At 39.1% G+C, this 144,179-nt stretch overlaps 6 protein-coding genes and 3 pseudogenes across 7 annotated transcripts; 4 read left to right on the top strand and 5 right to left on the bottom strand.

Annotated features, from left to right (window-relative positions):
• Positions 1-1,711: 1,711 nt before the first annotated feature.
• LOC146619892 (uncharacterized) lies at positions 1,712-28,541 on the top strand. Its single transcript, XM_085369848.1, has 14 exons — positions 1,712-1,820; positions 3,238-3,270; positions 4,393-4,713; positions 4,866-5,165; positions 5,301-5,361; positions 5,488-5,582; positions 5,706-5,740; positions 6,740-6,812; positions 16,273-16,320; positions 16,516-16,833; positions 17,025-17,318; positions 17,923-17,957; positions 18,098-18,154; positions 28,230-28,541. The coding sequence occupies exons 1-14, from the start codon at positions 1,712-1,714 to the stop codon at positions 28,539-28,541; spliced, it is 2,091 nt and encodes a 696-aa protein (XP_085225974.1).
• A 1,746-nt stretch (positions 28,542-30,287) lies between these two features.
• LOC146619893 (polymeric immunoglobulin receptor-like) lies at positions 30,288-33,778 on the bottom strand (annotated as a pseudogene).
• Positions 33,779-36,434: 2,656 nt separating this feature from the next.
• Positions 36,435-38,367, top strand: LOC146619894 (polymeric immunoglobulin receptor-like; annotated as a pseudogene).
• Positions 38,368-38,606: 239 nt separating this feature from the next.
• LOC146619895 (uncharacterized) lies at positions 38,607-40,176 on the bottom strand (annotated as a pseudogene).
• A 15,794-nt stretch (positions 40,177-55,970) lies between these two features.
• LOC146619896 (polymeric immunoglobulin receptor-like) lies at positions 55,971-59,552 on the top strand. The gene is made up of 8 exons (XM_085369850.1): positions 55,971-56,016; positions 56,229-56,555; positions 56,735-57,034; positions 57,215-57,251; positions 57,373-57,464; positions 57,579-57,613; positions 58,754-58,828; positions 59,487-59,552. Exons 1-8 carry the CDS (start codon positions 55,971-55,973, stop codon positions 59,550-59,552), a joined length of 978 nt encoding a protein of 325 aa, XP_085225976.1.
• Positions 59,553-61,517: 1,965 nt separating this feature from the next.
• LOC146619897 (histone-lysine N-methyltransferase SETDB1-B-like) lies at positions 61,518-68,524 on the bottom strand. Of its 2 annotated transcripts, XM_085369796.1 has the most exons (8): positions 68,206-68,524; positions 67,147-67,302; positions 65,815-66,174; positions 65,534-65,707; positions 63,296-63,497; positions 63,041-63,114; positions 62,700-62,890; positions 61,518-61,692 (listed from the first exon to the last, which is right to left on the bottom strand). In XM_085369796.1, the coding sequence occupies exons 2-8, from the start codon at positions 67,295-67,297 to the stop codon at positions 61,585-61,587; spliced, it is 1,260 nt and encodes a 419-aa protein (XP_085225922.1). In that variant the 5' UTR covers positions 67,298-67,302; positions 68,206-68,524; the 3' UTR covers positions 61,518-61,584. The 2 variants fall into 2 exon arrangements, with proteins under 2 accessions (XP_085225922.1, XP_085225923.1); XM_085369797.1 differs by lacking the exon at positions 65,534-65,707.
• A 99-nt stretch (positions 68,525-68,623) lies between these two features.
• Positions 68,624-73,536, top strand: vdac2 (voltage-dependent anion channel 2). The gene is made up of 9 exons (XM_085369798.1): positions 68,624-68,729; positions 69,553-69,624; positions 69,720-69,769; positions 69,902-70,054; positions 70,177-70,229; positions 70,831-71,058; positions 71,265-71,415; positions 71,516-71,573; positions 72,506-73,536. Exons 2-9 carry the CDS (start codon positions 69,558-69,560, stop codon positions 72,595-72,597), a joined length of 852 nt encoding a protein of 283 aa, XP_085225924.1. The 5' UTR covers positions 68,624-68,729; positions 69,553-69,557; the 3' UTR covers positions 72,598-73,536.
• Positions 73,537-75,004: 1,468 nt separating this feature from the next.
• LOC146619899 (uncharacterized) lies at positions 75,005-77,762 on the bottom strand. The gene is made up of 3 exons (XM_085369666.1): positions 76,839-77,762; positions 76,633-76,757; positions 75,005-76,226 (listed from the first exon to the last, which is right to left on the bottom strand). The coding sequence occupies exons 1-3, from the start codon at positions 77,760-77,762 to the stop codon at positions 75,005-75,007; spliced, it is 2,271 nt and encodes a 756-aa protein (XP_085225792.1).
• A 2,234-nt stretch (positions 77,763-79,996) lies between these two features.
• On the bottom strand, positions 79,997-83,415 carry comtd1a (catechol-O-methyltransferase domain containing 1a). Its single transcript, XM_085369187.1, has 7 exons — positions 83,293-83,415; positions 83,088-83,206; positions 81,606-81,711; positions 80,911-81,029; positions 80,551-80,605; positions 80,326-80,459; positions 79,997-80,210 (listed from the first exon to the last, which is right to left on the bottom strand). Exons 1-7 carry the CDS (start codon positions 83,345-83,347, stop codon positions 80,058-80,060), a joined length of 741 nt encoding a protein of 246 aa, XP_085225313.1. The 5' UTR covers positions 83,348-83,415; the 3' UTR covers positions 79,997-80,057.
• Positions 83,416-144,179: the final 60,764 nt, after the last annotated feature.

Below are 144,179 nucleotides of genomic sequence, written 5' to 3' on the forward strand. Positions count from 1 at the left end.
CACACTACAAATAAAATGCGACAGCAAATGCGCTCTAGTGTGAACGCTCAGAGCGGCCCGCATGCGCAAAAGAAGACGTCACACACAACGCGCTCTGTTTAGACCCAGAGCAAACAATATTGTTTGACTGATGGCCCTTAATATAAAGACTTCGGACTTTACGTTTCCCAATTTTTGCTTTAAGTTATTTTGTTATTTACATAATAATGTAAATAACCTAATAATTATCCTTATTGCTGTTTTAGAGAGGAGCGGTGCTTCAAAGGATAGCTGCAGATTTCTGTCAGAATCTGCAGATTATGTACAAATAAAATGTTAACGTTTCTCCAACGTTGTCTTCCCAGCAGTTTCACCGGATGGCTAGGAAGCGTTCGCGATGTCGTCTCGGTCGCTGATAATTGGCGTCTGTCTTGTGTCGGTGACGTAAAAGACGGATTTAATGCGACATGACCATTCACACAGCAGTCGCTTTCTGAAACATCGGATATGTACCACATACGAAAGTGACCCAGATCGGATTTGAAAATATCGGATTTGTGCCGTTCACACTGTCATACCATGATCGGATATGGGTCGCATAGGGTCAAAAAAATCGGATTTGATGCGCTTTCGCCTGCAGTGTGAACGTAGCCTAAGTTTAACCATTTGCTTTGTCTTCTGACAGTAGGTCACAACATAGTGTGGTGGCAGATTTCTTTTCTCATGTATTAATCACATATTTCAACTATATCACTTTAGTATAGTAAGAGTACTCCTGTCACCAGTTTGTTTGCATGTGGAATGTCATCATAAGTGGGGCCCAAGTTTTATTGCACCTTCACAGCAGACTCATTTTCCTCTTGAGGACTCTGGACATCCTATTGCAGATGAGGTGACGGTTGGTCGGAGCTTTTCTTACACTGAACAGTTAAGGATCTGCTAATAATTGATCTGCTGTGGAATGTTCTTTGTTTAAGAGTGTCTGTGTCTGCGTATATAAGATGTAAGGGCGGTGGCCACAATTCAGAGATGGTCCTGGTGTTTCACTGGGATGTTCTCTCCACACTGCAATGTGTTTATTAAACCCAATTCAAATCAAGCTCACTGGTTGTGTTGCAGGTTATTGTTAAATTTTCCACAACAATAGTCAAAGGTCACACATTAGTACCCCAAATAGCATAGTTTCTTGTGATAATCTTACGATATACATGTGTATAATTGTTACGCCCCACTTAAGAATGAAGTGTCGACTGGAGTGAGGGGTAACACAAAGTGAAAGGGAACACATGAACTACTGGAGAAATAGATGTCAGTATACAAGATTTATTGCCTAAAACTACTACAGTAAAACAAGCACAGGGAAGCTCTTTTCTTCAGGGTCTCCAAGGCCAAAACAATAAACAAAACACCCCCCTTTAGCTAGAAATCAAAACCAAGTACTCACTAACCAAAACAAAATACAATGGCTGAGCTCCCTGTCTAACCAAACCAGGAGAAAACAGTTGAAACAAAAATGGCAGAGAACCCCTACCTGCTTCCACAATGACAAACTAATTAACACAATAAGGGTACACCTTTGCTTACAATAAAAGAAAGAAAAACCAAAGTTCACAGAGGGTAAGTTCTCACACACATACACACTAAGGCCCGCTGCCCAAAACTCTACAGCTCACAGCTCTGGCAAACATGGGGAAAATGGCAGGGGGTGTGGCAGTTTAGGACGGCAGACTATATGCCGTGGCTGACGAGCTGGAACACACCTCAGCTGCGGCTCATGAGGCAGACCTGCAACACAAGAAAAGGAGAAAAACAACTCTTCGACAGAGGGAGAGCCACTAGAGGTCAGCGACCGTAACAATAATACTTCACCTAACTACATCAAATATATGGGTTAAATGCTTTATATAGTGATAAACACTCCAGTGTGGGTTAATATATATTATGTGTTCGTGTGTGTGTGTACTTGATCACATAATCTTTACAGTGATTTCATGATGTTGTTTTCAGTATCTCTGTTACCATGTTACTATTTTCTAAGAGACATGTTTTTGAATGTGCTGCATGAAAAACGTTTATTGTGCGTGGGTGCGTGTCAAGGAAAAACATCTCGTGCCTAAGACTCTACATACAAAGTTACAGTGTATGTTCAATGCAGATATATAGTGTATATAGTATGGGTGCAACGATACACAAAATTCACGGTTCGGTTCGGTTCGATACTTTGGTGTCACGGTTCGATATTTTTTCGATACAAAAAAAATGTTCATGCCTTTTTAATTTGTCATTTATTAAAATTATAAATATATGTTTTAACTCAAAAGTACAGTTTTTAAATTTAACCCTAACCCTTGTGCGTGTTTTTTATTTTGACAGCGAATGCGCACCTGCGGACCACTTATGTGCAGCCCTGGTTATTTAGCTCGTCATATTGCAGCCACAGAAATTATTTTGTCCATGAAACCATAAAGCTGCACTTTCTTTTTGCCTTATAGTCTGATTTGTCATATTTGGCTCAGCAGAACTAAAATATATATCTGTCTGTGAAGGTTCTCAGTCATCCAGGTCATCGTAGTCAAATATAAATCCTGCTGCTTTTACACACACACTCACATAAGCTCAGCGATTCTCTGCGCGATCAACCTCTCACATGTTTAAGCTTGCTGCGGGAGATTTCACTTGTCATGTTTGCATAGTAAGCTAACAATTAATAAGACGATGTCAGAGGAATTGGTGCACAAATTATCATCACTCACAGATCAGTGCTGTCGCTCTCTACACACAGTTCGCGCGATTGCAAAGTGAAAGCAAAAAAACAAGCGCAAATTCAAACGCGATTGCAATATGTCACATATTGACAGTGGCTCACCGATGCCAATGACATAATTACCCAGCTACATTTCTGAAAGAATGCAAAAGCATTGACATATATTTTTCCTTCCTACAAAAGCCCGACGGGCAGGGCAGAGATAGATTTTGGTAGCCCGACTGAAAAAAATCGCTAGCCCCGGGACGTCGGGCTAGCGATATTGTGAGCCCTGTATCTTATTGAGGAACCACTCATCTTTGGAAAAGAGAGTTTATTACAGAGAAATGTCTCTTTCCAAAATAAAAGCTATACTATCCGCTTCTTCTGGGCTATATTCTCAGCAGCATAAGGAGAATCATGTGCTAACAGCTGTCTAAATGACTCGGCTAAAGTTAGTAGCATGCTTGTTGTTTTGGTCTTTGCACTAGGATGATGTCGGCGTAAATGTGCAGTCATATTCGTTGTGTTCCCACTAGTGCTTTCAGGTTAATCTCGTTGAAATGACCTTAACGCCACAACACGGCAAATCTCCGTTAATGAGCTACCGCCCATCGCCCCGTGCATGGGGCTAGACGGCCAACACGTTAACGAGCTAACTGCGCTAACACACTAGTTCCCACCCATGTAATTGAGCATTGCATGGCACATCCAACATACTGTTTTACTTTAGTCCATGACTCGCTTACCTTCAGGGTCATACGTCACATGAAAACCAAAATAATTCCAAACGCCAGATCTGAATGAGGGTGGGGGAGGTGCCCTGCGCTCTTCCTTCTGACGATGCTGTCTGTGTTGAGCGCTCAGTGGATCTGCGCTCGACAGTGCAGCCTAGGCGGAGTAGTCGAACGCAGATTCACTGAGCGCTCAACACAGACAGCATCGTCAGAAGGAAAGTTGATAAAATAAATTACAAATGTTGTATTGTTTGATACATATGCGTACCGAACCGAAAGCACTGTATCGAACGGTTCAATATCGATACGAATATCGTTGCACCCCTAGTATATAGGTATACATGTCATACAAAAATCCACCACATTATGAGACCTGGTTACGAGGTGTTACTGGTACTACTGTTCACCATGCGGTAACAGCCCCACAGCTAACAAGTCGGTAAATTTGACACACTATTATTAGCTTACTTTTTGTTGTTTTCTCTCAGTTTTCAAGCTCCACCTTTTCGCCACTTCTTCCAAACTAAAGTTTTCCTACAACGTGCATAAGCGCACAGTGAAGATAGGGGAGGGGCTGGTCCTTTGTCAGCTCACTTTTGTGTGTTTTACATAGGAGGAAGAGTGATTGCAACTGCAGTGGCAGTGACATACTTAGGGTTGAAAAATAGGAAGTTTATATGGTTTTGTCTGCTCACTTATCAATATGGCTCTCTGTCTCAGGATTATTTATATCATCACTGGACTAACAGGTATGTGGCAGGGGCTTTTAAAAATTTGCTTAGCATCTCTGTTGATTTTCAATTTCCAATAGCATAAATATTTGTAATAGCCTAGCAATAGAGATTTTATTTTATTAGCAAAACATTTAATTCTGAAAACATGTAGATAATCAACAGAACTATTCTATTAAAATGTGCATTTGTTTCTTTGCAGGAGTTCACAGCATAACTACAGTCAGTAAAGTATCAGTGAAAACTGGGAAATCTATCTCCATCCCATGTCTCTATGAGTCCAAATACAAAAACCATGTGAAGTACTTGTGTGAAGGATCTAAATGGAGATCCTGCAGCGATGTATTAAAAACAAACACAGCAGACCCTTCAGGAAAATATTCAATCTCTGATGATAAAAACCAATTTTTTTTTACTGTAACTATAAACAATCTGACAAATGAAAACACTGATTACTGGTGTGTGGTGGAGATTAATAATGGACCGGATTATGGAGAGCATTTTCAACTGTCAGTTACCAGTGGTGAGGTTCCATCTTTGTTAACATTTTAAAGTTGTTATTAAAAGTTAATAGAAATAGACGTGAAGTCTAAATTGCCAATGGTTTTTCACATCTGTAATTTTTTTCCTTCTATCCACTCATTACTTTATTTATTTTAATGTTTGTCCTTGAAGGGACCCCCAGTCTCTATGTGGATCATCAGATGATTACAGGATACATTGGAGAAAACATAACCATCAGATGTCACCACAGTAACTCTGGAGAAATGAAGTGGTGCAGGCTGGGCAGGAACTGTGTGACAGGATCATCTGGATCCATAGATGGAACAACAGTGACCACTTATATGAGCGAACCAAATGTTTTCACAGTGACAATGAGTGGACTACAGTCAGAGGACAGTGGCTGGTATTGGTGTGCAAAAGAGGACATTCAGATACCAGTATATTTAACTGTTACTGAGAAACCAATCACCAGTGAGTACTGCAAGTAATTATGAACTTGGCACATGTCTTAATTCCAGCCATTTATAAATGTTAGTACTCTCAGAGATATTAGGTCAATCATTGTTACAGTACTCTAGTACTGACTGTTGTTTTGTTGAATTATAGCTACTGCCCATACTTGTACTGGAGATGGAACAGTTACCACATTAAAAAATAAACAACAAAGGTCAGATATGTTTTATATTTGCAGTAGATTTAGCAACAGAACTGTTCTTTTGTCTAAAAATCTTTTACAGCTGAATATAATTATTATGCTAAACTAAATTATGTGTTTTCAAACTGCATGTTGCAGAGCTTCATTTCACCTCAAGACCCTCATCATCCGTCTGAGTGTGTTGATCTTTATTGTAATTGTGGTGTTGTTCATCTGGTTAATACTGAGACACAGTAAGTCTTGTTAAACTTTGATTGAAATCCAAACAATATTTACTTCAAAATCTTGAAACTGCATTAGGATTTATTCTGCATTGTTAACATAGAGTCTGTAACAGGTGCTTTGTTTTTTTGTAGAGCAGAGAAAAGCAGACTCATCAGCCACAGCAATGGTAAGTTATATTGATTTGTGTTCATCTGGACACAGCGTCCAGATTCAACTCTCTGGGATAATCTCCATATTATAAACATATTATAAAGGCTCTGTATGAAAAGAGTTTGGAGTAACCAGGCTGACACCTTTCAATCTTTCACTAAATTACATTTTGTTTATCCTACACAGGTGGACCAGGAAGTAATATACGCCAATGTGGGAAACATTAGATGACTCTGCGGTGGTTGGATGCATCAGCAGGGATGATGAGACAGAGTACCGGACTGTGGTCGACTCCTTTGTCACGTGTTGTGAGCAGAATCATCTGCAACTCAACGTGGCAAAGACCAAGGAATTGATAGTGGACTTCAGGAAGACCAGGAAACACTTGACCCCTGTTTCAATCCAGGGGTCAGTGTTGACATTGTGGAGGACTATAAATACCTTGGAGTTCACATTGACAATAAACTGGACTGGGCTAAAAACACCACAGCACTTTACAGGAAGGGCCAGAGTCGTCTCTATTTTTTGAGGCGACTGAGGTCCTTCAACATCTGCCAGAAAATGCTCAGGATTTTCTACGAGTCTGTTGTGGCCAGTGCGATCCTCTATGCTGTTGCATGCTGGGGGAGCAGGCTGAGGGTAGCAGATGCCAACAGACTCAATAAACTAATCTGTAAGGCCAGTGATGTTGTGGGGATGGAGCTAGACTCCCTCAAGGTGGTGTCGGAGAGGCGGATGTTGTCCAAAATAAAGACAATGTTGGATAACACCTCCCACCCACTCCATGACATGCTGGTCAGTCACAGGAGCACGTCCAGTGAGAGACTGAGATTACCGAAAAGCACCACTGAACGACACAGGAAATCTTTCCTGCCTGTGGCCTTCCCCCAGGGATCAATAAAGTATTCTGATTCTGATTCTGATTAGAAGAAAATCACCTGAGGTAACCCTAACATACTACAACTATACATTTGTATTTGAGTATGAGCAGACTTTAACTTTTTTTTTCTTAAAGAATGACACGACTGTAAAGTGTTCTGTTTCCACTCCTTTTGTTTGTTCAGTTGTTACCATAAAGAAACAAGAGGGTAAATATTAAAAGACCTGAAACCAAACACACACGATTTCTCACATACTGTTTCTCTCTTTTCAAATAATTTAGCTCATTGTCCTCATAAGACATGATTCGCTTTAAATTTGGTCACCTTGGTCTTTGCTTTTTCTTTCTAATCGTCATATTTGTTTCTGTTCTCAGGGTGAGGCAAAAGACACAGAAGTTACATGCAGCACATTAGCCAATCACTACTGAAATCTTTAAATATTAGAACTTTTGGCCTTTCTATCATTTTTATATCTACCTTTTACTGGTGTTTTTGCAGGACATATGCTGCAATGTTTTCTTTTACTGTCAGCAGATCAATCACCGAGCCATTCAGTTTTCCTCCATTTTCGAAAGATTTGCATTCTCCAAAGAGCTCACTGAACTGGTCCAGTAATGGCATTGTAACAGGACTGTAACTGACTGTTGCAACAAGTCAGTTTGTGAAATTTCTTCTCGCCTCAATCTTCCACAATCAACTCTAAGTTATGTTATTGCAACATGGAAAGATTTTGGAACCACAGCATCTCAGCAATGCATTGGTAGTACATGTAAAGTTACAGAGGAAGATTGCTGAGTGCTGAGGGATATAGGGTATTATCAATGTTTTGTTGACTTAAAACTCCAAGCCTGCTCTGACATCACCAAAAACCTTTTGCCAGGAGCTTCAAGGCATGGGTTTCTATTTTTCTGACCAGGGTTCTGAGTTTTCTTGGGTTTAAGTATAATTTTTGTTTCTTATTTCTCATGGATCATGTTTTTTGTGTCTTGTTTGCCTTGTTTAGAGTTTTTGCTTTAATTTAGTTCATTATGTTGTAAGACTAGTTTATCTTTGATAAACTAGTCTTGATTAATTCCTTTCTTCCTGTTCATCCAAGCCCTTCCTGTGTTTCCATGTCTTGCTAAGTCTCTGTCCCATTTTATTTACTTCCTGTTTTCCTTGTAATTGTGTGTGTGTTTAGATTTATGGACATTGTTTTCTGCCATTCAGTTTGTTTTGTGTGTGTGCCATAAACACATTCCTAAACTTTGTGGAAAAAAAACGTTGGAACACCAGCAAAAACCAGTGCATAGTTGCAATATTTTGTCCCGTCTTGTTGACATGTTTGCGTTTGATAACTTACTGCTTTTATTATGTTAAAGTTTTTTTTTCTTTTTTTATCATATGGACTGTCTTTATGTCCTCGTGTACATTGGTCACATTGCTTTTTCAGAAAACAAATCATTACCTAATGTAAACAGATGATGCTTAAGGGAAAAAATGTGAATATATAGATGAGCAGGGAAATAGTTGATTGTTTCATTCTTTTTTCATTCCTTTAGAATGATGAATGTTCTCTCTGTCGCCTCTAAAATTTTGGTTTTTAAACAAGAACTCAAATTTTCATTTGTGACTGATGGAGCATTTACTATTTACCAGTTCTGGTATTATAATTACAGATAAGCTAACATGGGATGATATTCATTGATAAGACATTCATTGCTAAGCTGTTTTTATGGATGTGTAATTAGACTTAATTTATTCTCACTACCTGTTAAAGCATACAAAACTGGAAGGCTATATAATTGATTTTTTGTCATTTTTACACATGTATAATCTCATATTTATGTTGTCTTCTTTATCATTAAAGATTTATGGATACATCTGGTTTGAAAAAAAAAAAGAAAAGCAGCCAATATCCAAAGAAAATATTAAAACGACCTTCAAAAGGCCTGAAGTACTCAAGATCATTTAAAAAAAAAAAGTCTGGAAGCAAAATACAAAGAAATAAGCAGTGACTCAAAACTTTTGCACACAAGTATGTAAAACTAATATTTAGACCTCGAGCTAATATTTATGCCACATAGGGAGAATCTCTCCAAACCCTCAGAACAACAGTTGTCTCGAATTTTTCCACAGTTACAGTTTCTTTAACCAGTATCCACTTCAACAAATCTAATACTTTTATTGAATATCACACTCACTAGCTGATAGGTACATTTATGCATATCATAAAAAGAAAATGATAAAAAGAATTTTTTTTAATATGTTGCTTGGCTACTCATTCAATGTTCAATGTTGATTCACACACAAGGGGGCAGGCTTTATCCAGTGCAAAGAAGGGCAGGGTGTGTATGTGTGTGTGTGTCCATGCTCAACTTATTGACAAACCTTGCAAGCTCTGACATCTAATTCAGTGTTACAGCGTTCAACTTACTTGGACTGTTGCTTCACCCTAACCCAGGAGTGTTAATTTCAAGAATACCACTGGTTAGTGCTCATTTTTGTAAATATTTTAAATAACTATAATTTTTTTTAATGACAAAGCACAAAACAAAGTTTTCTTTTATTTTTTAAAGGCTGAATATGCTCTTTTTCTTCAGAATATGGAATAAATGCGAAGACTGACTTTTCAATACATTTTCCACTTATTACTCTATTTATTTTGATTTTATTTATGTATTTATTTATTCTTAATTGATTTAATTTGTATTTATTTGTTTATTTTCATTAAAGGTACCACCAGTCTCTATGTGGATCATCAGACAATTACAGGATATTTTGGAGAAAGCATAACTATTAGATGCCACCACAGTAACTCTGTTCAGTGGCTTTAGTGTAATAAATGAACATCATAAACACAAACATTGTCAAGACAAGTGGCATGGAGAGACATTGATGTTTCCCTGGATTACCTGTCATCACATCTGTGAGACGGTAAAAGGTCTTAACATCCAGCGTTTTGTGAGCTTTTGAGTATGTGCATTTGGTGATAGTAAATCATCTTTTTTCTTAATCATAAATATAATTAAGTTATGTTTAATTGATATGGTGAATGAGAAATGAGGGTTGACTAATGAAAATTATGTTAATGTCTAGATTTTCTGTGCATAGACATGATCCAGCTTCGACCGTAGCAGAGAAATGTGTCACCAATTCAATATTATATATGATTCCTAATAAGAGAAATGGTATTAAGTATGATGTACTCGTTCACCAAAGAAACATTATTCATATGTGATTTTGCTGACAGTTAATTCTGCTTAATTGCTTCATACTGATCAGAATATCATCAGGTATAAGTTTTTCATATATATCGAATAAGACGATATCATTTAAATGATGATATTCCTCTGTATTTGAATTAACGAGAGATTATGTGAAAATAGATGTTCATGTGAGAATGAGCTAATGTGAAGTATACAGTATTCATCTGTGACGGATTGTTCATATGGAACAGAATTTTTTATGTTAAGAATGACATAGAAGAGAACAAAATGTAAATAAGTGATTTTATTGTTTTAAACTATGTATGTGGAAAAGTCAGATAGAGAAAAGATGATAAGGTGTAGCTGGGGATCGGTTGTTGTCAGTAAGGTAAATTTGATGTCACAATAGGTGATTATTATTTGATTCTGTTCTTGTTTTTCTCTGGCTAAATTGCTTTAATAAAATATCCTCCATTAAAGAAGTCTAAGTTGTGGACATTCCCTTTTTAACACTTTGTGAAACAGTAAGGGGAAAAACCCGAGTATTAATCCATTTTAGTGTGAGTCAGACTACTTGTTCTTTTTATTAAGAAGAATTATCATAAAAGAATTACAAAAATTTGAAAAGTCAATACCTACATTTTAAAATATTCAGTTAACAATAACTCAAAACAAATGTGACTTATTAAAAATAATAATACATCTGAGAAACATTTTATATATACGTGTTATTATCCATCTATCTTATGTATGAAATATTTTTGAGTTGTGTTATTATTTTTGAAGCCTACAGTGGCTGTTTTACTGTAAGTCTGCTGTATATTTTGATGATACCTCACCTGTATGATCCACTTTAAATGCTTGAATTATTTCATAACCATATTTGTTCAACGATTCAATGATTCAAGGAAGCTGTATTGTCATTCGCATCACATGTTTACATGAGGTAGAACGAAACTACGTACACACGGTTCCTGAGCGAAAAGAAACAGAATTTTAAAAAAACCAGATTAAAACAAAAATAATAACAGAAAACAATGAATAACAATAAAATAACAATAACAATATAAAACCGAATAACAAGTAATAAAGTAATACAAATAAATAGAGTGCAATAAATACTTTAGCAGCAAAAGGGAATAATGACCAGCATTGATAAGGTGACGATGTCAGTAAGTGTCAGTAGTGATTAAGGAGCTATAATAACAGTTCTTGTCCATTAAGCATTAAGAAGTCTCACAGCTTCTGAAATAAAGCTGTTTCTCAGTCTGGTAGTTTTGCATTTAAAGCTCCTCAGCCTCCTGCCTGAGAGGAGCGGGACACAGAGTGAGCGTGCTGGGTGAGTGGGCTCCTTCATGATACAGGTGGCCCTCTTCCTGCATTTGCATAGAGCATAGAACACTCTCCACTAGTGATGTTCGATTCGTGAACGAATCGTTCAATACTCGAGAATCACTTTACTGACTCGTGAATCATGATTCACAAGCCCAACTGACTCACTGACTCATCCCTGTTGTTGTTAGCAAACTAATTCCATTAGTAGAAATATATCTAGCTTATAATTACAATTGTGGGGGGGACAAAAGCATTTCTACTCTGAACTGGAAGAAAAAACCCTGAGTAGAAGCTCACATCAAGAAAATAACTCCTCATTTCAGAGTAGAATCGCTCTGCTAACATGCTAACAACACATTTGATCTACTCACCCCCTCCCTTCCTGTGCTGAATCATAGAGCGAACGAATCACTCACTCACTCACTAACCCCCTCCCTCCTGTGCTGAATCGTAAGCGTAAGCGAATCACTCAGCACTCACTAACCCCCTCCCTCCTGTGCTGAATCGTAAGCATAAGCGAATCACTCAGGACTCGCTCACCCCCTCCCTCCTGTGCTGAATCATAGAGCGAGCGAGGGAATCACTCACTCACTCACCCCCTCCCTCCTGTGCTGTATCATAGAGCGAGCGAACGAATCACTCACTCACCCCCTCCCTCCTGGCTCACAGCTTCTTCTTCTTCTTGGTTGGAAACCAATGTTAAGGCGCATTGCCGCCCCCTGGCTCACAGTTCAGTGGACATTTAGATGAGAAAATATATATTTGACACACTTAAGGAAAATACTAATAAAATACAAATAAACAAAATAAATGTTTATTAAGCAATTTTGATAGGAAATTGCTTAATTTTAGAAATGTTTTTGCTCTTTTTCGCTCTATAAAATAGTTGTTGTTTTTTTTTTTTGAATCATTCATCTTAGCAGTGGGATTTACATGAAAAGAGAAACAAATTAAGTTTGAGTGAAAATGTAAAATTTTTGCACCCTCTGGTCAACTGACTCAGTGAATCAAATGACTCAAAAAACCGATTCATTTTGGTGAGTGACTCATTAAAACTCGATTCAGTAAAAAGAATCAAATTTACCATCACTACTCTCCACACACATCTATAAAAGGAGATGAGAACAGAGCTCTCAAGCGGAAGTGTTGCATCTTTACTTAAATTAGGAAATAGAATCAAGTGTTTCTCTGTTCACTCGCAAACATGCCTGCCCACCTCACTGTTCTGCTCATCTTTAGAATAGAATAGAATAGCCTTTATTGTCATTGTACAGAGTACAACGAAATTGGAGTGCCACTCCCTTGGTGCAAGTTTCAATAATAAATATAAATGTAAAATATAAAAAATACAAAAAAACAATCATAAGTACTCAAACAATAGTATGTACAATATATACAGAATAGCAGCATTAATATAATGACAGTATGAATAGCAGCATAATATAATGACAGTGACGGTATGGAATAGGTTCAATTGTTTTTGTGCTTATTTACTACGGTGATAGCTCTGGGAAAGAAGCTATCCCTGAATCTGTTTGTCCTGGTTTTATGTGACCTGTACCGTTGGCCTGACGGTAATAGTTCAAACAGTTGGTTGCTGGGGTGAGAGTGGTCCTTGATGATATTGCCAGCTCTGCTGAGGTACCGAGAGTTTGCAGTGACCTCCAGGCTGGGCAGAGAGCAGCCAGTGATCTTCTGGGCTGTGTTGATGACCCTCTGCAGTACTTTCCTGTCTGCAGCTGAGCACCCTGCATACCATGTTGTTATGCCGTACGTTAGGATGCTCTCTATGGTGGCTCTGTAAAATGTCACCAGCAGCCTCTCCTCCAGGTTGTTCCTCCTGAGCACTCTCAGAAAGTGGAGACGCTGCTGGGCCTTTTTAACCACCGCTGTAGTATTTGCAGTCCAGGAGAGGTCATCAGAGATCTGCACGCCCAGAAACCTTATGGAGTGTACCCTCTCCACACAGCTCCCGTGAATGTAAAGTGGGGCCGGGTCTGCTCTACCCTTCCTGAAGTCCAAGATAAGTTCTTTAGTTTTCGTGGTGTTCAGTTGGAGGTTGTTAACTGAACACCACTCAGTCAGTCTGTTGACCTCATCTCTGTAGTCCGACTCATCCCCCCTTGAGATGAGTCCAACCACTGTGGTGTCATCCGCGAACTTTATGATGGTGTTTGAGAGATGGGTAGGGGAGCAGTCGGATGTGTAGAGCGTAAACAGGAGGGGACTCAAAACACATCCTTGTGGAGACCCGGTGCTGAGTGTGATGGTGCTGGACCGGTGGGGGCCGAGTCTGACAGACTGTGGTCTATTTGTCAGGAAGTCCTTGATCCAGAGGCAGATGGGGGTGGAGAGTCCCAGGTGAGACAGTTTCTGGACCAGGATCTCCGGGATGATATGATTGAATGCTGAGCTGAAGTCCAGAAAGAGCATTCTCACATAGCTTCCTCGGTGCTCCAGGTGACTCAGCGCAGTGTGGAGCGCTATGGTGATAGCGTCCTCGGTGGAACGATTTGTCCTGTAGGCAAATTGGTGGGGGTCCAGAGTGGGAGGCAGACCGGCCCTGATGTGCTGACAGACCAGTCTCTCAAAGCACTTCATCACTACAGGCGTAAGTGCAACAGGCCTGTAGTCATTTGGGCTGGCCACAGCTGTCTTCTTGGCGATGGGGATGATGGTGGAGGTTTTGAGGCAGGGCGGGACGGTGTTTGATGACAAGGAAAGGTTGAAGATTTTAGTGAAGACTCCGGTCAGTTCGTCAGCACATGCTCTGAGAACCTTTCCATGTATTCCATCAGGACCTGCCGCCTTCCTGGGATTCACTGACCTTAGAACACACCTCACTTGGTGCTCCCTAAGTGTTAGTGTGCCAGTGCTGGGGGCGGGTGGAAGTGGTGTGGCAGCTGAGGGCCTGGTCGTCTCAAAGCGGGCGAAGAAACGGTTTAGATCCTCAGCCAGTGAGGCATCAGTCCTAGATGTTGCCTGGTTATTGCTTCTGTAGTTGGTAATGTGATTGATCCCCTGCCACATTTTTCTGGGGTCGTTGTCAGCAAAGTGATCTTCAATCCTCCTCCTATAGGCAGCCTTAGCTTTCCTGATGCCTCTACTCAGGTCTGCCCTGGCCGCCCTATACGCAGCCCTGTCCCCTGACTTGAAGGCAGTGTTGCGGCTTTTTAGGAGGGATTGCACTTCGCTATTCATCCAGGGTTTTTGATTTGGAAACACCCTGACCCTTTGTTGACGGTGACATTGTCAACACAGTTCCTGATGTACGAGAGTACAGTGTCCGTGTACTCCTGGAGGTTGTGGCTGGAGAATAAATCCCATACAGTTGTTGAGAAGCAGTCCTGCAGTTGAGAAAGGGCTCCTTCAGGCCAGGTTTTTATTGTCTTTGTCTGGGGCTTTGTTTTTCTCAGCAGGGGGGTGTAGGTGGGGGTGAGGGACATGCAGAGGTGGTCAGATCCAGCCAGGTGGGGGAGGGGTGTCGCTCTGAAAGCATGCTTGATGTTTGAATAGACATGGTCCAGTGTACTCAAAGGTCATCACAGGAATCATTTAAATACTTCATGTTTCACAAGCTACTGCCAGCAGATGACAAAACTAATGATTATAAAAATGTGTGATGACAAACACCAAAAAACCTTCAGTGTGACTATTAAAAATTTGACATATTAGGACAGTCATTAGTGATGTGTTGTGATGAGATCAGGCTTTCTGTAATTTACATTTTCACATTCGAGACAGGAAGAGGAAGTAACATAACATAAACTGGTTTAAAGTATTCTCAGTTATCCCCAATATAATACAACTATGTCTTTGTATTTAAAAATATCAGCACACTTTCCCCCCAAAGTGCAGAATAATAAAACTATTTTAAATGCCTCAAAGTGTAAAGCATTCAATTTCTATTCTGACATACAGGTCATTTAGTCAGTGATGTGGACAGCATGTGCAGTTAAATTTTAATCATAAAAGATATGAAATTGGCAAATAGTAAAAGAAGTAAAAACAAATCAAACTGTTTCTTCCGTCCTGTGTTTCCTTCATTTGCTTGTTGTCCTAGTATGTCATGTTTCCATTGTGATTTAATCACCTTTTTGTTGCTTTTCCTTCTCAATTGTCATATTTGTTATGTTCTACAACAGGGTGAAAAACGGTCACAGAAACACACTTTAGCTAATCAACACACCTTTTTTTTTTAATACTAAACCTATATTTGCTTTTTTATCCATATCTATGTTATTGGACTCTTTGTCACTCACTGCTGCAGCATGTTGTGTGCTCACATCATCTTGTAGCCTATTTTAATCGCCTGTATATAACAACATTATAAAACCCTTGTGCTTTATTCTTAAAAACATACAGCTTTATTGCACAGTTCTTTGTTACGTTTGGCTGCCTTTAACATCATTGACACGATGCCTGGTTTAAATGAAATAAAGAAGCATCAAAAGCATCAACATCAATGCATAATCCTGACCTCTAGTTTCAGGATTTATGAGAACTCACAGCACTTGTTTACCTTTTTTTGTTTTTAAATTTCACTCATGTACTGTCAGTGTTATTCAATATTATGGGAATGCATATTAATGTTTTCTTGTAGCAATAAGTAAATCAGTCCATAAAGTTGTCAAGTAGTGGTCGAGAGACCGCGGAGATTGGCTTTAAAAGTAAGATCCACCCACCTGTTCTTCGCTCAGACGTCGTTACTTTCGTGTCAGGAGCTCGGATACCTTCTGATCGTCAGCCTTCCTTCACCGTAGGTTCCGTAAGTACTGTGTCTCTTTGCATTCTGCCATCCCGGTCGTGTTCCCGCTCCGTTGATAACACCGATTTCTGTCCGAATCCGCGGTTTGCGCTCTTGGTGTTACTAAATTAAACTGTGTGCATTTTCCAACCCATCGCCAGGTCTTTGCCGCGTCTAGTCAGCACGCAACACGGGCGAATCCGTGCGTCCCCGTACTGACAAAAGCTTTTAAATGTTGTGGATGGTAATTTCTATACCTACTCTACAGCAAAAGATAAAAAATAAAAAATAACACCTGATAGCAGAGGAATTAGGAGGAAGGAAGGACTGTTGCATTTGCATGTTGCATTAATTTAAAAATAGATGCAGACTTGACCATGTCTAATTCCACTCACAGCCATGGCTGCTCATCTCATCGTTCTTTTCCTCTTCAGTGTGAAAACAGGTTGGTGACCTCATTTTTCAAAGGTTAATGTCAGCAGATGAAAAAATTAATGACTGTTATTTATTTTGTTTTGTATTATTCAGTTTTATACTTGACAATACTGTAATGTTTCTACATGTGCAACATAGTTGTGCAAGATAAGTAAACAAAGAATGTATTAAGTAAACATAACCATCAAAACACTTCTTTTTGCAGGAGTTCACAGCACAACTATAGTCAGTAAAGTTTCAGTAAAAGCTGGAAAATCTATCTCCATCCCATGTTTCTATCACTACCAATACAGAGACCATGTGAAGTACTTGTGTAAAGGATATTTTTGGAGATCCTGCAAATATGCAGTGAAAACAAATGAAGCAGACCCTTCAGGAAAATATTTAATCTCTGACGACAAAAAAGAGCAAATTTTCACTGTGACTATAAACCATCTGACAAATCAAAACACTGATTACTGGTGTGGACTGAAGAATACAGCACTAGATAATGGAGTGTATTTTCAGCTGTTAGTTACCAATGGTAAGTGCCTATTTTTATAGTCCAAATTTTTTTTCTTAAAAAATTTGAGTTTTTCTTAGAATATTTTTAACAGTGACTGAATGTGCTTTTATTTGTCATTTAAACCTAATGAGAATCGATATGAAGTCAGAATTACCCATTATTTTATCATTAATCCATTGTTTCCATTTTTGTATTCATTTTACCTTAAGGTACTCCCAGTCTCTATGTGGATCATCAGAGGATTACAGGATATATTGGAGAAAACATAACCATCAGATGTCACCACAGTAACTCTGGAGAAATGAAGTGGTGCAGGCTGGGCAGGAACTGTGTGACAGGATCATCTGGATCCATAGATGGAACAACAGTGACCGCTCATATTAGCGAACCAAATGTTTTCACAGTGACCATGAGTGGACTAAGGACGAAGGACAGTGGCTGGTATTGGTGTGCTGAAGGCGACATTCAGATACCAGTATATTTAACTGTTACTGAGAACACTAGTAAGTACTGCAAATTATAAATTCTACATGTATGTGAATCACATCCATTGTAAATGTTAGTACTCTAAGAGATATTAAGACAGTCATTGTTACAGTACTCTGCTGATGATGTTCTTTTTTGAATTATAGCCACCACCCCTACTACTACTGGTATTACTATTCACACTGTTAATGGAAATGGAAAATTTACTACAATGGAGCAATGGAATAATTTTACAATAGTACAAAATAGACAACACAGGTCAGATTTTGTTATTTTTTTTATATGCAGCATTTAGTAATACTATACTTTTTAAGGGAGTCTGTATAATGATTTTTTATTTTGTTTTGTTTTTTAACGGACTAAATAAAGCAAATTATCTTTTTTTGAACTGCATGTTGCAGAGCTTCATTTCCTCCAAAGATCCTCATCATCCCTCTAAGTGTTTTGATCGTGATCGTAATTGTGGTGCTGTTCATCTGGTTTATACTCAGACACAGTAAGTCTCACTGAACTTTGATTTAGATCTGTGGAAAATTTACTAGGAAATCTTTAAAATGAAATGAATATTTAAGTTATTCTGCATCATACACAGAGTTAATAACAGCAGTTTTATTTTACTAGAACAGAGCAAAGCAGAATCATCAGCCACAGCAATGGTAAGTTATACTGACTGTTTTTCCCCTTCTGGGTATTGGTACATGATACTAAAAAAAAAAATAGGAAAAGTACATCACAGGGCAAACTTTCATAATGACAGTTTACTGATGTTTTACTTGTGTTATGTTCTTCAATGCAGGTTGGAGAGGAAGTAACATACTCTGAAGTTAGAACCAAGAAAAAACATTTACCCAAGGTAACCAACTACAGCAGTATCAAGCAATTAAATTTAAGAATTTTCATTAAATATTTCGGTCATCTGACAGTACATTAGATGTATAAACTATTACAGATTCATTTCTAATATGTCTGAGAAAAATCAATCCTCATAGGGTAAACTGTTCTTGTGTGTTTTTATAACTTGAAAAATACAACGGCAGCTATCAGAAGAAATTAGATCATGAGTAAAAAAGCTGTATTTTGCTTCTGATAAGTCAAACCTTTATCTCTTTTAATTTTTTTGAATACTGATATTTTGTCAACAACACTGACACCCTGCACTTACAAAAGTGAGAGTGCTACAGTAGCAGAAAAGTCTGCTCCAGTCATGGAAATGTGGGAAAAATCACCTGAGGTAATCCTAACATGGTACAAATACACGTTTATCTTAGGAATACAAGTAGGCTTCTTCTTTTTTTTACTTAAAGCACAGCAGAAGTGTAAAGTGCTCAGTTTCTACTTTTCATTTTTCAGAGTTCATTTGCTGAAAGTGACATGGAACTCGTGTATAGTTCTGTTGTTGAGAAACAGCGTAATAAAAGGGTAAATATTAAAAGACCTGAAACCAACCACACACCGTTTCTCACTTCCTTTGTTTCCTTTTAATTTGGTCACATTTTTCTTTGCTTTTATTCCTAATTGTCAGATTTGTTTCTATTCCCCAACAGGCTGAAGGAAAAGAAACAGAAGTTACATACAGCACATTAGCTAATCTCTACTGAAATGCTTTGACATTCAAACATTTATGCAATCTTAACTTTCTCTGTACCTATGTTACTGGAGTCCTTGTGAGACAAATGATAATGGTAATGTGTTATCTGATGCCATCAACATGTTATGTAGCAAATATTTTCTTCATCTTTTCAAAGATTTTGTAAAAAATCTATTGAGTTGTTCAAAAATCAAAGTTGTTGTCACAGGCTGGGTCTTTGACCCTGCATTTTGTGTTCATTTTGTTTAGTGGATTTTTTTATATTCTACTTCTTATTTAGTACTTATTGTTGGTATTATTAGTTAGGATTTGAGTTGACATTCCTTTATGTTAAGTTCATCTAGTTATCTTAAAGCTCCTAAATTGCACAGTGTTTAGTCCTTTGTTCATCAGGTCCTTCTTTGTGTCATCGCCCCTTGTGTTTTAGTCTCCCTCGTTGGTTCATGCTGTCAAGTTAGTATCATGTCTGCATCACATCATGTTTCCTTTTTATTTTTTAAAATCTTGCTTCAATGTTCTGTGTGCTCAGTTTACACTTCTCCTGTGGTGTTATTATGGTCTATTGTGTCAGCTGTTTTCTCATGTGTTTTCACTTCCCCTAAACTTCCCTATGTGTATTTTAGTCTGTGTGTGTTCTTTCAGTCTTCGTCAGATCGTCTGTGTTACCACCCATCTCGTCTTGTCAAGTTTTTTTCATGATTTTTTTGTTCTGGGCATGTTCACGTTTCTAGTTCATGTTTATTGATGTCGTAGTTCCTCTCATGCCCCAGTGCAAAATCATGTTCATAGTTGTTGATAGTCTGTTCTAGTGTTCCCAGTTTAGGATTTAGTTTAGTTTTCACTAGGGATGGGTATCGAAACCCGGTTCTTGTTGAGAACCGGTTCTCACTGTTTCAGTTCCTTGGAATTGTTTGCCATTTTTATCGATTCCAGTCGCCCTGAATGACGTCACCACGTTGCAGAGCGTCATTTACCTGGCAGGAAACATGGCGGCTCAAACGCTCAAAAGTTTGGTTATGCTTTACGAGAACAGATGACAACAGGGCAACTTGCAATACTTGCAAAGTAGATACTTCATTTAAGGGAGGAAACACTACGAATATGCAAAAGCATTTGCTCACGAAACACACGATAACCTTAAATGAATGTCGTGTTTTTAATTCCGCTCCGGACTCGTGAATCTCAACCCAACAGCAGCGGTAACGTTTGCACGTCCTCTCCCGTTAATGCAGCAGGTAAATAATACTAACAGTGCATATTATGTTAGCGCGATCTGCCTTATTACAAAACCTGCCATTACTGTGCATTTAGGTGACCATGATGAGAGAGACAGAGTCTGGCTGGCTCAGATGCTAGCAGTTGTCGCTGCAGTCTACCGTTAGCGTTTCCTTTCAGGCAAGGATAGACGAATGTCACCGAGCAGTGACTAAGTTTGTGGTCAAAGGCTTGCACCCATTTGCCACAGCAGATGCCCCGATTTTCAGTAAGTGAATGTGTTTAATTGTAGGCAGGGACATTACTGGATATTCTTGTGTAATTGCTACTGAATAATTTATGTTACCCTTTGTTATTGCTACAGAAGAATATTTATTTTATTGCTTTACATTTACAGTTTTTTTTCCTGGGGACCCTGTGACACCCCATTGAAGAGCCATAGGCTGGATCTCTTAAGATCTCACTGCTGGGTTTGTAAGGCCATGTTACTCCTAAATTTCTATCTTGTTCAAAGAGAAGATATAAAGCAAAGTTCTAAGCTAATCGACCTTAGTGTTCTCCTTTTTTTTTAAAAAAGAATCGATAAAGAATCAAATCGTTAAACAGAATCGAAAATGGAATCGGGATTGTGAAAATCTTATCAATACCCATCCCTAGTTTTCGCTACGGCTCATGTTGCCTTGTTTTGTTTCTTGTAATCAGCTGTAATAAAGGCTTGTTTTCACTTTAACACTCAAGTCAAGTTCTTTGTCCCTTTGTGTCTGCTCTTTGGTCTGTTAAACTAAAACAAGAAGCATAGACCTGTCCTTTTGCTCTAAGCATCAACATCAACATTTGTATTTGTTGTACTTTGTTTATCTAGCTTCTAAATGATGTAGATGCTTGGTTCTAACTTACAACAATTTATAAAATTGATGTAACTAAAAATAAGACCACAAGGAACTAGTAGCAAGGCACGTTTGAAGTGTTGGATTTTGCATACATTTCAAAATAGAGCCAGACTTGACAGCGGTTCATGTAGTTTTCCACACACAGGCATGGCTACTTATTGTTTTTCTTTTTCTCTTTAATGTACTTGAAGGTCTGTCACATGAGTTGTTTAAATACATCCTGTTTCAAAGGCTAACATCAGCAGATTATAATAAATTTGTCAGTAAAATCCAGTAATGTAATGGTGAATTTTTGAAGTAAACATAATCATTAAAATAAATTACATACATTAAAAAGTTATTTGTTCTTGTTGCAGGGGTTACAGCATAACTACAGTCAGCAAAGTCTCAGTAACAGAATAAAAATCTATGTCTCCATGATTCCCAATATAAAAACCTGTACTTTTGAGACACATGTCACTGGTACATGTGCTATAATGCAGTAAAACAAACAAGCCATACATTTCAGGAAAGTATTTGATTTCAAAAAAAAAAATAGCGCATTATTCTATGCAGTTGAGATTTATGAAGGGGTTATGTTTAAATTAAACAAATGTATCTTTATGGCTCCGCCTATTTGTATCCATATGGTCATCAATCCAGTCCTTTTTAGTCACTTCAAGCGAGTTTACAGGACTGTGATGTTAAATTTCTTAGAATTACTGCTGTCCTCTTGGCTAAATTTCTCTTAAAAAACACACTTTTGATGTCAATGACACTTTTTGCCCAGATATAAACTGATTGCAGGGGCTGATAGGAGCTTCTAAGTAGGGTAGGTAGGGTAGGGTAGGTAGGGCTGGGTATCGTCACTGATTTAAAAAATAGATTCAATTCTGGTTCACAAGGTCCCAAATCGATTCGATCCACGATTCGATTCAAATCGGGGAAATATTGCCTCAGACAGTCAGAAATATTATAACTCTGATCACTTATCAGTACATGTCGATATTTTTATATCTATAAAAAGAAAACTGACACTTGTGAGACTTTATCAAAGGTGTAAGCATCACAGCAGATTCCTTTGTGTCAAAGTAACTGAGGATAAAACACAGAAAAACGTGAAGGCAGTTTTCCTGGTCTGGGATTTTATAGCAGATGACCTTATGTCAGAGATTTACAGTTAACAAACAGTCAGGTGAATAAACAACAATGAGACACTTGTGTAGGTTAACGTGCTGCACGGGTGAAAAGCTCAGAGCAAATCACACCGAACTGCAGTATTCGTTTATTTTTATAGGTTACATCGTCAATATGCAAATATAATCACATTTCCTGTTACGCAGGTCCTGATGCTGTCGGTGTGCAAGCTGTGTGTGTAAGCTGTGTGTGTGTGTGTGTCACAAAGTATGTGTGTTGCAGGTCAATTTCTAAGAATAATATAATGCAAGTCAACTTCTGCGGATATGTATTTCTGTGCTGGTCTCTTGTCAGTGTCACAGGGTCAGCTTCCTGTTTTAACAGAAAACTGTGTCTGGTGAAATATGTATAACATAACTTTTGAAGCATAAGCAAATAAAACAATAAAAACTCCCTAACACCTTAAAAATATTGTGCAGTCAAAAACAAAGTGAAGCAGAGCAAAGTTACAGAGGTTTGATTAGAGACACAGCTAAGCATTTTGAAATTTTTCATAATTTTAAAAAGTTTAAATTTTTTTTCAGTATTGAACAGCAGAAATGAGGCTTTCTTGTCGGAAGTAAAAAACAAAACAAACAGCAGCCGACACCGTAGACTGGTGGGTAATAAATAAGCGAATAATGCAAAAAGCTTTTTAGATGGGAAACTATTCCTGAGAGAGAGAGAGAGTTCTACATGAAGTGTGATTTTATCGTGGTGGAAGCAAAACAGCAAAAGTCAGAGGAAATTCGTGACGATGTTTATGTGAAGCGAAATGTGAAGCGTAGTTTGGATTGTCTTTGGCTGCTGGTTCAGTCAATATTGTTTGGAGAGAGATAAAACCTGCAGCTTCAGAATCTAGCACAAAAAGGACATAAACACAAAGCGCCTGCTGACGCTTCAAAATCAGTGAGCTGTCGGCTTTCAGCCCCGACGCCGTGTCCGCGTATGTGCCGTCGGGTGAGAAACATCTCAATTCTCCAAAAGGTGGCAGAATTTCTACCCCCTGAAAGCTGAGAACTCAGGTTATCAGGTTTCAAGGGGAGTTAAAGTTGGTCAAGTTTTCTTACCTTTTCATCAGTCTGTTTATCCACTGGTTTTTGGTTTATAAGGAAACGGGTTGTATATTTGTGCTTTCTCATAAAAACAAATGCTTATTTAGTTCTGTGATGTTCAACTTTATTTTTTATTATGACACCGAGAAAACTACGGTGGCCCCTAGAGACAAAGCACGTACAAACTCCAAAGCACTTACAAACTGCAAAACACGTACAAATTTCAAAGCACGTACGAGCTCCGAAGCACGTGCAAACTCCAAAACACATGCAAACTCCAAAGCACAAACAAACTCCAAAACACTTACAAACTGCAAAGCACGTACGAGCTCCGAAGCACGTGCAAACTCCAAAACACGTACAAACTCCAAAGCACAAACAAACTCCAAAACACTTACAAACTGCAAAGCACGTACAAATTTCAAAGCACGTACGAGCTCCGAAGCACGTGCAAACTCCAAAACACATGCAAACTCCAAAACACTTACAAACTGCAAAACACGTACAAATTTCAAAGCACGTACGAGCTCCGAAGCACGTGCAAACTCCAAAACACATGCAAACTCCAAAACACTTACAAACTGCAAAACACGTACAAATTTCAAAGCACGTACGAGCTCCGAAGCATGTGCAAACTCCAAAACACATGCAAACTCCAAAGCACAAACAAACTCCAAAACACTTACAAACTGCAAAGCACGTACAAAACTCCAAAACACATGCAAACTCCAAAATAGGTACAAAATGCTATTTCTATAGGGGCCACCGTAGAAAACAGATCTTCACGTAGAAAGACCTGTTGATGGAGATGGCAAATAGAGGAGAGAATGAGGGAAGGAGGGGGTAAGGTAGTGATGTGCGATACCACTGATTTCCTTTCCGATCCGATACCAAGTAATATTCAGGGTGGTATCGACGATACTGATCCGATACCGATACTTTGTACAAAAACTTATTTTATTTATTGTATCTCAAATTATAGCGTCATAATGATTACAGGACATCAGATTACTTGTTCTTATCACTTAATAATGCAGGATTCATCATATAGAAATAAAAAAAAAAAACTGAAGTTGTGCGCTATTTGAACACCTTGCCTGCCTGCAGCAGGCAAAGGACTCCGTGAGAGACGTCTGTCTCGCCCTAGCAGCACCTGTCCCTCTCATCCTCTTCAGTTTGCCTCAACATACGCTTGTCATATTCTGTGATATGATTTACTCTGAGGTGTTTGACAAGGTTAGTGATGTTGCCACAACCATACATGCCAACCCTCCCAATTTTCCCGGGAGAATCCCGAATTTCAGTGTCCTTCCCGAAAATCTCCCGGAGCCACCATTCTCCCGATTTTCCACCCGGACAACAAAATTGAAAAACCATATCGCAGAATTCATAGCGCGGCCCAGCCAATTCCAGTTTCCAACAATGGTGGCAGCTGCTTAGTTTTAATATTACTCTTATTTCTCTTTTCTGGGTCGCAAAAAAACTTTTAACATATTTTCAGGTGAGGATGTAGCTGTGTAAACTTCAAATATCTGAGCCGACCGACACATCATTTTCAAACCCCCGCGGTCTTTCGCTACTCGTGTTAAACATGATATATAAGTCACTTTGATAGCTTAAAAATGTTATTGTTTGGCTTTTTCAGTGTTTTATTTGTTCGTGGGTAAATCGGTTTGGCTGAGATTAAAGTTATTAGATTAGATTAAATTAAATGTAACTTTATTAATCCATCCGGTGGGTTCCTCCGGGGTTTTCACACAGCTGAATAAACGTCAAACAGAAAACTGATTAAACAGAAGTGTGAGACGGTCGAGAGTTTACGTCAGCGCCCCGTTATATTTTAGATAGCGAGGAGCAGACGGCAGCATTTCACTCCACCGAGGGAGCTCGTGACATGCTTTCTTTAGACCGCGAAGGCCGGGTCCTCAGGTGGAAGCAGCCTCTGAATTTGGACACCCCCACTGTTTCCAGGCCAGCCAATAATAGTGGTGACATTTAATGTATTTTATCTGATAAATAAACCCTGTAAAATTTATTTATCACCCCCCACCCTAACAGCCCTTTTGAATATCTCCCTAATTCTGAGGTCTCAAGGTTGGCAAGTATGGCTACAACGCCTCACTCTTGGAGCACTTTTTTGCCACATGTATCGCAAACCACGTCTTACCTGTTTGTGGAGGTAAAATACGTCCACACATGACTCCAATGACGCGCAGCCATTGTTGTGAGTGCACACGCCAGCGCCTGCTGATTGGTATCGGAGGAATCGATATTTCAGGATCGATCCGCACATCACTAGTGCAAGGAGGATATTAGTGGAGATGTGAAGGGGGTAGACGAAGGTCAAGGTCAAATTTATTTATATAGCACATTTCCAGACAGACGATGCTGCACAAAGTGCTTAACAATATAAAAACGCCATTAAAAAGAGACAATATAAAACAATGATGGGACAATAAAAGAATTAAAACAATAACTAAGACAATTAAAATAAGACCAAAATGCTTGGGTCACAGTGTGTTAAAAGCCAGGGCATAAAAATTTATCTTTAGTAGTGATTTAAATTGATTAAGTGTTTGTGCAGATCTAATCTTTAGGGGGAGACTATTCCAAAGTCTGGGACCTGCCACAGAGAAGGCTCTATCACCACAAGATTTGAGACTAGTCCAAGGGATGGAAAGCATTCATTTTGAGCTAGACCTCATGGTTTTTCCTGGAGCTCACACAGGTAAGAAGGGGCTCGGCTGTTAAGTGACTTAAAAACAAAAAAGTTAAAGTTTAAATTGGAACCTGCAGGAGACAGGAAGCCAGTGTAGAGAAGCTAAACCAAAATACAATGAATTGCAGTAGTCCAACCTGCAAGTAAGGAAGAGGTGAATAACACGTTCAAAGACATTAGTCGGGAGGTATGGCTTTACCTTGGCTAGCTGTCTTAACTGAAAGAAGCAGGACTGCACTTACCTGCACCAAGACACCAAGGTTTTTTACATGTGTTTTACAATAGGAGGTAAAGGGGCCCAGAGTGCTATCGATGTGATTATTGACTAAGTTGCCGAAAATGACAACTTCAGTTTTATTTTCGTTTAGCTTTAGAAAATTTAACAACATCCACTGTTTGATGTCGTCAAGGCAGTGTAATAAGAGCTGGGGACAGTCTGACCCTGTTCTTTGTGAATCCTCTCAAGTTATTCATATATTGTCCTGGACTTTTTTATGCTTCTGCTCAAGCTATGTATATTTGCCTTGTACTTTTTTCTTCTCTTCCTTCCTCAAATTCTTTATTCTTGTCCTCTAGTTTTGTCTTGTCTTCCTGCAATTCTTTATTTTTGTCTTCTAATTTAGTCTTCTCTTGCTCAATTTCTCTGATTATGTCCTCCAACAGTGGCTGCAGCTTTGGACTTCTTCCAAATGTATCTGCCTTAGAAAATCCTGGTACTCATTTTCTGCTTCAATTCTTGTGTATGCCTCCAGCTTTTCCTTCAAGTCATACATGTCTAGCTGATTCCCGTCTTCTAGTATTTTGTTTTCTTGTTCCAGCTTTTCATATCTTTTCTCCAGTTGCATGTATTTGGACTCCATTTCTTCTCTAAGAGCTACAAGCGCATCCTTATGGCATAAATTCCTCCTCTCTGCCAGAAGACCATTTAGGCAACTTTTCAGTTGGTACGTGCTCTCTCGTAGATGAAGGTTTTCCCTCCTGCAGTTCTCAAAAGCTCTTCTGAGACCATTGTATTCACCGGGGGACCGTACTGCCCACTGCAGTGAGGAGGAGGTCCTCTGAATCTCAGTTGATAGTTGTTTTAAGACATAGCAAAACAAACCAACGCAGTTCTTTTTTTGTTCAAGACGAATAGAAAATCTTTTTAGAGACAAATTCAAAACTTGTTTAAATGCTGTTAGAATTGTGGCGATGTGAACATCTAACCGGCGAAAACACACTAAAAACGATACCAAACACTGTGGTTACTTCACAGACTGCACTTCATCTTAACATTAAAACTTTCTATATGCAAATTAGGCTGAGACGGCGCTTGTCTATCACGTGACATCAAATCTGACTTAAAACAATTTTTTTTTTGAGTGTATTTATTTTGCCATTTTCAATAAAGTTTTAATGTCTCATTCTTCATCATATTTAGGATCCTTCTTACCGAGTGTTTACATAAGGTGTCCAAGGCCAATATTTCAGAGAAAATGTGAATACTGTTTATATTATAATAGTGGTGCTTTGCTATTACTACCAGATAGTAATAGCAAATATCCAGATAGCAAATATCCATTGAAACAATGTTTAGTCAATATCAGTTGATTCTATTGAATCAACGTTGAAATCTGATATTGGCGTAACATCACTCTTATACGTCAGAATTTGATATTGAATCAATGTTGAACGCTGTTGAACCTAGGATCTTTGTAAGTCAGTCTGGTCTCTGAGTTTCCCTTTCTGTCTTTATCAAGTCTGCATTTCTGTTCCTGAATTCTGCTATATCTTAATAGTGTTTTATTCTGTGGGCATTATGTTCCGTTTTGCTTACCTTGGTTCTCCACGTGTCACTTCTTTGCCCTTACCTTATGTGCATGTTTAAGCCCTCAGTTTGCTTCTTTTCTTTGTTGCATCATCCATCATATTAGTGTGCTGAGTGTATTTCATGGTTTTTGTTTGCTTAAGACTAAACTGCAGCACTTTTAATCTAGTTCCTCCTACTGTAAAGTAGGCACTAAAGCTGATCTGCCAGTGTCTTACTAAGAGGATGGTTCTTTGGATAAAAGGGGGAGCAAGCAAGTCAATAATCAAGACACAGGGATGATGTAGGTCTAATCAGAAACTTTATTCCCAGGCCAGGGAGCACAAATAAAATAAAACTCTCAAAAAACATACTTAATAGAATGTCTTCAATATACTAATATCCCCCAGGAATAAACCCAATTTTAAAACTGCTAGAAATACAATTTTCTACGTGCACTAAAATCCTCTGATGTAACTACCCCACAAATCCAGATAAATGTTCATTTTTGGTCCACCAGCCGGCCAGAAACTCCTCCAGAGCGGGTTCCACGCCAGCCTCGTCCCAGACAGACGAGGAGGAGCCTCCTGTCCCCCTCTCGTCCCTTCACTGGGCCCATCACATCCCAGCTCGCATTCTACACTGGAGTCCATCGTGGGATGCCACCACGGTACCCCTCGCGTCAGCACAGATAAGAGCCAGAAAAATCATCCTGGAAGCGGCCCTGGCTTATAGTAATGGTGACCCTCTATCAACACAGCTGCATCCGGTGAACAACAGTAGAGACAATACTCACGAATGCAGGCAGAGGTATACCTCTGCCCTGCTGTGAAACGCACGCGCTGTCTCCTACTGTTGCCTTTCCTGCTGTTGCCGTTCCTGCTGTCGGGACTGGGTCACTGCATCACGCTGACCAGTCCATCTCCAGATGAAGCGCCGCAACCCCACGATCAGGCAGCATGTCCCTCTTTTTCACCTGGCCTTCTTGTGTGCATTTCATTTCTGGGGCATCTCTCCTCCAGTGTTCAGCTAGCTTCCTTTTAATAGGTCTTTAGACAGCTGATAGGCCACCTCAGCTAGCGCCCAGCCAGTCCACATTGTATTAAAACAATGTCAAATAACACACTAAAAACATGCAATACAAACAGAATAAAATCATGCAAATTAAACTACACACAAATAAACACTAAAATCCAAATAAAACCAATATAAAAGATAAATACAAATTTACATTTTTTGACATATGGTCTTCATTTTAGTTACTTGTAGACTGGGTGTGAAGTCAGGCATCTACAAGATATACAAGTGTTTCTTTTTTTGTTTTGGTTTTTTCACCTATGTTGTACGCATAAATTCAGATCATGAAAATAGATGACATGGACAAAACTACTGGGCCAACAACAAATTACACTTACAGGAGCAGCACAGCCATGGAAAACCATGTCATGAAGCTCCAGAAGGCACAGTTTTTATGCTAAGGTTAATACCAGCGGTTCAGAGCTCTGCAGTGACCGGATCAGAAGAGCGATGGCAACGTTTATGCAGTATATGCTTCAGAACTCGGTGAACCTTTTCTATAGATTTACATGGTTTACCACTTCATAGCTGAAACGCTTTAGTTCCTAAAATGCTTCCACATTACAATAATACTACTTACAGCTGATTGTGGAATATCTACAACTATCTAAGAGTGTACAATCTAACAGTCTGTAATACTTCTTTATTACAAGAATGAAGAATGGTCTTGAAAAAAAAGAAATTATCTTGTTTACAAAACAGTTAAAAGGGTTAAGGTTAAAAGTTACTACATAACAAGTAAATGAAGGAAGATAACAGAGCAGCAAATACAAATACTCTAGTAATAAAAGATACAGAAAAAAGAGATACAACTCTTTAACATTAAAGTTTTAACATTAAAACATTTCAGCTAATGTGCTGTATGTAACTTCCGCGGCTTTTTTGTCACCCTGTTGGAGAACAGAAGCAAATGATAATTAGAGAGAAAAAGCAAAATATGACCAAATTCAAAGTGAAACATGTCATATCAGGACAACAAGTAAAATGTGTGTGTTTGGTTTCAGGTCATTTAATATTTACCCTTTCAGTACACTTCTGTACAACAACTGAACTGTAAATGATTTCCACATCACTTTCACCAAATGAACTCTGGAAGAGAAGAAATATAGAAATTGGACTATTTACAGTTCTGCTGTGCTTTAACAAAAAATAGATTAAACTCTACTTGTATTCTAAAGTGTAAATGTGTAGTTGTAGTATGTTAGGACAACCTCAGGTGATATTTCTTCTGCATTTACAAATCTGGTGTGTCAGGTATCAGTGTTATTGACAAAATAACAATATTTAAATGAAAGAGAAGGGGTAGAGGTTTGAATCTTCAGAAGCAAAATACAGCTTTGTGATTCATGATCTAATTTCTTCTGATAGCTGTTGTTGTATTTTGCAAGTTATAAAAAATACAAGAACAGTTTACCCTATGAGGATTGATTTTTCTCAGACATATCAGAAATGAATCTACAGTAGATTACATATCCAATGTACTCTCAGATGACCGGTATGTTCACTGAAAATTCTTAGATTTGAATTGCTTGATGCTGCTGTAGTTGGTTACCTTGGGTGAACGTTTTTTCTTGGGTCTGACTTCAGAGTATGTTACTTCATCTCCAGCCTGCATTGAAGTACAAAACACAGTTTGAACATCTGTCAAACTGTAATTATGAAACCGTTTTACTTTCTCTATTCTTTTAGTATCATGTACGATGCCCACATAGAAATAAATCAGTACAACTTACCATTGCTGTGGCGGATGATTCTGCTTTGTTCTGCTCTAATAAAACAAAATGACTGTTACTGATTCTTTGTAGCAATGCACAATAACTTAAATGTTGAACTATTTCTAAAGATTTGCAAATAAATTTGAAATGGATTTTAATCAAATTTCTAGTAGACTTACTGTGTCTAATTATAAACCAGATGAACAGCATCACAATTACAATCAAGCTCAACACACTCAGAGGGATGATGAGGATCTTTGGGTCAAATGAAGATCTACAACATGCAGTTTATAAACAGAATTTAAATGAATAAGTAATAATAGCATCTGTAAAAATGTTTGTAGAATCTTTCTTACACAAAACATTTTACCACTAAATACTGCATGGAAATATAAAGAAATGAAGAAAAAATTATCTGACCTGTGTTCTTTATTTTCTTCTACTGTAGAAATGTTCCATTGTTCCATTGTAGTAAATGTTCCACTTCCAGTAACAGTATGAATAGTACTACTGCCAGTAGCAGTTGTAGGGGTAGTGGCTACATTTCCAGAAAGAACATCATCAGTACAGTACTGTAATGATTATTATGCTAATACCTCTTACAGTCCTAACACTTAGAATATGTAGAATTGCTGAATTTTTTTTTTAACCTGAGGTAGTAGTACTAGTAATTGGCTTCTCAGTAACAGTTAAATATACTGGTATCTGAATGTCCCCTCCAGCACACAAATACCAGCCACTGTCCTCTGACTGTAGTCCACTCATTGTCACTGTGAAAACATTTGGATCTCTCATATAAGCGGTCACTGTTGTTCCATCTATGGATCCAAATGATCCTGTCACACAGTTCCTGTCTAGTCTGCACCACTTCATTGCTCCAGAGTTACTGTGGTGACATCTGATGGTTATGCTTTCTCCAGTATATCCTGTAATCCTCTGATGATCGACGTAGACACTGGGGGTACCTTGCCGATAAAACAAATATCTAATGAATTAATTAAAAATAAGAGCACATTCAGTCTTTCTGAAAAACTTACATTTTTCTGAAGGAAATGATAAACTATTTGAAATGTGCATGAAAATAGGCACTTACCACTGATAACTAACAATCGAAAATACTGTCCATAATCCTTTCCATTATCAATCTCCACCACACACCAGTAGTCAGTGTTTTTATCTGTCAGTTCGTTTATAGTAACGGTGAAAATTTTCTGTATTTTGTCATCAGAGATTAAATATTTTCCTGAAGGGTCTGCTGTGTTTGTTTTTACTGCATAGCTGCAGGATCTCCATGTACAGTGGGGCAAAAAAGTATTTAGTCAGCCACCGATTGTGCAAGTTCCCCCACCTAAAATGATGACAGAGGTCAGTAATTTGCACCAGAGGTACACTTCAACTGTGAGAGACAGAATGTGAAAAAAAAATCCATGAATCCACATGGTAGGATTTGTAAAGAATTTATTCGTAAATTAGGGTGGAAAATAAGTATTTGGTCAATAACAAAAATACAACTCAATACTTTGTAACATAACCTTTGTTGGCAATAACAGAGGTCAAACGTTTACTATAGGTCTTTACCAGGTTTGCACACAGTAGCTGGTATTTTGGCCCATTCCTCCATGCAGATCTTCTCGAGAGCAGTGATGTTTTGGGGCTGTCACCGAGCAACACGGACTTTCAACTCCCGCCACAGATTTTCTATGGGGTTGAGGTCTGGAGACTGGCTAGGCCACTCCAGGACTTTCAAATGCTTCTTACGGAGCCACTCCTTTGTTGCCCGGGCGGTGTGTTTTGGATCATTGTCATGTTGGAAGACCCAGCCTCGTTTCATCTTCAAAGTTCTCACTGATGGAAGGAGGTTTTGGCTCAAAATCTCACGATACATGGCCCCATTCATTCTGTCCTTAACACGGATCAGTCGTCCTGTCCCCTTGGCAGAGAAACAGCCCCATAGCATGATGTTTCCACCCCCATGCTTCACAGTAGGTATGGTGTTCTTGGGATGCAACTCAGTATTCTTCTTCCTCCAAACACGACGAGTTGAGTTTATACCAAAAAGTTCTACTTTGGTTTCATCTGACCACATGACATTCTCCCAACCCTCTGCTGTATCATCCATGTGCTCTCTGGCAAACTTCAGACGGGCCTGGACATGCACTGGCTTCAGCAGCGGAACACGTCTGGCACTGCGGGATTTGATTCCCTGCCGTTGTAGTGTGTTACTGATGGTGACCTTTGTTACTTTGGTCCCAGCTCTCTGCAGGTCATTCACCAGGTCCCCCCGTGTGGTTCTGGGATCTTTGCTCACCGTTCTCATGATCATTTTGACCCCACGGGATGAGATCTTGCGTGGAGCCCCAGATCGAGGGAGATTATCAGTGGTCTTGTATGTCTTCCATTTTCTGATGATTGCTCCCACAGTTGATTTTTTCACACCAAGCTGCTTGCCTATTGTAGATTCACTCTTCCCAGTCTGGTGCAGGTCTACAATACTTTTCCTGGTGTCCTTCGAAAGCTCTTTGGTCTTGGCCATGGCGGAGTTTGGAGTCTGACTGTTTGAGGCTGTGGACAGGTGTCTTTTATACAGATGATGAGTTCAAACAGGTGCCATTCATACAGGTAACGAGTGGGGGACAGAAAAGCTTCTTACAGAAGACGTTACAGGTCTGTGAGAGCCAGAGATTTTCCTTGTTTGAGGTGACCAAATAGTTATTTTCCACCCTAATTTACGAATAAATTCTTTACAAATCCTACCATGTGAATTCATGGATTTTTTTTTCACATTCTGTCTCTCACAGTTGAAGTGTACCTCTGGTGCAAATTACTGACCTCTGTCATCATTTTAAGTGGGGGAACTTGCACAATCGGTGGCTGACTAAATACTTTTTTGCCCCACTGTATGTCCTTCACACAAGTACTTCACATGGTCTATATATTGTGACTCATAGAGACATGGGATGGAGATAGATTTTCCAGCTTCCACTGATACTTTACTGACTGTAGTTATGCTGTGAACTCCTGCAACAAGAACAAATAAATAAATATAAACAAATTAATAATCTTCATGTTTATGTTTAATTAAAACATTCTTCTTTCACTTGTCTCTTGTACATTTGGACACTTAGAGTATTGTTAAGTACAAAAGTGAATAACACAAAATGTCTTTAATGTAATAATCTGCTGAGATTAGTCATTGAAACATGAGGTATTTAAATGATTGCTGTGACCAACCTTTGAGCACACTGAAGAGGAGAAGAACGATGAGATGAGCAGCCATGCCTGTGAGTGAGTAGAATTAAAACACATGAACCACAGTCAAGTCTGGATCTATTTTTGAATTCGTATTTTTGAAACGTGCAAATGCAACACTTCAAACTGCCTTCCTCCTAGTTCCTCTACTATAAGCTGTATTTTTTTTCTGCTGTAGACAAGATATAAAAATTATCATCCACAATATTCAAAATCTTTATGAACTCATTTACTAATAAGAATATGCATTTTCATAATATAATAACACAGAATAACACTGAAAGTGCAGGAATTGGGAGTAATATAAAAACAAAAATGTTTAAAATGCGCTATGAGTTGTCACAAAATCTGAAAATAGAGGTTAGGATAATCCTTTGATGCTGATGCTTACAGCTTATTGGGGATAATGAGATTATTTTATTTATGTGATGTTATCACCTCTTCCTGACTGAGAAAATATAATTTACAGAAAGATTAAACAGTGTCAGCCTGATCTCACTTGCAACACAGAATGCAGCACTCAGCATTTAATCCCAGACATATTTACTTATTGAGTATAATATTTCACATTGTAATTTATTATTCTTTTAGTACCATGCTCACAAGGAAATAATTCGGTGCAATAAACAGAGTGCAGCCCTGTGGGTTTTTTTTTACTGTGACAGATCAAAATGTCCATGAAAATGGCCTCGAAATTATTGTAATAAATTTACCGGTACAATAATTATTTACCTTAAACAGGTAACACTGTGTTAAAATGTCAAAAAAAATACCAAACAACTAAATACACAAAATCTTTATTTAAAATCGATGTCATGAAAGTTACGTTCTCTTTCTTGGTTATGTTATATTTCTGGACATTTTGAACACACTGAGAGGCTGTTAATGACTGTTTTGCTGTGTTTTTGGCTTAAAAAAAACTAATAAAAAAAATGTTTACTTCTGTTAAAGCTGTAAAGGATTTTCCCTCATTTGCATCTTTTAAGGCTGCCTTGCACCTGGAGAAAGCATGCCCTTTCAGTATTTACTTAAATTTGTATTAACATTTCAATTAAAAGCTACTTATTTTGATGAACTGGTGTTAATTATATTTTTGTAAACTTTGAAGATTGCATTGAATGACTGGCCCAACAAAATGTCAACACCACCTTGTCCAACAAGAACTTTTAGGTTTAATCTAAAGATATGCTAAAATTTAAAGATTTACAGACCCAGAATTCATTTTTCAAAATTTCATAATTTGTAAAAACAGAGAAAAACAAAAAAACAAGAACTTCCTTCAAGTAACTAAAAAGAAATCACAGTATAAACAATATGAACACAGAATAAAAACTCTGCAGATCTGGCTCTAAAGAACTTCCTGGATTGCCATGTGGGCTCCTAATGACTTCATCCTGACTCATTTGAGTGTCTCTATCTCTCATGAGAGATACACATACTTTCCCAGTGCTCCCACCCCTTCTGGCCCACAAACATCTTTCTTTAATACTTTTTTTACATGATGTTTACTTTGTATTTTTCTTTTCTAGGCTGAAACAGACAGAATACCAGGACTCACAGATAATTGGTTACTAATATTTTTATATTGATTTTTCACAAGGGGTCCACCTGAGACTGATTCAAGATTTGGAGTTAAATGTGCTGCTACCCTTTAGAATATTTCAATATAAAGTCGTGATCTGACCAGTGGAAAAACCAACATTGCCATCCAGCACATGCGGTGAAAATATGTACAAAGAACAAACACTTCAGTGTGTGAGAAACAGTGTTGATGAAGCATGTACCCTCTGTGTGGTTTGCTGAACTATAATAACCACAGAGCTATACCACATCCTCATCATCACATTTAGCAACTTAGCTCTGAGCAGAGGTGGAAAAAGTACAGACATTCTGTGCTTAAGTAGAAGTACAGATATTAGGGTTAAAAACATGAAGGTGATTTAATCAAAATGATGCGGACAGCATGTACAGTTATGCTTCAATCATAAAAGATATGAAAGGGGCAAATATTCAGCTTTCCATTCAAATTTATTACCTTTTTTGTTGCTTTTCCTTCCTAATTGTCATATTTATTTCTGTTCTCCATCAGGGTGAAAAAAAAGGTCATCTGAGTGCATTTAATCATCAATGAAATATTTCAATACTAAGCCTTTTTATCTGTCCCTAAGTTATTGGACTTACTGCTGCAATATTTTGTTTCCTGTCCTAGTGACTCTTTTCATCTCTTTTACAACAACAAAGCTTTATTCTTGCAAAGCAGGAAAGTTTATTGCACAATTTCTTTGTTACCATTTCCTTTCTTTAAGATCACGTGATTTCTGGTTTAAAAGAAATAAAGAATTATCAAAAGCATCGACACCAAAGGATAAGCCTGAACCCTATTTTCAGGATTTGTGAGAACTCATCCTGTTTAATAGATTTTTTTTTTACTGTTTTCGCTTCCTGCACTGTCAGTGCTATTATATATTATGAGAATGCATATTATTGTTTACTTGTAGCAATGTTGTGGATGGTAATTTTCATACTTAGTTTACAGCAAAAGACAGCAGAAAAAAAACACCTTATTGTATGACGAACTATCAGGAAGGCAGGTTTTAAGTGTTGCATTTGCATGTTGCTTAAATTCAAAAATAGAACCAGACTTGACTGTGGTTCAGGTGTTTTCATTCTACTCTCTCACAGGCATGGCTGCTCATCTCATCGTTCTTCTTCTTTTCAGTGTGCTCAAAGGTCGGTCACAGGAATCATTAAAATACTTCATGTTTTTCAAAGGTTAGTGTCAGTAGATGATAAAAATAATGGCTTTTAATAATTTTTAGTTTATTCTGTTTTGTACTTAACAACACTCTAAGCGTCTACATGTACAAGAGACAAATGAAGGAAGAATGTTTTAATTAAACGTAACCAATAAAATACTTTGTTCCTGTTGCAGGAGTTCACAGCATAACTACAGTCAGTAAAGTATCAGTGGAAGCTGGAAAATCTATCTCCATCCCATGTCTCTATGAGTCACAATATATAGACCATGTGAAGTACTTGTGTGAAGGACACATATGGAGCTCCTGCAGCTATGCAGTAAAAACAAACAAACCAGACCCTTCAGGAAAATATTCAATCTCTGATGACAAAAAAGAACAAATTTTTACTGTGACTATAAAAAATCTGACAAATCAAAATACTGATTACTGGTGTGTGGTGGAGATTAATAATGGACCGGACTGCGGACAGTATTTTCAACTATCAGTTACCAGTGGTAAGTGCACATCTCTATTAAAATTTCAAATTCTTTACAATGTCGTTTTTTGGAAAAAAAAAAAAAAAGAAAAGAAAAAATAACATTTTTTAAGACTGAGTATGCACTTGTCATTCAAAGCTAATGAGAATCAACATGAAATCTTAATCACCTATATTCTTTTTATTCAGCACTGAAAAAAGTATTGGCATTTTGGGTTTTTTGCTTTCTTTAAACTGAATTTTACTTGAAGATACCCCCAGTCTCTACGTGGATCATCAGAAGATTACAGGATATATTGGAGAAAACATAACTATTAGATGTCACCCGAGTAACTCTGGAGAAATGAAGTGGTGCAGGCTGGGCAGGAACTGTGTGACAGGATCATCTGGATCCATAGATGGAACAACAGTGACCACTCATATGAGAGACCCAGATGTTTCCACAGTGACCATGACTGGACTAAGGTCAGAGGACAGTGGCTGGTATTGGTGTTCTGAAGGGGACATTCAGATACCAGTATATTAAAATGTTACTGAGAAACCGATTAAGAGTGAGTATTGCAAGTTATCAAAGATTTTACATGTAAATGAATTCAATACTTTTATAAATATTTGTACTTTAGGTTTGTAACTGTTACAGTACTCTTGTTATAATGTTCTACTATGTTCTACTTCTATATCTACTACTCATACTGTTGCCATAAGTGAAACAATTATCAAAATGGAACAATTCTACAGTACAAGAAAATAAAGAACACAGGTCAGATATTTTTTTATATTTATTTGCAGTATTTAGACGTAAAATATTTTAAGGGATTATGCATACAAATTTTTATGGACACTATTATTACTTGTTAAAGTAAACTAAATTATGTTCTCAACCTGTATGTTGCAGAGCTTCATATGACACAAAGATCCTCATCATCCCTCTGAGTGTGTTGGTCTTGATTTTAATTATGGTGTTGATCTGGTTTATACTGAGTCACAGTAAGTCTTAATGGAGCTTGATTTCAATCCACACTAAATTTTCTAATGAATATTAAGAACTGAATTAATAGTTAGGTTATTGAGCATTGTTACAGTGAGTCAGTAACGGCAATTTTGTTTTGCTAGAGAAGCGCAAAGTAGAATTATCAGCGACAGCAATGGTAAGTTATGCTGATTTATTTCTCTGTGTGCACGGTACATGATACTAAAAACATATTTATGGCAGATGTTTTAATTGTGTTATGTTCTTCAATGAAGACTGGAGAGGATGTAAGATACTCTGAAATTGGACTCAAAGAAAATAGTTCACCCAGGGTAAGTGCCATCAAGAAATCAAGTTTCCAATTTTCAGCAAAGATTTCATCTGAGTGCTTGCTACAGATCCAGACTATTTGATAATGAAAATCCTCATAGGGTAAACTGTTCTTGTGTGTGTGTGTGTGTGTGTGTGTGTGTGTGTGTGTGTGTGTGGGTGGGGGGGGGGGGGGGGGGTTACAACTCACAAAGCTGTATTTTGCTTCTGGAGATTCAAACCTCTGTCCCTTCTTGTTCACTTAAATATTGGTATTTTATTAATTTTGGCACCCTGCGCTTGCTACAGGGCACTCAGTGTGTCTAAATGCATTGTATTATGCTCATTTCATACAGGTGGACAAAGAAGTGATATACTCTGAAATTAAACCTAAGAAAAAAATTTCAACCAAGGTAACCAACTGCAGTGCTATCAAGAAATGTTTACAATTTTCAGTGAACATATTGGCCATCTGAAAATATACAGTAGGTGTAGACTTCTTGATGCATGCTCAATCATCCAGGTAAGTAAATCTCCAAAAGTCGATTCTGTTCATGTGGACGTAGCATTTTCAGTGGGAAAAACGTTTTGTCACTCATCCAAGTGACCTCTTCAGTCTCAGCTGACTGCAGGTTTCCCCAACCTTATAAACAGTACATTTGCATAATGACCGAAACTAGAAGGAACAATGGGCTGGGAGTTCAGTTCCTTGACCACTAATACAAATACTCATGACCATTGATCAACAACCACCGATCAAAGACTGCTGATCAATGGCCATGAGCACCATTCACATAGAGTTGGGGAATGGCTGCAATCACAGCATTGTAAGATGGCGAAAGATGTACTCTTAGGCCCCCTCCTCGATTCAGAAATGGTCTTTCCCTTTTCACGTAAATGTCTCCCATTACTGATGGAAATCTCACAGTCTAAGAAGGCTAACCTGCCACTTTTCATATCCTCTCTGGTGAATTTGATGTGTCAGTCCACCGAGTTAATGTGATCCGTGAAATGTGGTACGTACTGAGATTTAATTTTCACCCAGGTGTCATCCACATACCTGAACCAATGACTTGGTGGTGTAGGATAACAAAGCCCTCTTTTCCACTTCGTCCATGTACAAATTGGCCACGATGGGTGAAACTGGGGAGCCCATGGCACACCCATGTTTCGGACTGCAGAACTGACCCTTGTATGTGAAGTAGGTGGAATGAAGACACAGTTCCAAAAGCAAACACACTCGGTCGATGCTGAGGTTGGGGTCATCCTGTAATCTCTAACGAACTACCTCCAACGCTGACTGGGATGCAAGTGAAAAGAGATGTAACATCGTACGAGACCATGGTTTCATCTGCCATCATAGTGACATCTCTCACCTTCTCAACAAAAGCCAAGGTGTTCTGGATGTGGTGTTCAGAGCTGCCTACCAGCGGGGTGAGATTCAAAGCCACAAACTTAGAAATGTTATAGGTGACAGAGTTGATCATACAGACAATTGGTCTTAAAGGTGCACCCTGTTTATGTATCTTTGGTAAACCATACAGACTTGGTGTAGACTCCCCTGGGTACAGCCTGTGGTATGAGGTCATGTCGATAGCCTTGTCTTGTTCTAACTGCTTCAGACAGTCTATCAACCTCTTCCTGTAACCACTTCCTGGGTCTCGTTTCAGGGGCTCATAAGTATTTTCGTCACTGAGCAATGACACATGATAGTCTTTCTGGTTTCGCAAAACTGTGCACCTACCCTTGTCTGCCGGAAGGATGATAATGTTGTTGTCATTACTAAGTAATGTGAGTGCCTTCCTCTCCTCCATGGTGATGTTGTCTGCTGGGGGCTTTGCATTCCTGAGAGAGGCCCAAACTTTCGTCTGTAGTTGCTCTGCTTCTACTTCTGCAATATTGTTGTTTCGACATTGCAGTCAGTTTAGACTGAAGAAGTCAAAGATGAGTGACGAAATGTTTCTCCCACTGAAAACGCTAGGTGCAGATGAATAGAAGCAACTTTTGGAGATAGGTTTAGTCTATTAGAGATTGATTACTAATATGTTACCTCATATAGTAAACTGTTCTTGTGTGTATTTTATAACTTGTAAAACACAGCAACAGCTACCAGAAGAAGACATAATTCATAAAGCTACATTTTCCTTCTGATAATTTAAACCTTTAACTCTTATAATGAATTTAAATATTGATATTTTTCAACAACACTGACACCTTGCAGTAGTACTAGAGTGCTTCAATATTGTAACACACTACGATTGCAGATTTATATATAGGAATACTTTTTTCCTTAAAGCTCAACAGAAGTGTAAAGTGCTCACTTTCTATTTCTGTTTCCCCCTAGAGTTTATTTGCTGAATGTGACGTGGATCTCACGTATAGTTCTGTTGTTAAGAAACAGCGCATTAAATGGGTAAATATTAAAAGACCTGAAGCCAACCACACACTAGATGTCACTTCCCTTTATCTCTTAATTTGTTCAATTATTTTGCTTGTTGTCCTAGTGTTTCATGATTTCTTTTTTAATTTCGTCACATTTTTCTTAGCTTTTTCCCTAATTGTCCCATTTGTTTCTGTTCTCAAACAGGATGAAGGAAATTATACAGACGTTTCGGAGCATTAGAGCATATTAGCTAACAAGCGTTGAAATGTGCAAACATTAAAATCTTTTTGCAGTTTTTACTTTTTTATCTGTACCTATATTACTGAAGTATTGTCAGATAAATGCTGCAATGTGTCAGGTTGTGATGTAGTAGCTTTTTTCTTCTCCTTTTAACTGCTTTGTAACAAATTTTATTCTGCATAGCTGCAGATTTATTCAAAGAAGCATTGGCCAGTTTGCTTGTTCTTTTTCAAGATCATTGATGTGATTCTTAGTTTTGTAATAAAAAGGGATTGTAATCATCAGCATCAACATTTCTATTTGTCTGTTAGATATATTATGTATCATTATGTTTATGAATATATTGTTTGTGGTTTGTATCTATCGATCGATAGATAGATCAATAGATAGATGCCTGTGCACTGCCTGGATTGACTACAAGAAGGCCTATGACTCGATGCCCCACATCTGGATCCTGGAATGCCTAGAAATATACAAGAACAATAGGACTCTAAGAGCCTTCATCAGGAACTCAATTCACCATCAAGTGTGGGATCTACCAAGGAGATGCTCTGTCCCCACTTCTGTTCTGCATAGGCCTGAACCCCCCCAGTGAGATCATCACTGGCTATGGATACCGACTACAGAGTGGAGCAGTTGTTAGTCACCTCCTCTACATGGATGACATCAAGCTGTATGCCAAGAGTGAACAAGACATCGATTCACTGATCCCCACCACCCAGATGTATAGCAATGACATCAGAATGTCATTCGGACTGGAGAAGTGTAGCTGGATGATAACAAAGAGAGGGCAAAGTATTCAGAACTAAGGGGATCGAACTACCAGAAGGCAACATTGCAGACATAGAGGACAGTTACAAGTGCCTGGGGATACCGCAGGCAAATGGGAACCATGAAGAGGCAGCTAGGAAAGCTGCAACCACCAAGTAACTGCAGAGGGTCAGGCAAGTCCCGAAGAGTCAGCCGAACAGGCTATTAACACCTACGCTCTGCCCCTGATCAGGTACCCTGCTGGGATAATAAGCTGGCCAATAGAGGAGATGGAAGCCACTGACATTAAGACCAGGAAGCTCCTGACCATGCATTGGTCACCCCAATTCCAGCACCCTGAGGCTGTATGCTAAGTGGAAGGAAGGAGGCCAGGGAATGGTGAGTGTCAGTACCACAGTCCAGCATAAGACAACAAACATCCATGAATACATAAGGAAAATGGCTCCAACTGACTGCATGCTCAGTGAATACCTCAGGCAGCAGAAACCCAAGAAAGAGGAGGCAGCTTCATGGAAGGACAGGCCCCGGCACGGTACGTACCACTGGCAGATCAAGAAAGTGGGTGACATCCAGAAGTCCTACCAGTGGCTAGCCAAAGCTGGACTGAAAGACAGCACAGAGGCACTAATCATGGCAGAATAGGAGCAAGCTCTGAGCAAGAGATTCATAAAGGGTGAGGTCTTTCACAACAGGCAAGACCCCAGATGCGAGCGGTGTAAAGATGGCCCTCAGACAATTCAGCACATAACAGCAGGGTGCAAGATGCTAGCAGACAGGGCATACATGGAACGCCATAACTAAGTGGCCAGCATAGCAACATCTCAGTCTCGACAGTCTCGGTCGTTGTGCCCTTGGGCAAGATACTTCACCCGTTGCCTACTGGTGGTGGTCAGAGGGCCTGGTGGTGTCATGAATCGCTGTGCGGCAGGCGGGAGTTGGACCCAAAATGCAGGACTCACAGACTCGAGGGAATGAACTCAAAACACAGCTTTATTTGCCGGTAGAACAAACATACAAACTAAACTAAACTGGGAAGCCACAAACTAAGAACTTACAGCGAGACACAGGGAGATCCACACACAGCATGAGGGACGACGTCACGCCGAACAGAGGGAGACGCAGACAGAAATACACAGAGGGTTAACGAGGAAAGTGGGAACACACGGGGAACACAGGTGACACTGATAATCATAACGAGACAGGGCGGGGTGAACTGAACATGACATGTACAGGCGTGAGAGTCACAAAGTAAACAGGAAGTGCACAGAGGTTCAGACAGGAGGAGAGAGAGCACGGGGAAAACACAGACATAACGGGCTGGGGAAACATGGAATAAAACATAAGGAGAGACGAGGGCTCACAGATACACAGAGGGGCACACAGGGGGTAAAAGCCATGAAGGGAAAACACTTAGGGAACAACACAACAGGGCAACTCAGAAAACATGGCCTAAATAAGGAACAAAATACAAACATACAAGAAAACTAAGAACACTGGGCCAACATGGCCCAGGACCATGACAGGTGGTGCCAGTGTCCGGCAGCCTCGCCTCTGTCAGTGCGCCCCAGGGCGGCTGGCTAAAATGTAGCTTGCCATCACCAGTGTGTGAATGTGTGTGTGAATGGGTGGATGACTAAACGCGCTTTGGGGTCCTCAGGGACTAAGCAAAGGGCTATACAAATACAGGCGATTTACCATCTGTGCCGAGTATAACATAGAAGTCCCGAGGTCAAAATGGGTCATTCAGTAGCAATACTGAATGACAGCAACACCAGGAAGAATGAACACAAGAAGCATGAGAAGTACCAAGGGCTCAGAGAAGAGCTCAAAAAGATGTGGAGGGTGAAGGTAACAGTGGTCCCAGTGGTAATCGGATCACCAGGTGCAGTGATTCCCAGGAAAGTGGCTCTAGCAGATCCCAGGAACAACATCAGAGATCTCTGTCTGGAAGAGCGCAGTCCTAGGAACAGTTAAGATATTGCGCAGGACCCTACGCTCCCATTTCTCTGGTAGATGACCCGAGCTTGAAAGATATACCGCCCACAGGGGCAAGAGGGTAATTTTTCTTCATATATATCTGAGCAGTTCCTATAGGCTTAATATTTATCTGGCCTTGTACTTTTGTCCATATTGTATATTTTCTTAATTTAATCCAAATAGTAACTTCTTGCTGTTATGTTTTAAGTAATTCAGTCCACATTGACTTTGCACCCAGTAAATTACAGCTAATTATGTCATTGAAGTAACTAATAATAAGACCATACCTATGAAGAACTAGTACCAAGGCACATATGAAGTGTTGCATTTTCTATTGCATGAATTAAAAATAGATCCAGACTCGATGCTGGTTTATGTGGTGTAAGTCTATTTACTCACAGGTATAGCTGCTCATCTTATTGTTTTTTTCTCTTCAGTGTATTCAAGGTCAGTCAAATGAGCTGTTTAAATACCTAATGTTCCACAAGCTAACACCAACAGATGATAATGAAGATAACAATAAAATCCAGTAATGTGAAGGAAGAATTTTTAAGTAAACATAACCATGAAAATACTTGTATTATTATATTTGTTCTTGTTCCAAGAGTTCACAGCATAACTACATTCAGTAAAGTTTCAATAACAGATGGAAAATGTGTCTTCATCCAATGTTTCTATGACTCCAAATATATATACTTGTACTTGTATAAAGTTCTTGTATGATGGATATTGTTGGTAATTTTGTCTAATCAGAAATGTAGTGCATTTATTACGTGTATGTAGTTGAGATCAATGGAAGGTCAGATGACATGAAGTATTGTTATATATGTGGCACCAGGTGTATCATAAGTATATTTCAGTATATTTTACATAGACTATTATTGTTGATGATTTTTTATTTTACTTTTTTTTTTTTTTTTACATTTGTTCAGAGTAAGAATGTTGTAGAGCTGAGACAGTTACACAAACCAGATTTTTATTTGATCTTATTTTATTTTTGCTCTAAGTTGTTTTCTTTAATTAATGTTTTTGTTGTTTTCTCTTTTTTGTTTTTTTCTATGATTATATTATGATTATGGATTTACCTGTTTTGGTGCAAGACTAACGGTAGGATTTATAGAGAGTTGTCCATCTCTAGAAAGAATGCACCCTCTCCCTTTAATGAAACTATTGGCTGTTACTGGTAATAGGCTGCTACTAGTCCTACTGCTGGTGTGAAAGAAGGATGCAATAAGGCTCCATCTTGTGGTGGGTTTGATATGTAGTTAGACATTTAATTTGAGAGAACTGAGTGACATTACTAATTATGATTGAGTGGATCTGCTGTATGATTGAGTTACTGAGGGGGGTGGGCTGAAGAATGGCTGCTCACAAGGGGAGACCCAAATATGATATCTACATGAAGGAATGTTCATTTATTTAACATTTCTCCATGAGCATGGTACATGTTACCAGCTAATGTCACATATGCTACTAAAACCATCACTAACTACTGCAAGTGATTATAAATTCTACATTAATTCCAAATATCAGTAAATTTTAATACCTGAAGACAGAGAAGATACTTTATTGTCACAAGAGGTCACCACAGCAGTTGGCACCACATGTTTGATTTAACAGAAATTCATGTTGGATTTCTTTTCTGACATAATCTCAATGAAGATTTGTGTTTTTAGATGGAACTGAATCAGCAACCTTTCACTTGCCACATGAACATACTGTAATATGGACCCACTCTTAGAGAGAGAGAGATTAGAATACATTCGATTACTATACTAATTACTGCCTTTTTTAAATTGTAGATACTACTCATACTATATGGGAGACAGCATATTTAAAAAAGGGGCAACCCAGCTCGGATATCTTTTGTATTTTTCTGCATTATTTCTTTGCATTATTCCAGTTCCCTGTCCATTACTCTGTGGACAGGTAACTGTTCTTCTAATGAAGTGTCTCGTAAATGTTTTACTAATGTAAAGAGACTACATTAGAAAAAAGAGGTTTTGTCTGAATTCAGATATGGAGGTAGAGAGGTTAGAATAATAAACAAAAATACAATGAACCCAATACATATAACAAACTGTATGAACAGTAACAGCAACAAGATCTCTAAAGTAACCAGTACAAAATACAAAGTACCAGAATGACAACCGAACCTATAGGAAATCAAAAAATTTATATAATATAAATAAAATATAAAATATGATATAAAGAATCATGGTTGAACAACACCACAAATAAACCAGAATAAAGACTTATAATGTAGATATCTAGGACAAATGTCAGGGTCTATGACAACTACACTGACAAACACAAAAGTGATTTGTTATATGACAGAAGATTTAAAAACCAAAAAAACTTCACTGTGACAGTTAAAAACATGACATGTGAGGTCAGTCATTACTGGTGTTTTGTGGAGTTTCAGGTACATGAACACCAGACATGGAAGACAGGCTTCGTCTGTCTGTCACCAGAGGTAAGACTTGACATTTCAAATAATCAACTTTCATAGACAACATTTATACATGTTATAGTAAAAACATTTAACAAGTGTTGAGGGAGTTAAAAAGGAATCATATATGAATAATAACACAAAAAAGTTCTACTTTTTTCCATTAAGGTTCATCCAGTTTCTATGTGGATCACAAGAATATTACAGGGTTATTACTATTATTATAGGGCTGCATAATAATATTCAATATTTAGTATTTACTGTTATATTCACATAGATTATCATGATGATGTTGTTTATTATATTGCTCTCTTTTTTTGTTTTCTCTTTTTGTTTCTCAACAGGTCATCCAGGTGATTGATATATGTATGTTTTGTCTGTTTGTTTTGTTGGTTTTTTGTTTTTTGCCCTTTATCACTGTTCCTCTTCCCCGCTGTTTTTCTTTCCCTACCTCGTTCTTTCTCCCTTTACTTTCCCCCAGTCATGTCTGTCCCATGTGTAGTAAGTGAAAATAAAATAAACAATAAAAACAAAGGTAAATCAAATAGACCAATACGGCAAGGCTGGGATGGTCTATTTGGTAAAGTAAATCCGTTGGGCATCTTTCTTTGCCTTTAGCCAATAATTCTGATGGTAAAAGAACTAAACGGGACAGGCAAAAAAAAAAAAGAAGAATATTAAGGGGTTTAATGGAGAAAAATCACCATCAAGTTTTACAGTACACAAACTGGAAAAATAAAGTGGTGCAAGTCTGGCAGCAAATGTGTAGCACAGTTGTCTGGATCAATAGACGAAACAAGTGTGAGCATTAATGAAAGTGACCTCCAGCTGCCAGTGCATTTAACTGTTAATAGTACGCTTACAACCAATTAAGAACAACTGTAAATTTAAAATATGTGTTCATGAATATTTCTCATGCACAGTTAATGTTTTGTTATAAAATTAGAACTTGTTATTGTTGCCATTCTCTGCAAATCCTTTGTAGAAAACTCACTCATTCCTGAGTCACTGAATCGCACTGTTTGTTTATTATTTCTTTCTTTATACAGATGAAACACTTACCGGAAATCAGGATGAAAAACCAAGGTCTGAAGGACTGTACTACATATACAACTATGTTTATTTTATGGCTTATAAGGAATCTTTATGCATCATGTAAAAACCTTTGTCGTGGTTTTGAGTTTTTGGGGACTTTTTTTCTATTTTAATTGGTTTGATTGTCCTTGTATTTTGGTTTCATATTCTAGAGTGTCTATATTTGGTCTTTTGTTCCTGGTTTCAGTTTGGTTTACAATATTCCTTTAATCTCTGTGTTTCCATATTTGGCTTAATCTTGTTTCTATTTTTGCTTAGCTTTCTGTCTCTGTGTCAAGTTTGAGTTTCTGTTCCCATTTTGCGTCACTATTTATACTCTGTATCTAGTTTAGCTTTGCATGTTTTTGGTGATTAGTCTCAGCTGTGTTCCCACCTGTTTCCCATCCCCTCCTTATCCTGTGTTTGTATTTACTGTCTCATTTTCCCTCTGATCTTCATTGTGTCATCTTTCATGGCCGTGTCCTTCCTGTTCAGAATCAGAAAGGGTTTTATTGCCAAATGTTGAGCAGGTTTACAACATTAGGAAATTGCTGTGGTGCTTAGTGCAAAACATACTGTAAGACAACACTTAAATAAACATAAAAATAAGAATTAAAAGTGCTAAGCAGATTAATATATACATGTGTGCAGGTGATGATCGGTGCAAAAATGGAACAGATGCAGAGAACACAGTATAGGGTCATGTGTTTGTGGTGGGAACAGTTATGTGGTTATTGTTCATGAGTCCAACAGCAGAGGGAAAGAAACTGTTCTTATGGCAAGAAGTTCTGGTGCGAATGGACCAGAGCCTCCTGCCTGAGGGGAGAAGGTCAAACAGACTGTGTCCAGGGTGAGAAGGGTCAGCTGTGATCCGAGCTGCATGCCCAGTGTCCTGGAGGTGTACTCTGCAGGACCTGTACTGCAGAGATGGGAGACTGCAGCCACCATCACCTTCTCAGCAGAGTGCACAAAACGCTGCAGTCTCTGTTTGTCCCTGACGGTGGCTCCAGCATACCACACGGTCATGGAAAAGGTGAGGATGGACTTGATGATTGCAGTGTAGAATTGCATCATCGTCCGTGTTGGCAGGTTGAATTTCTTCAGCTGCCTCAGGAAGTACATCTTGGTGATGGTGGGCTCCCACTTGAGTTCCTGGGTGATGGTGGCCCAGGAAGCGGAATGAGTCCACAGTGGTGATGAGGGTGTCAGTCAGGATGATGGGGGGAAGTGGGGCTGTGTGCTTCCTGAAGTCCACAGTAATCTCCACTGTCTTCTGGGCGTTCAGCACCAGGTTGTTGTGGCTGCACCAGGACACCCGACATTCAACCTCCCTCCTGTAGGCAGACTCATCCCCGTCTGAGATGAGTCCGATAACGGTGGTGTCATCTGCAAACTTAATTAGCTTGACAGTCTGGTGGGTGGAGGTGCAGCAGTTGGTGTACAAGGAGAAGAGCAGAGGAGAAAGAACACAGCCCTGAGGGGAGCCGGTGCTGATGGTCCGGTAGTCCAAGACATTCTTCCCCAGCCTCACATGCTGGTTCCTGTCTTTCAGGAAGTCAGTGATCCACCGGCAGATGGGATCAGGCACAGTCCTCTGGGAAAGCTTGCCTTGTAGATGGTCTGAAAGGATGGTGTTGAAGGCAGAAGCCCACAAACAGAATCTTGGCGTAGGTTCCAGGGAAGTCCAGATGCTACAGGGCTATGGTGGATGACTTGAAGCAGCCAGGTACATGACATGCCTTCAGTGAGGAGTTGAAAATGCCAGAAAACACTGGGGCCAGCTCATTTGCACAGAGAGTGGCAGTAGACACACCGTCTGGGCCAGGAGCTTACAGAGCATTCAGGCTTTTAAACTGCTTCCTCACATCTGCTTCATAAATATGAAGGGTTGTAGTGGGAGAAGGTGGTGTGAAATTCTCCTTGGTGTGGGGTGAGAAGGGGGGTGTTATGGGTGAAGTCTTTGACGATGGTGATGGCTTTCTTGTGGAGGGAGAGGGGGAAGTGGGGGTAATGAGTGTTCAGGGTGTCTCTATTGTTGGGGCTGATGGAGGTGTGAAGGCTGCTTGATTGCTCATCAACACGGCAGTAAAAGTCGTTGAGGGTGTTGGCCAAAAGCAAGTCATCAGTGGAGTGGGAGGTTTTAGGCTTGTAGTTGGTGATATTCCTAAAACTTTTCCACACAGAGGCCGAGTCATTGTCTGAGATCTGCTGCTGCATCTTCTCAGAGTGCTGATGTTTAGCACTGTCCACTTCTTTACTGAGCCTGTACTATAGCAGTCCCCGGCTCCACTTCTGAACACCTTGTGTTTCCCTAGAAGAGTTATAGATTCAAATTATTTTGTACCTGATCTGTTTTCTTTGTAATTTGTTGTAAAGCTGTTGTTGAGTTTTATAGCCCTTGTTGCTGAGTTGTGCATTTCGGTCCCAACTCCAGCCTGTTACAGTTCACCCTGATAGCTGGGTCTACTCTGTTGTGTATTTTAAGAAATTGTTGGTTTCCAAAAGTAAACTTACAACAATGTATGTCCTGTGACCCTGAATTAGATGTACAGACGGACAATAAAAACAAAGAGGAAACAAAACTGTAATGAATTTCATTTAGTTTGTTGTATTGTTTTATATTCCACTGTGTTTTCCTAGAGGCTATCATCATCCCTGTTATGACATGCTAATTCATTTTGCATTAAGCTTATTATTTTTTATCTATTTATTAGTGCTGTCAGCGTTAATCTCGTTATAATGACGTTAACGCCATAACCGCATTAATGTGGCAAATCTCCGTTAGTGAGTTAGCGCGGATCACCGTGTGCATGTGGCTGCAGATTAATGCTGACAGAACTACTATTTATTGATAGGAACCAGAATGCCATCTGATGAGCAAAATCAAGTTAAAAAATTTCAGAGAATATGTTGTACTTGTACTTTCATAAAATATAACGTCTGTGATTTAGATGATTTATCTTACTACATATGCTTAGAATTCAATACAAAAGAAGTTTAAACTCTGTTTTGATTTCCATTTCACCTCTCTCATGTTTTTTCTTTGCTTCCCAGAGGTCATTTGCAAACTGTGATGAGAATGTGACATACAGCTCTGTGGTTTTGTAATTCAAACACACACACACACAAGCTATATTTAAAGAACTCCACATGGTTTCTCACACAGCGAAGTGTTGCTCCTTTTACACATTTTCACCACATGAACAGTACAACTCAATGGACAGCAATGTTGGTGTGTTTGCTGTTGGGAAAACTGGTGGGGGCACTGGGAAGCTACGGGCACTGATTTCTGGTGAGTCATTCATCCCCAGTAAGATTTCTGAGTCTACATGAATCAAACTATTGAAATAAAGTGTGTAGAGAAAGGATGGATTAAGGCGCCATTTTGTGTTGGGTTCTGTAATTGCCTGTTTAATGTAAGAGAAATAAGAACGATAATCACTAACTAGAAAAATTTGCATTTCCTGCGAAAATGCAGTGTGGATGCTTTAAGCTGAAGCTGTCTGCAAAAACTAGCTGAAAAAGCTGAAAAGTTGCAGAAATTGTAAAAACTTTGCAGAAGCAAAAGAAGTTTGCTAAAATGTAATAACTTAGCAGAACTGCAATATCTTAGAGGAAACATAATACTTGGCAGAAATACAATAGCATAGCAGAACTTAGCAGAAATATTGTGATTTACCAGAGACACTGTGATGAACTATGAATATTGTAATTTTAAATTAATACTATGTTTTAGCACAAATACTATAATTTGACAGAAATACTATCATTTGGCAGAAATACTATGTTTCAGCACAAATACTCTGGTTTAGCACAAATATTATAACATAGCATAAATACAATTATATAGCAGAAATGCTATATTTAGAAAGAAAAATATAATATAGTAGAAATAGTATGATTTAGCAGAAATACTGTATTTAGCACAAGTACCAAAAAGTAGCAGAAATACTATGATTTAGCAGAAATACTATGATTGAGCAGAAGTACTAAGATGTAGTAAAAGTACTTTGATTTAACAGAAATACAATTATAGAGGAGTAATACTTTAAAATGGGAGAAATATTGATACACACACACATACACAGAGCCTAAAGGGAAGAGTATTTGTGCCATGGAGTGTTAAGAATGTGAGGTCCATATTAGAAAAGCTGGTAAAATCATAACAGTTTGCAGAATTGTAATAAATGATGAATATGAATTACTGGTCTGTGACAGTGTATTAATTTGTAGGGAAAAAAACATGTTGACCAAGGTGGAATCGAACCCACGATCTTTGGCTTGCAGACCCGTGTCATTACCAACTGCACCACTGGGAAAGAGAGGAGCCGTCTTGAAAAACAGGGTGATGAGGAGTCAGAATTAGATCGCGGTGAGAGGCGAAAAACGCAGTTTTTTGGAGTTACAAAACGTTGTGTAACTCAAAAACTAGGTGGACTAGAGGCATATTTCTTGTGCTGGGTGAATCAGCGGACTTTGGTGTACTTTGACTGCGATTTTCATTGCGCTTTGTACAACCGTCGCTGAGATATGACGAGAGAGGAAACGGAAGACCTCAGACATGATTGGCTGGCTGGGAAGCCGTGCAGGCCCTGATATGTGATATGTGTCTGAGTTCGCACAGAGGATTGGCTGCCTGGCAGAAATATATAGAAATAGTATGATTAAGCATAAATACTACATTTAGCAGAAATACTATATTAAGCACAAATCCTATAAAAAGCAGAAATAGTATATTAAGCACAAATCCTATAAAAAGCAGAAATACTATATTAAGCACAAATCCTATTAAAAGCAGAAATAGTATATTAAGCACAAATCTTATAAAATAGCAGAAATAGTTTGATTTAGCACAATAGTAATAAGTTAAACAGAAAAATTGGAAAAGCAAAATGGACAGCTGAAAAAATGCTGAACATGCTGAGAGTCCCTCAAATATACTTGTTAAATGAAAAAAATCAGCAAAAAAAATATATAACAGCCACACAATCAGAAATATGTACACAGAAGGAAACACACATGCACAGAGAGACACACACACAAGATCCAATTCAGTCAACCAGTCTAAATATATTGAATTTGAATACGTTTTCCCGCCAAAACAGGTGCATCTGTTTACACAGGCAGCACAGAGAGGCACAGGATTATTGCAGTCTATTTCTCATAGTGACGACTCCCCTCAAACAAATGACCATAATTTCCTAACCGTAGGGGCTAGAGCGGTCATTCTTACACCGTTTTGTTCAGAAGAGATGGGGGAATCTTCCAGTGTTAACAATTTATCATTAAAATATGAATTATTAGAGATATATGACATGGATGACTTGTTGACTTAGAAGCCACGAATTCCCCAATATGCAAATATGAATGCCTGAGACCACATATATGATTGGCTGGCTGGGAAGCCGTGCAGGCCCTGATTTGTGGATTTGAATTCCTCAGCCCTCAGATATGATTGGCTGGCTTAGAAGCCATGAAGGCCCCAATATGCAAATTTGAATGCCTCAGGACACATATATGATTGGCTGGGAAACCGTGCAGGCCCTGATTTGAAAATTTGAATGTCTAAGTCCTCACAGAGGATTGGCTGCCTGGGGACCTGGCAGAAATATATAGAAATACTATGATTAAGCATAAATACTACATTTAGTAGAAATACTATGTTTTAGCACAAATACTATAAAAAGCAGAAATACTATAATTTAGCAGAAATACTATATTAAGCACAAATCCTATAAAAAGCAGAAATACTATATTAGGTACAAATCCTATAAAAAGCAGAAATACTATATTAGGCACAAATAGTATAAAAAGCAGAAATACTATACTTTAACAGAAATACTATGTTTGGCACAAATCCTATAAAAATAATAAATACTATAATTTAGCAGAAATACTATATTAGGCACAAATCTTATGAAAAGCAGAAATAGTATCATTTAGCAGAATAGTAATAACTTACAAAATTACAAATATGAAGGCATATTGAAACACAAATGCACAGAGGGACACACAAACACAGGCTCTAATCCAGTCAACCAGTCTAACTATATTCAATTTAAATCCTACAATGACATGCTGCCAAATAAGGGCAGGGTCCTCTCTCTCCCACTAAACACACACACACACACACACACACACACACACACACACACACACAGACAGACACAGAGGGAGAGAGCTGCAGAATTTAAATCCACCAATCAGAGTGGCTGTTTACGTTTTCCCGCCAAAACAGGTGCATCTTTTTACACACGCAGGACAGAGAGGCACAGGATTATTGCAGCCTATTTCTCATAGTGAGGACTTCCCTCAAACAAATGACCATAATTTCCTAACCGTAGGGGCTAGAGCGGTCATTCTTACACCGTTTTGTTCAGAAGAGATGGGGGAATCTTCCAGTGTTAACAATTTATCATTAAAATATGAATTATTAAAGATATTAGACTTCTAATGCACCATAACTGAGCAGAGCGAAGCAAAAACTGCCTTGACTTGCCCTCAAACAACGCTTTCTAACTCTAAATCTATTTGGAGTATCGATATCATTCTTTCACCGTAAGAGACAGCAGGCTTTGGTGAACAGTCAGAGAAATTTTCAGGTCTCTGTGGAAATCCAACAAAAAGTTATGACGAGAGAAAAAAGTGGTTCATTTCCACAGTTTGAAATCTGAAGAAATCTGAGCGAAGGACAAATTTCCTACCCTCAAACAAGTCCAACTCATTTCAGAACGGTAATAGGTGAGAAAGAAATTCTTGAATTGTGAGCGTCAGGAGTGTCTGAAGATATACCGGGACAAGCCTCATGTCTTAACTTTGCTTCGTTAAGGAGATATGACGATTCGAATATGCCTCTCATTACAGAAATGCAGCGATGATTTTGAACAAGCTCTCCATTGACTTTATATGGAGAGTTTTGTGACCTTGTGTTGGTCTGAGGAGATTTGCCAAAATTCTATAAATCCCACAACAATGATAGTGACATTTTCTGAAAGCCAGCAAAAATACCTACGTTTTGATGTATAATTTGTGGAAGTTGAGTGAAAATTGAGCAAGTAGCAAGAAGTTGTTCGGACATGAAGTGAAAATTGCAAAACCTTCAGTGACACACTGGAAGCCAAGAGCATAGCAACCATAACAACGCATGTATTTTGTGAAAAATCACAATTTTGCAACTGAAAACTTTAAGAGGCATAAAAGTAAAACGGTAAAAGATTTGAAAAAGCTGAATCATACATGAATAGCCCAATAATTTGTGAACATTTTAAAGTTTGAATGGTTTTTCTAGGCAAAAGTATGAGGAAGTAGTTAAGTTTCAAAAACAAGCAAAATTTAGCAGAATTTTGGAAGTTTTCCATTCATTTCAATGGGACAAATTAAAGGAAAAAAGCTTAATATTTTAAAAAGTATAATAGCAAAAAATAGCAAAAATCATAGCGCAAATTAGCAGAAATAGCAGAATAGTTTAAAATTTGAACGGTGAAAATAGCACAAAAATTGTGGAAGTAGTTAAAGGACGAAAAACGAGCAACTTGAAGAATAATAATAATAATAATAATAATAAAGAATAAAGAGAAACAGGAACTCAATAGTGTGGATGCTTAATGCATCCACACAATTATGACTGAGTGGATTGATGTATCTGTTTCATGTTGTTTGTGGAAGTGGAAAAATGTGTTTATTCTCTATATGAAGGGATGTTATTTCTCCAACTGTTGCTAACTCAGTATTGTAAATATTGCTTTATTATTTGAGTGCCAGATTATTCAACTTCCAGAAGACTTTGAACGCTTAACTATATGGGACTGATGCAGTTCTGAAGCCAGTACTAAAGGCAATAATATTATTTGTTAAGTTACATAATAATGAAGAGAAATCATGGAGAAATGAAAATCACTGCTGAAGCTGCAGATCTTGACCAGCATGAATGTTATATAGTTTTAGAATAATTGAATAATTCAACAATTAAAAATACAATATATGAAATATATATTGTACATGACAGAAAGTTCACACTACAAGGTCAAAACTGTTCAAGGGCTCTCTTGGCTCTTCCTATGCATCTGGAAGTGGCAATCTCCTCCAGAGAGGGCAGAGAGCATCTGATGATCTTCTGTGATGTGTGTATGACCCTCTGCAGTAAGTAATGACACTCTCGATTGTGGCACGGTAGAAGGACACAAGCAGCTTCTGGTTCAGTCTGTTTTTACTGAAGATTTGCAGGAAGTAAAGACACTGTATCATCTTCACTGCCATCACTCGTGTATTCTCCGACTGTGACGGATCATTTGAGATCATAATCAGAAGGAGGCCATCGTCTCTACCCAGTCTCCGTTTATGTAGAGAGGGGTATAATCCTCTGCAGTCTTACAGAAGTCTAAGATGACCTCCTTGGTTTTTGTGGTGTTTAGAAGCAGATTGTTAGCAGCACACCACTCTGTCAGCAGCCACAGCCCCTCTCTGTAACCAGCCTCTTCCCCCTTTGTGATGATGTGTAAGTTCAATAAGGAAGATCTTCAGTTACACATCTGTGTGCTTCCCAAGTACTGGCAGCTAATCTAAGCTTTAGATCATTTCCACTTTCCCATGTCATCAAGCTGGCTGTGACATCACTGGTCTAGTCCAATCATCTTTCTGCTGGCTTTCTTGAGGCCAGTCAGCCTTCACATATACTTCAAATGTCACTGCATATCTGTCATTCTTCCTTGCAGACACCATCATGCAACTAGTACTAGTATAAATACAGCATGAGGAACTAGCAGTAAACCACATAACTGGTTTGTGTGGTTTAAGTCTATTCACTCACAGGCATGGCTGCTCATCTCATCATGTTTCTCCTCTTCATTGTACTTAAAGGTCAGTCATAGAAATAATTTAATTGCCTCGTGTTTCAACAGCAAATGATAAAATTAATGAATAGTTTTTTTATTGGCACTTTCATACTTGCCAATGTTCAAATGTTAGTAGATGTATAATAGAGAAATCACATGAAGGAATAATATTTTAATTAAAGATAACCAGTTTAAGTAAATATAATCATTAAAGTACTTTATTTGTTCTTGTTGCAGGAGATCACAGCTTAACTACAGTCAGTCAAGTATCAGTGAAAGCTGGAGAATCTATCTCCATCCCATGTCTTTATGACTCCCAGTACGAAAATTATCTTAAATATCTGTGTAAAGGATACTATTATCGAGAATGCACATATGCAGTAAAAACAAACCAGCCAGGCCAGTCAGGAAAATATTCAATCTCTGATGACAAAAAACAAAGAATCTTCACTGTGACTATTAAAAAATTAAACGCAGATCAGGACAGTCATTACTGGTGTGCTGTGGAGATTCCTGGGATATGGAAAGATGTGAAAGTCTATTTTCATCTGTCTGTCACCAGGGGTAAGAATCCATAAGTACATTCAAGTACATTTCAAATAAGCCAAAATATTAGGAAAGACTTGGTTGTAATATTAGAATCATTATGTGAGTCATGATAAACATGTTTTTAAAAAATGCTCAAGAAGCTATAAATGTAAAGTAGAAGACTAGTAACAACTTACTACTTGTTCTCCATCAAGGTCCACCCAGTTTCTATGTGGATCATCAGGATATTACAGGTTTTAATGGAGGAAACATCACCATCAAGTTTTACAGTACACAAACTGGGAAAATAAAGTGGTGCAAGTTGGGCAGCGAGTGTGTAACACAGCCAACTGGATCAATAGATGGAACAAGAGTGAGCATTAATGAAAGTGCCCACAATGTTTTCACTGTCACCATGAGTCGAGTGACCACAAAGAGCAGCGGATGGTACTTATGTTATAAAGGAGACCTCCAGGTGCCAGTGCATTTAACTGTGAATGAAGCTTTCACACCCAGTAAGTACAACAACTCTGAACCTGAAATATGTTTGTATGAATATTCCACATGCATCATGATTAGCAATGCTTTGATGTGATATTAGAAAATATTATTCAGTTTGTTCTTGCTCGTAGCCTCAGTCATTCCTCACTGAATCTCACAGTTTTTTTTGTTTATTGATTCATTGTCTTTCCCAGATAAAACAAGTACTAAAGATCAGGATGAGCAATCAAGGTCAAAAGGACTGCACTGACATGCACTAGCTATACAACTGTGGTTACACGCTATGTATTTATTGCCATTATGTGAAAACTTTGACCTATGGAAATGATAATTGTTTGTTTTTATTCCACAGTGGTTCCCTAACAGTTCTCATCATCTCTTTGACTTTGTTGATCTTCTTTGTAACAGTGAGCTTGGTCATTTGGTTTTTGCTCAAAGGATCCAGTAAGTTTGCGCTCACCGTTGATGAAACCAGTTCGTTCTTCTTACATAATTTAACGTTAAATGTTGACGACACTGCAGTCGCGCTTTGAGAGTAAGTTCTTGTTTCTCTTTCAGAATGGACCAAAAGAGAATCATCAGGGACGGCACTGGTATGTGATGCTAATTCATTATGAATTCATTTTTTTCTAATTAATTTTTCATTATTTAAGAACAAGAATAATCTGGTAAGAAAAACCAAGTACTCTTTGTAGATGCAGTAGTGCAATACAGCTGCAGCACATGAATAAATGGTAATCATATCATGTAAATAACTTCCTTAATAATGGATATCTGTTGCATTACGGTTTCTCTTTTGGACACAGGCTCACGGGGAAGTGTATACGTCTGTTACACATAGAAAACAAATTTGGTTCCCTAGTTACAAAAAATGAACACTTACAGAGTGAGGAGAATCCCATTTACAGCAGCAGATGCAGAAGTGAAACATAAATGTGACAAACATAGAGGAAAGGACTATATCCAATCCTGCTGCAATAAAGATCTGTGGTTAACGGTTGTTACTGGCACTGTAAAGCGAAGTGGGAAATCATATTTTTCATGTGTTTCACACCAGCTAGAGTATGGAGTGTAAATTTAAAAATAACATTACACTTTACTGTTGCTCTGCTTCCATGTGTGATATACTTACTAATAACATTAAAGAAACTTGTATGTTCTGTTTGGAGATTTTGTCCAATAATTATTAAAGATCATAGGACTGATAAATATTCACAGATGTTGCCCCTTGAAAAAGGATATACAAAGAAAACACATCTAATAGCTGTATTGGGTAAAACACATTTTATATTCCATTTTTTAAAAGAATACATATCTTCCATCAAATTTATGTATATTTAATATTTGAATGTGATAGGAAGTCTTAAAGTGCTAATAAACTTTAAGGAGAAAACATCTTATCTCATACTCTAACTTCTTAGTCCACATATTCCCCTTGAAAGGGAACTATTCATGTGAAGTGTCTCAACCTTAGTAAATTGCCACATTTGGTCTAGTGCACACTGTTAAAAAAAGTTCCTCTTTAAAATGTTATATTGATATCAGTTATCAGAGGGACTAAGATACAGTGAACAGTGTATGTAAGAAAAGTTCAGAAGTGACAGCCATAAACATTCACAAACATAATGTTACACGCAAGTAATTTATTTTACTACACGTGCTTGTAATTGGATAAAAAAAGGTTTAAAGTCTGTTTTGATCTGTTTCATATCTGTCTCTTCTTTCTTTCTCAGAGTTTCACTGCTAAATGCGATGTGGATGTGACATACAGCTCTGTGTTTACTATGACTCAACAAACCACACAAAGGGTGCGTTATAAGAGCTCCGTATCACAATGTTTCTCAGACATTAAAACTTATGTTCTTTTTTTACATCGTCACCACACAAACAGCATGGCTCAGTCTTAGTGTGTCTGGTGGCTAGACCACTGCTTTAATTCAGACCAAATACCGTAAATATTAGCAACACGTTCAACTCTAAATCTTCAGTGCTATATCAGTAGCACTACTGTGAAAAGGATCAAAGCTTAAAGAATGCAGACACTCGCTTGTTTATCAGTTGCACTAAAAGTCATTCATAAGCGAGTGTTATTGTTCTGTTTGTTTAGACTGAAATATTAAATAGTTAGATGACTGAATACTTTTCTCTGTAGCCTAAAAGGTAATAATTCCTCTTTTCATCTAGATCAGATTAAACCTTTTTAGTAATTTGTGATCAGGGCTGGCAAAAGCATTTGCATTGCCATCAGCTGTTTAGTGTTAACAAATGCTGGCATGTATGAATGCTGAATTTAGATGGTAAATAAAGTGACCATAACATATAAACACTGTATAGTTCTCTCTTTAGTTTAAGCATCACATGCTTACTTAAGCATGCATTCCAAGAGCTGATGTTGCAGTATCCTCTGGTCTAGCTCATCTTTACTCATTCTGCCTAACTCTCATCTTTGCTTCTGTTCTCCCACAGACTGAAAGAGGCGCAGAAGATGTTACATACAGCACTTTGGCTGACTACCAAGCTCAAGGCACCTAATTATTGGATGGTTTAAAATGAGTTATAATAATTTGTCAGTTTGTGCTTTGTTTGCTAACTACAGCCCAGTTGACGTGTTTCAGGCATCAGATTTTTTTTTTTTTTTACCATATTTCTCAGTTCAGGTCACATTCCCTGATCAGAGACTAATAACTAGGTAACTACAGAACAAACGTCTGTGCAAACATGCAGGAAACCAGTTATTTATTCTACTCGGGATGATCTGTGCTTCCCTCACACTGAGGCATGCAGCAGCGCTTGTATGAAAATAATAATAATAAATTTGCCCAGAGGCAAGTCAAATATCTGGGTTATCTCAAAATTCTGAGCAAGCCAAATTTTTGAGACAGCCTGGAAATGTAACTTATGGATAACATTTTTTTTTACTGGTGGAAACAAGCTTCTATAGGAATTGGACACAAAAACTGAGATTTTAAAAGCTCAATAGTAACTCAGTGGTTAGTAGCCATACTCAGGAAATTATTTTTTTTAAAAATCTATGTATTTCTCTTTTGTATCTGACACAGCACTTACCAACCATTTACTAGTGCTATTGTAATCATAGATAGGCTGAATTAGTGATATATATGTCATATATATTTTTATATATTATATACAAGTGCTTTTCAGATTTTTATTTTTTGTACAGTATAGGTCAATTGATTTTTTCTTTACTTTTAAGTGATACTGTTACAATCTAAAAATAAAATATATTTCATTTCCCATAATTTGTTTGTTTTAGATGTAGTCCATAATATTAGGACGATACAATTGCATGTTAATTATTGTCATCATTACAGTATGTCATCAGCATTCATTAACTTCTGTGTTCATTGTAGCTTCATCTTTATTGTATTACAAAATGTGCCAATTTTTAAGTAAAACAACCTTCATGCCACATAGTGATTCTGGCTTTTGTTTGATTTCCATCCACCCTTCTTCTACTGCCCCTATGGGGGTTTTTTTTCCAGTAAAAAGACCAGAACAGCTCTCCTGGGACACATCCAGGAAGCATCTTTTCACACAGAGGAGCTGAGCCTTTTACAAATTGCACAACTCCTCACCCCATCTCAAAGTGTGAGCCCCACCACATGCAACAAGACAAGAGAAAACTACAGGACTCAGAAACTATTTACAGCTTTGGAAGGTGGAACAAGGAGGATAAACACAACATTAGGCAACTGGTTTATTTTGGTGGCTAAACAGTCAATACTATTCACAAAAATCTGCATACGCCCTTTCAATGTGGCAGAACAGAAAAATTACACTATTATGGTGGGCAGACATGAACTGCTTCACCCATGAGTATCCAATTCAGTTCCTGAGTTATGGAGTTGAAAAGTAGCAAGAAAAAGGGCGTGATGTCAGAACTTCCTCAGAAAATTCTCCTGTGTGAAAACAGTCACTGAAAATGTGAGCAAGCATTAAAACTAACACATTTTAACTAATGCTTCAAAGCACAATCTCCATTCCTTCAAAATTCTCACTATGAAAATCTGTTTTGTTTTTTTTACTTTAGACATCTACAGGATAAAATAACACCCGGGGGGGGGGGGGATACCTGAAACCAAGTTACACAATGTTTATCCCGTCTCAGCACAGGACACGTTTCAATCATAAATCAGTGTAGAAGTGTTTTAAAAAAAAAAAAAAAAAAAAAAAAAAGGACAGAAAATGAGTGACTATAACGATTATTGGGTAATTTGTTTATGTTGGACAAACATTTGGAAATGCATTAATCCACCAACTACACACATATATATATATTTCTTCAAGTCTGTACATTAAAAGTAAATACAAAAAAAAAAAAAAAAAAAGGAGAAATAAAACCTGTTTCAAGCTGGAACAGCTTAAAATGAGTGTGAGTATGCTTGTACCATCACACTCATTTGTTACTGGCTGCTGGTTCTCCACAAAAAAAAAAAAAAAAAAAAAAAAAAAAAAAAACCCAAAAATTTTTTTTAAAAAAAAATGGCATCTCATCCGATTGTAAAATAGTTTCAATTTTTGCAGCTACTGCATCAGGGGACGTTCAGTCAGAGTCGCACTCAAGCTGTTCTCTGTGTTTCATCTCCAAAAACTTTGCCATGTGCTCCAGTCGTGACGAACCTCGGTATATCCACTCCTTATGTTCACTCTCCTATGAGAAAAAGACTTAATTAATAAAGCAACTAAGTAATTAAAGGAAAAGAACCAGCAGCTGCTCATGCTACACATCAGATCCTAGTAGATGCAACTATGCTATCAATTTCAAAATCCTACTTCGCCTTATTTTCAAGTCATCTAATTCATGTGATTTTCTGAAAACTTCACCTCCGCCCTTTAGCTAGTGGTCACTAAGATTCTTATTTGTCACTGATTTTTAGCAGATGCACCTATGGCATCAATTTTAAGTTTCTATGTATATAAGAAATTGAAATAGCAATACAAGTATAGCCTACGGCAGTGATGAATTCTTTTATTTCTGCCTTAAAAAAAGCATATTGATGCAGATGTTTGTAAGAATGTGCCAACCATCTACAAGCAGATGCCACAAATATCAAATATTTTTCCACTAAGACACTAACTAAATATTTTCAACAAATTCTCTTAAACTTGAACTTTTGCTTTGAAAGAGAACACAGACCCAGTTTTTCCCATGTTTGAATAGTTGGACAGTGTTTGCATCTTCCATGCAAACTACTGGCGACTACAGCATCTTTGCAAATCCAAGGATAGGGTGACCAATTTCATCTAGCAACCTCCAGAAACCACTCACCAACCAGCTGCAGAATACACATCTCTCTTTAGCGAATCAAAGAACAGTTTCTAAGCCTGCAAGATCAGAGTTAAAGCAATCGATTTCACAGCCTGCCAGCAACCATCTGCCAACTGGTTGGGGAATACATGCTTTTTCCTAGCGATCAGCGGTTGCTAAATCATCGACCGATCTCTAGGCCTGTGTGACTGGAGCCACTCAGTCTCCATAAAGCAGTGTCAGTGTCTCAACTTTATCTATTATATCTCGTATAAAACTTAAAATTTACCTTAAAAAAATTACCTGTGAATGCTTTGTGTTAGTATTGTTCTAGATTCATAAATGTTATAAAATTCAGCTGAAAATCAAATATAAAATTTTTTAAACTAAAAGATAAATGAAATACTGACCTGAAAGATAACCTGCATTAAGCTGCAGTCAATAATCTGCACTTCACACTTTTGCAGGACTCCGTTCAATTCAGCATTAAGGGTCTGTCCAAGCCTGTACTGGGTTAACTGAGGGTACGGCCACTTATTCAGGTAATGTTCTATGAAGTCTTTGTGAGGGCCCTCTGGAATGTCATCTGCAACGTTTTCCACTTTGAAACAAAATTAAAAAGAAGAAAGAAAAAGTTGGTTACTCGTTTTATGTGTCTAAGAGCTGTACAGTCAGTAAATAAAAACACTTGACAGGATTTCTGAGTATATGAATATGAACCCCCCCAAAGTATAAAAACAATTCAACTTACAAGGTTTCCAAACCAAATGAATTAAAGGTAACCCAACATAGACCGGCGTGTGATCATCCAAAAAGATCAAGAACCTGGAATTGTAAAATGTGTTAGCATCAAGTCAAACTTCCAGCGTTAGCAGTTCCTAACAGAAAATCTTGGCTAAACAGTCAAATCTGATTGCACAGCACGCTATAAATTCATTGGGTTAACCATGGCCAAAAGGGTACACAAGTTTTCTAGCAATTTTAATCATAAAATTAAAATAAACACCTTAGGCGGTTCTTTCTGCTGGGGAGCTCGCCTACGACACCAGGCTGGAACCGGTACTTGTTATCTTGACACTGAATCACCACACGGGCACCAACATACAGCTGCTCCACCTTTGCTGTGGTGTCAAAAGCAACATGGTGTCCAGATACTAGACTCTTCCCTTTTTCTTCAAAACTGACTTTGTATTTTAACCGTCCGTCTTCTGCAAAAAGAGGGGAAAAAAAGAGACCAATTTTCACTTCAGTTTTATCAATTTATTTTCTCTCTCTTAAAAAAATATTTTCAGAAAAGCAAAACTTTGAAATTTCTTTCTGCACTCAGCTCACTGTGCCTACCTTGCTTCACCTGGCATCTAATCTCATGTTTTTAAAATCAGTCAAATGACAGCAAATGCACTTTACTTTTCCTATTTAAGGACAGGCAAACAAATTTCAGGTGCACTGCTTCTGGGCGATAGAACGATAACGATATGTACCGCGATATAACTTTTACTCGATAGAGAAATTAAGCTATCGCGATAGACCTCGCCGCTCTTGTCCTCTTAAAAAAATAAAAAATAAAATAAAATAAAGGTCAGCCAATCCAAATTAAGTAGCGCAGAGCCGAACCAATCACAGCCGCAGCGTCACGTCGCGTGACTTGTTACGTACAGCACAAGTGCCAAGCCGCACGTGTGTTTGTTTGGGAAGCAGCCAGCGGGTAATGGAGCCAGCGCGTAATGGAGGAAATGAGTGTGCCGACTAGAAAAATCAACCGAGCGTGACCGAAGAGAAAACAGATGATGGTTCCAATGCCGGAGAGATTGTCGAACGGAAGAGCCAAAGAAGTTCCGTAGTTTGAAGGTATTTCGGCTATTTCAAGTCTGACAAAAAACAGAGTAGCATGCACTGTAAATTGTGCCGAAAGCAAGTCTGGAAATACAATAAACTGGTGCATGCGTCACACTGTGCACCACGTTATTGTTTCAGTGAAATGAATTTCTACAATACTGTTAATTCTACTCTCTGCAGTGTTTAAATGCTTACATATACACACAGTTACTGTCCCTCCACACACACGACTCGGTTCTGCTTCTATGCCCCAGCTTTGTTTACTTTTTCCCACCGAGGCTTCTAGACTTCTGATTGGCCAACATTTCTGCACGGTTAGGAATCTAGCGCCACCTGCTGCTTTGGCATGTTCATAGCAGCATTTTCCTTCATTTCTCCCTTTATGTGTGGACGGGATTATTTTTTAAAACGAAAACGGAAAATCTCCGTTTTCAAAAATACCCGTGTACGTGTGGACGTAGCCTCAGTCTCTGAATGGAAGCGCTAATTCGTCATTCGGCTTTTGTCAGACGAAAGTAACTGTTAAAACTGTTTGAAAAGCTAAGCTATACAACAAGGAGAGATTGAGAATTTCCTTTTAGTTCTCAGTTTATTTGATATTGACAAAAGTTAGTCAGTTTTGTCTGTTCTTCTGTAAAACAAACTAAGATTTATTTTTAGAATTAATATTTTGTTTCTAAGTGGAATTGACAATTTAGTCTGTTTTGTTTGTTCTATTTTGAAACTTAAACGCTTTAGCGGCTGCCTTTTGTGTAGTTTGCAATATTTGCCTTTATTTATCTGAAAAAGTCTCATGTTCCTTAAGTACATCTACCCTGTTGAACTTATTATGGGAAATAAATATTTAAATAAAAACAAGCTGCTGATTATTTCACATTTTACTTGTGAGCAACGGCACATTTAAATCTTACAAATAGTTATTTGGCTTATATCGTGATAGATATCGTTATCGCCTGAAATGAAAAAAACATATCGTGATATGAAAAAATCTCATATCGCCCAGCTCTACTTACATATACCCAGCCACCAGAAAAACAAAATATACAAAAGTTGTCTTTTCCAAACTCATTCACTGCCATTAATGTGCAGTGTTGTTCTTATGTCTAAGGAAAATGACGCTGTGACAAGGAAAAAAAAAAAAGCTTTCAATTTCTACTGAGCATAAGATGAATCGCATTTTTGCTGGTCCTAGAGTAAAAACCTCAAAAGCATTCACAAAAACAGAGGAGAGAGAAAAGAACAAAACACATCAGAAGATATTTCAAATCTCTAGATCATCTGAAACTAAATACAATTAACAGTTATCAATTACTTTCAGCCTTTTCTAATGCAGGATTTTGAATCAACTTTTTTCAATGCATGAATTCTTTCAAACATTACTGTAATATCTGGCAGAATTTTCTCTTACCCCTTGTAACTATCTCGACTATTTTCCCCCGTTGCCACCTCATAGGTCTTCTCCTAGCCAGAACTACCATGTTCAATTTGAGTTCATCCTTCTGTGCCTCAGGTCGGGCAGTTATTACTTCCTTGGAGGAATGGCCAAACACTGATGATATTATAACAGGAGCCACATCTGCCGCTTTGGGGGGGGGGGGGGACGACACACAAATGTTTAAAATTCTTTAAACCACTGCTGTTCATCTGTAAAGAGAAGTTACGCTAATTTTATGGCGTCTGTGACCTTACCATTGGTGCTGGTGCTCGGAGGTGAAGCAGGTGGTGGTGTTCTGTCGCTCTCACTGCATTTGTTCATTCTTGCAGGTTTCTGTGTATTGTTGGAGGGTGAAAAATCTGAATCACTGGAATCAACTTCTGGCTCCCACTGCATATCAGAATCAGAGCTGCTGAGAGACTCATCTTCACTGTAGAACTGCTGAGGCGTTGGTGGTCGCAGAGACCTCACCTTATATTCAGGAAGTCTAGTCAACACTACCACTGGCTTTTTAAATGGTCTGGGACAGTCCAAGCCGTTTTGGCATAGTTTCCTCTTTCTGGCAGTTTCATTTACACAGCAAACTGAGTCATTTGGAGACTCAAACATATGTTCTGCAAAGAAAAACACAAGTGTAAAATGTGATGTGCAATTAAGACAAAAATAAAAATAAATACAAAAGCAAAACTAAACTAAAACAAACATTATGTTTATGTTGCAGTCTAATTAGATGTTAAATTAATAAGAAACTTTTGATAACTTATTTTTTAAATACTCATTTTATTGTTCAATAAAAAGCTTAAGATACCATGTGGACATGGATGAGATTTTTGGTCACTAGTACAATACATGGGCCATTTCATCTCCAATCCAGTTACTAAGAATTTCATGTCACAATACATTTTGTGTGTTTTATTTTGCATTACCATTAAATACAACTACATACAATATACACTTTTGATGCCTCTGTCCCAATTTACAGATCCTGATTCGTTTTATGATAAGAGACATTAAAGACAATTTCAGGTGTTTATCTTTAACAGTTTTTTTTTTAGATATTCATATTTAAACATTGTCTCAGACTTTGAAGGGCAAGCAAACATGCTGGATGGAAGTCGAAAGAACATTTTTCAGATCTACAGCTTGAAAATTACTTGATATATGAAACTAAAATTTTAAAGCAATGATTTTGTACAGTGATGTGAAAAAGCGTTTGCATCTTTCCTGATTTCCTTTTTTTTTGGGCATGTTCATCATACTACATGCACTACACCTCGCCTCGGTGTAGTTCTTTCCAAATATATTTTAGTATTTTAGCTTGTGACTACATTTGCAAATCGAGAGTTTTGATTTACTCTCATGGGACTGGTGAGGGACCAGACAAAGAGAGAGTCAAAAGACCCTTATGAGTGAATAATCTAGGGAATAGTTCAGGGGAGGTGTGTGCCTGGTGGTCGGGCCTTGACCCATTAGGTCTGGCCGGGAGCAGTCCGAAGCAGGGATAAGTCCAAACTCTGGACTATGAATTTTTTTTTGACAAATGGTCAAGTGGAAGGCTCAAAGTGATATAACAACAACATACTTACTTTCATCCTCACATTCATAATCCAACAGGTTTTCTTCTGTCTTCAAGGACTCCTCACATTCATAATCCAACAGGTTTTCTTCTGTCTTCAAGGACTCCTGAAGTAACAATGTTTTCGTCTCCAACTGATCCACAGTCATAATCATAGCCATGGCCACTATAACAAAAATCAAACATTGGAGCTTTCAGTCATTTATTAAAGCTTCTGTACAAAGATAAGTGTAAGCAGACGAGTTGCTGCCCCAAGGGGAGAAGTTTAAATATTTTGGGGTCTTATTGACAAGTAGGGTAACTTCTGCAGTGTTGCGGATTCTGTATTGGCGTGGTGAAGAGAGAGCACAGCATAGACGCAAAGCTGTCAATTCACTATCTATGACCATACCTTCACCTATGGTCACGAGATGTGAGTAGTGAACTTTGATATCCCCAAAGGTCAGCTTTGCAAACGACTGAACTCCTCATCCTTTCAACAGGGACAGTAGGGCCACTACTCCTTCGCACCAAAAGGCACCAGTTAAAGTGGTTCAGGCATCTAACCAGTTCCCCTCTGGGCACATCCAACCAGGAAGTGCCCTCGAAGGTAGACCCACAAGCTCCTAATTACATCTCTAGCCTGACCCGGTATTGCCCCAAGTGACCTGAAAGGAGGTGGTGTAGTACATGTGGTCGGTCTGGGCCCAGGACCCAGGACTGAATAAACGACAAAATAAATAGACTATCTGACACAAGAGTTTATTATGAGCACCTTGGGGTTCTCTTGTATGGTTTTCTAGTAACACGAAAAAAAATAACTACGCCACTTTATAAAAGAAAAAAAACACACACACACAGCTTAACCGGGGAAAAATACTACACGTACTGTAGAAAATAAAGACATGAATGCAGGAAAAAATGAGTCAGTTAACACGGCCGTTTAATAAAGGCGTTCACGTGTGTTTTGACTTCTTTCCGTTAGCTTTTCTTTAGTACAACAAATGCCGTTAGCTTAACTGTTCCTTTTTACGGCTGAAAGTTAACCTAACGATCACGATTGTTCTTATAACCAAGAACACAGACATACCTGTTGTTGTATCCCGAATATCCACCTCAAAAATCACAAAGGTCTGGTCCTTTTTGTGAGCAGAAGCAATTAAAAGCTAAAAATCGGTCGCTCGAGCTAGCTAACTTCCTTTAGCACTGACAGGCTACGTACAAAAGGAAACAAAGAAACATACCGTTAAACTTCCTTTCAGATTTTGCATCGCAAAAGTATTTAAATTACACAAAACAACTCGCACTACGATTCTTTTTTGCTACTTAGACGTGTACGAAAATAGGAACCATTCCAAAATTTGCTTTCATACTTTGTGGCAACTAGGCCCCAAAACAGGTAGGTTGCCCGCGAGAATGACGCAAGTTTGATTTTACCCAGGCATCCTTGTGGCTGCCTGGGGTCCTGAGCTACGACGTGATAGGTCAGGATTTGGTTGCCGTAAGTCTCCTTCAGCTCGCCCTCCAACCGGTGACGCCTTCCTCGGTTTTGCGTTGTGAGGAATATTTGTAATAAAAGCCACTTTCCTACGCCGCTAGCATCATCTTCCACTGGTAAGAGACTCCTTAATTTAGGCTTACGATGTTATTCTTCTTCACAGCACGGATTAATCAGTTGTGAAGCGCTTGACACACCGGCACTCTCCAGGCTAGCAAAGTTAGCTGCTAGCTTTAGCTGCGCCTGACACATGTCGCGTGGAATACTGGCCAGTTTTGCTGTTATGCGCTTAATGCTGCTAAAATGTAAGATGTGTGGCTTAAAAGCACTTTAGGAAAACATTCACAACTTTAACATTAGCTATGCTTTGGTTATCCATGCTACTAGAGGACTCCTTGAGCGAACGATCATTTTAAGTAACACCTCTCCCTAATAGGAGCAGGCATGTACCTCGCCACGCCTAGCTGTGACTGTCAGTTAATGCGGAGGCGTAGTTTAATTAGAGCCAGGCCCGCTGCCTCTTATCAGCCAGATAGGCTGCTTTCACCATAGAGTTGTAGACTGTATTCTGACGAGTACAGTAGTACAAGTTTGACTTTGCTGCAGTGTACATTGCTCATCAGGTCATCAGCGGGATGGTGAAATGGTTATAACTCCTCAATGCAAGGCTTAGTTTTCATTACAGATGTCAAAACTTTAGAAAGAGTAGATTATTATGCTGAAGATGTCCTCCAGACTCTGACAGTATTTCACACTTCGATGGGATAAAATGTGAAAGCAACGTCTACCTATTATATTCATGTGCAGTTTCCATTCACATCATGAACAGACACAAGTACAGCTACCCACTGTGACCACTTGTGAAAAAGCAAGCAGAAAGGAGCTTCTTTTATTAAAAATTAAGATAATTGTACCACAGTATGTTAATTCTGTTCACAGATACAATGGCTGTGCCTCCTTCATATGCTGACCTGGGCAAGTCTGCCAAGGACATCTTCAACAAAGGCTATGGTATGATTTGATTTTTGAAGGTTTGGCCAATGTGTTAAAATTGTAGGAAAGCTTTAAAATAATTTGAAAAAAAAATCAATGTGTCTTTCCTTAAGGATTTGGCCAGGTGAAGCTTGATGTCAAGACAAAGTCAGCCAGCGGAGTGGTAAGATTTCTTTCGTCATTTTATTTGTGAGGCAAAAACTGCAATAAGAGCGCAGCCTTATGGTAATTTGATGCCAAAGCAATTTGTCCTTATGCTTGTTGTTGGCATTTTTTCTAAAATTGCCTCTTACAGGAATTCAAAACATCTGGTTCCTCCAACACTGATACCAGCAAAGTCGTGGGAAGTCTGGAAACTAAATACAAGCGGTCAGAATATGGCCTGACCTTCACTGAGAAGTGGAATACCGACAACACCTTGGGAACAGAAATCACCGTTGAAGATCAGGTTAGGAATGTATTCGTTTGCTGTTATTTAACAACATGTCACAGAAAAGCATATATATATACACACACACTCTAAAGATGACCACACAGCATTCATTAGTGATTTATTATTGTTTCTTACAGATTGCCAAAGGACTGAAGTTGACTTTTGACACAACCTTCTCACCAAACACTGGGTAAGATGAATCAAATGAAAATTTCTGTGATTTCTTATTGAAATCTTAATGAATGAATCTTGTTATGACCATCGTTTCTTTAGACTAGTAATTATAGGAGCCAGATCTTTGCTCCATGTCCTTCTGAGAGTTGTTGTTGCTGGCCATGTGACCTTAATCAGAGTATGGAGGTAGTCTTTTTAAAAAGCCATTACAGAGACTGGCTCTCAGTCATTCCTATTTAGTTATTTTTACTTTACTTTTTACTTAAATGTGCTTTAGCAGTTAGTTGAACTTCATTAGAAGAAATATGTTGGACTTTACTATGCTGCTCATATGGTGAGGCAACAACAAGTAAGCTTTCTTTCTGGAGTATATAAATCACATGAGGAAAGGGAACATGGCCCAGAGGAAGCGTGTCATCTTTCATAGTGAGGGTGGAGTTACGTGGCTACATGGAGACGGCATGTTTACAGCTACAGTGTCATGCTAAAACTAAACACCACTGCTGAGACAAATGGGTTTTTATTATTATACTATGAGAAATGTAACCTCTCAGCTGGACTTGATTTAAAAGTTTTTATTTGAGTTTTAGAAAACGGACTTTTTTTCTCATCAACAGCAAGAAGAGCGGCAAAGTTAAGGCTGCCTACAAGCGTGAGTACGTCAACTTGGGCTGCGATGTTGACTTTGACTTTGCTGGCCCCACCATCCACGGAGCTGCTGTCATTGGATACGAGGGATGGCTCGCTGGTTACCAGATGAGCTTTGACACCGCCAAATCAAAAATGGCGCGCAACAACTTTGCCATTGGCTACAAGACTGGAGACTTCCAACTGCATACCAATGTGTAAGTAGAAATCATGTTTTACTCATTTGGATTTTAATTTTAAAATGTTTTCCCCAAATTTATAATAAATAATTTCAAAATAGTTCCAAAACCGCTGCCTAACTCTGAGAAATTGGAAGCATATGAGTTATAGTCAATTGACACTTTCTTAAGAAATCCCATATTTGGATTCTTGTTGCCTAAAATCTGTGTTATGATCTTTAAAGCAATGACGGTGCTGAGTTTGGTGGCTCCATCTACCAGAAGGTGAGCGACAATCTGGAGACTGCAGTCAACCTGGCATGGACTGCTGGCAGCAACAGCACACGCTTTGGTATTGCAGCCAAATACCAGCTGGACAACGATGCCTCCATCAGTGTAAGTAGTTGAGCACAGGGTTTCAGAATAACGTGGAAAAGGAAAAGTGATTGTCTTACACTGACTCTTAAATACTTTTTTTCCCTCCCCCACCCTTTAGGCTAAAGTGAACAACAATAGTCTTGTTGGTGTTGGGTACACCCAAACCCTTAGACCAGGTGAGTTGCTTTTCTACAGGTTCATCAACTGCTGAAAAGTTAATTAACATCTATTCTTACGACACGTATTAATCTTGTATCCTTTAATCTAACGCTGTTCCACACAGAAGTTTAGACTTGTTGATCTATATATAAATAAATGAACTGACCTAGGGCTGTTCGATATAACGATATATATATCTGATGAGGATCTAAAAACGTCTATCGTTTCATTTTACGCTATCGTTTGTTTCGTGGTGTCGCAAAATAAACAGTTTACGGTAATATTTTTTCATTGTTTTGATGGTCACTGTAGTGGCTATATTAATTTCTTAAAGTTCTCTCTTTCTCTTATATTTAATATAACCACACTACGGACGGACAAGCGCCTGTTTTTATGCGTCGTCGTTAGCAACAACGACGGTAACGCCATCGCGTGTCCGCTTGTTTATGTTCCACATAAACCTTTCACAATAAAGCTCAAGATCCTGTTAAAAGAGAAGTAAAAAGAGAGCCGCCAGGTGCTAAAAAATAAACCTTAGACTCAAACGTTAGAACAGGCTTTTCCCCGCAGCACGCCGTGTAATAAATACTCACAAAGAAAACGGCGGCTGTTACAACTTATGTCTAAAAATGTATAGTTTCATGCATCTGTTAAAACACTCGACTCCAGCTACATGACGCGCAGCTGGAAACACTTCCCACAAGTCGAGCCGCCCGAGATTCACAGAATTTACAGAAAATGTTACATTTTTGTGATTTATATCGTTATCAGGACGATAGAATTCTTATATCGGGATATGAGATTTTGGTCATATCGCACAGCCCTAAACTGACCTATAACAGAGACATTTATAGAAACACTTAACCGCCTACGTTTTTCTCACAAGTATCAGAATGTGATTTAAGCAAGGAATGTTGTAACGGTTAATGTGAGTTCATCTTGTGTGCAGGTGTGAAACTCACCCTTTCTGGTATGGTCGACGGAAAGAACATCAACGCAGGAGGCCACAAGCTGGGTCTTGGCTTGGAATTGGAAGCCTAAGCTTTCCTCATACTGGAAGGACTAGGGAATATCAGAAGAACCTGGCCTTAAATGTCATGTCCAACTCAAGCCAGCAAGGGGATATCTTGGAGAGAATGGTTCAAAGGCTACTGCAACAAACTCTTGAGTACCACTTCAAGTTGGTGCTTCTGTCAGTGGTACATTTTATCTTTTGTTGCTTTTTACTTTGTAGTCACATCTGTTCAAGAGACAGTTCTTGGCATAATATTTATAAATCATGTCATTGTTCCTGTCCAGCACTGCCATAATAATCCGATAAATACAATCACTTTGTCATCAATTCTGTGTGGCTTTATTGTGATAATCCAAGACACTCCTCTTTATTTTTTTTAATGTGTAAACATCAATACATTGATCTTTGGGGAGCATTGTCATACTTGCTCTGAATTCACACTCATGACCATCTGATATTCCTTTGTCATCCAGTTATTTGCAACCTTGTTAAGTACACTAGTACACTACTTTTTTTTTTTTTTTCTGCTAATATTTAAATGTGGTCGAAACCTACCTGTCGATGCACACAAGGACAAAATAAATCCCTGTGATGTTTTGTTTTGCTTTGTCCATTGCAGTTTTTCATGTTCTGTTAAAGCTGCACATGTTACCTTCCCTAAAACTTGATAGTTTGGGGGGTTGCTTAAAGTTGGAACTGCAAGTTTGAAAGACACCTGTGTACAAGGCCAAACAAACGGGAACAAGCTTTTGTTTCTGTACTAACAGATCTGGGAGACGCATCATTGATGTTCTTAGTAATGCCAAACTGTCAATCTCTAGAACAAGAGTTCTCACTTGAAGTTGCACGTGTACACCCTCAAAAGTGCTTCCCTACTCAGAGCAAAGAGCCCACTGGAAGGTCCTTCTGTGTGTGTATTAATTTTCAATAAAGTCTTTGAACTCCACAAACGTACTCTAGTATTCGATGGTAGATTACCACTAACCATACCATATTTATTAACTGGTTAATATTAAACTTTGAAAGAGGATCAGGGTCTCTTAGCTCAGTCAAATTTGCTTGCTTATCTGACTTGTGAATACCTCTTAAATGAGGCAAAATATTTTAAGAAACTTAAACTGTTAAGCCTCTGTCAAATTAAAGTTGTTCTGACAGAGCAGGAAAAAATAGTTCAAATATATTGCAAGAAAGGTAATTTAGTAATTCTGTAATCAGACTGTCAGCGTTTTTGCAGCACAGACAGCAGTCTCAACTTCCTTAAGTCTTCTGTGTGCTTTGAACACCAAAATTAAAGCACTTTATGCCATTCACCCTTCAGCCATCTAAGGTTGTCAGATTTAATGAGGACCATCAACTGCTTCAAGTCTTGCGAAGGTGATTGAAGTTGGAGCTAGCATGCCACTTGAGGGCTTTTTTTGTGTGTGTATGTGTGTTGCTTAGTTATTCAGAGTCTTTTAAGTGATATTTTGGGAAGGATGATAGATGATTTTACTGTCAAACCCACATTCATCTGATATATTTAGTAGACGGAAACGAGGGGAAAGTTCTGGAAATATCAAGTCCAGTAGAGAATGATATGGTATAAAATATCAAAAACAGATGTTGAGCACAGAGTGGACACCGTTGAACAATCAATAAACTAACGAACAAGCAACAGCACGACATGAGAGAATCAATCCTCATGGAAGCCTACAACTCCTTTCCTTTCCAAAAAAGTTGGGATTTTGTGTAAAATGCAAAAAATAAATACAAACTTATTTTTAATCATTTAAAAAGAAAGGTTTTGAAATGAAAATACAGCTGATTTCATGTGATATGTCTCCTAATTGTACTAGCAGGTTTAATTCTTTAGGTATAGGCTTAAAAGGAATGTCACATTTATGCATTCAAAATCAAAGTAAGTGAAGTAGCTTTATTAGAAGCGTTTAATATGTTTAGAGCATCACAGTATCAGTGTAAACAGTATGTATGTTACGAGCTAGCTGTTTCATAAATATAACAGCTCCATTCACAGTAAGAATCAGGATCTTTTAATCTCACATTTATTTGTCAGCACATACCAAAGCAGATAATGATGGACAAAAAACAATTAAAGGCAGCTTTCATTTTACATTCATACATGTTTTGTCGTGATTCAAAGGGATTTTTTGATACATCACAAGCTGATTTAAGGTTCAGAGGCAAGACTCCAGCAAACATTAGAGAAATTGTGTTCTCTGTGTTGGAAAAGAAGTTGCAGCCTTGAGATTTGTTCTCTTTGCTTGACTCTGCTTCATGCTTGAATTAGATAAGCCATTCTCTTTTTGTTTGCCTGATATTTGCCTGTTTAAACTGCTGTCTCATTAAATGGAAGCATTCTTCACATCTTCCATAACCCTGTTTTGGTTTTATTGCCCTTGTGTTTCTCTGACTTTACACTGTCCACCTTCCGGATCATTTACGATCGGAGTCATCAGACCCCTTTGGTTGCTGTGCTTGGTTTCTGTCTGCTGCCCCCTGATGAAACTCATTGATTTCTGCAGTTAAGGTTGTTTTTTCCTTTGGCACTGCAGATTGAACCGTTTGAATTCTATCCCCAGCATTTGCTTGTAGACTTTCCACTTTAGGAAGACTTTTTACATTAGATGTAAGAGATGATTCTTTCTCTTGGTCTTTATTGCTATCATTACTTGTATCTTGAATGCTTTTTGCTACTTTGTGCTCAGCTGCAGCATCAGATTTGCTGCTTTCCTTTGGCTCTGTATCAGCATGTTCCTTTCTCTCATTCACAAGTGCTGTATGTGAATTTGATTGAGCAGTCAAACCTGTGGCCTTCTCATCTGTTTCAGAATTAAGATTAACCTTATCCTGAACCTGAATAGCGTTGCCTAGCTCTTGAGTTTTTTCTGATTGTTCAGACTCATGAACAGAGATTTCGCCAACAGACTTATTTGCAAGAGCTGAGGTCAAACTTATTTGCTCACCATGTCCTTGATCACATGCCTCAGATTTGTTCTCAGTATTAACTTGGAGTTTATCATGAAGTTTAACAGAAAGCTCTGTCTGAGCCTTTTCCACTGTAACTGTTGTCATATCCACCTTTTCTGTGCTTTCAGCTTTTTCTTGATGCTCAAGCTCTTCAACAACAAAGCTTTCACCCAATAAATCTTCCTTTTGTGCAACTTTATCTATGCTGTTCTCTTCGTCATTCTCAGCCACTTCAGTCTCCTGTGACCCTTCTTTATTTTTATAACCCTTTTCACTACCTTCATCCTGATCAGGACTCTCTTTACCCCCACCATCACGTCCATTCTCTTCATTTACCACTGATACTTGATTCTGCTGACTGTCAGATATCTGGTCACCTTCTCTCTCTCTCGTATCGTTGCTATCATTCTCTTTCTTACCGCTCCCTCTCTCACTTTTGGAACATCCCTGCTCATTATTTCCCTCTTCTGAGCCTGTATCCTCAAATTCTGACATCTCAATTTCCCTGGTGGTCTCTGTTATGATTTCCTCTACAAACTTGTAGTGGGGCTCTGCTCGCCTGCGTGGGCCTCCCGGTCGGTTATGGCAAGGAAGCGTGTAAATAGGGGACTGATGGTAGATATAGGGCAAAGAGATGTGTGTGTCTGACTCTGTGGACAGCCGAGCCTCCTCACCACAGAGAAGTTTCCTGCAGGACAAGAAAGACAAATCTTATGTTAAGTGTTGGTTGTCTTTTAAATGTCATCAAACACCTGACATTTCACCTAAAGTTTACCAAAGGCTGACCTCATACATGACATAGACACTGTAATGTAATGTTCTCCATCTAGACCCTTAAAAGAACTGTTCTCATTACATTACCAACTGACTGTCGCAGTAACATCATTTCCACAGCACTGCACTGTCATTGATTTCCCGGGACAATGAAGTTAGCTTCAGTCTAGATAAATGCAGGGCTCTTAGTGCCTGATCAAAGCACTATGAGCTGCTTTAATCTAAGAGTCTGAAAAGTGGGATCTATGTGAAAGTCTATGGAGTACATAAATAATCTCTTTCCCATAGAAGACAAAAGTTAGCCACCGTGATAATAATACCTGTAAGACAGTATCTCCACATCCAAAGCCATCTTCACGTTCAACAGATCCTGATATTCCCGCAGATAACCAGACATGTCGAATTTGCAACTAATGAGCTCATTTTCAAGTTCTTTGATTGTGTTCTAGGGCAGAAAAGATAACATTTGTTAAGTGAGCATATAAACAATGCGCACGGCTTAATTATAACATGAAAACCACTTTACCTGATAGTGAATAATTTCCTCCATGTGGCGATCCTCGACGTCATGAAGTTGCTTCTCCAACGCTTCTCTGGTACCTTTAGCGCAATCCAACTCGATGTTTTTGGCCTGCAAGCTCTTCCTGTACTGCTGAATCTCTTGCTGGCTCGCTTTTAAAGCCTTTCTCTTGGTGTCAACTGCCTCCGTTAATCTTGCAATCTGAGATCGGAAAGTTTCTCCTATCTGCTGAATGTCGGACGCGCTGTGACCTTCCAGCTGTGCCCTGATGTCTCGGAGTGCCGCAGTGACGCCAGGGTGTCCAAATTCGTGGTCTTTCACAGTTACTTGCGCTCCCTGGATTTGGTCCAATATCTCTGCCACCTGGGCCTCATGGTTGTTCTTCAGGAAGTGGATTTCATCTACGAGGGACTGCGCTTTCTTGTCCAGGTGTAGTTTAGCCTGATACGCGTCGCTGACGTCCTTCTTCAGGACCATGATTTTACTCTCAGTATCGGATCTGCTACGAACCTCTTGTTCACATTGCCGTCTCAAGGTGGAAAGCTCTTCCTCTAAATTCTGATGCTCAATATCAATCTGATGCTTCTGATGTGCAATTTCCTGAACCAGCTGTCTCATCTTCCTGACTTCTTCTCCATACTCCTCCTCTAAACAAGATGCGGGCTTTGCTTTGCCTCGTATCTCTTCAATTTCTCTCTCCAGCTCGTGGTTCTTGTGTTCCAGCTGGTGCACCTTCTCTATGAATCCCGCCAGCCGATCATTCAAGCCCTGCATCACTTCTTTGTCATTAAACTTTGCATGTACATTTACCGGGTTGGTCCAGTTCGTCCCCCTGATGGCGACACCGCTATCCGGTCGCAAATGTCTAGCTTTTTGTTGTGAATCGAGCTCTTTTGCGATTCTGTGTGCGTTGCAGAGTCTGTTATCCATGCTGTGAATCGTGTCGGCGCTGTAAAGGTGCAGTAAAGAGAGGCTCCACGAGGGTTTTTATAACCGTCGCCATATGCTAGGTATGCAGAATGGAGCTGTCCACGGTGCTGAGAGGGTGTAGCATCAGCTAATACCTGATCAGCGCTTACACCACATTTTAAGCATGTGACGCCGGTAACATGACCATTCAACATCATCAACATCATCATCATCATCATCATCATCATCAACAACAACAACAACATCATAACAATCTGTACAGCGTCGTTGTATGTACCTATTCTCCTATTTTCATAAAGTAATTGGACAGATTCAGATTGGCGTAATTAATTAGTATGAATTTTAGGAATATTTTTAATATTTCCAGCAATTAACTACATAACTACATGTACCTTTCTCCCTACCCTCCACCCTCAAATTCTGTTTTATCTTTTGAGAGGCTTTAGCAGCTGCCTTCTGCTGCCTTCAGCTGCTGATTGTTTGTCTTCAAAGAGTGAGAGACATGTTCGTTTGCACTGAGGTCAGGTAACTAATTCAGCCATTCGACAACATTTCATTTCTTTGCCAGGTAACACCCTTGGATTGCTTTCTCAGTATGTTTTGGGTCATTAGCCATTTGTACTGTGAAGCACTATCCCATTTGGTTTTCATCATTTGACTGAATCTCAGGAGAAAGTGAAGTCTTGCATGCTTCAGAATTCATCCTGTGACGTCTGTCAGCAGTTACATCATGAATAAAGGCCAGTGATGCAGGTCAAGGTTCAAAGTTCTTTATTGTCATCCATCATGGAGAAATAAGACAGGATGAGATGAAGTTACTGAGGTCTCAGTGCTCATAATGATTAGAATAAGTAACGACCTAATTAAAATATAATAAAAGTAATGTCAAGCTAAAAATATATATATAAATGTAATTAAAGAATAATACTAACATAAATAAAACACTTTTAAATGAATAAATGACCTATTAATTCCATTAAAAGTTTATTAAGTCCATTAAAAATACAGAATGCAAATTGTGTGTATTCAGAGGCGTGGCGGTTGGGTACTGTTCAGCAGTCTCACAGCATCTGGGAACAAAAGCTGTTCATCACCCTGGTGGACCTCGACTTGATGCTGCGCAGTGCCTGCTTCTCTGCCACAGTGCAGCTGCAGTTCCACACAGAGATGCAGGCAGTCAGTGTGTTCTCCACAACACACCTGTAGCAGGAACTGAGGGTGTTGGAGTTCAGCCCCACTGCCTAGGGCTTCCTCAAGAAATGCAGCAGTCGATGATGTTGTGTTCACGCCAGGTAAGGGTGTTGTTGAGGTGTATTCCCAGGTATTTGAAGCTGGAAACTCCATAACCGCCCCACTGATGTAGAGATAGTTTAATATCTCTCGAATTTAGCAATCATCCCTTAGTTTAGTTGATGTTTAAAATTAGGTTGTTCTCCTTACACCACAGCCCAAGTCTGTCTACCTTCTGCCTGTGGTGATGACGAGCACCAACACTGCTGTGTCACCTGTGAACTTCACTATGAGGTTATTGCCATAGTAAGCTCTGCGGTCATGTTCAGCTGTTGGTAGTGATACCCGACTAAGCCCCAGATGATGAGGTTTTATTTATGAGCCATTTTTTTCCTTCTCCCTGTTCTGCATTGCTTCAGTAAATGTTGATCTCAGTTTCATATGTCAACAGAATCTGGTTACCTCTGACCTTTTGCTCACCAGTCTATGCATTCTTTAGAAGAACACACCAAAGTGTTGTTCTGGAAACTTAAATGTTCTGATTGCTGACTGAACTCTGATTGAGCTCTGTTCCCTTTTTTCTGCTTCACTTTCACCAGCTGCATATCAGACTGCAATGAGACATCATTCCATGAAAATGGAATCAATTGCAGACCTATTCTCACCTAGTTTCCTATCTCTGCACTTCAATCACGTGATGATTGCTGCTTTTGAAATCCAATGTGGTGCTATACAAAGGCAAAATTGCAATACTTGATACCAGTGCACTCTACTCTGTATAGTCAAATTTAAAAAAACAAAAAACTTATGCAACTAAAAGCACAAAACAATTATCAATGACGTAGTTTTCGTCTTTCCACTGGAAATTAATGTTGAAATGTCAGCACCATAACGTGGGCATTTTATCTTATAAAACACATGGAGACAGTAAAGACTGAAAAAATATAACACTCAATTTGATGTTAAATACACCAACAAAAGACTCAATATAAAGAATTTATGTGCTTTTATTTGATATCAGAACTGATGCACTGAAAAAATATGTCTGACCTATAACTAGAGATGTTAGCGTTTAATAGCAATAGTCAGACCATCCCCCACAGTGAGCATGCTCAGTTCAATCCTCTGGTCCTTGTGTAGCTTCTTATTGAGCGCATCTAGACCTTGTGAGGTCAAGTCACTGGGAGCAGGATTCACAACCTTTCCATTCCACAGCACCTTCAAATACAACAACAACAGAGCTGTAAAAACATGCTGCACACCTCCCCATTGTCAACACTGCAGCATGACTTCCCTAACAGAGTTTAATTGTGCTTCTGTGAAGTGGACTTACATTGTCAATTGCAATAATGCCCCCTTTTCGTATCAGCTCTAGAGACTTTTCATAGTATCTGTCATAGTTAAATTTATCAGCATCGATGAACACAAAGTCAAATGTCCCAGCTTCTCCAGCTGCTATCAGTTCATCTGGTGAAACAGAGATATAAATATATGTATTTATGGTTTAATTGCTTGTTTTTAAAGAAAGAAACAGACACAGATTTATGAAAGTGTTTACCCAGTGTCTTCATAGCGATTTGATGCCGAACATCTATCTTGTTTTCGACTCCCGCCTATGGAAAACGTTAAATAGCAGTAATTGAGAAAATCTGCAGGGATTTTTAAAGTGAGTGTTTGCAAAAGCTAAAAAAGGTATTGATTTTCCTGCTCAGCCGTGCCTTCTAATGTGACACACTTTCCTGAACAGACACCTTTTTACTGTCCAGACCACGGTGTTTTGTGAAGATGTACTGACAGTCTGAATGTACAGCATGCTGTCTTCTGCACAATTTAGCTCTGACAGAAGCAACAATCAGTTTTACTTAACTTGCAAAATGCCAAATTGTGGTGTTGTGCAAGTGTCTTGTGCTGTTCTTACCTCTTTAAAAAAGGGTTTGGCAATGTCTATGTAGGTGCTTTCTATTTCACAGGCAACCACACGTCCACTTTCTGGCATGGCCAAAGCCATATTCAGTGCATTGTACCCAGTGTACATCCCTGCATAATAATTTGAAGGAGAATCACTTTAGACTTGGATCTTCAGCATAACATGGATAACAGATAATACACCATCGAGGACCTGAATCTACAAACAGTTCAATATCTGTCAAATGTAACTTTGCTGCCTTTTAAAAAGACTGAATTTGTAACATTTGATTTCCTCTGGTTAAAATTCCCAGTCACTGATTTAAATTTACAAAGTCTGAAAAACCCCCAAACAAATCACTATATTCAAGATGATCAAAATAAGTAAATCTTTATTTAGTCAAAAGATGTGATTTAGTTGTGCGACTAAGCTGGTTGAAAAAAATCGGACAGCAAAGTTCAAGACAAAAAAATCATTTTCAGACAAAAAAAATCAAGCAAGCATTAAATTATAATAAGTTGGAAGAATACTTAGAATGTCTTTATTATTATATTAATAATATTAATAATATTATTATTATTATGGGATCAGCACTTTGATACTAATTAGTACATTCAGCATTGGTATAATTATGAAATAGTTTAATTCCACAGTAGTTTTTGTTGCCTTTTAAAATGGCCTTTCTTTTTCTTTTTGGTCTCACTCACCGATTTCAATAGCTTTAGTGGCATTAATCAGCCTAATGAGATTTGCCATCAGTTGGGCTTGATCACTGGCAACCATCATTATACTCCACTGGTCTTCAAGGGTTCTCTGAATTGAAAATATAAAGCAATTTAATATCCAGGTGACTAACCAGAAGAAGAAAAAACATAAAGTTTCAATACTTGACATTTATCATCAGTTTTTGGAACTTTACTAGAAGGATGAAAGTCAGTTCTTCCTAAATATATTGCTTCATTTGCGGTTTAAAAAAAAAAAAAGAAAAAAAAAAGATAACAGCAGAGTGTGCTTTCGAGCACAACTGTCCAAAGACACCAGATGTCAATCCAGCCGAACAACTGTGACATAACTGAAAAATATCCGATGGCTATAGCGCATGTTTCAGTTCATTCAAACAAGCCATTCAGTAGATCTTCATACATCAATTTGAGCATTATCATTGCGGAAGAGAGCATACCATAAGGGCTGAAATGTTTCATAACTGGATAAAGGTGGTAACTTCAGACAGCTTCATGTTGGCTTTGTCTCTGAGATAGTATACCCAGGCTCCATCAGCACACTACCACACATATAATGGTTTAGCTTTTCCTTTCATGCGTTACCTGTCTGTATATAATGTCTGACTAACATAATAGACAACACGCTCATTGTGTTGTTAAACTGCATGAAACTAAGGTTGCATGCAGTTTGGTAAGGTTTTGTTGCACTATGCTGCCCTCTAGTGATCAAAGCTATTACTGCTTCAATCCTGTGTTAATTATCTTCTTTGTCTTCCTCCACTTGTATTGCCCTTGTTTAAATATAAGTATCAATAGATAAAAAGTTGACTCAAACAGAAACTACACTAAAGCAGGAAATACATTTTATTCTAAGCAGGTACTTTTAAAAAAATATTCTGTTGTTGAATCAGATGGCAGTGAGACCTAAAGTTTGGGTGCCCCAACTTCAAAGACACAATCATCTTTAGTTTTTTAGCCTGGAGCATAAAATGACCACCCGCCCTACACCTGACCTAAATAACCTGCTGGTGGCCTCAGCATGTAAATTAATGCTGGCAAAGCACGACTGCGCATGTTAAGTGAAAGGTGTTCAAGAGAATCCTGATCAATCCATTTGCCATATCCATTTATTTATCCTCGAGGGTGACACTGGGTGAGAGGCCGGGCCAAACCAGGACAGGTCGTAAAGAGACAGGCAGCCATAGACATTCACAAACACACATATGGGAAATTTAGAGTCACCACCTGATCTACTATTTATGCTTTTAAACTCTGGAAACAAAATTGCATTAACTGCAATTTAAAAACAACACGGTGAAGGTAACAAGAGAGGTTTTGGTCGGTTTCATCTTTCTGAAAAAAGTCACGTATTTCTTGCTAAGATAAGTGGCAAATGTTACAGTAGAAACATCATGAAATTAGTGATGAAGTTATCATCCAGTCTTTATGCTCGTCTGGTTACCTTACCAGTCTGAGTTTGGTGAGGACCGGGTGCTCCCTCAGTGAGTTGTTAGCTACATACTGAAGCACGGGATCAACATTCTCTATACCATGGATTTTCCCAGTAAAGGCAGATTTTCCCACACCTGACCAACAAAATATGAAACAGATGGAGATAACAGAGATATCCAAGAAACTGCAACCACACATCCTTACTTAAGTCATCGCATACCTGTTAGTATGAGAGCGAGTCCAACACAGAAAAGCACTTTAATCTCTGCAGCCATTATCTTACTGCTGTGGGCTCTCGTAAAGAAACACAGGGCAGCTTCTTTGTTTGAATCTACCAGTTCTCACTGTGTCAGGCCTTTTTGTGCCAGCCTGTATTTGTTTTGGTTAACCTTTAAGAGGGTTTCGCTTAACGTATTGATTTGTAATGATATTGCAAAAGATAGCACAAGGTTGATGCATTTAGGAAAACACACGATGGAATGAAACTCAGAAAACAAAGCATAAGATGGACAACTATCTTTTAAATATATTTTTTAATAACTTGCATTTATTTATTTATTTTATTTAGTTATTTAACAAATCTTTCTTAATGATTTTGAGATTTACCCGTGGTTGACAGCGAGTCCTCTAAAAATAGTACAGAAAGACTGTTGTATTTATAGTTTCCATCTATTAATCTGCACTTTATTACTGTGTAATAAACAATGCGAACAACTATTCGAAACTTGAATCTTTAATTCCCCCTTATCCCCCTGTGTTAATTTATGTGCTAAAACAATTGAATAAAAACAACTAGCGGCCACCGTAAGAGGAAGAGTAACATCCTATGTTTTGCCACTTTAACAAAACGGCTTTATTCCCAAGCAAGATGCAGATTTGCAAAGCTGTAATATATGTAAGGTATCAAAATCACGACTTTCAGTTTCATATAGCCATCAAAAATCAGCCATTTCATTTATTTCTGACAGCTATCTCTAAGATTTCATATCCGTTTATTGGGAAGATATGTGATCTGACACTTAATAATCCTTCATTGAGATTCAAGCGCATTTTCTTATTGTTTTCTAGCCTGCATTGCTGCCTCCTAGTGGTAGGCTGGCTAAAGAGGCTTTCTTTTTTGTTTTCGTTTGTAGTGTACTGAATGCATGTACTGGTACTGCCCTGCTTAATCCGACAGGCATTTGGGTATGTTGAGCACCACAACAGAGACATTAACAAAAATAATGAGAAAGTTAAGACCAAATGTTAAAGTTATTGTGATGTGGGAAAAAAATGTGGCTTCCTCTGAAACTTGATCTATATTCTAACCTTGTTGAAAGGTATGCATGAGCTGAACCTTATCGAACCACAGAAATTCCACTTTTACTGTCCTGTTAAATTTAAGTCCTAATATTTTTATATCTTGGAAGATATCATGGAAGAAGTGCAGTTTAAAGGGTGGCTGAGCAAGTCAGCAATTATGGCTACAGTATTTCAGCTGAGGTCATCCAGACCATCTGCAGTGTTTATTCAAGGGCAGTTGTCCAACAAAACCAAGCCAGTATGTGCAACCCAGGGGCAAGAAGTCAAAAAGTGGTGAAATAAATAAAGAATCAAGTTAGGGCGAAAACCTATTTATGTAACTTTGGACAGCAGAATCAACACTTTTATCATTTTAAAAATGACTCATAAGTGAAGTACATTCAGGAGTTTAGCAGTTTTACTTTCACAGGCTCACTTGTTCTCATGTTACCAGTGGGTTATTTGTAAATTTGTTAATGTTGGTGTATTTTAGATAGATATTATAATTGATATTAATTGACATTAGCTGTCTTTGTCTCCTCAGCATGTACTGTGTACACATCACTACTAATTTAGTTACACAGCTACATAGAGAGTGATCATTATAGGTTAAAAAAAACCCCACACACATCAGTAACAGTGACAAAGCCCAGGAGAGGATGCTCTAGTTATAAAAAAAAAAAAAAAAATCAATGGTGAAATTGGAACCTAAGCAAAGTCTAGCAAATCATCAAACCCATGTTCAGTCAAGGCTGAGCTCACATATAGCACTGAGGAAATAGCCAACACAGGGCCACACGCTCAGTATGATATTGTCAAATTACAATCAGAAACACCGAAGACTTATTTAGGCAACAGTAACAGTAATGACAGAGTTGCATGTGCATATTTCCTCTGGGACATTTGATAAAAGGTTGGTACTGACAGTAGTCAACAATTTTGTGGCGGATACAAGCAAGTTGTAGAGTCATCTGGGTCACTTTCACACCTCCACTTTCCTGATCTCTCCTGTCCAAATACTCCAATTTTAGGATGATGACAGATACCTGGCATCCTTGGCAGAGATTTCAATGAACCAATCTTGACAAGTGACTCCATACCTTTGCTATGCTGCTATTGATGTAGGCTGCTGGGAAGTTTTACAATCCGGAGCAGTACCTATACACAATGACGACTCTCCAGAAGTCCAAAAAGAGCAAATTTTAACCTTGTCACAAAAAATCCAAACAATACATGACGTGGTCTTCTGCTGCTGTAGGCCATCTGCCTCAAGCTTTAACATGCTGTGCATCAAGAGATGCTCTTCTGGTTACTTTGGGTGTAATGAGTGGTTATTTGAGTTGCTGTTGCCTTCCTATCAATAGAATAGGCCTAAAACTATTCTGATAAAGCTTGCAGTTAAAGCTGAATGCGAACCATCTCTTTCATAAGCTTCTACAGGGAGAGGTGCCCGGGAGACCTCCAGTGATGAGCTGATGGCCCTTTGATCTACTCTTCTCTCTTTAATTCCCAGTACATTTGCTGTATACGTCAATATTGCATGCCATTAACTTTTTCTCTTCTTACTCATGCAGTTTGTGCTTTTTCTTATGTTCTCTTGTTCTGTGTGCTTTTGTGCTTTTGTGCAGGTACCTCTGGATTTGAAACTGCATGTTTTCTTCTTTGGTTGCAGGCCTCGCCAACCTGTCCAGTGTTTATTGTTTACTTGCTGTTTGCTGCTCCACCTTTTGTTCTCCACTCATTCTTTGAATTGAACCGCTGAATGCACAGTAGCTCAGAAAGCACAAGAATGGTGAATTCTCCTTACAGTGAAGTCATCTCTCTCCATGCTGGAGAGAGATGACTTCACAAACAGTATGGGAACAGCAGAACTGACTGCAGAAAAATATCATTCATTTTGTCATTTGGGACTATTACATTAAGACGGACTTGAAAAAAGAAAAACTGAACCTACAAGCTTTGCAGGGAGTTTATTCTTTTTAATGTTTTGCATCTTTGTTGAGCTTATCTGTAAAGCAGGTAAAGTTTAACGAGCAGTGTTTCATAGAGCAAGTGCGACGGAGCGTGTTCAGAAAACACGCTTTCAGATCGTCTCGTCTTACAACTTCAAAACAGGAACAGGGAAGACAGTAGCCAGGAATGTTCAAAAAGGAATTTTGGGGATGTGAGTGGGATGCAAGGTCTCTCCAAGGACACAGAGCTTCCTCTGTCTATTCCCTAATTAAGAATGCACAGATACAAACAAAAACATGCCGCAGACAAGAACGCATCACTTAAATGAGCCATGACACAAACTGTCTCTGAAAAATGTTTGAGTTGTGATGGGGAAAGGAAGAGGATGTCTCAGAGTGTGCGCACAGCTCTGCTAAAGTCCTCTTGGTGAAAATGAGATGCCGTGTTTTTCCACCATCCTCTCCCGCTCCCTCTCTCCCGCTGCTTCAGGCCTCTGCTTATGTGACGCTAATTGTTTCTGCTACTTGTGCCAAGTACCTACTCTTCCTCAGCACATTCTACAGACAGGTCCTGGTCCCTTAGCTGCTTTTTGTGTCTGTTTAAGGAATGAAAAAATGTGTGCTGCCATCTGCAGCGTGCACACCACTGTTCCTCCTCCCGGCCGTGACTGTCATGGTGCCACAATGGTACACATTCACATACTCTCTCAGAGGTAGGAAAAAATATGTGGTAAAGAAGCAAGAAAACAAAACTGACACGTACAACTGCTAATATGAAACAAAATAATTCAAGAGGTTCCTGTTTTGATGCATTTAGCGTTCGGGAAGGAAGATGCCGTGTGCCGCGTGAAAAGCCTTTTAAATTTTGCAGACCATGCAGAGAAGATATAGTAGATTTACAAACCGTCCCATATATGTGCTACTCACTACTATAGATTTTAACAGAAGCCTGCACAAAAATCTATGCCAATTTTAGGACTGTGACCCCATATGAGTTCACTCTAACTAGATAATCGAGTTAGAGTACTTTAAAGTTCAGTACTTTAAAACAGCCAGCAAGTGGCAATGTTGTTTAGCTTATCCACATTTTTGTCTGTGCACAAGCTAAAAACAAGCTTACCACACAAAGAGGCAGGCCTTCAGTCCTCTGTATGGGAAGGATATCACTTTCCTCTTGTTGAATTGACCTGTGACACCATCAGAGAGTGCAAGGACGCCACATATTGACACTCTTGTAAAGCCACATGGGTGTTATGTCATTCGTGTGTTTATCTCAGGAAGACTGCTTCACTGATGCACTCAAGCAGCCGGAGTCAGTTTGGCACCATCTCAGCAGTCAGATAAGTGCGCATGAATATTAAGTGATGCTAATCACAATGGAGAGACCAACGTCTAGACGACTGACAGACATTTCTCAGCATTCAACCGGCGTGCTCAGATTTGTCCCGTGTTTGACAGCAGCATCGCCCAACATGACAAGTCTGTTTAAAGCTTCCAGAAGAGGCTCACACACGTGCCCGTGCACCAGCACGCACGATTAGAGACGCATTGACACTGATTTTACTCAAACTGGGCCAATGTGTGTGCAAGACCTTAGGTAGTGTTTCTCGGCACACGTGCACACAAAGAGCGTCAGTTTATATAGGCCACTCAAGGGGATTGCAGAATGTAGATGAGGATGTTGGAAAATATTCTCAAGACCTGCTTTTCCATCATGGAAATATTTATTTGTCGTTTCTGTATTAAAATACGGTGTATTTTACAGCGAGAATGTTGAGGATAAGCCATCCAGTTCATTATCATCCTCTGTGCATTCGAGCTATACAGAACAAAACAGTGGATCTGCTTCTGTGGAAAAAAAAAAAGGGGGGGGGGGGGGGGACAGAAATGAATAGCAGGTGTGGTTGTTTGACTTTCAAATCATCTAGGCATCTATTCTATTAACCTGCCGTGTAAATAAATGCAGAATTCAATTTCCATGGAGTCACGCATTAACTTGACAGTCCTCAAGAAGATCAAACAGGCTGCTTGGGGGCACGTGAGCCACAGTGAAGAAAATCTTGGGTATACGAAAGGTGTTGACACCTTGAGCAAGCCACAAAAAGAGACAAATGTCATATTCTTGGTTACAATTACCGGATGAACTTCTGGTTTTAAGCCAGCAGGTATTCTAGCTATCCTGTATACAGTGGAGCTCCTTCTGCAACACCTCACTGTGGCTGTCAGTCTGCAGTGTCAGAGGACACTTGCTCTTTTTAGCTCTTCTGAATACTAATATTTTAAAGGCCCATTTTCTCTTTCATAATATACTTCCTCCAACATTATGTGTGTCAACAAAGACAAACTGTGTCCATGCCTTTGCTTCCTGTTCTTCACTACATCCTCCCTTCCTATTAGTCTCACGCTCATCTGACTGCCCTGTCCCATTGTGACTGCACTTGAGGCGCTAATGATAATGTTATAACCCAGACCAATTTTCCATGGCGATCATACTCAGTTAATTGAGCTGATTATAAGCTCTCTGTCTGAGATGACCCCTCCAGACTTGGAAAAACTGAACAGAGAGAGAAGTGCAGATGGAGGGATGAAAGGTTTCTTCAGGCATTCCATCACAGCGCAATAGACACATGAGATATGACTGTTTGGAGGCATGAGCTGAGGCATATGTGAGTGTGTGTGTCTCTGTGTGTGTATCCATTAAAAAAATCCTTGTGTGGGGGGTGTTGGGAGATGGCATGCAGGGAGAGCAAGCCTTCAGGGAGGTGTAAAGGAGGAGAGGAGTGGGACAGTGACTGAGGAAGAGGGTTGTGGGGGGGGACTGGGCTCGAGGTTCGAAATCACAACACAGCCTGTGTAATAGACACGGACACACACCACATCTGAAGTTAATCCAATCAGGGAAAAGCACAGCGCTCCCATACGCCTAAGACACACAAACATAAGGTCAAGAGCAACTTGTATTAACGCAGCGATGTCAGGGAGAAGTGGTGTAGATAATTGACTTTCAGCAATGTTTAAAAGGGTTAGAGAGAGACGGAGAAATTAAGTAATGCAGTGGTTTTTTTAGGTAGAGTCAAGCAGATGTGAAAGGAAGGCCATATTAGTCATTATTTTATCAGCAGGTTGATGAGAAAAATTCCCAATTTGACTATTTTTCCATTTAGCTGTTATAGGTTTGCAAAAGTAGTGCTTCATTTTCTCTTCATTAGTGATTAATACATCCCAATTTCCAGCTGAAAGTTATTAGTATTTAGTCCTCTGACTCTTTGGAAAAGGCACAAACAGCATCTAATGTCAGATTTCATAAACTTAATGTCCAAAAATGTCAGATTATTTTGTTTGAATTCTTGTGGCTTTTGTCCAGTTGAGTTTGTGTTTTAACATTTGAAACTCTTGATTTTTATTTTTTTGTATTTTTGGAATTTATAAAAACGGGGAGTTAGTTTTAAATGAAAAAAGATCATCAGAGTTATATGGAAAAAAAGAAATGTTACCTTCTTGCGATATAATATAAGTAGTATAAATGCAGTAAATTTATGGTGTAATTTTTACACACACACGATAAAAAATTAACTTTGTAAAACAAATACTATTTTAAAGACCATGAGCTCGCAGTCATTGTTTTGAAAAATTTACAGCTGAATGTCTGCATCTTTCTTTACGTTAGTAAAAATAGTTAAATTAGCATTATTCAGCATTTGAGTGGGTTCAATTATCCATGCTGTTTTTGGCTGAAGATCTTTTGGTTCATCCAGTGCTGCAGTCTATAAGTATAATCTACTTGCCTCTGTATAACTCTGCTGCATTACATACAGTGCTGCTTTGTGTATACAAACCATGTGTGTAAATGCTTGCTTGGAATATAACAATAAGGGACAAGCATGCAGGGCTCTGCTGAGAATCGTACTGTTTTATTTACAGTAAAACAGGACACACTAATAAAAGACACAGAGCACGGTGCTGTAATATCTGGGGATGAAAAGCAAATGTGCTTTTGAGCGCCAAGTATACTGGTCCTTTTCATAGGCGACTTGGTTCCACCCATGATCGAATGCAACATTCTAAAAGGACTATTTACTCTTTTCATTTCCTCTTGTGTATAACAGACGAAGGAGCGTGTGGCTTGCTGTATGAAAACAGGACCTGGCCTAATGTTGCATGAAGACCATGGTGAATTCATATTGATGGGAAAGCAGCCTCTGAAGCCCAGCAGCCATGATTTTTTCATAAGCCACCGGGAACAAGAAGTCAGTCAGCTGACAGGTGCTAACTCCACCAATTGTGCCGTGGATAAGAGATGGGACATGGAGAAAAGGGGGAGAGAAAGAGAGAAAGCAAAGGCAACAACTGGCTCCTCTTTTCTAAAGCACTTTTGTGTGCAGAATGTGTACGTGCTGCGTTGTGTGTGCTCCGTGCACCCTGTTCCCTTCTATAGCTGGAGAGGATTTTACGGAGGAGACTGTGTAAACACCAGAATGCATGTCAAATATGATGAGTCTTGATAGCTGTAAAACATACCCAAGGACTGCTCCTCACTTATTATCTACAACCAGAGCCCTGGAGCTATGTCTGCATCCTTCTGCCTTCCCTCCACGCATGTCGCGCCACAAGTCCCTCTCTGGAAAGCATTGATTATTTTGGCATGAGCCAGGGAGAAAGAGAGGTGTGATTTCTTTTGTGTTTCCTCAAGAAAGAAAATCAGCAAAAATAAATATTTTTGTGAGCATGGTGCAGCCACAAGAAAAATATGAGCACATTGGGGAAGAAATAAAGATGATGGATTTGCTAGCTGACGTGAGCAGCATGCTTGTGTGTGTGTGTGTGTTTGAGCGCCGCAGAGTTTTGGCTGCTACAGTCAGTGCATTGTTTTCATTCGTGTGCATGTCGTTTTTGAACTGTACATCCAGAATAGTATTATCTGTATGTAATTGTGCGCCTCTGTTTGCAATGTCTCTGCTCTATGTGTGTGTGTGTAAAAAGAGGCAGAAAGACTGCTTGCTGAAGAGAGCGACCAAAGCTGCAGGCACTGTGAGGCTCCAGGGAACCACTTGAGATTGCAGGCAGAGGGACTGATAAGGCAGCTAGCCATTCATCAGGCCAAATGAAGGCAGTAAAGTTGACTGGAGGGACCCAGGCATCGCCCCAGGATGGCTGTCGGGCCTCATAGTAGAGACCTGTGACTAACACATGAAAGCAGGCATGCATGCATGTACATACGCACACAAGTAGCCCAAGAATGGTGAAGGAAGGCAGGATGAATGGACTGGGAGGAGGAATAGGATCCTGGACTCAGGAGAGGAAGGGGGTAGAAGTATAATAAACCTCCAGGAGCAGAAGCCCCATCTCCGCAGAGCTACACCCAGCAACTGCAGCTCCTGTTTGGGGCATGCGTGGCCCTTTCCACTCAGAAAACATCTATCAGACTGATATTACTGTAATCCAGAGGTGATACATTAGCTCGGGTGCTAGGGGGGCAGTGCGTGCTGGTGATGGATACCTCTGGAGTTCCCTGGTGTTGTCACAGGGGCCTCTAAGACAGAGCTCTGCTGCGGCAGCTCAGCTCAACACAGCTAATGCTTTCCTGCTTTATGTCATAGTTTGAATTTATTCCACTGTAATAGTCTTTGTATTTTATTCTTAATCACACCACCCAGAGGATGGAGACATATTTCCACAATAGGAAGTACTGCAAAGTTGCACACTTATGAAAGCAATACATTACTTAAGCACTTAGGCCAGCCAAAGAAGCTACTTTAGAGTGTTGCTGGTGTGTTTATAAGACTATATTAGTGTCTCACTGGTGCTTTGATAGAGCTTGTACCATCAATTTGCACAAAGACTCTATCTTTGCTTACATAAATCCCACCTCAGGGTTATTATGAATCTGATTTATTTGCTCCTCTTATGTTTATTATTGTGCTTTATAGTTTATATTCTGTGTTAAACACCATCAATAGGACTGCAGAGCATGTGTGTCTCATCCTGCAAGGGATAAAAATGGTTTATGGAGCAGTGAGTGCCAATAAACAGCCAGCCACAGCCTTTTGGATGTACATCTTTAATGTTTTATCCATGATGAATTCAATAGCTTAGCGCAGGTTCAAGGCCAAATGGTAAGCGTTGACAGGACTTCCGAAAGGCAGCTACGCTCTGCAGCAAGAGGAGATTGAGCTGTTTGCATGAGCAGGGATCTGGTTGTATTTTTTGTTTCTCCTGGCTGCGTATGCACCTGCCAAATGGCCAGAGTAAAGCAACTCAAGGGCCAAGCTGAACATACATGGTTGGAAGGTGAACCGGCCACCTTCCCGTCTGTATTTTGTGTTCTGATCTGGTGGTCTGGACACAGTCATTCTGATGTTATCTTGGACCAATGGAGAGGTGTGGTGTGCAAAGTGAAGGCCGCATACAAGATCTGTCTCAGACAAAATGAAAAACAGACAGTTCACCAAGGACAGAGAACACATTGCTGTTATCACCAGTATAGTTACAGACCTTACAGCATTCTCTGACAGCCAATAATAGGAAAATAGAGGCAACTAGTGAGTTTTCTTTTAATAAATCACCGCCAATTCTATCACAATATCAAGCACTGGAAATGTATGACTGGACTGTTTTCCTTAAATATGTGCCTCACTAAATGCTGTTGAAACCAGTCTAACACATAATTATAGTTCCAGATTACAATAAATAGTGAAATTACAGTGTAGAGAGTGCAAGCGCAATCGCGTGAATCATAAAAAACACAAAAAAGCAATCTGAGTCAAAATCTCTTTTCAGCCGTTTACCACACTGCACTATCCGGCCTGCCTTTTCACTTCAGCGTGTTTATTGCTTCAAGGCCAGGTGAGAACGATCAGCTCCGTTCTAATTCACAGACCCACATTTCACAAAGTTTTTATGCCAGGTGTAAATGAGAGAATGTGTGGATTTCCTCGTGTTTCCACCCTGGCGCCTGTCTCTGCTGTGAGTGAGTCTTTGATAGCTGTTGCACTGTGAGACAGACAGGCCTGTGCCAAGACGATGGCATCAAAAAGCTGACGATTGACAGCTACTGACAGCCATCTTCCTCCTAAACACACTTCAGGTCCCCTGCGCTTCCTCTCTCTCCCCCCCTTTCTCTCCTCTCTCTGTCTGTCTTTTTTCTTTCTGTCGGGGGAAATTGAGGAGACGCAGAGATAAAGAGAGCGATGTCGTAAACTGGCACCTGTCATCATGTTTTGTTTTGGTCAGGGCACTGAGAACATTCGTAAAGTTTTAAAAGACATTTTGAAGGATTTAGCACTTCCACAGTTACCATTTGAATCTCCAGGTGATGGTTTATATGTATTTTTTTTTTCTTTTTAAGATAAGCTCAAGCATAAGTGACGTTAAAACAAAAATATATGTGTGTCTGCAAATTCTAATGAGCTCAAAGGCTGACAATTATCCACGTGAACAATCAGACAGAAATTAATTTTTGACATTAACTTGGCTAAATATGCTAAGACAAAGTATTTACTGCAGATACTTAACCCTCTTAGTTTTGTTTTCCGAGACGTGCCGCATCAATGTGAAATGCTGTCACGGAGACCGAGATGCCTGACATGAAACACAAAGAACGTGAGATATTTGCCAGGCAGATATGAGCACGCGTGCACACACTCGCACACAAAAGCGAGGCGTTCATGCAAGCAGCGCGCATTTAAATGAATGCCTGTATCATGCACGCACCTGAATTTCTCAGGTTGTTGCTGTGTTTCATCAGCTTCAGTTTGAGCCAGTGTTTCTTCGCCATGTTCAACCAGCGGAGGCATTATCTCCTGACACACGTATCCTCCTCTAAATGATTTATCTTCATCTTCTGCAAGTCACCTAATCAAAACTGAAAGAAGAGAGCTTAATGCCATTCAGAGATCCCAATGCTTTCAACTGCATTTACTGTCATTATGAAAATGAATGGCGGCAGCTGAGAACTCAGATGTTCTTTCACGTCATGACGAAGGATCTCTTAATGGGTCTTATGATCTTTGCCTTTGCTGCCTTTGACTGAAGGCCTTGGCTGGGGACTCGACTAATCACGTTACACATCTCACACATTACATTCGGTATCTGTATCAACACTGCGCCTTCTTTTCTCGCCCGCTGTATGTGTCACTAGCATATGTGTTGCTCATCGAGATCATTAGTGCATACTGAAAAGAGAAAAGACAGAAGGGACATATAAAGTTTCACCTGACTTGAAGTCGGTGGTCTCTTTGTGCAGTGACAGAACATTGGCTCTGAGGAGTCTAACAAGACGGGAACTGTCAAATTTCTCATTGGACAAAGGGTCTTTCTGCTCTGGAAATCTGGCACAGATGCTCACAAATGTTGCTGTGTTGTTATATGTCAGCACTGCACAAACAACAAAGTGGCAAAGAAAAGTGGAGGGACCAACTTTTTTCAAGTTATTTGCGAGAATTATCTTCAAGATGCTTGCTTTGTCTGCAAAATAAGTACAGCAAAGCAAGAAAAATTATTTCTGTATGAGCTCAGTGTGACACATAATTAGCTTTTGAGGTCGTCATGTGTTTGTTGAGGGGAGGTGTTGATGTTCTTTTGCACAACTTGTCTTTGGGTTGTCACCGCTGTAGTAACTCCTGCGCAGTGGAACTTTATTTAGAGACTTTTTTTTATTTATTTTTTTTGAAAGAACCTATCACCAGCTGTATTTTTCAGAGTTATCTTCCAGATGTGCCATTATAAGCATGGGATGACATCTCCATCTCACCCCTAATCCACAGCCTTCTGCTGGGCGTGTTTGCTTGGGTTTTATACATGTTTACAGAGAATGTAATTACCTCTCTTAGACATGCAGCTGTTAGAAAAACTGATTTTTATGGATCACGGCCATTGCCAAAAAATGTAAGCTCCCTCAGCTTAATCTGTCAATTATTAAATCATAATTACATTTTCTTTAAAGCCATTAGTTACAGAGGTTTAACAATCCCTTTGTGTCAGGCCAATAACTTTTCTGATGCTCTTTTTTTAACAAAAAAAAAAAAAAAAGAAATCATCATTTAAATCTTATTGATGTGTCTGAATTCTTCCCCCAATTTAGCTAACACAGTGCAGAGATGATTCATGGCAGATGAAGGCATGATTTATAATTAGATTATAGCTTGATGGAGTAGAATTTATTAATGATGATGAAGACACATACACAAAGCCTTTAATGCATTTTCCTCCACAGTGTCCCCTTTCCCTCGGACTTCATTGGCACATTGCTCACTCATCTATAGTCAGATGCTCGGTCCTGTTACCAATTTGTGGTAACACATTCTTACAAGAAATTATGCACAAGCACGGAGAGGCCAGCCTTTAAGTGATAGCCACAATACGCATTTGCCTTTAAAACTTAAAGGGGGAGTTTAATTTATTGAGGGTGTCACATGGCAGGAATGAGTAATTATTCCCAACACCCCTGTGGACCCCAGTGGTTAATGTATTCCAGGGCCCTAAGGGGAGCTGTCAGCAAGAGGACGTCATCTCAGCTGCTTTACTCGCTGACCATGTTGGAAGGTTCAGGATTTGAGATTCACTCTGTACAACCACAAATCATTCTCTGAGGGTATGATTTTTTCCCCCGTGATCCTCGTCCCTTGGTCTTAGTTTCTGCAGCTCTGCAAATATGCTTGCTAAAGTTTCTTAGATATACTATTCAAACTTTCTTGAGAGGAACAAAAATTGCTACATGGTTTCACGCCCCCAGTGTTAAAGAGAGGCAACTGGAGAAGTCATAGCAGTTTTGCTTTTAAGCACCTGCTTTTCCAGAAAAGGAAACTGTTATGGATTTGTTGCTGGTTTTGAAGTCTGAACCATCAAACATTTGTCTTTATCACTTGAGAAGACTATTGTTGTGTTGACTTCCTGTATACTGTTTAGTGTGACGTTCTGGCAAGTAGTCATTTCTTGTCTCAGCAGCTGTTGACAATAACTTATCAAAAAGCAGAATACAAAGTCTCCCTTTGATCTCAGCATTGTTCGGGGACATGGTCAGTAACTGGGTCAAAGTGTGTTCACAAATAGGTCTGCTTTTCTTGTAACCCACTTCGTGTACTTTAAGGGTGCACTTCAGTGCAAATGTTCAGTAGTTATTTGTAGTTGCTTTTGTTGGTTGTGGTTTGGCCACTCCAAAGAAATAATAGTTTAAATAAAAAGTCATTTAGCACATGCTGCCAAAGCAGCTTCAGCGCACCCGGGTATAGATCCTCCAAATCTTTGGACTCTTCAGGTGAGATGTAACACCATTCTTCCAAAAGAGAATCCCTCTGATGATGGTGAACACATGTTGGTATTTATGGTCTGTGACCATTTGCACTCTGCTGCCATCTACAAAACTACTTTGCAGCATCAAGACAGACTCTGCTACTATCAGTCTGCTGTCATTTTGCCATTGAATAGGATCAAGTTGGCAATTACGCATAATTTTCTTTGTAATATTCCAGCAATTAACTGTGATAAATTTGCCAAAATTGCAAATCTGTTGAAAGTCTACATACATAGACTTTCACATTTAAGAAAAGTTCTCATATATACTGCTTATGTCCAGCCAGAACACAGTAGAAACATAAATTCAGAAATTACTCCACAAATAGTGGTGTAGTTGCTGCAGGATGGCAATTTAGCTGCAAAATGAAACGGGATGTCAGCAACCTTGTTTCTGTATAGGAATATAACCAGAACCCAACCTGCTTGCAACCAGTTGAGTCGAGTCACCTATTGCAAAGAGATGTGTGGCAGATGAGTTGGCTCATTAGCACAGACTGATTGATGGCAGCGTATGAGAAATATGCCTGCATTTATAAATTAGATGCCAATTATTTGCAAATCTTCGCCAATCTGTCTGACAGTGACTGCAGTCAATCCAAGTCTGGCTGTAATTGTTTCCCACCAAGTGATCTGTGCAATCGTCTGAGAGTGTTGTACACTCTGTGCGTCCATTGCAACTACATGCAATCAGAAAAAAAAATGCAATCACTGAGCAACCATCAATTTTTCTTAGTAGCAAGGAGGTTGCTATCCTACTTTTACTCTAGCTACGTTTCTTCATAATGTCCTAAACAGCAAAACACAGCCTGTTTTCCCTTTAATTTCTGAATTATCTGTATATTTGTAAATTATCAGTAGAAATACCTGACAGACAAAAGTACATATTTTAGGTACAGAGTCAGGTGTACAGACATGTCTTTAAAATGTATTCTTCATCTGCACAAGAAACAAATCATCTGTTACCCATGGCCACAACCCTAATTTAAGTGAAACTACTTGAAACAGTCGTAAATTGACACAAAAAACCCCCATAATGAGTAAAGGTAAGGACTAGTACAATAAATACATTTCTGTAGATCGCCTTCCGTCATGGGCTGCTTTTATTTCTATTCACACGGTTTGAGCATGGTTTCTGTTATTATCTTTTGGATCCTCAAGCCATCATGAGTTGACACAATTCGGAAAGTGGGGCATTTGTTCCTGAACACTATAAAACAGCTTTCATAGGGTTCAAGCAAAGTGTGACTTTTATTTCTAGCTTTCACAATACCCATGAGTTTAGCTCAAAGACAAATAAGAGGCCTTGCTCTTTTAAATAGCACTGATAACAACTTTGCCTTTTGCATCCATGACAAATGCAAAAGGCTATTGATTCCGTCTCACCCTGCGTTTCGGTGACTTACGCCTCCCTCTAATTCCCATTACCAGAACACTGTACCCTTATCAAGGGAAACAATAAGCCACTTGTCAGCTCTGCAAGAAAATATGAGGAAGCATCTGCCTGGACCAGAGGAACTCATGACTCAGTGGTGAAAAAGTGCTCCACCTCCCTCCTTCTGTCTGCCCTCTCTCCCTATAGTCCTCCCTATGACCTCTAGAAAGGTATTTTGGCAGCGATGTTTTGGACGAAACTGAAGAGCAGAGTAAATCCGATCATCCAGGGATAAGTCGGAAATTGAATTTCACTCCTTCCACAGGGGGCAGCCTTTTCATGTGCTGCAGTTTGGGAATAAATGTGTTGTGTGTGTTCGGGATACACAGGTGGGTGTTCAGGGAGGGATAGTCAGCTGGAGAGGGACACCCCCAAATAGAAGCTCTGTTCCTGAGCCGTAAACCTGTCACAGAGATATGTCTCTGTCGATGATGGCATCCGACTTTTTTCCCATCTGCCCCTGCGCAGGGCTGTTATCTCCTTCCTCCCTGCTATGTCTCCCTGCTCTTTAAGACAAAGGGTAATAAAGCTATAAATTGTGTGGTCTGCGGAAAGTATGGACATTCTGTCTGGGAGACGCTGTAAGACCTGCCATAAAGCACCCTCAAAGTCATAGCTAAAGATTTACAGTTATTTAACATCCTCCTCTTCCCCTAAATCACAGTGATAAGAGAATTAAGTGATGGCTATAGGTTCTTTGTCCTTACTCTATTGATTTTCTTCGCCCCTCAGAAGGATCCTGAACATTATAATTATTGAGTCCTGCAGTTTAATGTAGGTTTACAGAGTAGGAGAGGCGCCCTCAGTTCGATTCTAACACAGTTAAAACAAAAGACACCCGTTTTTCAATTCGGTAATGGGCTTCCAATTATGCTTCATTTACCTTGTTTGGCCAGAAAATGTTTTATCTGAGGCCTCTGTGCTATAAACAGCTTCTTTGTGCTGTTACAAAACCTCAGTAACAGCTCGATTTATCTTAAATGCAGGTCTGCTTCTTCAGCAATTATTCAGCCATGTGGATACGAGGATTATTTGTAACCCAGATTGTTCATTAACATTAACTTGGTCGCTTTTTCAGTGCAGTGGTATGTGATGTCTCAAAAGCATTTCTGTTAAAGATAAAAATCAAGATCAGCTGATGTGTGCCGCTGGCCGCCTCCGGATTATGAAAGCTTTATCCACCCTATAAACCACTGGTCTGAAAATACAACATGATCCTACTGCCAGTGTGTGCTTTCTGATGCTTTGTCACCAAATGTGTGGACTTTATTTTCCTGAAGAGTTCTTCTCTTTTTTTTTTAAGGTTGCTCATCAAATAAGCGTTTGAGATCGTAGGCTATCAGTGTACATCATTAATGGCTTGGGTGATGCTGAAGAGAATTTAGTACATTTGGAGCTTTTGTTTATGAGCTGCGTGATCACATGCTGTATCTACAGATAACATTCATGTTATTTTGAGATTCTATGTGCCGTCCTACACCAAGCCTGAATTTATCTGCTTCATCTGAGAGCATAGACTTAACACAGACTCAATACAGGCTTCAGGCACTTCCACACTGGCTTCAGTTTTAGAACTGCTAGGTCCATCTTTTTCACTGTCTTTGCAACAGATGCCTAATTTTAAGATCTCTGAGTGCAAGTGAACACCTCTGAATATACAGGATGACTTTTAAACAAAGAACAACCTCATAAATGGAAAGTACCAAAAATTACAGTTTCTTGAATAGCCACTTATAGCTTGGGCCGCTATGACTGGCAGGGGGCTGCTAATTCATCTTGTTTGGCTTTTTGTTGTAATAAAAGACACCGTAAGGTATCAGCTGGCCAGTTTCCCCAGTATCTTATGTATTAGGTCTTAAATTAGCAAAAGTTAGCACTGCGAGAGTGAATTACCCATGCATCTTGCTAACGAACAAGCTAACAAGTGCTAGCATTAGCTGACTGGGCCGCCATTTTTTCCAGAAATGGTTCCATTCAAGTGGGTGTTGTGAAAATGCAAAACTCCAGGCTTAAAAACAAAACAAGATGCAACAAACGTTTTTTTTAATTGTATTTGTTCTTTAATAATGTTTTTTGTTAAATACATAAATGGTAGTAATGTTATCCACCACATCATAATACCTACACTGACAACTATTACAAAATGATCCGATCTTAGGTTTCCTGATCTGCCAGCCCTATGAAAACAGCTTAACTAATTTATATTTATGCTTCTATTTTTTTATTTGTCAAAGACCATCTACAAAAACTTTAATCTCCTTAGAGTAGAGGCCCATTGTATTCGATATAGCTGCTAGCTTATTTTCATCCACACTCTCTGGGCATTTCTACATGAAAACAGACCAAATAGCAAGTTTAACACTAAAATGGGTGACTGTAATAATTTAAGAACTGTATTAAACTCAATGCTGGGATTTGGCTGGTTCTGTTCAGTGTTAATGTTCTGAATTATGAGGGTTTTGTTTCATACTCTGATAAACTGACAGCTGGCTTAGAATCAAACCGTAGGCATGTAAAATTAACAGCTACAATTAATAGCAGATAAAGAGCTGGTGAAGACTCAAATATGGTTAAAAAGGTGTATCTTGGCCTTAGAGAAATATGACTTTAGAAGATGAGATTTAGTATAGTCAGATGCTACTCAAAGTGGTACAGAACATGACACTTATTTTGCCTTAATATACTCATACGATTCTGCCAAATAACAGTATGACTATAAAAGCTTCCATTTACAGTAATTTGAGTGTTTTCAGTGGTGATTCAGATTCTTTTTAAATGTGCAAGTACTGTCGGAAGGTATAAACTGATGCACATTCTCCTTCTCTATTCCTTCCCTTTAAACGTAAAAAAGATACTGAAACACAAAATGCACACACACATACACACACACCCCTTAGGCGCCACAGAGGGCCACAGCCCCACTTACCACTGCCTGACAGTTGGCTTCTTAACAAAGACGCGGGGAATGTAATTAAATCATTTACCTTTGATACCCAGCCAGCATTGTAATTAATTAATTCACCCTGGTAGTGCAGGAATTATATCCACCGAGAGACATGAGAGGAAGAAAAAAAAGTTGTTCTGCATACTTTGGGGATAAAACCTGACACTGTGCCCTGCCTTTCTCTCTCCCTCATCTACCATCATCATGGCTACAGCAGTGTCCTCAGAGACGGGGAGTAAAGAAGTTAAGTGCTTCACTAGTTGAAATAATGACCCAGTGCTGATATTTAGGCCTCATCAGCCGGAGTGCCTGAGGCCAGATCAGACTGTTGAAGGAGGACTGGCCTTGCTTACACATCTCTCTCATTTGGTCTGACCTTTGAAGCAGCTGTGATATGGGAAGGTGATTGCTGTCAACATCATCAGTGTCACACAGCTCCAGAAATAGCCTCGGTGGTGATCAGCAGCAGCACCTTTGGGGGAACATGGCATAATGAATTCTTGTAGTGATATAGGTTATGATATACAATTCAAACATAATGTCAAACAATAGTGATGTTGCCCTTATAGGCTCCTAAATGATTTAAACTGTCACTGTTGTTTTCTCTGTAGAAAATGTTTGAAGGGTATGCAAGTAGAACGTACTCGGTATGAATATATCTGGTTTTTGTTTTTGCTTCTTTTTTTTTTGTACGTTGTACTGTCTGTTAGTTCTTTGCCTTGGGTGTGTGTTTTTTCCTGAAATGATTATCACATTTTTGCATTGGATCTGAGTCAGACCTCTGTAGCACTTTGCAAGATGCTCAGAAGGCAGCCCTAAGCAAATTCTTCAATGTCATCCTTCTGCCTTTCCAAGAACATCAAGCATTTGAATCAATGGGCTTTCATCAGCTATCTAATTTTTTACCCCTCCATATCACTTAGCTACTGCACTGCCAGTCAAGTAGAAGACATACAGCAGTGTTGTTTTCTTTTTTCCTTCGTTGGTAAATTACTGCCACAGCAAAGTTAAAAGCATCCGAAAACCACTTCTGTAAATTATTGTCAATAAATGGCCATGAATCATACCGATCTGCGAGACGTTTGATTTATAATTTTGGGCTGACTGCGTGGAGATATATTGCACTGAGACCTGCTGGGTGGATTTGGTAGGCTCTGTGGGCACATTCATCATTGTATACTGAAGCCATTTTTAATGTGTACCACTATTAGAGCTTGTACTGTTCTATCTGTAATAGGCTGTGCTGTGGTCCGAGTGTCAGTGTTTTAGTGGGTTTTGTTGTCTATAGTGTCTGTTTTATTTATTTATTTTGCACATATCATATCTCTCAGGGTTGTGTACATTCTTTTCCTGTTGTTTCTTGTGAACTGAAATATTTGCTGTTATTATCGCTATTTGAGACAGGGTATAAATTACCATAACAACATTAATATTACTGCCTGTTTTAATATAATTATAAACACCTCTGGTAATATACACTCACTGAGCATTTTATTAGGTACACCTTGCTAACTCCAGGTTGGACCTCTTTTACCTTTAGCACTGTCTTAATTGTTCATGGCATAGATTTAGCAAGGTGCTGGAAACATTCAAAAACATTTTGGTCCATGTTGACATGATAGTGTCAAACATGCCTGTGAAGGTTCTCAGTCATCCAGGTCATCGTAGTCTAAGGAGCTTGGAAAGAAAAAAGGCATCTGGACTTCTTTAAGTCTCCTTGAAGACGTTTCACCTCTCATCTGAGAAGCTTCTTCAGTTCTAGGAGCAACCTGTGGAGAGTCCCAGATTTTAAACCCTATGGGAGTGTCCCCATGAGGGTCACAGACCCTCTATTGATCCTCTACCTAATCACATGAGTGAAGGTGTGAAAACGGATGTGGGTCACAATCAGCCAAGGTTTCGGGTGAACCCACTGTGAATCCTAGCCCCACCCTATCATGGGATTTACTGAGGTCAAATGGCCCAGGATGTAAGTGGGCATTATGGCGTTTGGGAAGGGATCTCAAAAGAGAGAGGACGAAGGGTTCTTAAAAGAGAGATCCCTGATCCTTTAAAATCTGGGACTCTCCACCAGTTACTCTTAGAACTGAAGAAGCATCTTGGATGAGAGGTGAAACATCTTCAAGGAAACTTATAGTGTCACACAGTTGTTGCAGATTTGTCAGTTGCACATCCACGATGTGAATTTCCAGTTCCACTTCTTAAAGGCGTATTTTGATCTGGTGACTGTGGAGGACATGTGAGTAAAGTGAACTGATTGCCGTGTTCAAAAACCAGTCTGAGATTATTAGACCTTTGTGATATGATGTGTTATCTTATTGGAAGGTGCCATCACAAGCTGGATACGCTGTGGTCATAAATGGTCAGCAAAATTGTGAGCAACAATTCTCAAGAATACTCAAGGCTGTAGTGTGCTGTATTTGAACTGTAAATCAATTTTTACCATTTTTATTTCATTCAAGTTCAACTTAATCTGACCTGTCCAAACATCAGTTTTTCTCCAAACTGTGCAGGCTCTTGTAGATGTCTTCTGGGAAAGTTTGATCTTGCCTTCCTGTTTTTGAATGTAACCATTGGTTTGCACTTCGTTGTAAAAGTATTTACATTTATGAAAGCATCTCTTGATCGTATACTTGGACATTGATTGTTGTTTTGGCCACTCCAGGTTTTATTTGACATCTTTCTGAAGGGTTTATTGAGGCTTTTTAGCCTATTGATGACCTGATAAACTTGCATCAGCATCTCTCTGGACCTCATATTAAGAATTGAAATGGTTAGTTATCAAAGTTCAACACCTATAATAAACTATTATTCGGAAAAAAGAGGGAACAGACTACATGAAGCTGTTTTTCAGTTAATTGTTAAATTGCTTTTGGGCATCTGCAAATCCGGAACTACGTATGCAAATAGTTGCGATTCCTAAATAGTTATTGAATTAAAGCTGAAAGTCTTCACTTTGATCACATCTGGATAAAATTAAAAACATTGTGTCATTGTCCTAATACTTTCATTACTGCAAAGCTCACTTCTGATGCTCCCAAGTCATTATAGGTCAATAAGAGTACTTACTGTATTACAGTGTAAGATCCACTCTGTATTGACACTTTCCTCACATCAGCAACTTATTTATTAGTAACTATTTGAATATTTTCCAGCATTTGAGATGATTGACTGGTTGAGATGATCAGTGTTATACGTTCCATCTGCGAGCAATTAAATTATTGACTCATCTGTGATTTCCACAGCTTATCATTTGTTGATAAAATTAGATATTGAAAAATTTATGTTCTTGTAAATGACCGGAGCGGAGAAAAATATAGTATTTTCCTATGACATTTAGTATAAGTGTGTAGTAGTGTAAAATAGATATATTCAAGGAGTTCAAGTACCTGTGGGCAGTGCTTGACCGACCATTAAGTAAAGTAACAATCTTTAATTCTAACCACTCATGAATAATTAGTGCTAATCATGTCACACCCTCCATATCATCAATCAGCTTTAGAATTTAACTGAACATGCTGTTTTAAGAACTCTGGCTTTATATTTATTAATTTTCTTGCAGCAATAGCTATAAACATTTATCTCTTAGAAAAGCTCAACCTACAGGTCAATATAATAGATATATCAAATGATAAAGACTGAGTGCTTCCATGTCCTGAGGCTGAGGGCAGTCATGTGGTTACAATGTTTACATCCCTCCAAGATCTAAAGAGTATTTACCCAAAACCATATGCTGCCTTCATAATGGTTAGTGATATTTGTATGAATTAACGAGGGAGAAATGGGGCTGGCGTTAACCTCTGGGTATTACTTAGATGTTAACACCCCTCTCCCTGAACCTCAGCTCTCCCTCTTCCTCCCCTTGTCCCTGCTCCCCCTATCTAACTCTCTCCATCTTCTCATCCCCCACCTCCATGCCTCTCCTTCCTTGGGGTACAGTGGAAGTGATTTATCTTAGCGTGAAAAGACTTGTGATGACGCTGAGACAGGAGGCCTCAGGCTCTTGGCATTGAATGCATCGATGGCGTTTGCATGAAGTTCACGGCCCCGGAGCCATGATAAATGTCAAGTGCAACAAACGTCCTGTAAATAAGATAGAGCACTGCCAAAGCCACAGTCTACTTATTGGTTGCCCAAGCAGAAGGCAGTGTCTGTGCACTTGTGCGTGTGTGTTTGCGTGCGTGCGTGCGTGTGTGTGTGTGTGTGTGTGTGTGTGTGTGTGTGGCTAAGCTCAACTTTATCCTCTCTCAGAATAAAAAGCAACAAATCTTGGATTTCATAGACACAGTCTATACTCTCACAGCAGTTATGAGCCTTCCTCTGCTCAGGTTTTATTTGACAGCTATGTAAAAATGTTGAAGGTGAAGACTGTTATAAATGTGTCATTAAAAGACTTTGTCCTGCACACTGTTCAACACAAAATCTGCCTTGCTTCAGTGTACATCTACAGGGCACCGTTATATTGTATAACATACGACAGAGAACTGCTGTTTTCTCCTTTTTTTAGGGCTAGCCAGTGGTTACTTAAAGTCTAAATTTCTTCCCTTTCACACTTTATTTTTGAAAACAATAGGATTCTTTCCATAAGACGTTTTATTAAAAGCACCTCTAAATATAGGCCATTCTCAGTGCTGCCATCCAATGGATCCAAATTGGATTAAATGTATCTGAGTACATGAGGAAAAATAGAGGATATAAATAAAGAAGACTATGAGAATTCTAATTCACAGCTAAGTGTAAATACAAGAGGATCTGCTTCAATATAGTAAAGGAAACAGATACTTCTGTAACCTTTCTGCACAAACAGTTGTAGCCTTAGACCTTAGACACATCCTGGGCTTGGCTAACACATACTATGGTTGTTCCTTTATTAGCAACACACTCGGATTACATTAGTTCATGTGTATAAGCAGCACACCTATAAATTATAAAGCTGTGGCACAGAAAATATTTAAAAATTGTTCTTTAAAAGACGACACCAACCACAGATAGAGGCCGCCTCCTGTTTTCTTCTACTGAAATGACAAGGTGCTTTTATTTAATTCTGGAATGTCATTTAAGGACTTGGCGAAGTCATGGCAGGATTCAACTGCACACTTCAAAGTATCATTTGATCAACCTCTCCTACTTCAGGGATGTCCCTGCTGGTTGAAAACGGGGGAACAGAGCAGCAACGGGGCTTATTTATGTTATTAGAGTTATCTGGGGAAGTACAGTCCTGCATATATCACCTCTGCTGGTGTCATCCCCAGTTGATAAACTGCATTTCCTGTCAGTGGAGGACGCTGAAGGTTACAGCTGAGATTAAAAAGAACAAAAACAACCTCCCCCCGGTGAAGTGGTGACACATCCTAACTGCAGGAATGTTCCTAATCATTTTGATAATTTGAAATGTAGGAAACTTTGATGACTCCTCCAGTGGTCCTCAAATGTGAGTATGATGACATCTTTTAACATGTTATAGACTTTCCACATGAGAGAGATCATCCAGGCATGGGGATATGCATGCCTTGACTTAAAACATGCAGCATTATGCAAACATTTGCCTACATGCACTCAGCTGATTAAACAAGCACATAAATTACTGCTCCCTGTCATTTTTTTTTTTTTTTTTTTTTGATATAACGGCACTGGGTTGTCCCTCCCTTTATTGAAATGACTCACAAACAACACCAGCAGCACTCAGAGTTGGTTCTACCCAAAGAGCGTGGCCTGTTGTATATCCAACCCAGCAGTGACCATAAGCTGCGTTTGTTCACCAGCTCCAGACACACTGAGGCAATTTATGAGCCTCTGGCTGCAAGCTGATTAGAGCAGTGCTTGTAAAATGTATTTTGGCATGTATGCAGGGTTTTACTGGAGCTCTCCCTGTCACACATTAGCCATACATCAGCACTAAAAGTGAGGGGTGAAACAAGAGCAGCGGAGGGGGGTGGTGTCAGTGTCGAGAGAGGGCATTGTTTAATCCTCAAGAGCCTCCATTTTGGAAATGTTTTCCATCAAATTGTCAGCACCTCTTTTTTTTTTTCACCATACACATTAGATGAAGTTCAGTAAATATTAACTACCTTTACTATTCTTCATGGTTAGTCTTAAATACTGTCACGTGTAGATGCTCTAAAATGAGTCACTTAAAATGTCCCAGATTCCTTGATAGCTCTGCACAAAATCATATTTTTCAAACAAATTCCATTTTAAAATTGCCTGTTTTGCTCAAGTAACCCGCAGCACTCGATTTTCAGCCACACAGCAGTATATGCAGCCAATCCTTGGCCTGTGTCCAAAACATGTCACAGCTTTTCAGGAAGTATCCATGAGCTCTGCTACCTGTCACCTAACTTTCAGCATGATTTGCGATAGCACCATCTGACTAGCACAATTGCATTTACAAGCACCAGAAGGACCAGCCTGTCAGGTTTTGCTGATACCGTGCGAGATCTTTATTAAACTGCAATTATAAGACGACAAATCCTCTCTTTGTTTCACCTTGTGGACTGTGTTTGGACACGTGCCACCATTAAACGAACTCAGGGTGAGTCATTTCTCCACAATGGGGCCTCTAACGTCTCATCCTCCATAATGACAATAAGCTGTGACAAATAGAAATTAAGTACGCACAATGAGAACAATAAATTTATTCTCGACAAATCCAGCAACAGAGTCGTTTTGTGCGCTATACATCTTCATCTGGGAGACTTTTATATCATGCCACATTCACCAACCAGTTGGATAAACTTGATCTTAGCGCTGCAGACATTTTAGCTAGGTGTGTTTAATTTAGGTGAAATCAACTTTGTTATAAATGCTCTGCTATTATTGGATGCCTTAATGGGAACAGCAATTATTAGCAATATCTGTGCTTCACCTAAGGGAGTCAATACGTTTACTGTGAAAATTCTAAGCTGATCAACAATGAGTTAAAATAAATGGGCATTTGCTACCTAATTTTTCATGATTGTAGCCAGCAGATCAGTCCATTACCGTAAGCACTGCAAACAATATAAATATTTATTGGTTTGACAATTCTGTACAATCTTGAGACTTACCTTTTTCTACCTAAAAATAAATTGAATGAATTACATTATATTAAATTTGGGATTGACATAGTCACACAAGGCAATGGTGTATCCTTTTAGACGGACATGACTTTGTGTGGGTGATACCAGATCAAGTGCTGCAAATATAAATTGTGCCTCTCCAGATCTTGCAAGGACTTAGGTTGCAGGCAAATAAGACTGAAGACCAAATCTATAAATATTTCTTGCAAACTTTACTTTAAAGAAGCTAGTAACCTTGCTGGCTTTCAAATAATTAATATCGTGTTTAAAGTTTCAATATACCCCATGTATTAGTACCGGATCTATCTCCTTGATTTGGTTTTTAAATATGAATTCAAGTCAATACACGTATAAAAATTTATTTGTTTTAAAAACACATCAACCGAGGTAAATACCTGTGAAACGCTGCATACAAGCATGAGTAGGGCAAACGTGCAAAGTAGAAGTTCTCAGGCATTTTCTGAGAATCCATTCAACTTCAAGCTAAATATAAAAGTGTTCATTAACTAAATTGTGCAGCAAGTCCACTAGCAAGCAATTAAACAATTACTCTGACCAATGCACCTTGGTGCATTAGCATTATTTATGACTCTTGTGTAAAAATAAATTGAGGTGAGTAGGAAATGAAGTCCTCTTTAGGATGTCATTCAAGTCATGCTGACAAGCAGTAATTCTCAAATGCCAAAAAACAATGTGGTCTGCATATGATAATGCTTCCGGTGGATAAAATATGCCTGATACTTGGCATGTGTGCGGACTGAGGCAATCACATATGCAGAGAAGCAGCAAGCACTCCGGAAGGATCAATAACGTGCATAGGATTTGGGGATTTACGATGACATCCTATCGATCAATTAGGAGCTGACTGTTTGAGGCACTCAGAGATGCCAATGTGTATTAAAACTAAATCAGAGGTTAGACAGAATTACTGTATAACCAAAGATAAACTACCACATTTCACTTTGACTTATTGTCACACCTTTTCAGAGGCTGGTAGGCAAGTGTAGGCAAATACAAAGTGAGTGTGATTCAGCACCGTCTGCTAATGAACAAAGTAATCTGAACTCATCTCTTATTTAAAAGTCAAACATTGCAGTTAAAGTGCTATAAGAGGCAAATGGTGCATAACATACATGCTTTGATTTTTTCTTGGCAAGACTTTTGGCCTAATCATTTCCTCTCATGTGAGAGAGCATACCTGCAAAAATCTGAGAGACGGCCAAAATGAGATAGAAAAAAAAAAAACCTCCTGTAACTTCTCTGGGGGAATGGAGTCATTTAGTTGATTTCTCTCCATGTGCCTATCACTCAAACCAAGCTGCTCTTACCACAGAGCTGATAATCATACATATTCTATGCATCGGAGCAACATAAATCTCCGTCCCTGTTTCATACCTCAGTCATTCATCAATCACACAGAGAGCAGGATGAAACACTGCCTGCTTGAAAATATATCATATTAGTACCTGGGATGTTTACCAAGATAATGTGAGACAACAGCAGAGGGTGAAATATAGCACCACTGCATTGCTTAAATTAAAACCCCTCCTTCTCCCCTTCAGACCACCCTCAGCTTTGGGAGTCTGAGTTTTATGTCTGCAAGGATTCCTGTAGACTGTACCCATGTGCCCTTACCCTCCTCTCACCTTGATGCATAACTAACTATGAAAGGAAACAAGACACTAAAACATCTGAAGCATCTAGTGTTGTTTAACCCTGTCATACATGAATTATGACAACTTCAATCAGGACTTTTTCTTAAGTATTTTTATTCATCTTTAGGCATGAAAAGCTGAATAAAGTGCTTAAGAAAAAATCCTGATTGAGTTTGTCATAATTCATGTATGACAGGGTTAAATAACAATAATTACAATGGCACACGTCATACATCTATAGTAACATTAAACAACCAGTGTGTGGCAGGGTATGGAGTGACACACCAGTGTCCAATGTAGTGGTTTATGTGCAAGTATACCATCAACACTGACACAAATAAAGGAAAACAGCCATTAAATAGCTGTCCACTGTAGTGACTACTATGCGTGATAGGGTTAATGTTAAAACAGACATTCCCAATATAGTCAACAAATAGTTTGCAGGGGTTAAAGTGGGCAAAGGGTACAACCCTAAGATTGGGTGTACAGTAGCAGTGCAGGAAAAATGACTTAACAATAAGTCACATAATAATTTGTTTTGTGAAAATTAAGCCGATTTTTGTTTGTGTACCGACCTGTGCTGCCACTCGAGCATTCACTGCTTCTGTGAATGAAAGCCAACTCAACTAGACAAGATTTGGAGATAAATTATCTGAATTTTAGGAGGCAGTGCCAAGCCTCCAAACACGTCCCTTCTGGGTCTTATCTATATATGACCCCCCCCACCCCCCCCACCCCCCCAGTTCTACAGGCTGTTTGTTCTCGTTTTTTGTGCCCCACCCTCCGTCCCCTTTTTTCAAACCTTTCACTTCCTCACTTCTCATTAGAACATGGGGATCTGCCAGTCCCCAGTCCCCCCTCCCTAGACCACTGCTCAATTCTTGATTAAACCATTTGCCTTTATCTACTAAAAAACACTGCCAAACCTAAAAGGAGGACGTGGGTCTAGCTAGTGACATAGGCAGACATTACTGGAGCACTGGGGCTGATTTCCAACCCCTAGTCACTATAAATCTAGTATATTATTGTACAGAAATCATTTCTTTATATTTTGCTATTGAGATATGAGCATACATACATGGAAATACAGTAAATAAGGAAAAAACAGAGTTTGTAGAAGTCTAATGAGCATAAAGGTCAATATTAGGTATTACCACCTTTATGGTTCAATATAGCTTGAACCCACTCTTGTCATTTCTTTATGTAGACTTAGTCTGTTTCTTTTCCATATGAGCTATATCAGCTATCAGAGTACTGTTTTTTTCTTCACATTTAATAAATAAGTGTAATTTTTTTTAATAATGATTTCAGACTTTCAGTAAAGACTCGTAATAAGTTCTCTCAATATTTCCATCTACATGCACCATTTCAGGAATAGTGTACCCTATTTGCAAATAAGTCAATGAAACTTACATTACGCTGTATCTTCTCACATTAACAACACTTTACTATTGAATTTCCATTTCCTTCCATATACTGATGGTAAGTATCATTCCGAAAATCATTAGCAGCAATTACGTTGGAGTAATATCTCTTATATATTATTCAATAGTGGTGAAAAAGATGGAGTCCTACTGTATTGGCACTGCGCGTTTGGGTGAATATTTTAAGTATCCACACTGACAGCAAGTTTCAATTCTGTCAACAATTTTTTTTTTTAATTTTATAATGATTACCTTTTAATATGCGGTGTTGCTCCTTTTCATTCTTCATGGACAGATTTAGATTTTTGCATAGGTTTATCTACCGGTACCCAGGACAGTAAGCTACAGGCTGTGTTAGTACTCCACTCACAACGGAGGTGCTTTCCCTCTCTACTATATCCCCCTTTAGATTAGAAATGTAATTTGAGGAGATGAATGTATTCTATTCCAGTTTGCTGTGATCAGGAGTACTGCTGTGCGGAAAACAGCATTGCTTCACGATTATTGAATTTTTATGGCCAGGTAATTAATTGCAGATTCCCTGTTTTGTTCTATTTCTTCCTCTCTGACATTTTAATTTCGACAAAAAGCCACGGTCTCCACACGGCCCTTCTCTGGAGATCCTAATAGCCCATAAAACACGATGACTTATAGATATGGCGAGACTTCACTTCGCCAATGATTGTTTGAAACCTTGCTGATCACACAGAATTTAGTCCCCCTCTTGCTTCCTCCCTACCGCCATATCATCCCTGCCTTTCCTTTCCAACCTCCTGAATTCATTTCTTGTCAATTAAACTGCAGCTACAGTGTCCCATCTGAAGAATAGGAATCTATCAACTTGTCATCGACTGGGAATTCATTATTGGATGCGGCCTGGTAACTTTTCAAAAGCGGCGTTCGGGCCATTATTCCTTAAAGACGATTGTCATTACTTGACCAGGCAGGAGGGTGTCCTTGGCGTGCATTGCAAGCACTGCATTTAAGGGCAGGGGGGAATCAATCGTAGCGAAGGGTGACAGATGCCATATCTCAAGGCAGACAGGTCTGAATGCTTATATCAAATCAGATTCCTTTGCTAGCACAAGGAACATTAGTTACCCCAGTGTCAGGAGCACATGTAGGCCACAGTAAGCCATCCAGAAGGAGAAAGGGGATGGGGGAAGGCAGTGTGTTATTTTATGCAGCTTGGCTAAAATGTCCTGAGAAATTGATGAGAAGCATAATACTATTTTTGCATAGTAAAAGCATATTTAATGCCTTGGCTTTTGCAATTTGTGTTTTATTCATTTATTTTTACATTTGGTAGCTAGAATAGGCTTGCAAATTGAAAAATCTTTCATAATAAATTGGCAAAATACTGCATGCTATAATGCAAATTCAGCAAGCTTACACTAAGACTATGGCTCATTACATTAGGCTCTGAACAGACTGTATTAGCATATAACAAAAATCTCCCTTTAAAAGTAAGATGCAGAAGAAAGTTTGATATGAATAAGTCTAGTGCTCGACTGAAACACTAATCTTCTCTGTGTTCCCCTCTACTTTAATATACTGTATGTCCACAGGATATCTATCCAGCAGTGTTTATTTATCATCTCTCCTTTACTTCCTTTCTTCTTTCTGCTGTCCCCCTGTCATGGTGCTTCTTTCTGCTGTGTAAGCACAAGTCTGCACAACATATCACTCGTGAAGCATACCCCCTCCTAACCTTCAAGAGTTCTCTCTGTACAGTCTCCACGGCTCTGTAATGGCTGATGCAGTTACCATATTTCAGTCCTAATTGGGTCGAAGCTACAGAGCCAATTTGGGATGGTAGTTTGGAAGAGAGTTCCTCTGCGACATTGTTAGGCATTGGGATGTCTTCTGTGTTGCCAGGTGTAGAGTGTAATTGCCACTGAATGAAAAGAGCACCTCAGAAGTGGAGGGCCGCTGTGGTTTGTTGAAGGTATGACGGTACTTTATCCACAACAGTGTTTTCCTCTGTTTTTGCTCAATAAGTCAATACAGAGAAGATGGGATTGGGTGACTTGTCTTGTTTACATCTTTTAGGTTTGTTTTTGAGGAGATCTGTTGCCCTGAGCGAACATTGTGTGTTGCGTGAACTCATCGACGTGACGTATTGCTTACCAAGCGCCCACTGTATTTCCTGCCTTCATCTTATTTTCTTCCGTGAAGCAAATGCGCCATCTCGTCCGTGAAGCATTGCTCTGAGATGAAGACGTGTCTCACTGTCTGACCTTACATGCCGCTGCTCAGAGCCAGGATCTATGGCAGCCATTTTCTCTCTAGTCGGTCATGAAGAAGCAAGAGATGTAAATGTCAGTCTGTGTCTCCTTAACACTCAATAAAGGGCTGGGATTGGCCCCTCCGCTCCGCCAGTCGATTGGCCATCTAATGAGGAGAGGCCTTACCATAACTCTAAAAGATTCACTACTGTTTGTGTTTCACCAGAGGCCCTAGCACAGTAATAATTCCAAGTGGATAAATGTTTTCCCGATAACAAGCTGAAATAACCTGTCGGACTGAAGTTGATGTAGACAAGAAGAATCACACAATTAGCGATCAGTGGGGATTTATCCTAGAAGCAGGAGACAGAAGGCAGAAGGAGCTTAGTCCTTTTCTCTGTCTGGCAAATATCAAGGCTACCTCGATCAGATGCGCTTCTTCTTCCGTATTTCCGCGGCCCGAGCGTCATCAGTCACCGGCTCTACCTTTGTAACGGCGCTCTGTGTTTTTACCTCTAAATGCCCCCTCACACTAGCATTTAGCTTGTTAATGTAATTGAAGTCACTCCGAGGGAAGGTGTTATGGATGACGCTCTTGCAATGAGACAATGCTCTCTAATCTCCGTTTATCTAGAGGCTACTTCCCACCTTGAAAAACAGAGGGAGCGAGGAAATCCATTTAGATTTGTTGAAAAGATAATAGTAAAGAAGGTTTTTAAATTAAAGACATCCGTTATTTCAATTTATGTTAATGACTCCACAAGCACATTTTGAACTGCAAAACGCTCTGCTGTGTATCCGTGTATTATAAAATTTGATTTTGTTTGTTAATTGGCACTTTCTCTGCTATAATTTCAAATAAAGGGCTTATTTAAGTATCCTAAAAAGACGGGGATTACATTATGTCAGACTATTATGCCTCTCTTCTTCTTATAATGTTGTACGGGACTTTAAGGTTGATTAATAACAAGCAATTTTGCCATAAAGAGGTAGGACTACTGTAGCTATTGTAATTAACCTTTAAGTGTGATGGACTTTACCGTATATTTCCCATTTCTATTACTGACCCACATATATCACGCAGGAACATGCAGCTCTTCCTTGCGTGCACGGCCTCTCAGGAGCCTCGGCACACACTTTGTGCCCGATGACATCATATCCCCACGGGTATGTGAATTATCTTGTTTTCGCCAGGTCTTTTATATGTATTTTCTCTGCTGTTCTCGCACAAATGTATCATTTAAACCATTAGCAGCACCTAGCTCTTTCATTAGAATGAACTATATCATCCCCTCCCCAGAGGGACCCGCAAGCCATCGGACTGTGAGAATACATTTTACTGAGTAGGAATATTGAAGGCAGCAACATGCCTAGGTAAAGTATTACTTAATTTATACTGCTAATGTATAACATTGATTCTCTGTGGGGAAAATAAAGGACAACATATTTTCAGAGCCCACATCATTAAGGTTTAATAATTTAGACCCAGTTAGCGTGATAATAAATATACTGGGGGAACTTAAGTGAGGGTTTTGGTGATGAATACAATTAGAAAACGTTGCACTTACATAGAAGAGTAATATGAATGGGGTGTAGAAATTAATTGGAGTAGGAGCAATGGTGTGGCCTGCGGTGTTTCACAGGAGGGATAAAAAACAGCCTATTTTTCCAGGAGCCCTTTCCAGAATACTAACTATCTGCTGCACGCTGGGTTTCCTTATCGATATCTACATACCTAACAAATGCCTGGCTTAAAAAAAGGAAGCTGCTTCTTTTCTTTTTCAAATGCTGGTTTGCACTTTGAAATGAAAAGACAGATATAATGTGCATTTGGAGAACCTCATTTTGTTGTTGTTTTGACATATGGCTTTACATCAGGTTCCAGTACATCATTAGCTGGGGGATAACAGGATAACAGCTACTGCTTTGTATACAGACATGTTATTAATTCATACAGTATGTATTAGCAGGACTGCGGTAGGTCTTTAGAGTAGTGAAGATTAAGGTGAAATATCACATTTAAACATGTGTTTTTTGAAAAATTGTCAACACTATCCCAGACAGTCAACATCTGGACGCAAAATGTTTTGTCACTTATTCAAGAAAAGAAATGTTTACCACACTAAAAACACTATGTCCAAATGAACAGATTCAACTTTCTGGGATTTCCTTAACTGGATGATTGAGCTTACATCAAGACTCTATTCCTGTGTCTTTTAAGAGGTTCTGATTAAATGATTTATTGTAAAGATCTTTTTGTGTGTGTCTATTTTTAGCTCATCCAGCTGAAGGAATGATGAGCTCATGCAATGCCAAGGTGTCTGTCATCCATCAGTCCATCCACAATTGACAAGAATGTCTTCCTGCAGTATTGGGATCTTTATCTAGATTGGTGCTCAAGGTCAAAGTCATTCTGTGGGTACTTTAAAATTTTCACAGTCACACTCTTTACAGTTTAGCCAAATACTTGCTCCTGATATACTAAAAAAAAATCATGAAATTTGAAATGATGTGATAGCGTCACGTGTAGCATACCACTTTTCCCATGTTAGATGGACATGATCACGATATGGTTCTCTTTGTTGATATCCACAAAGGTATGCTAACTTTAGTGATATGATTGATCCTGTGAAATGCTGATGCATTCAGATACTCCTGAACTGATCTTGTAGTCATAGTACTACCGAACATTTTAATTTGGTAGTATACAAGCTGGATTTGTACTGGATATAAGGTCTCGGTGGATTTCACTTCTCATAACTTTGTGCAGTACCGTCATCCAAAGACAAGAAAACTTATCACTTTGTTCTTGTACCTTAGGCATTAGTATAACCTGTGAATTATGAAAAACTGTGATCCTGAAGAGCTACTGCGTCACTCATGTACATTTATTCATTTATTCCTTTTTGCAAAATTTCATATTCACACTCACAACATATAATGGTGGGAAAGGAAGATGTGAAGTGACATCTAAAACACCTTTGTATGTGCAGTTATTATCTTAATTGGAGCTTACCTCTGCTTTACTGTGGCTCATTTACCAACTGGGTCACAGGCTCACTTTGTTATATGTATATAATATTAGTAATTAGGTGTCTTTAAAATATATATCTGAAATCAGAATATCTCGTATGATTTCCCAGCCATTCATTTCTTGCACTAGCAATTTTTTTTTATTCATAATAAGTATATCTGATGATTGCTTTCTTTAATACCTGGTTGAGGACAGTGGTGCTTTGGTTAGAACTGTATTGGTCCTGGGTGTGAGGGTCTGGGTACTCCAGCTTCCTCCTACAGTCCAAGGACATGAATGGTTAAGGGTTATAGGCTATAGGTATGAATGTTTGTGATAAACTGCCATCCACCTCTGCACCCCACAACCCTGAATATTATAAGTAGAAGAAAATGGATGGATGGAATAACTAATTATTATTTAGTGGATACTATGTCACAGAATAGCAGAAAGGTCGTATGATTGTTTCCTGTGGCTCACGTTAGCATATTCAGATGTGAGGTTTGGGTTTTTGTTTTTTGGTTTTTGGTTTTTTGTCTAGTCATGTCAAAGTATGTTGATCTTTTTCTTCTAAAAATGATCTGAAACAAGGCATATTGCCAAATTTACTGGGCAACTGATCATTGTAGCTATAGAGCACATTCTTAGCTGTGGAGCGTGGCAGACAGACACAGTTGGTGACTAACTAGTGAAAAATCTGACAGCTTAAAAGGAGCAATTGTATTGGAGAGCTGGTAGAGAGCAAAAACTGTGTTTAAAATTGGAGTTACATTTGCTTGGAAACATGACTGCTTTATAGAAATGTCACATTTGTGTTTACGCTGTCTCCATGTGCCTTGGGAAAAAGTCATTGCATGTTTAAAATGGTATGTAAAAAGTTGAATAATATTGGAAATGTTATTTTTTTAATGCAAAAAACTGAAAAAACAAGGACTGGACATGGATTGCTTATTTTACAGTATGCACTTACATAGCAATGCTAATGTACATGAACTTTAGTGGTTCCTAATAAGGAATTTAAAAAATTAATATAAAGTAAACTTTTTGACAGAAACTTTTAATGTCTTTTTTTCCTTTTTTGTGACCTCAAATATGTGAGGTACTGTTACACCACAAGTGAAAAAGTCACGTCACACATCCAACTATGTCCATCTTCTGTGAGAGGTTTAAGTTCTAGATATAAAATGTTGAACTGCCTTTATGTTATCCAAGCCACTATTAACCTTAGTATTTAAAACAAAGACGATTAGTGCTTACTATAAAATGATATATTCAGTTTGACTTTAACAGGTGCCTAAGGCTGCATAGCTGCCGCTGAAATTATTAGTTTACACACTGTCTTGGCAAATAAGCCTTTCCAAGGAGACTGAGCTCTGAGATGTATGCATTTTGTAACATTGATAATGCCCCAGCCAAAGACCTTGCTGTTCTGAAAAAAAGATGGAGAGCTTGCAGGTTTTCTGAAAAGCTTTTCCACATCTAGTTTTTACACCCCACCGAAAGATTAATAGTATGCCGCCCTTGAAAAATGAAAATCAAAGGTATCAAAAAGCTCCTAGGGATTACAGCCAGGGAGTCTGATATCAAGCCCAGTTTACGCTTTATGATGTCATTTTCTTTTTATGAAGGAGGCAGGGGGTGAAAGCTCAAGACAGATATGGGTTCCAGGTTTGGGGGTAATCTCCCATATACCACAGTGCATAAATCTGCTCCATTGATCTCTGGAATCATGCTTCTATTGACAAGAGCTAGTCTCTCTTTTTGAAAAGTGATAACTGTGCAGGGCAGTCCCACTAAACATTTATGGATGTCATTCCTGCCTTGGTCTGGGCCCCTGCTCTGTAATAGCTTTTAGTGTCATGTAACACTCTTACGTGTGAGTGAATGCACAAATGTGTCTGAGACCCTGCTGAGTAAGTTTACGCTTGCCGTTAATCATTGTCCGAGCCAGCTGGCTTTAGCCGCTGGGCAGGTGGGCCTGTCAGGTTGGCAGCCTCAATCATGCATTACTGAAACCGGAGCCCAAAGGGATGGCCATGCCCCTGGTGTCTCTCAAGCCCTGTGTCAACTGGTGCTTTCCACGCGCTATTTTGACTGATATTTTAGATAACAGTAGAGTTTGTTGAACTTGCTCAAGAGCGGTAATTAAATCCTAATAAACTGACAGATAAAATCAAAATGGAAGACCTAATGTTTTTACTTTGTCTCTGGTTACGTAACAGTGAAACATTACATTAGTTGGATTAACTCTATAGCTCATGGAAGCAGATATGGTGTTTGAATGGCCTTGAATCTCTGAGTGCTGTTATTCCAAGCTATAGTCTATGATTTTTTTTCTATGATTTTATTTTATTATCATCAGTCGTCAAGAAAAGATTTTACTTTAAAAAAAAAAAGGAGTTTGAGCAAAGGTAAACAAAGAACAGGACAACAGTGAACTCCCAGAGCCGGTGCAGCAAACTGCATAGCACAGCGACCTGCTGTCTACTGCAGGTTTGTTGCATGCATTTAATTTAATTTAGCTGAATGACTGGTGTTTCTGTAGTTACAAAGAGTAAAGGACAATGAGCACAGTGTAGTAAAGTGTATGTTGACTGACTTAAAATGTATTATTATTATTATTAATATCATTAATCTTCTCTGGTATGCTTGTAAGCGGTGTCATTTTATTAGAAATCAAATGGCTCATCTGGCTTTCTGCCATTAAGTCTGTGAGTAGTGCCAGCTGCCAGGACTTTTATCTGCTCATCTCCTACTAGCGTCGTGTCTTCTTTAAATGACTGAACGTCTTCATGCTGACCTGTCTGCCACACTGGATTTGATTCGATGAAGCAGATTAACGGAGCTGCTGAAAGCATGAAAAATGTGACGACACTCTTAAATGATTTTTTTTTTTTTGACACTTTGGGAGGTACGCTCATTTGTTTCCATGTTGAGAGTGAAATTAGAAGATTGATTGAACGGATATGAGAGATATTCTCATCTCACCATCTAATCTTCTCAGCAAGAAAGCAAATTAGCATCTTTCCCCAAAAAAATATTGAGCTGTTTTCTTGTTCTTAAACCAAGCGATCACTTTGCAAACTTGCATCCGCTGCTTCACTTTTAGGCGTAGTTGTGCGCATAGCTTACTGCAACATTAAAACCTCATCATTGCGTTTTTGTGAGCACTTGTGAAATTAGTAATTAAAGTCAGCTGTGAATTAGCAGCTCGACTGTACTGAGTGCTTGGTAGTTTATAAACAGCTTGAAAACAAACTAGCTTGGCCTTTCTTGAGTTTCACACGGCCATCAAACTGTCAAGGCTGGGATCAGGCATCTACCCTTAAGTGTCTCTTCTTCACCCCTTGCTGTGCCAGTAAATTCTCTAAAGAGCAAAGGCTTCTTTGCTGTAATCTTTTAGCATTACAATGACAGCTATCATCACTCTCCCCTTTCTCTCAGCTTACATGCATGTATTAGCTGCTCTTGCAAATCTTTAGGATCTTTAAGCCATATATATTAAACAGTTAGGGGTGATGTGTCACTTGAGGGGAAATTATGGTTCTGCTGAGGCAGCTTGTTGGTGGTCTGTTGGCATCTACAGACGGACAGCCTACTTGCAGAGAACGTCTGTTGTCAGATGGGGGCAGTGTCAAAAATACAACTAGTCTGTGAGCTGCTCTTGCTTCTGTGCTTGTTGGTCCATCAGCCAGCCACAACTGCAATCCTGTACTTTAAGCATTACCTATTCTGTAATGATGCACGTCGGAGAACAGTATGAATACATACTAGTGGACCACCTATTTCTCGGGCCTGAGAAATAGGTCTTCCTTCATCCTTAGTTCAACATACTGCTTTATAATTCATAAGAATGATAACTCCCCATGTTCTTCTTGAATGTTATCCCCTGTGCCCAGTTTCTCTGAGAAACTTGCAGTGAAACTTGTGATCCTGTGTAACGAGAGTTGAGGGTGCCACAAGAAATGGCCGTCATAAAATAAGGTGCTGTAGATTATATTGACAGCAAACACACATGCACTTTGCACACATGCTGTATTCACTTCACTCACAGCTCTGTTTCCAGTCTTCTCTTTAGAGCCGCATTCCTGCGGGCAAGATTTATAAAAACACCAGTGACAACACATCCTGCTTGGTCTTTAAGAGCTACATAAGTGGTGCTGTGCTGAGGCCAGCTGGGTATTAATAGCTGGCATGGGAAAATTTAAATCATTGCGCTCTTACCAAAAATGTCATTCAATCCCTACCTCCACTTGTCAAGCTTGTCTTGAACTGTTCCGTAAATCAAGCCATATGATCTACCCCAGGAAATAGTCCAAATCCAAAGGCTCAGCAATTGCCAAATCAACTTATCAATCACACTCCATGACTATCAATGTGAGTTGGAGAGTAATTGGCTTTCTAAAAGACCCTGTGTCCTCCATGCTGTCCTCTATTTTGTAACTGGCTGTACAATGTCCAGAGGTTTAATAAATGCCCTTTGTGTCAAAGTCATTCATTAGCTGCCATGTCCTGCTGTCCAGCTGGTCACAACTTGAGTGTTAAAAGAGACGTTAAGACCTATTTTGAGGATGACCTGAGGGTCAGTTGAGAGAAAGGGCAAAGCGTGAAGGAAAGGACTGGCATTGTGCAAACATGGTATCACCATGCAACTAGCATGGCCTTAGCTGTAATTTATACAGCTGACGGTCATCCTGATACACCAAAGATATGGAAATTGAACGTGTATTCAGCATAAATCTGCAAGTTTGCATGATTTTATGACTCTAAACTGTGATGAGTCTATTTTAAGTAGAGCGGGAGATAGTTAGCAACCTATCAAGTTATCGAGTTACTTTGGTTAATAAATACAGCCGCTGAGAGATGTAGCCCATAAATATATTTTCTTTCTCTTTTTACTTCTTGTAATCTTTGTTATGACTTATGCTGTAGACTTTATGTGTTTTTAATGTCACAGTTATGGTCTTGCTGTAGGTGAATGAATGCTTAGGTCATTCAAACAGGGGTTGAAGAGGTAAGTTCTTGGGTTTTTGGTTTTTTTTTTTGTCCCAAATGTGACGGGGTCTGTGGAAAATGAGAGGTCATTTAAAATGCAGTTAGCACTGATGACACCCACAGGAATTGTTTACCTAAATATGATTTAGTGATAAATGAACTCAAATTTGTCGTCATCCACCGCTCCATGTGTAAATCCTCTTGGCATCGCTACTGAAGCGGTCATGAGCATAGGAACGAATTCCCTTGCTGCCGTGTGAACATCTGCCGGGCCATTTAGTCAGCTAATAGATCCGACTGGAACGAGAGAGAGAGAGGAAAAGAGAGAGAGGAGGAGATGTGCAGGTGTTCCCAGCCAGAGCCAGAAGACATCAAACCGAAAGCCCAGGCCAAATCCACCAGAGCTCAAGCTGAATGACTCACAGCCTCTCGCAGATAATAAAACAAGCATAAAGTTTGCTTATGGTACAGGTGGGGGTATTGTGCACCATACTCAAGAGAGACCCGATAGAGGGAAAAAAGGTAATTGGGTGCATATGGGAGGAGGTAAATGAAAGAATTTTGAGACTATCTCCGTGGAATACCTAATGGGGACAGGACAGAAAAGGAAATTAAAAATTATTCGAAGCAGATGGACTGTTCTTTGAGTTTTTCTGGGAAATTTATTAGTGCTGTGAAAGAAATGTGTCTGTTTATTTTGTGCTGCCACGAAATGAATGGCCTGCTGAGTTGTGCTTGTGTTAGTTTATGACTGCCTGGCCATTACTCATAATTTAGAATGCATTTGTTATCGATTCATGATTTACTGTGATTTATTGGTGCTTGTCAGTTTTCATTCACAACCCCACCACTTTTATTTCAGCGGCAGGCCCAGAGTTTATGAAAAATATAAACAAAGTTGGGTGATATGCGGATACTGTTTCATTTGTACCTTATTACATAACAGCCTTGGCTCGATTCAAATAGTGCCTCACTGTAATTCATTTGTTCCTGTTACTTCCTGATTGCCAACAACAATAAAGTAAAAAGTTGTACGATACAGTATCAGTCAAGAAACACTTAGTAATGGAAATGTTGATGTGAAAATGTCAAAACGCCTCCAAGTTCAGACGCTGTTTAAAGTTCAGTGTGGTCAGGTAGGAACATAATATTAACAGTTGATCAGGAACAGCAGTAAAGTATTATGCATATGTCCCAGGAGGATTTGTTAGGAAGCTGTTTTGCTCCTCTAGCAAGCATCATTAAACCTACTGGCTCTGGACTTCTGGGAACATAAAGGTTGGCACTAGTATTAACTCAACATATGGTTCAGATTTGGAAGAAATATCTCAAGATTAAAAGTCTCCAAATATGTACAAGAAGGTCAGCTCAATCTGTTGCACCTGCATACGTTTTGTTGTAAATTTCGGCCTACTTATAGGTTAACCTTTAATTTCACAAACATGGATGTTGGAACAGGATTTCCATCATATTGACTGCCGTCTCAATTCTGATTTGTTCCCCGTGAAGAACAAACACTGCCATTGATACAAAGCAGATACCAGGCTCAGCCAGTATCATCAATCACCGGCAGAGCCAGCAGTTTCATACTTACAGTTTATAGAAAGGTAAATTGTAGATAAATGTGTGCCAAAGTTTGCCATCTGCAGACAAGGAAAATAATAAATGCTCCAAATGTGGCACTTGCACCATTTTTCTTTAGTGGGGTTTTTTTTTTTTTTTTCGTTTCTGTAGGTCTTTTGGTTTGTATATTTTACATTTCAAGCTTGAAAAATATTTTGTTAACTGACTCATACAGCCTGCTTATACAATTTTCAGAGGGCTGTGCACCTAATAAAAGCTTGCTGTTTCATACTGTTTACGTCAAAGAAGTCAAGTAAGATGAATTATTATAAATGTTGATTTTGTCATTTTGCAAATTCTGAGTTTTTGTTTTTGGATTTAAATGCCTTTAACACAAGTAGTCATTTGATACTTACTTGCAGTGGGTTATTCTTTGCCATTTTTTCCTAAATGAGTGAAGTTGCTTGGCAGTCATGATAATAGTTGATTGAATTCCCTAAATTCTGCTAAGCAAAGGTCTATCAGTGCTTCCTCTCCTGTGTTCTTATTTATAGGACACAGTGGAGTATTTGCCAAAGGAAACATGAACTATGCTATATTTGTACAATAACAGTAACATGTTTTGAACATTGAACTGAAGGCATGGAAGCTATGAATATTATTCTAATGATATAAAATCTGCTTTTTTTGATGATGTGTCGCCTTGTGTAGCACTTTCTACAGGGATTAGAAAAGTGTTCTGTAAGTGGAGGTTAATAGTTATTCTAACTGTAGAGAGAAACTTTAATGTTACTATTAATTAGTTTTACTTAAGTCATAGATGATAAAGACCTTTAAAGAAGACCAGGTTTTAAATAAGAAGAGAAAATATGAATGGGAAGCAGTCTGAGTAATCATTTTCAGTGTGACCGTCAGTTCTACTTTCACATTTAATTCTAGCATTGTTAGTGAATCAGTGTTTTTGGTGGCTTTGTCCATGTTTTACCACCTGCATCATCGTCTCTCAGCACCATGGTTATCCATGTGCCTTCGATTATCCTTCACCTCTTTTGTTAACCTTTGTGACAAGTATTCAGCTGCAACCTTTGCTAGGCACAATAATACAACTTATTAGTTCAGGAAGTTTGGTGGCACCTCTAAATTTCAGCCTGGCCAAAGCTGTTATAAAACAGAATAATTCAAAACCGTCACACAGGTGCGCACAACTTTTAAAAGCCGCAAAACGATTAAGAGACATTAGCTCCTATGTATTAGTGACAGTTATCTGTTTGCATATTTAGTACTTGCTTTGGTCCTATTTCTATTATCCTCCTCCTATACTCTATTTTACTTGTTAAGCACCTTGGCATACCCTTGGTTTTTAAGTGTGCTCTATAAATAAAGTTTATTATTATTATTATTATTATTTATTTTTTAGCTAGCAGGTGATATAGCTCTGAAATATAGAGACCTACAAAACATATTGTAGAGGATATTGAAAACCAAACCTACATGACAGCAGTTTGAAGTTTAACCCCACAGATATTCAGGAAGTGGTTTCCTCACATTCTGCCTCTAATGCACCCACTGGAGTAGACATGCCCACTCAGTATAATAGTTGCAGCAAATTTCAAAAACCATCCCAGAAGTGGCTCTCTGCTAGGTCTGTTTTTTCCTGCAAACTGCACAGAACAGATGATTATGTCAGGAAGTCAGACACAGAATCCAGCCTGTGTTCAAAAGAAATCTGGTGCAGATTAAACACCACTTGGCTTGTAGTCTTGAGTGCTTTGACTGGTCACTAAGACTAGAAAACCTCCATATAAATGCAGCTCTATGATTTGAAGGTGACAGAGCAAAAATGCATCACCGACATGTCGCGAGACACCCACGACTGGTGCATTTGCAAACTTAGAACTTCTACTCTTAGCAAATATTCCTACATTTCTACGTGTGCTGATCTGAACGGCTACTTCCTTTCAGCAAGGCGCCGCAGATCTTTAAGTGTGACACGGCTACTGTACATAAAATTCAATCGTCATTCATTGCATTATTTGTCTACATGCTTATGTTTCCTGCTGTGACATGTTAACACATCTAGTACGTGCAAGTACGTGCAACTTGCTTGATGTGTCTGTGTAAGCTGGGAGCCTTATCCACAAACTACACTGCATCTAAAAATGAAAGGATAAGAAACAGACAACCTCACTGTAAACTCAGCTCTGCAAGTTATGGTGAAGTTTGTGTCGAGTTGCTAAGATAACAAGGCGCATACTCTGAGCTATTGCTTACATCTATAATTCTGGGTGAGTTGTGAACTAAAAGCAATGTGTATACACCTTTCTTAGCACCAGATGTACTGTTGGCGGTATCAGACCCTAAAGAACTTTTCATTTCTTCATAGATTAAAAACACACACACACACATAAGAAAACAAGAGGAATACAGAGATGTCTCAGCCTGAATCATTCACCTCCTCTTCATATGTGCCCCTCTGAGCTGCAGGCCGAGGAGGGAGATATGTTGTGAGAATTGTGAGAACAAAAACAATTCTCACCTTTAGATAAACAAGAGGCATCACCGAGGCCTGCTCCCTTCCCGCTGTGTTGAGCAAGCAGTTCCATCCAAGACAACCAGGAATTCACCCAACAGTGGAGTTCACCCACTGTCAGTATAAATAAAAAAATAGATCAAATGAGTTCTGACAAAGAAGTGCACACTGGGATTTGATTTCTGTGGGCACGCATGAAAAATGGAATCAATAGAAAAATAATACAAAAATAAAAGAAACTAAGAAACCATAAACTTGTTTGCATAGTTTAAAAAAAGCTTTGTTTTCTTACCCCATAACAAAACCATCTGAGTATTTTTTTTTCTTTTTGATGATGAGGCCCTAAATGTCGTGCAGACTAAAATAGATTTGCTCCTTGGAACAATTAATCTGACAATGGACTTCACTTGAAATGAAATTTTATTACAACCAAATTAATTTAGATAAAAGTAAGATGCAGCCCAGCGGTTTGACTCGTGTGATAATCTCTGAGAAGGCAGACATTCGCATCACTGGACTGTGCCCGTTTCATGTGGATCTGAACCGAGCCGTACCTTTGAAGTCTCAGATCCACACAACTTACCGAATCAAACAAAATCCTTCCCGACAGCTCAAACGCCTTTCTGGATTTGTCTGAGGTTAACGACGCTCCGCGAGATGAAACATGGTAGAGGAAACAATTGCTTCATTAGCAAGTAGCAAAATAGATTCAAGAAGACCTCGTTCACGCAACTGAGAGGGAATTAATAGGCTCCACATTGCTGACTGAACTGAAGTAAATTAAGTTCATCGCTGACAAAATCATTTGATGGTAGAGCTGCTTCTCTCTGTTTTTATAGGTCCTTGGCATCGATGAAGCAAAGGGCAGTGAGTGTTATGTGCAGATTGACCCCCATTAGAATGTAAAAAGATAAAAATTTGTTTAATTGAGGGTAAAGCACTAGAGAGGTGTTAAATCAAAGCATAAATCTGATTGAACAGATGTAGATTTAGAGACAAAGACAGACTATGGTGACTCTGCAAGCCATTTATAATAATGCTGCATTTAGAACTAATCGCATGAGAGGTTTAGTGTGGAGCTGCCACAACATACAGGAAAGAAATGATAGATAGATAGATGTCAACTAGTGCAAGATGAGTGCATGCATATATTTTAATGTACAAGAGAAGACAACACTGAATGACTTGTCTATTAAATACTTTTCAGATCCTTGATATATCTTCCTTGTTGATTTATTTTTTTTATTAACGTTATTAAACCCTTGTAACGTGGTGAAAGCTATCAACTCTACTGTAAACACATGCACAAGGTTCTTCTTCTGCTCCATGTCTGAGAAAGCAGCTGCTCAAGGTGTGTTTGCTGCTTCCAGCTGTCAGTATGTGTCATTTCACATAGGCCTCTGAGGTTTGTATTATTGAAACACACCTGCTGTTGCACCCAGTAAGAATATGTGACGACAGATGAACTAGGAACGAAACTACTCCCGTTCTTATTTTTGATATTTAAAAATGCATGTAATGTAAAAGGTGTTGCACTCAGTGATGAACCGAACAACAATCGTCATCTGTAATTGTTTTACCTCACAGCTGTTGGGGGGGGGTGCAAAAGCTTTAGGCACTAAACACAAAACAAGTATCCTCCCAGAATGACACCTCTATGATGACATCAGAGTTCTGTAGGAGCCATAAGATCCACTGCAGGACTCTTTCCTCTTCTTGTCACTGAGAGTAGACTTCATGGCTGGTTACAGGAGGATTTCTTGAGCAATCCAATGCCTTCCCAGTGGCAATAAGAGTTGGATAAGAATCTAAACATCTCTCACATTTCTCACAGTACTCTTCATTTGACAGGTGGCAAGACGCTCAACTTAAAGTTAATGTCAGTGTTGATCCATATCTCTTAGATATATTGTATATAGATAAACATGAAACAGGTTCACCTTAAAAGCTGAAAAAGTCCATAATATGTCAGCACTGTAATGTGATAAGTCAACAACTCCAAAGGTAGTTGGCAAAAAGATTGAATCATTTTAGCAGAAGCAGGCTAAACCTGAGCTTAAAATACTTTGCAAACAGGATATAGACTGAAATGTAAGGATAGAGACGGTAGCCTTGTAGCCAACATTATTTGGTACAATGTTACTTGCATTAAGTTAGCTTAAATATTTATATAACATTAGCAAATGAAAAGATCTTAGCCTATGGAACATAACTGATTTCATGACAGCAATGGCCAGTTTTCTCAAAAAATGTAATCATACCCAACTTATCATCAAAATCTGGGCGGCGCTATTACAGCAAATGTTAAAATAAAACTCAAGCCTGTAGTGGAAACTTACTGGCCACAAAGTGTGGGTTTGGTGATTACCCATGCATCTCTATTCACTCCCTAGCTAGCTATCTCACTAACTTAGACCTAGTAAAATGTAGGTATTACTTTCAACACAGCACATGTCTGAATTCATGCAGTACAATAATGCACACGCTTACCACTGTGAGTTTGTGCATTTTGCAACTTTGTCAGTTTTAGAACAAACTCATGCTAGTAAAATAAAAAATGTTTAAAATTATGAACACTTTTTTTTCTACACACAGGACACAGAATGAACAGCAGGCCTTTGCACAGTACCAGTCCTTCTTGATAAACATCACAAAAGATATGATGAGCCCTCTCCAAAATCACCAAACCTTTCATGCATGCTAATTTTTTCCCAGTTCACTCTGCATTTTCAACTCTATTACAGATTTAATCATTTGTAAACTGACAGTTTAGAGTAAAGTCTTGGCTTCAGTGAAGTTGGAAACTATGACAGGAAGCTTAACCAGTAATTTGTACAACCTGAAATTTGACATGACATTACCAGGAGGTAAAATTAGCTTGGCATTCTGGCTCCATTATTTTGTAGGTATGTGTGAATGAAGCCATGAGGAACATTAACATAAAAGTGGACTGTCACAGGTAGATGATGCCCTGGAATGTCATTTTTCCTGTATTAAAAAAAAAGGATTTTCGATAGTAGATAGAGCTGCATGTGTAGAACGTGACAGTAAGTTCCCAAAGGAGGCTAAAATTCTAGTTACAGTATGTGTTCCCCACCCAACCCACTCACAAAGATGACCATTACCACCTGACCCTCCCACTCTCTTATAATGAATGAGCGCCATGCTTGAATTGAATTGGCATGTCAGCAGGAGAGCAAGGCTTAGCTGTTGTAATGGATGCCAACATACTTAACCCCACCATTTTAGACATTAGCTTCGACCACTGGAACTCCTTCTGGAAACACTTTTCGTATCCAGCTCGGCTCTTAGCCTCTCCCTCCAACGCTTGGCAGAGAGGGAGATCTCGTGATTATACCGGCTTTTGTTTTTATCCCCACCGTGCTTTTGGATTTCAAAGAAGTTCAAGATGTGGCAGACAGACAGAGAGATGGAGAGACAGAGCAAAGGTGCAAGAGAAAAGGAAGCAGAGGGGAGAAACAAGACTGAACTGAGAGGGTTATGTAGTCAGGATGGAATCTGTCACTCAGCTTATTGCATGCTGATGACTCAGGGTAGTTTCGGCTGTAAGCAGCTCCTGATTTATGGACAGTCGGTGAACTCCTGCGGCCAGAGAGGTAGGGAGGAGAGGGAGATCGCAGCGCTGCAACTGCAACGGGGCCTCCATTTTTTTCCCCAACAGGGCTGGTAGAGTGAGAGAGAATGAGTGAGAGAGAGAGTAGGCCCCGCATTTTTCCTCATGCCATACTGCTTTGCACGGCAATTAGCTGTGTCCTCATTTAGTTTGCCCTGTCCCAAAGGGTAATGAAAGTCATACATCATCTTCTGGGCCAGCTAATTATCCAGCTCAGTTGCAGGTAAGCTTTGTAACCATGAGAAGGCCCTGTCGCCAAGATATTTATTGCTCTTCCAATAAGGGGGTAAAAAAATACTCTCTTGAAAGGTTGCCTGTACCAAGCACCTTACATCCTTGACATACCTTTTTCACAAACGTGCTAGTCAAAGGGGAAATGTCTTCTTTCCACATAAATCATACGTACTGGTGCGGCAACAAAACGGTTGACCAGTGCGCTGCGCGAATGCTGGAAACCGGAGAACATAAACATTTTGAGGGTCAGCAGTCTGTGTTGATTTACATGTGGATGGCTAATGAAGGAAACACAAGTGAAATACTCCGCTAAGTAAAAGTTTGGCAAGGAGGCTGCGCCTGCTCCTGCTTTTTCAGTACCTATTGTTGAAAGACACGTATATTTGGACAGTACCACTCAGCTCTGAAGGGCATTGCAGTTTCCTTGTCACACTAAGTATACTTATTTGGATAACAAACTGAGCATTTATACCTAATCTTGACTCACTGTTAATGAAGACAAAATGTTAAATCTTGTGGATCCTGATTTCACATGGGAATAATTATACTTGTTTATGTGATCAATTTTCTTCAGTTTAGTTTAAAAGCATTGGACAAATTGAAGTGTCCTCACTGCACGATGCAAAATGACCGGAAAAACTGGTTGGTTAATACAAAAAACTTACTGCATTTGTTCTATGCGATATCACATGTGCCAAATTGTTAATTGTGCAAATCACTACAATATCAGACAGAAGCTGTGGGTACATGGTGAGGAGATAGCATAGCGTGCACTGCCACCCTGGCTAAGGTGACATGGTAAAACTTGTGTGATACCCTGACATGTTTGTAGACTAGGCCCACATTTGCTGTCACCTACATATACCGATAGAGAATCTGTCTTGGTCTACTGATTGTGTGGCCCTCATTTCTTTCTGCCCCCACGCTATTATCTTTACCCCACCATCCTATCCGCTTTGAGCCTAGCAGCTAGTGCAGTCTGGGTATTGGAGTCTGGAGAGTGCGAGGTGAGAGCTGGAGGCAGAGAGGAGACTTATTGTCAAGGTTATGCCTCGGAAGATGATTGATGCCAGGCTGGGCTTTCCTGTCAGCCTGTCAGGAGGCAGGAATGTTTAATGTTCTCATTATTGGTTACGCTGTTGTGTATATTTCTCTGTCAGCGCCGCCGAGCCATCTGAACTGCCAAAGCACTTCAAAGGCCTGCAGGTCATTTATCTTCCCCTGACGCTCCCAATGCTCAGCCTCAGCTGAGTGCCAGTGATTTGTTATGACTTGAGAGCTGGCTGACAGACAGGTCCTCTGAAAGTAGGGGGGGGGGGGCGAAAAAAGGGATCCTTTTTGTCACACTGTGAAAACATCAATGTTCCCGTAATGGGCTACAACTGTCAGCGGAGGCCAGCACCTGACAGTTGTGTGGCCTCACTAATTTGCAGTCCTGGTGACTTGCACTCTTCCCAGTTTGGATTCGGTTGTGGTGTCACACACAAACAGCCTGCCATCTGTTGTTCACCATTTCAGGAAAGGGCGGCAGAAAGAGGGAAGGATATGCTAATTGAAGCTGCTTCGTCATTTCAAATTAATCATTAAGACTACATATCCTTTCTTTCGAAGCCAAGCAATGAAGAGAAAAATAACTCTGTCTCGAACAAAGACAGGGAGGAAGACGTGGCTCGGAAACACTGTCCAGAACACGGGTGAAAAAAACAGAAAAACAGCAAAGAGAAGGCAGAGAAGAGAAGAGATAGAGGAAGGATGAAACGGGGAGGAGGGAGGTCTTAGAGAGGGGAAGAGATGAGGCAAGAGGGGAGGAACAGGAAGAGGTAAGGAAAAGGGGAGGTGCAGGGGTGGGGAGAAAGAGGGAAGAGAGGAAAATCAGATCTTTGTTTCCTTTCCCAGGCCATGACATGATTAATCGTTTTCTTCTGATCTAATTTTGGAACATGAAAAACAGCACATTTGTCTTGAAGAAAAATGATGTGCCGCACAGTGCAGATGGAAATTTCAGCCCTGAAAAAGATTAAAGTGAAATTCCACTCCTTAGACCTAATCATGAGTTGTAGATTATACTGTCGTCTTAACCAGATGGTGGGTTTGATTCCCCGGACCCTTCCTCATATTAATGAATGCTAGACTGTTATATTTGACTTTGGTAAGTGAAATGTCTATCAGGCCTAATGGACTGCCAGCCAAACTAACACACGCTCTACCTCTTTCTGCTCTTCCTGCATTTTTCATGGCTCAGACTGGTAGTCTATGTAGAACATTGTGCTTCCCCCATCCATTTCTCACAGTGTTGTTGCCCACCCGCCCGCCTGCTAAATATTTTCACACAGAGGGTGGAGAACAAGAACAAACTTGTGTCCACAGCTAATTTCCTCCCATAGGTTAGGGCCATAACTCTGGACTTACAAGCGTCACCTGGGGCAAGCGGGGACGGGAACTCGATAGTAATGTGATTAAGCTTCCAGTCAATATGACTGCATACACGGCAGTATGTTAACCAACCTAATTATGAGAGGGGTGATAAAAGGAGAAGAGTGGGTGGCCGGGCATTTCATCTCAGCACACATATCGTTGCCCTGTGGCACTGTCCTTTTCCAGCCAGACACACACACACACGCACATGTTTGCACACACACACATCGTTTACTTGCCACAGACAAACTGGGTTGCACAATTATAGTCGCAGCAAACTATCCACTGCAAACCTGGCTAATGTCTCTACTCTTACACTATTAGAAGAGAAATGGATGCATTTATTGCATAACTTCTTTTCGTGGCATTCCATTCCCATCAGTGTGCAATCATGACAGTGCACAGTAAGGTATTTATTAAGTAACGCTAATACTAATTCCGGTATGTGCGTGACTTTTTAAGCTAAACTGCAAAACAACTGACATCAGCTTTATTTAATGTTACTATTCATTATTCTTGTCCTCCATCTGTTTACCTTAGGGGAATATTTCCAACTCGTGAAAATACAGAGACAAGTTTTGCGGGTTGTTTTGGCTCCTGGTGGAGTACTTGGAGGCCTTTTCATCTTTTTTCATGCCTAAGCTAACTCTGCTTGCTTTGTGTCTCATAAGGTAAATCTCATATAATGCTGTCCACTTTCTGGCCCAGCTTAAGCTGTCCTGTCTGTTTCTGGACAGCCGGGACTGTAAAATCTGGTAGCTGATGAACTCTGGTGGCAGGCTGCCACTCTTTTCCTTCGCTAATATAGGAAATGCAAATGTTTGGAGGAAAATCTATGAAGAGGGAAAAGACCAGGGGGAACAAAGTGGGAGGGGGGGAGCAGCCTGCACAAAACTTTATTCATGAATATGTCAGGCGCAGACTCAAAACAACAGCCCTCTGGAACTTGGACACCATCACGAACCATGAACATGAACGGAGGGAGACAGAGAGAGCACAATGCCAATATGTCACACGCTAAATAGTTTTAAATTAGAGCCTGTATACGCCTGTTGGAGACTACATTCATCATACTCAGTGTTGGTCTGTTTCTTGCAACCCTGGCAGTAAGAGCTTCCACATGCCAGTGTCGGCGCTGGGGAGAAACAGAATCGGGTTATCAGCAGAAGTTTACTTGTCTTTAATCAGCCTGTAGCTAATTACCAGGCTTCCACACAGCGTGGCCGTAAGTCATTAATCATGCGGGGCGTCTGGGAGCTCTCAGCTTTGTCCTGGACCACTGCAGCGGACAGGAGCTCCCTTTTCCATGATGGAGCTCTTTCCTTCTCTCCCCGTCTCTCCCTCCGAGTGGCGATGCCTGCAGCAGCAATGGCGTAGCCCATTAGGGCTTAAATTACAGGCTTCGTCGTAGATACCTAAACAAAGGCCGTGTGTTGTACTTTCCACTTCCGTTCCTAGCAGCCTTTTCCATGTCTTCCTTACAAGAGATGACTTCAGAATTATTTAAACCAAACTTAAATGCGCACACACCAGATTGAGATGTCTGTGCTCGTTGGCGTTGTCAGTTAATAAGTCGGGGCTAGGGGATGATGTCAGTGTTTTACTGGCAAACTAGTTAGCTGGACTGACATCCTGTTCAGTCAAAAGTTGCCACAGAGGAAGTGCTGTGGTAATATTTCACTACGAAGTGAGGTGAGAAATAAAATTGTCATTTAGCCCGACCAGGTGATATTTCATTCTGTCTGCACCGCGACGCCCTCGCTCACCAGTGACTAAATGGGCCAAGGCTTTTTTTTCTTTTTCTTTTTCTTTTTTTTTTTTAATTAGAACACTGATGTCTCCACAAGGAACATCCATGGTGTTGTGAAAGTAGTTTTTGTTTTTTTTAAATCTGCAAGCCTTACAGCTTAAAGTTTGAGCTACGTAACAGTCAGAGACAGATCATTCTGTTCAAATGTTTCTAATGGCTTCATCTAAACCAGCCACCACCATGTGTAAAATAACAGGTCAACCGAGAAAGCGGGAGAAAGACAGAGAGAGAGAGGGAGCAGGGAGGATGTCTTATTCCATCACTGTGATCCTTTGGACAGCTCCATTCACCATTCTCCATCATTCTTTGACAGGGGATATTTCCTGTGACCCTTCTCTGTCTCCGTGCCACTAAAATTCCATGTTCAAATATACACATACAAGCGTCATTCCAGAAGGGAAAAAAACTTTAAAAAGAGCTGGAAACAGCAAAGTGAAGCTTTCAACTGCTTTTCATGCTGCATGGCAAACTCCTTTGGTTGGCTGAACATCTCCATCGAACAAAACATCCCTTTGTGCGCCTCAAAGGTCGACCTGCTCAAGAAGAGCACATACATGCAACATACAAAATATGTGGGGTTAAAAGTGTTTTTGTGTGTCTGCGTTTGTGTGTGAGTGTGCGTCGTGCTTGTCAGGAAATAAGAAATCTTGCCATCTTCTACTTCTTAGCTATTTGAGCACAAGGTTGTGAAGACAGACAGTGCGTCATGTAAAAGTAAAAGACTGGCATCAAATGAAAGATTGTTTAAAGTCAGAACTGCCAAAGCTTTATGCCCATCATTTATCTTATTACCAATAGATCAAATCCACTTCATGGCGGAGTCATAAAAATGTATGAGAATGTAAATGGCTGAGTGACCCATTCATCTTGTTTAAAGTGGCAAATGTAACATGCTTCTCATCCTGGGTGATAAACTCATACTTCTCTCTTTTATGAAGGATTCATTGTTGATGGTGAAACATCCTGAATTTCATTAAGGCAGTAGGTAGAGAGGCTCTGCCAACTCCTGCTGCAGTACAGTACGTGTAAATCACTCAAGCTGTCTACTGCTGACGATGGGCTAGTATGCAGTCTCTTGCAAAAAAGTAAAATTTGACCTCAGCCATTGTATGGCTCACAATGCTGTATGCAAAAGCCAACCTGGATCCCTGCTATTTGCAAAACTACTTCACATTTAAAAAGAGAAACAAAATCTTAAAAAATGCCATTTTTAAGTCATGTGTTTTCTTCTATGTTGCTTCCTGAAAATAACATCAGTCACTCTGATTTCCTTGAATGAAGTAAAAAAAAAAATGTTCATATGAGTGACTCCCATTTGGCTTCCCCAGCCTGAAAAGTTGTATTTTAGAAAACCTCACTGGACCCAAAAAAAGAAAAAAAAATGCGATCATGCCACTAAAACTCAATATTTCTGCTGGACACAGTGAGTGGTGAGTGAATCAAAGGGCAGGTTTTTCCTTGAGTCCAAACCACCCTCCGACACATGCGCGTACACATTCAGGGTGTCGCATATACACAAATACGCGTACACGCATGCTCCTAGACAGAAACGTACACACATTAGTCGACAGGGCAGTACACTGAGGTGGTTTATGCTTCTTGTCAGTTAGAGGGCGTGATGAAGTAATGATTAATATGGGGGATGTTTGGAAATGTAAATCTGTGCTGCAGCACAAATAAACCAGGGGGGTTTCTAGGGATGATTAAATGGACATTTCACAGTTGATTGAGCATGCAAAAAGTCATCCATTTCCCCCTAACTCTGTAAACAGCAACGGCTGCCCCCTTTTCCTGTGAAGTATATGATGGTCGTTGTGGTTTTATATGCACACATAGGCCATTGAAGAGGAATGAGTGGCTCAATTTATATAACCACTGGGATCTCCTGATTAGGTAATTTATATGTAGGACAGGTTTATAACTGCTAACTCACCGTCATGTCCCGCAACAATTATTCCTGAAATCCGGCTGTAAAAGCAGACAGTAAATTCTGCATTTTTCTTTCGCTGTCATCGGGGCCCATAAGCAGAGATCTGATTTTCGATCAATCTTCTTTTATGAATGGAGGGCAATTACATCAAGAGAGTGAGACTTTCCAAATGTATCCAGGTAGTGAGAAGTGGTATGTATAGGGTCTATGTGAAGTTGCCCTTTGTGGCCTTGTTAAATCTAAAAAGCTTCCAATTTATAGTTTGTATCCTACAAAAAAAATTAGTCATCTTTGAAACAAAACTCATCTTCTGAGTTCTCCTGTATGTGTCAAAGAGACAGTTTAAAAAAATAAATTGAATCTTGAACTTGTGCTACTTCAGCTTTTACAGTACTGTGCAAAAGTCTTGAGTCACCCCTCTTTTCTTTATATTTTACTGTGAAAATGGAAATTGTGCAGTGATTTATTGAAACATGCAAACATACCTTTTTATTTTATTTTTTTGCAGTTTTTGCAGTCCTGTGCTGACTGTCTGTTATATGTCATATGTAGCACCATGGTCTTGGAGGAACATTGTCTTGTTTCACTGTGTACTGTACCACTGCACATGGTTGGAATGACAATAAAACCACTTGACTTGAATTGAAATAGAGTATATAAGGCAAAAATAGAGTTTATTTTTGGAAGCCTTTGTGTCATTTCTCCAAGTAGTCTTCAGGAAGCTGTTTTGTGGATGCTGACTATCTTTTATTTCATTCTCCATAAAGATGATCACACACTGGTTTTAATAATGTTGGGGTCCATCAGTGGGGAGGTCAAACCATGACCAATACTGTACCACTGTGTGTTTTTCTATCCAGATATGCTTTTACTGTGCTGGCAGTTTGTTTGGGATCATTGTCATGCTGAAAAATGAAGCGGTTGCCAGTCAGATGGTCTCCAGATAGGTGTTCTGGATCATCACCAAAATTTAAATAATGACCTGGGGCTTAAAACTTTTGAACTGTATTGTATATAAAAGTACATTAGAGCTGTACACTACAGTGGAATACAAATATTAAAGTCAAGCATAATTACTAATACATGACAGCAATTCCAAAGTGCTTTATAATCATGGTGCCCAGCAAGAAAATTACATTTAAAACTTTAATGATTAACAGATCAGAGAAAATCATCAAGAACTATCAAAGAATAATTGATAAAGAGAAAGTCGCTTTCAGCTATAAGAAAACATTCAATTAAATTCTCTCAAGCCAGTGTGTTTAAAATCCACTAATGTTGTGCTAATGACTTCCTGGACTGTACATGGACTGCACATTTATTGTTTTTGGCAAGCCAGAGTAAAACACACAGTAGATAGATCATTAATAACCATTTCTAAAGCTATGCTGTGCCATTTTGTATGTTTATTTTAATTAATATATGCTTCATAAGATTGTTGCTAATGTAGGACAGCAACCACAATGGTACAACAACAAAAAGTCTGATTATAACTAACAGGAATGTGATTGGTTAACTGAATACTAATTCTACAATGTTTAGAGATCTCGGTAGCTTCTTATTCAGCAAATCTATATGTAAATGTATAGATTACATAAAAAATATTAAATGTTTACAATACAGTAAAAAAGTATCAAAAATATCCCCAGTATTCCACTGCACTTCTTAACTCCTACCTAGTTTATGATGGTGTCAGCTGGGTAAGTTACATTCAAACTCCTTGAAAGTTTACCGCTGTGGTCCACCATTCATAGAAAATTGGTTTCGACATCTCTCTCAGTATATGTTGGTTTATTCTGGACAGCATATGGTGAGAAGTGGATGTGTGCTATTAACAAGTCCTCTGGTTGGGGTCCCACCCCAGCATGGCTGCTTGTAAATGGCACTCTCTTATGGAGACAAATCACCCACTGGTTAGGTTTCAATGAAAGGGGATACAGTTGGAGTACATAAATATAGCCGTAGGAAGCACCACTAACCATGTGATACTCAAACGACAGACTTTTTGTGGCCAAAAGCCAGATTTCATTCCAAAGATACTCAGCGACCAGAAAAGCTAAAAGCTCACAGTATACAGTGTGTATGGAAATGAAATCTGTGGCAGAGTCTCAGATAGTTTTCAACAAGCACATTTAGCTGAACAGATGAGATGGATGAACCATTACATGCCACACAGAAAACACAGAGGACAACTATGTGATGTGTGGAAAGGGTGCAGCACTCGTTTGGATTTTAATGTGGATTTGTGCCAAACAGAGTCAAAGATGTGTTGAGAGGAACTAGGAGTTAATCAAGAAACATACATTGCTGTCGGTTGCTTATTAAAACCCGATGGCCACAATAGCTTGTGTGTTTGTGTGTGTGAGAGAGGCAAGTGTGAGCACACATTATTGTGTGTGTATATTTCATTGTTGGGGCAATAACCAAACGTAAATGAAGATTATTGCCAAGATTTTGCTTTTCAGATGCCACGTGATGGCAGACTGTGGGATTGTGGGATTCAATACATCTTCTTAAATACTTTTTCCTTTTTAAACTTTATATACACAGTTACTGTAGGTTGACAAAAACGTTATAGATAAATTTTTTTCCATGGTGCTCAATCAGAAGAGACGCATATATGATTAAACAGATGACTGAAGGTTGCAGCGCTAATTATTATTAATTTAAAACAGCTTTCTGGTCTCTTCATAGTTGGGAGAATAACTTCAGTAAGGATACGTGCTATGCTCTGTCTCTTTACATGTAATCATTTCAAACTTTTAACCGACGCGCTGACAGACAATACAGCACTTTAGCATGAGACACTGTACCAAACAGCTCGTGGATCAAATTAGTAATTACAGCTTTGAAGTTCACGCGATTTGAGGAGGAAAAAAAGGTATTTCACATGGCTGACTTTGTCATCATCTTCATATTTGTTCACAGCTGTCACATTGATTCTCCTTATTTTTTGCCGGGAACAAGGGGATATTGTTTGTTCGTTCCAGAGTGAAAGCATGTAGGCACTCAACCTGTCGAAAGCATGCTGGGCTGTGCTGAGCTCTGAACTGGAAAATGCTGGCTGCCTCCCTGCAGTTTTGCACTGTCTAAAGCGCTAGTTCTCGAACATTTTTATGTCACAGTATTCCTGGGAGACTCACATTAGGCCACTGACTAAAATTTAACTCCTATAAAGTCTAGGGTTAGTGCTGAATTGTATTGAATTGAACTATCGTTTTTATTTTTGTCATTCTGATTAATTCTTTTTAAGTAACCTCACCAGATCCCAGCTAACTCCCACCAAAAGAAACTTAAAACTTAAACAAACCACTAGTCCAACAGTAAATTAATGCCAATGCCAACTGTGAGTTGAAACAAGTGTACACTCATCAAAAGAATGGGTGGCTCAGATCAGAAAGCATAATCAACAGGTGCTCCAAAGTAAACACCCGGATGACAAATTGCTCGCGTATCAGCTCTCTTCATGCTAAAGAACATGCTCAAATTCAATGAACAGCCAGCGAGACATTAAACATTAACAGCAAATAATATCTAAAAGAACAATAGCGTTTGATTTGCTGCATCCATGAAATGAACATAAAATGACATAGTAATGAATAATGCTCTCTGGCTTTGTTTGCAGACCAATAGGCTGGCCTTCTACCAAGAACCAACAGCACGTTTCTTTGAACTGGCATTTAGACCAGCAAACACAAATGTTTGCCAAAAAAGAAAAAAAAAACCGACCCATTCATTTTTCATAATACACCTCCCATTGTGAACGGTGAGGCTAAAACACACATCAAAATGTAGAAGAGCTCTGGTTTTTTTTGTTTTTTTTTTTTGTTTTTTTTTTACATGCAATTCGCCACATCACGCGTATTACCTGTGGAGCCCCGGACTGAGCTCTATTCACGAATGCATACAAAGCACACAGCACATTCGGCTGCGCCTCGGCTGCTTCTGGTTACGCAGTGTTTCCTGACACCCTGTTTGGTACCGAGCAGCTTATTAATCAGTGCTGAGAGGTCTCCCATCCATATGGCGGATTGCCTGTGGAACATTTTAAAGGCAACCAGGTCTATACAACAACCATTAAAAGCACACGGAGCCATATCCCTGTAAATTATTTAGCTGGGAGAGTGTAGTAAATCAGTGTGAGTGTCATATACTGAACATGGCACATGCTGGAGTGAAAAATGCATACAGAGCGACTATTCACACTTGGCGCTGAGCATGGCATTTAAAACCCCATGTCGTCCACCATCTCTCCGCAGCCCTGTCAACTTCAGTCACAACTAATTCACTGAAGTTGATTATGAATGATCCATTTTGGGAATTTGTACAATTGCTCTCTGCTGAGTATTGAGTTTATGTACACTGGAAGCGCCGACTTATGCTACGTTTTAGATCAATGCTTTTCCGCACTGTTATTTGAAAGAATAAGGCAAGCAGAAAACATCTCCAGTACATCATGAATAGAAAACTATATATTTATATATATGTATAAGTGTGTGTGTGTGTGTGTGTGGGGGGGGGGGGGGGGGGGGGGAGCATTTTGTGGCGTCAACGGTCATGTGCTGAAAGTCGTTTGTATGTTCAGAAACGCTGCTTCTCGTACAAACCATTTTGTAGTTTAGCCATAATCAGTTTTCCTTCACACAGCTGTTCAAATATTCCATTTGTAATTTTTGAGACAAGTGTTATTCCTGAACGTCAGTGCTTGAGCTCTGGCTTGTCGACAGGCTTCACTGTGACTGACACACTCATCAAAATGAGAATCCTTCTTGCCTGAGGGAACTGTGATACCTGTCAAATGGTGGGTATCTTTTAATGTTCCTGTCTCAAATGCATGTCAGAGCAAATGCCAAGTCATAACATCAGTTATTACCTGGATGTTCAACGCCTGATTCCTCTTATTTACCTAAGGTTTCAAAAGATCCCTTCACTTGTCTTTCTCACTTTCTTTGTGGTGAGAATCATCCCGGTGACAGTTTTTCTATCTACAAATTTTCAGTAGATTTCGTCTGTTTATTTTATGATTGACTCCTTGGGTGTGCGGCTTGTTTGCATGTCTAACGTATGTGTGCTTCTTCTCTCATAACTTTGAGAGCCTTAAAGGTTGATAGCTCGCATTTGGCAGGTTCTACCTTAAAGAAAATGAACTATTACAGATTTTCATGAGAGAAACACTGGCATTGCGTGACCTCGAGCTTCCTCATTCATTTGCTGTCTATAGGGGGAGCCATTAGGCATATGACTGTCATATCACCGTTTTAAGAGTATAACTTCCAGTCACATAACATACTTGCGCTGAATCCAATCATCGTGCATTTAGATGCTTTATACAATATAATATGTGTTTAAGTTTGTTATTTTAAGTCCAGTCTTTGCAAGTCTTTGCGGCCAAACCAGCAGAATAAGCCAATAAGCAAGTCAATAAGTTTGTCTACAAAGATACTGTTTGAAACTTTTCCAGACTTTCCTTTCACATGCTGATTAGTTTTAGCTACTTTTATGATTTTTTAAAAATGCTGTCTTATTTTAATTTTATTTCAGCCTGGGAATTTCATATAAACCCATGTATTATTGTTTTAATGCTTACCTAGCCTTTAGTAGCATTTATATGTGACAACTGTGCCGTAAAATACCTGTCATAACATCTTTTCCTGTAAATGTTTTTATTTTTAATCTGCTTCAGTTAGAGTTTTAATTAAAACATATATAAATCTGGTCTAGTTTTTATTTTCATTTCAGCCTAGGAATAAGACTGAGCTGTCACGATCAAGAACAAGAACTGATTCACCTCATCCCTGTGCTCTGGCATGGTTCTTACTAAACTCTTGCTCTTTGTTTGTTGTTGGCTCACTGTTTGTAGTGCTGGGCTTATAGCATGCAAAGGCGGGCTTATAGCCCGCCTTTGCATGCCTCATGCATGGCCATACTCAGTTAAGGAAGAAGCCATCAAGTCTGAAACAAAAAGAACAAAAATCTGTGCAGTGGAGCAGAGGGGGGGGGGGGGGTAAACATGAGGATGGAGGCATTTTGCACGCAGTTTTATTACAGAATTGTCATCTGTCATGTTGGTGCTAATTGCCCACAGCTACATGACTAAACGTATACAGGGCATTACAAAGTTGTAGACTAACACATTTTTAAAGAGTATTGATCCTCTAAATACATGATGAAATCCCTAACATGGAATTCACAAATGATTTAGAGCTATTTTGTATTTCTATTTTCTTTCTCTTGTTTATTTTTTCTAAATGTAATCACCTAAAAATTTGCATGAGTTATATTGTTTACACTACCATTTCCTTTGTTGCCCTCTTTTCCCCTAATGCTATTATCTGGAAGGAAATACAAAAGATTTTTGTCTTGATTGCATTACACGCTAACTTTTTACCCACTAATAAAGCCAACTATTTTAAATAAGCAACCTGTTTCGAAAGCAAAACTGAGAAACTTGCCAGTTCAGCGTTTGCAATATTTTTGCTACACCTTCTGCAGAGAAGAAGACAACAAGAACAAAACACACAGAGAAAACAAATGGATGGTAGGTAATTTGAAGTTCAATTTCACAGTTAACACTAAAATGCATTAAAGCAATAAAAGTGATGCAAGCCCCCATATTTCCTGGGGCTGTGTTGCTGTATGTCTGGCCCAATTTGTCTCCCAGTCAGGCCCATTAGTCTACTGCGCTCCCTTCTTAATACCCTCCGCTCTCCCAAATGCCTCAGATCAATGTGTGATACATCGCAGCATCATCACTTACTGCATGTGGATGAGTTGAGAAATGTCCCCCTTTCCTCTTATTTCCTTGGAGAAGTCTCAATTGAAAGTCATATGAGCAGAAGCACGGGGAGAAGCAGTCTGGTTTGGGCTTGGTGGTGTAGAGCGATGCAGGGGATTGTCGGGTCTGCTGACATGAATGAATTGCTGGAGTAATGTGGAAGCTGGTAATAGTTGAATTGTTTATATCAACATGATAAATTTAGCTCTCATAAATCACAGAAGTGTTATATATTACTGTTTTTTTACACTTGGCTCCAACCATGAAACTCTGGAGGATATCTTAGTGGAGTGTACACTTCCTTGTCTTGTACACAGTAAGTCCTGGGTCCTCTGTGTTCTTTAAATTGGATAATGGTCCAATGGAGTCTCACCAAAAAACTATTAATGACACCATATGGTTCTCTGTGACTGTTTCTGTTTGGAAAAAGTCTGCTGAGGCAGGAAATTCAGCTTCACGCTGCAATGGAAGCAAAACCTAACCGTATCTCTGTGGGCTCCTCATTTAAGTAAGCTAGTCGTCCAATAGCACTGAGCTCTATAATTAATAAGCAATTTACCTCAATGTGTCTGGAAGAGTAATTTAAGGAAACTGCGACTATAACTTAAGCTGACTTTGTTTGTCATCAAATACTGTTAATAGATCAAGGATAATGTTTAAATAACTGCATTCCATTTACATGAAGTACTTCAAGACTCCTGACTATGTGTATGCTACCTCATTGTCAGGGTCTACTGGGGACTGAAGCATTGTTGAGCAGATTTAGTTTCCTTTGTTTTGGGGTTTTTTTCTGGTATTTCAAGTCAAAATGTCTACAAAAACAAAGGTAAGTTTTGTCCTGCAGTCACTGAAGATATCACTTTCAGTTCAGTTTCTTTATATTTCTTTTAATGCCTGAACAAAAGTCAGTGCTTTGTTGGAACTTAACAGACTCATGTACCGTTGAAAACATAAAGGGGAGGGAAAGTCAGCCACTCCACACCACTGACAGCCAATCCCCACCATCTGCCAAACCCCGTGGAGACCACTGCCAGCAATGTGATGAAGTTTTCTAATGTAACATTTGGTTGAGTACACTTTCTTTTAACTGACTCAATCTACGCCCACTTCACTTTGTTAGTTTCTTTGATAATCCCTCTGAGAATGTGCTTGAGCTTGTTTCACCCAGCCCGTAGCTTTTATGTGTAGGTGGATCAAGCAATAGCGACACCTATGGAGTAAGATTTTCCACTAAAGAACAAGTCATAAAGCCAAATAAGTCACACTCTTTCTCGAAGCCAGCAGTGTGAAAAGGTTATCTAGCCATGTGCTGTGTTGGTGGGTTGTTGTTTTTTTATTTTTAATTGTGCTGTCGATTTTACAAAAAACTATTTTCAGGTTGGTTTCTTTAACTTGCATCATCACATATATCAGCAAACAGAACTTCATTTTCTCTGAAACTAGCTTGTATTTTAGTCGTATTTATTTAAGGGAGGGCTGCTAAAAAAAATTATTCATGCAAAATTAGCAAATGTAGTAAAGCAAAGTCACTTCTCAGTTTTATTCATATTTATAAATGTTTTTGTCACAATGGCAGCTTTTAGAGTAACTCTAAAAGTCAGTGTTTGTTTATTGTAATTTCTGATAAGAATATATGTTTAATGCAATTATATAAATTTAGTTTGATGTTAATTGTTTGTACTTATATTTTTCATACAATTTCTCTCAGTTAAAAAAAACTAAGATAATATTTGTAAAGGGCGTTGCTATTCATTTATTTAAGGTTGTCATTATTTTAAAATATATTCAAACTGAGATGACAGTGAAAGTATTTGCAGCCCACGTCTACTGGAATTATTTGGGATTATTTGTATCAGTGATGGATGTGTGTATAACCACTTTGTTACACTGCTAAGTCAGCAGATCTGTGGATTACACTTAAAGCATTTACAGGATGGGTGGCAC

The sequence above is a fragment of the Diplotaxodon limnothrissa genome, linkage group LG13, assembly GCF_057381915.1.
Source record: "Diplotaxodon limnothrissa isolate DT_005_m linkage group LG13, D_limnothrissa_male_GT1.1, whole genome shotgun sequence".
NCBI classification, from domain to species: domain Eukaryota; kingdom Metazoa; phylum Chordata; class Actinopteri; order Cichliformes; family Cichlidae; genus Diplotaxodon; species Diplotaxodon limnothrissa.

Bases quoted from the DNA above. Each gene is read 5' to 3' on its own strand.
- LOC146619899 (XM_085369666.1), bottom strand. From the start codon at position 77,762: ATGGATAACAGACTCTGCAACGCACACAGAATCGCAAAAGAGCTCGAT. The intron at 76,758-76,838 runs GTAAAGTGGTTT...TTTCTGCCCTAG, and splicing joins AGGAAATTATTCACTATCAG to AACACAATCAAAGAACTTGA. The intron at 76,227-76,632 runs GTATTATTATCA...CTTGTCCTGCAG, and splicing joins GTGGAGATACTGTCTTACAG to GAAACTTCTCTGTGGTGAGG.
- LOC146619892 (XM_085369848.1), top strand. From the start codon at position 1,712: ATGCCGTGGCTGACGAGCTGGAACACACCTCAGCTGCGGCTCATGAGG. The intron at 16,834-17,024 runs GTAAGTGCCTAT...TTTTACCTTAAG, and splicing joins TCAGCTGTTAGTTACCAATG to GTACTCCCAGTCTCTATGTG. The intron at 17,319-17,922 runs GTAAGTACTGCA...TTATTTTACTAG, and splicing joins AACTGTTACTGAGAACACTA to AACAGAGCAAAGCAGAATCA.
- vdac2 (XM_085369798.1), top strand. From the start codon at position 69,558: ATGGCTGTGCCTCCTTCATATGCTGACCTGGGCAAGTCTGCCAAGGAC. The intron at 70,055-70,176 runs GTTAGGAATGTA...TGTTTCTTACAG, and splicing joins AAATCACCGTTGAAGATCAG to ATTGCCAAAGGACTGAAGTT. The intron at 71,574-72,505 runs GTGAGTTGCTTT...TCTTGTGTGCAG, and splicing joins CACCCAAACCCTTAGACCAG to GTGTGAAACTCACCCTTTCT.
- comtd1a (XM_085369187.1), bottom strand. From the start codon at position 83,347: ATGGCTGCAGAGATTAAAGTGCTTTTCTGTGTTGGACTCGCTCTCATA. The intron at 81,712-83,087 runs GTAAGGTAACCA...TTTTCAATTCAG, and splicing joins TCCTCACCAAACTCAGACTG to AGAACCCTTGAAGACCAGTG. The intron at 81,030-81,605 runs GTGAGTGAGACC...ATTATTATGCAG, and splicing joins CACTAAAGCTATTGAAATCG to GGATGTACACTGGGTACAAT.
- LOC146619897 (XM_085369796.1), bottom strand. From the start codon at position 67,297: ATGGCTATGATTATGACTGTGGATCAGTTGGAGACGAAAACATTGTTA. The intron at 65,708-65,814 runs GTAAGGTCACAG...CCCCCCCCAAAG, and splicing joins TCCGAGCACCAGCACCAATG to CGGCAGATGTGGCTCCTGTT. The intron at 61,693-62,699 runs GTCAGTATTTCA...TTTTTCTCATAG, and splicing joins TAATGCAGGTTATCTTTCAG to GAGAGTGAACATAAGGAGTG.
- LOC146619896 (XM_085369850.1), top strand. From the start codon at position 55,971: ATGGCTGCTCATCTCATCATGTTTCTCCTCTTCATTGTACTTAAAG. The intron at 56,556-56,734 runs GTAAGAATCCAT...TTCTCCATCAAG, and splicing joins TCATCTGTCTGTCACCAGGG to GTCCACCCAGTTTCTATGTG. The intron at 57,252-57,372 runs GTCAAAAGGACT...TTTATTCCACAG, and splicing joins GATCAGGATGAGCAATCAAG to TGGTTCCCTAACAGTTCTCA.